This window comes from Anabas testudineus, chromosome 3 (assembly GCF_900324465.2).
Source record: "Anabas testudineus chromosome 3, fAnaTes1.2, whole genome shotgun sequence".
Lineage (NCBI taxonomy): Eukaryota > Metazoa > Chordata > Actinopteri > Anabantiformes > Anabantidae > Anabas > Anabas testudineus.
The window spans coordinates 6,779,689-6,917,396 of NC_046612.1; the positions used below are offsets into that span (position 1 = coordinate 6,779,689).

At 38.9% G+C, this 137,708-nt stretch overlaps 17 protein-coding genes across 21 annotated transcripts; 6 read left to right on the forward strand and 11 right to left on the reverse strand.

The window, feature by feature from the left end:
* Positions 1 to 366: 366 nt before the first annotated feature.
* On the reverse strand, positions 367 to 5,789 carry slc38a8b (solute carrier family 38 member 8b). The gene is made up of 10 exons (XM_026378847.1): positions 5,601 to 5,789; positions 4,333 to 4,531; positions 3,114 to 3,270; positions 2,926 to 3,030; positions 2,539 to 2,596; positions 1,869 to 1,983; positions 1,648 to 1,795; positions 1,269 to 1,471; positions 860 to 911; positions 367 to 469 (listed from the first exon to the last, which is right to left on the reverse strand). Exons 1-10 carry the CDS (start codon positions 5,787 to 5,789, stop codon positions 367 to 369), a joined length of 1,329 nt encoding a protein of 442 aa, XP_026234632.1.
* A 2,676-nt stretch (positions 5,790 to 8,465) lies between these two features.
* On the reverse strand, positions 8,466 to 14,545 carry nrn1lb (neuritin 1-like b). Its single transcript, XM_026378666.1, has 3 exons — positions 14,491 to 14,545; positions 12,193 to 12,340; positions 8,466 to 9,742 (listed from the first exon to the last, which is right to left on the reverse strand). The coding sequence occupies exons 1-3, from the start codon at positions 14,543 to 14,545 to the stop codon at positions 9,439 to 9,441; spliced, it is 507 nt and encodes a 168-aa protein (XP_026234451.1). The 3' UTR covers positions 8,466 to 9,438.
* Positions 14,546 to 18,697: 4,152 nt separating this feature from the next.
* thap11 (THAP domain containing 11) lies at positions 18,698 to 21,100 on the reverse strand. The gene has a single exon (XM_026378069.1). It carries the CDS (start codon positions 20,121 to 20,123, stop codon positions 19,290 to 19,292), a length of 834 nt encoding a protein of 277 aa, XP_026233854.1. The 5' UTR covers positions 20,124 to 21,100; the 3' UTR covers positions 18,698 to 19,289.
* An 80-nt stretch (positions 21,101 to 21,180) lies between these two features.
* gfod2 (glucose-fructose oxidoreductase domain containing 2) lies at positions 21,181 to 28,926 on the forward strand. Its single transcript, XM_026378068.1, has 3 exons — positions 21,181 to 23,031; positions 24,494 to 24,835; positions 25,708 to 28,926. The coding sequence occupies exons 2-3, from the start codon at positions 24,583 to 24,585 to the stop codon at positions 26,607 to 26,609; spliced, it is 1,155 nt and encodes a 384-aa protein (XP_026233853.1). The 5' UTR covers positions 21,181 to 23,031; positions 24,494 to 24,582; the 3' UTR covers positions 26,610 to 28,926.
* A 666-nt stretch (positions 28,927 to 29,592) lies between these two features.
* Positions 29,593 to 33,465, forward strand: LOC113173944 (stress response protein NST1). Its single transcript, XM_026377543.1, has 5 exons — positions 29,593 to 29,655; positions 29,731 to 30,053; positions 30,989 to 31,414; positions 31,820 to 32,254; positions 32,716 to 33,465. Exons 1-5 carry the CDS (start codon positions 29,639 to 29,641, stop codon positions 33,018 to 33,020), a joined length of 1,506 nt encoding a protein of 501 aa, XP_026233328.1. The 5' UTR covers positions 29,593 to 29,638; the 3' UTR covers positions 33,021 to 33,465.
* A 436-nt stretch (positions 33,466 to 33,901) lies between these two features.
* cog4 (component of oligomeric golgi complex 4) lies at positions 33,902 to 43,484 on the forward strand. Its single transcript, XM_026378946.1, has 19 exons — positions 33,902 to 34,108; positions 36,142 to 36,224; positions 36,317 to 36,431; positions 36,676 to 36,850; positions 37,393 to 37,586; positions 38,204 to 38,309; positions 38,390 to 38,547; positions 38,629 to 38,687; positions 38,774 to 38,898; positions 38,996 to 39,114; positions 39,456 to 39,622; positions 39,708 to 39,873; positions 40,463 to 40,525; positions 40,602 to 40,715; positions 41,323 to 41,415; positions 41,495 to 41,578; positions 41,891 to 41,992; positions 42,193 to 42,321; positions 42,754 to 43,484. Exons 1-19 carry the CDS (start codon positions 33,974 to 33,976, stop codon positions 42,886 to 42,888), a joined length of 2,322 nt encoding a protein of 773 aa, XP_026234731.1. The 5' UTR covers positions 33,902 to 33,973; the 3' UTR covers positions 42,889 to 43,484.
* A 238-nt stretch (positions 43,485 to 43,722) lies between these two features.
* Positions 43,723 to 50,314, reverse strand: gnao1b (guanine nucleotide binding protein (G protein), alpha activating activity polypeptide O, b). The gene is made up of 8 exons (XM_026378584.1): positions 49,666 to 50,314; positions 49,495 to 49,537; positions 47,116 to 47,257; positions 46,641 to 46,801; positions 46,431 to 46,559; positions 46,220 to 46,349; positions 45,491 to 45,644; positions 43,723 to 45,388 (listed from the first exon to the last, which is right to left on the reverse strand). Exons 1-8 carry the CDS (start codon positions 49,781 to 49,783, stop codon positions 45,201 to 45,203), a joined length of 1,065 nt encoding a protein of 354 aa, XP_026234369.1. The 5' UTR covers positions 49,784 to 50,314; the 3' UTR covers positions 43,723 to 45,200.
* A 3,781-nt stretch (positions 50,315 to 54,095) lies between these two features.
* Positions 54,096 to 66,201, reverse strand: tradd (tnfrsf1a-associated via death domain). Its single transcript, XM_026379183.1, has 5 exons — positions 66,143 to 66,201; positions 59,955 to 60,108; positions 59,564 to 59,844; positions 58,281 to 58,416; positions 54,096 to 54,971 (listed from the first exon to the last, which is right to left on the reverse strand). Exons 2-5 carry the CDS (start codon positions 60,103 to 60,105, stop codon positions 54,673 to 54,675), a joined length of 867 nt encoding a protein of 288 aa, XP_026234968.1. The 5' UTR covers positions 60,106 to 60,108; positions 66,143 to 66,201; the 3' UTR covers positions 54,096 to 54,672.
* A 127-nt stretch (positions 66,202 to 66,328) lies between these two features.
* Positions 66,329 to 73,897, reverse strand: ogfod1 (2-oxoglutarate and iron-dependent oxygenase domain containing 1). Its single transcript, XM_026377489.1, has 13 exons — positions 73,641 to 73,897; positions 72,291 to 72,436; positions 72,141 to 72,187; positions 69,551 to 69,651; positions 68,758 to 68,874; positions 68,580 to 68,671; positions 68,143 to 68,271; positions 67,741 to 67,854; positions 67,578 to 67,657; positions 67,157 to 67,404; positions 66,949 to 67,077; positions 66,809 to 66,867; positions 66,329 to 66,698 (listed from the first exon to the last, which is right to left on the reverse strand). The coding sequence occupies exons 1-13, from the start codon at positions 73,798 to 73,800 to the stop codon at positions 66,537 to 66,539; spliced, it is 1,584 nt and encodes a 527-aa protein (XP_026233274.1). The 5' UTR covers positions 73,801 to 73,897; the 3' UTR covers positions 66,329 to 66,536.
* A 404-nt stretch (positions 73,898 to 74,301) lies between these two features.
* On the reverse strand, positions 74,302 to 77,439 carry nudt21 (nudix hydrolase 21). Of its 2 annotated transcripts, none has more exons than XM_026377540.1 (7): positions 77,181 to 77,439; positions 75,638 to 75,838; positions 75,500 to 75,563; positions 75,311 to 75,400; positions 75,086 to 75,161; positions 74,848 to 74,962; positions 74,302 to 74,672 (listed from the first exon to the last, which is right to left on the reverse strand). In XM_026377540.1, the coding sequence occupies exons 1-7, from the start codon at positions 77,300 to 77,302 to the stop codon at positions 74,651 to 74,653; spliced, it is 690 nt and encodes a 229-aa protein (XP_026233325.1). In that variant the 5' UTR covers positions 77,303 to 77,439; the 3' UTR covers positions 74,302 to 74,650. The 2 variants fall into 2 exon arrangements, with proteins under 2 accessions (XP_026233325.1, XP_026233324.1); XM_026377539.1 differs by having other exon boundaries at positions 74,800 to 74,962.
* Positions 77,440 to 78,809: 1,370 nt separating this feature from the next.
* On the reverse strand, positions 78,810 to 83,149 carry LOC113174047 (flocculation protein FLO11-like). The gene is made up of 8 exons (XM_026377704.1): positions 83,003 to 83,149; positions 82,029 to 82,132; positions 81,454 to 81,919; positions 81,275 to 81,367; positions 81,159 to 81,195; positions 80,873 to 80,944; positions 79,490 to 80,788; positions 78,810 to 79,395 (listed from the first exon to the last, which is right to left on the reverse strand). The coding sequence occupies exons 1-8, from the start codon at positions 83,099 to 83,101 to the stop codon at positions 79,139 to 79,141; spliced, it is 2,427 nt and encodes an 808-aa protein (XP_026233489.1). The 5' UTR covers positions 83,102 to 83,149; the 3' UTR covers positions 78,810 to 79,138.
* A 2,340-nt stretch (positions 83,150 to 85,489) lies between these two features.
* Positions 85,490 to 92,119, forward strand: LOC113174553 (transcriptional repressor CTCF). Of its 2 annotated transcripts, none has more exons than XM_026378615.1 (13): positions 85,490 to 85,647; positions 87,531 to 87,804; positions 87,891 to 88,073; positions 88,167 to 88,542; positions 88,648 to 88,818; positions 89,034 to 89,167; positions 89,257 to 89,377; positions 89,463 to 89,612; positions 89,781 to 89,941; positions 90,033 to 90,215; positions 90,319 to 90,469; positions 90,665 to 90,811; positions 90,889 to 92,119. In XM_026378615.1, exons 2-13 carry the CDS (start codon positions 87,547 to 87,549, stop codon positions 91,140 to 91,142), a joined length of 2,289 nt encoding a protein of 762 aa, XP_026234400.1. In that variant the 5' UTR covers positions 85,490 to 85,647; positions 87,531 to 87,546; the 3' UTR covers positions 91,143 to 92,119. The 2 variants fall into 2 exon arrangements, with proteins under 2 accessions (XP_026234400.1, XP_026234401.1); XM_026378616.1 differs by lacking the exon at positions 85,490 to 85,647 and adding an exon at positions 85,776 to 85,961.
* A 4,597-nt stretch (positions 92,120 to 96,716) lies between these two features.
* LOC113174269 (rho family-interacting cell polarization regulator 1-like) lies at positions 96,717 to 108,821 on the forward strand. Its single transcript, XM_026378121.1, has 17 exons — positions 96,717 to 96,769; positions 96,905 to 97,106; positions 100,286 to 100,419; positions 100,506 to 100,584; positions 100,702 to 100,725; positions 100,834 to 100,887; positions 101,584 to 101,733; positions 102,543 to 102,606; positions 102,691 to 102,734; positions 102,827 to 102,952; positions 103,532 to 103,680; positions 103,781 to 103,889; positions 105,679 to 106,260; positions 106,339 to 106,607; positions 107,083 to 107,173; positions 107,261 to 107,354; positions 107,442 to 108,821. Exons 3-17 carry the CDS (start codon positions 100,328 to 100,330, stop codon positions 107,459 to 107,461), a joined length of 1,947 nt encoding a protein of 648 aa, XP_026233906.1. The 5' UTR covers positions 96,717 to 96,769; positions 96,905 to 97,106; positions 100,286 to 100,327; the 3' UTR covers positions 107,462 to 108,821.
* Positions 108,822 to 108,921: 100 nt separating this feature from the next.
* vrk3 (VRK serine/threonine kinase 3) lies at positions 108,922 to 115,829 on the reverse strand. Of its 3 annotated transcripts, none has more exons than XM_026378124.1 (16): positions 115,736 to 115,829; positions 114,594 to 114,811; positions 114,361 to 114,480; positions 113,804 to 113,920; positions 113,540 to 113,680; positions 113,008 to 113,148; positions 112,697 to 112,740; positions 112,401 to 112,467; positions 111,804 to 111,888; positions 111,613 to 111,715; positions 111,450 to 111,542; positions 111,229 to 111,361; positions 110,808 to 110,925; positions 110,623 to 110,672; positions 110,382 to 110,518; positions 108,922 to 109,459 (listed from the first exon to the last, which is right to left on the reverse strand). In XM_026378124.1, the coding sequence occupies exons 2-15, from the start codon at positions 114,808 to 114,810 to the stop codon at positions 110,382 to 110,384; spliced, it is 1,566 nt and encodes a 521-aa protein (XP_026233909.1). In that variant the 5' UTR covers position 114,811; positions 115,736 to 115,829; the 3' UTR covers positions 108,922 to 109,459. The 3 variants fall into 3 exon arrangements, with proteins under 3 accessions (XP_026233909.1, XP_026233907.1, XP_026233908.1); XM_026378122.1 differs by having other exon boundaries at positions 110,614 to 110,672; XM_026378123.1 differs by having other exon boundaries at positions 110,614 to 110,672; positions 115,379 to 115,794.
* A 438-nt stretch (positions 115,830 to 116,267) lies between these two features.
* On the reverse strand, positions 116,268 to 130,162 carry rab27a (RAB27A, member RAS oncogene family). The gene is made up of 6 exons (XM_026378806.1): positions 129,982 to 130,162; positions 122,489 to 122,656; positions 120,995 to 121,071; positions 120,755 to 120,858; positions 120,321 to 120,444; positions 116,268 to 118,348 (listed from the first exon to the last, which is right to left on the reverse strand). Exons 2-6 carry the CDS (start codon positions 122,639 to 122,641, stop codon positions 118,153 to 118,155), a joined length of 654 nt encoding a protein of 217 aa, XP_026234591.1. The 5' UTR covers positions 122,642 to 122,656; positions 129,982 to 130,162; the 3' UTR covers positions 116,268 to 118,152.
* Positions 130,163 to 131,406: 1,244 nt separating this feature from the next.
* On the reverse strand, positions 131,407 to 132,849 carry LOC113174716 (protein PIGBOS1). Its single transcript, XM_026378807.1, has 2 exons — positions 132,647 to 132,849; positions 131,407 to 131,778 (listed from the first exon to the last, which is right to left on the reverse strand). Exon 2 carries the CDS (start codon positions 131,731 to 131,733, stop codon positions 131,575 to 131,577), a length of 159 nt encoding a protein of 52 aa, XP_026234592.1. The 5' UTR covers positions 131,734 to 131,778; positions 132,647 to 132,849; the 3' UTR covers positions 131,407 to 131,574.
* Positions 132,850 to 133,063: 214 nt separating this feature from the next.
* On the forward strand, positions 133,064 to 137,523 carry pigb (phosphatidylinositol glycan anchor biosynthesis, class B). Its single transcript, XM_026378805.1, has 13 exons — positions 133,064 to 133,128; positions 133,328 to 133,474; positions 134,052 to 134,181; positions 134,716 to 134,833; positions 134,907 to 135,011; positions 135,539 to 135,669; positions 135,759 to 135,899; positions 135,979 to 136,030; positions 136,105 to 136,316; positions 136,486 to 136,550; positions 136,643 to 136,862; positions 137,003 to 137,180; positions 137,255 to 137,523. The coding sequence occupies exons 2-13, from the start codon at positions 133,363 to 133,365 to the stop codon at positions 137,366 to 137,368; spliced, it is 1,578 nt and encodes a 525-aa protein (XP_026234590.1). The 5' UTR covers positions 133,064 to 133,128; positions 133,328 to 133,362; the 3' UTR covers positions 137,369 to 137,523.
* Positions 137,524 to 137,708: the final 185 nt, after the last annotated feature.

Sequence of the window (137,708 nt, forward strand, 5' to 3'; positions counted from 1 at the left end):
AAATAAATAACTCCCTAATGGTACAATACTGCCCCCTGGCAGTTATGTGTAAGTATAAAAGAATAAACCATGCTACATATTGTAGGTATATTATCAGTATAGCAAAGAACATAAACAATTCAATACACACTTAATTAAATAAAGATTTTAAGTCAATGATGTCAACTTATGTCAGCTACAAATGAATTCAAATCTTTTATGCATCACACAAAATATTATATTCTCACATATTATATCAAGATCAAAGAAAACCAAATTAAAATAACATTTACAACTAAAAACACTTAAAATGCAATGTTCAGTTGTGCAAAAAAGACGTGGAAATCACAGTGAGGCAGCAGGCAGTGGCGATAACAGTCATGTAGTTCAGAAACTGTGAAAAAGCTCCATGACAGCGAGGGTTGTGCTCTGTCCAAAGATGAAAGCTCCGACCACAATGGTTATGACTCCCCACATTGTTAAAATCCCCCTGTGGTAAAATAAACAGCAGTAACAACAACAAACAATATCAAGCAGTCATCAATCTTTTCTTTATCCTGAACTAAGACAACAGTTCAAATCTATTTTAGAAACTAAACCCTACAGAATTTTCACCTCTTCCTTCATGTGAGACAGACGCTAAAGCTGGATTTTTGTGGACTGATGGGAGCAGAATGCTGAGGACTGATAACGTACATCACTTCTGTAATTGTAAGTCTGCAGGACATGTCCTTGTTGCCATGTTTGTATGATAAACAGCCGTTTTTTTAGGTCGACACCCTCTCTGTCAACATGTTTACTTCAATCAGCCACAAAAATCGGACTCTTACACAACTGGAAATTGGAAACTAATAAAGTGCTGCTAAAAACAGATTCTCACCTGACTCGTGGTGTCACTGATTCAGTTTGCATCGTGAACACCAAGCAAAGGCCTGCAAGACACAAACACAACAAATTACCACATGGTCATCAATCACGCATTATTTAAATTTATTAATTAATTATTAAATTAGCCCTTTGACCTTTCAGCTGACTGACATAAATTACTGTCATAACTGATTAATCGTGTCTAGGGTGATGACACACAGGTCTTCTTATACTTTCTTGCTGTCTGTTCACACATTTCTCACATCTTCAACTCAATCTCTCCCAGACAGACTTTCTATAGAAAACAGCATCAGCCGCAACTCAGGATCTTCAGCAATTGTCTCCACAAAGGAATTTATGATCCACTAAGACTTGATAACTACATCTCCACCAAAGTGTTTAAGTTAAGGTTGTTTTCATACCAGGAAAGATAAAGATGAAGAAGGAGCTGATTCCTCCGATGACGCTGATGACTTTGCTCATGTCTGGGACGAACATGGCGATGAGGAGAGTGATGCTGATCCAGATCACGGTGAGAATGACTCTGCAGCGACTCTCAAATGAGTGAGTGACGATTCCCCTCCGGCGCCTCTGAATCCGCAACATCAGGTTCAGGATCACAGATCTGTCCAGAGAAAGAGACACAGGGAGAAGCATGTACACACAAATCAATTTCTCCTTTTTTAAGGAAAGGATTTATCATAGATGGAGGCAGTGCAATGTTTTATTTAGTGTGGTTGTTTCCAATTGTTTGTAAAAACCTGCACACATGTACTCACACATGATATAATACTCACGTACCTCCCCAGAAGAAGAATGATAGGATAGATGGTGATGATTGATATTCCAAAAAGTAGCCTGGAAATGATCATGACTACATCATTTCCCGGATATGACATCAAAATATCTGAGGCAACATCTCGTCCAAACGTCAGGAAGCCGTACACACCTGGAGATGGAGACGGTGGAGATGATGTGCAGCACAAACTGAACCAGAGTTTTTATTTCAGAGGTGAACTCACCGGTTAGAGTGTAGATGAGCAAACAGAAAAACATGGAGACCACAGCGACGAAAACCCAGTGGGAGAGTTTCTGGTTCTCCATGCTGCTGTAGATCGCTATAGAGGCTTCATGGCACTGCAAACACACACACACACACACACACACACACAATGTTTTCTCTTTCTCAAGCGCCTGTTAAACAGTGAGCCTAGCTTCATATACTTCATTACAGTAGTACAGAACATGAACCTACAGTGAGTTTCCAGATTCTCATTTCTCATTTACAAATACAGATCTGGTGAAGACAGAAGCAGCAGCAACATACAGAAGTTACACAACATTTTTAATTTCACATTAAGAGTATTATTACAGTCAAAGCTACAGAATACAACTTTTCCAAATATTTTAGTAGAAATATGCTCCAAAGCCTAATGTGAAAAGGTGCTGCAGCACGTTTTGTCAGCACTCTTGTTTACTGTATAAGAGCAAAGAGGAGAGGAGGGAGGTGTCATAATATCACTAGATTAAGTTGAATTTAGTAGCTTTAAGGAAGGAGCAAATTAAGTATTAAAACAATAACAATATCTGATTAACTCTGGTTGCAATTCTCTTAATCTTGTTGTAATGACAATAAAAAGTTTTAACAACAAGCATGTAGTTGACCTCTTATGTGCCTGAAGATGATCCTACCTGGAAGCCAAAGCAGATGGTTGGCACAACACTGAACATGGATGCCCATGAACCAATACTGAAAGACACAGAACCCGCACACACACATTTATATTGCATTAAATTATATCAATATGTAAGTGATAAACATCTCCTGGACAACATCAATTTCTCTCTCACAAACACACACAGAGAGGTTCCTTATCTGGTTTTCACAGTAGTGCATGTGCTGCAGACAAACGTGTAGTTACTGGATGACACAAAGTGACTCCTGCTGGTTTGTGAATCCAAGTCTCAAACTGAAACTAACTCAAAGTGGCCTGCAAAGGTCTAAATAAATTCAGACAGTCTGAATTGCCAGTGATGATGAATGCATGCATACGTCCACTGAAGACCAGTGTTACTGACCCTTCATTGTGCTCTGGAGTTATTATGACTGCGTGGTTCTCCATCAGGCAGTATTTGACTGTCACTGCCACACACAGATACGTAGCAGCCAGCGTCCCCAACACACTGACAGGAGGAGAGAACAGCGGTGATATTACATCAACATTTACACTCACATGTTATTCAGAGCACAGCTAATTGTACTGTACCTCGTGTATTTCTGGATGCTGATTTCTTTTGGGATGGACAAGGGCAGGATGATGACGAGGCACAGAATGAAGAGGGCAAACCGTTGGTCGGTGTACCAGTGATACGGCATCTCTCCCTCTACCGACCCAGTCACAGTCTCATATAGAGAAACAGACACTGGAAAAACAAAAGTGGAATCAAAAAGGAAGGTTTTAAGTCCTACACTGTTGTGTCTAAATCTACAAAAGACTCATTTACACTTTGCGTCCTGCCAGCAGTGTTTTTTTTTCTTTTTTAGTTTAAAATGTGAAATAAAAGTTGTAATACTGGTGGATAAATGTGCAGTATAATTAAATTATGTTCCTGTGAATGTGTTAAATGCATTTTGTTCTATGTGCACTGTGTGTGTTTTTTATGGGGCGTTTGTAAATCCAATCAAATGCTCTGTTCAAAATTGGAACAGAGCAAAAACATTAAAGGGATTTAAAGGGTTTCAGATGGACAAAACAACAAAGGAAAAAATGAAAACAGGTCGCATTACTGCTCCCAGTCACATGTGATCTCTAATACTAGCTGGACTGGAAATTAAAGTGCGGATGATTCCTGGTCTGAGAGAGATTAATTTTTTTATAAGGGAAATGGATGCTAAATTGATCAGTCGGTATCTTGACTATTTATTGCTACATGAAATTCTTCAAACATATTCACAGTAGAAACCAATGCTGAGTGCAAACAGATGATTGCAAATGATTAACAGATGGTTTAAAAAAGAGGTTATTATTCTGCACATATAGGTGCATACAACCTCCTCCAAAAGTATTGGAAAAATGAAGCCAGTACCTTTATTTTTGCTGTAAAATAAAAATAATTGGGTTTGCCATCAAAAGGTGAATATGAGACAGTTTGGAGCCTTTTTAGCTTAATTATTTGCCAAACTTTTTAATGGCTAAGAGGAATTCATGCCAGACAGGGTAAATTAGCACCTGGATTCTTACTACTTAGCCATACCGTTGTGATACATGCAGCACTCCCCTAAAACCTGTACATACTGCGCAGCATTAACAATGCCTACACAGATGTTAAGTTATCAGACCAATACTGGCCACATCCAATCATGATACTGGCCTGTTAGAATCTACACTGATGCTTCTTTACAGGTTTTTCCCATTAAAAGTAGTGGACATGCTTCAGCATTGAATAAAATAATTGATGGTTGCTCTGGTTCAGAACACCACTTACGCTTCTCCAGCTGGTCCTGCACCACCACCAGGAAGGCAACACACACCATGAACAGGTTGAAGCAGAAACAGACTTCACAGAGTTGCCCCACGGCTCGTCCACACACCTCTCTCACCACGTCCTGATATGTTTTCTGTCGACTGACCGACGACGCGTAGCCAAGGATAACTAACCCACTGATGAGGAACACCAGGGACACCTGCAAGGACAGTGAATAGATTAGCTCGACCTTATAGACAGAGCTGTGAGTTCCTTCTGGATGGATTTATTTGTCTCACAGAAATAAAAGTAAATGCAAAACTATGGTTATCTGCACAATTAAGGTGTCAATAATAAAAACAATTTCCACTGTGGTCCTATTAAGGGGGAGAAAAAAGTAGATGTTTTAGAGAAGCAAAATGTCAAGCGCAGACATATAATCAAGACTAAAACATACAAAGACACTCATATTTCTTTATTTAGCAAAGGGTTAAAACCCCTTTCAGTTGACTGTTGCTTCCAATTTACTGGAGAACTCTTTCAAAAAACAAGACAGTGTTTTTAAATGTAATAGAAAAAATGTTTTTTAACATCATTATTAAAGCTTCTTTTAGTGTTTAAACATTTAAAATAGAACATTATGATAAACTATAAATATTTTATTATTAAAACTGTATATTATTATAAAAAACTAATCCAAATATGAAACAAATAAAACAATAAAAAAGCTTCTATAACCTGCACTGTGTTGCTGTATATTTTTAGCAAAAATGATATCAGTAATTGATATCAGTATCAATCCAAAATACAATAAGGACTTTAGGGATCAGGAGCAACAAAGAACCCTCCTGCTCATGTGCGACCCCTGCGACCTCTTGGAAACCTCATGTGCTTATCAATAAATGAGACACACACATTTCTGTGGCGGTCAATAGACGCAGTGCAGTTAAAGTTCAGGTCCTCAGCTAAACTGGAAGCTTCATTAGAGCTGACCTGTGAAAAAGATGTACCTCTTTCACACTGAGGAGACACAGAGAGGTGCTGAGTCTAAATTATGCACAGCCTACACAGTTTACACACTACCTGCCGAAAAAATCACAGAGTCCTTATGAACAGCTGTTTAGATTTTAAGGTTACAGATCAATAAACTGCAATAATCCAAATTGTTCTTTTGAAATATCCATGCATGTAATATTCATACATGACCTTGTAGATGCACCTTACAGTACTTTTTTTTAAACAATGTACTAACAACACAAAGTACCAGGTGTGTTTGAGTCTGTTCTTACCAGCTCCACACAGATGGCGGTGTTCACTCCCCCTGCCTTCTGGAAAGCCCAGGGGAAATTGAGGAGTCCGGCTCCCAGTGCAGACTTCAGCATGATGAACACGGCACCAAACCAGCCGAGCCGTGGCGGATCTGCATGAGACGCAGACCGGGCCAGCATGCTGATGCTCTCCCGGGCCAGTTCCTCCATGATCGTGGCAGCGACCAGCTCAGAGACTCACACCGGAACGAGAAGTGACAACAGCTCCGTTCCTTGGAAACACTACTTTCTTTAGTCCTTCTGCTTTACATTAAACCTGGTGAGTGGTAAACTCAGCAAATATATAGACCTACAGCCACACACACACACACACGACTCACGTGGTCTAATTGGACTTTTTGACTATTAAATATTTCACTGTGAGGTGATATATTTGACACTATAGTGAGTATGTTTGCTTGTGTCTGTTGTTCCTCTCTCTCTCTTTATGTCTGTCCCTGAAAAGTACTGGTGAGTGTCCAAGTTAAAGTATTTTATTAAAAGTTAAAATGAAAGATGGTACACAACATATTCCTTCTTTTAAGTATAGAATAACATAACAAAGTAATAGAACAACATGACCCGATGTTAGCAGCCTCCAGGGGGAAAGAACGCCAAGGGGCCCCTGTTTCTCCAACTCCTTTCACAGTCCTCTTTACTGGAACACTGCCAGCTTTACCCTGTGCCAATTTGATTTAAAACACATATTAATTTAAGAACAAAGAAGCACAAAACTGGAACCACTGGATGATAAAACTAACTTTCACAGTTAAGAAATAACAATGTAAAGTAGAAATGGGATCATTAGCACATCAGCAGGAGACTGGAAAGCACCAAATCAAAAGTCATCTGAAAACACTTTACACTGTAAGATTTAAGACCTTACAGTGACAGTGGAGAAGAAAAAACCCTTTAATGGAAGAAACCTCCAGCAGAACCAGTTTGAGGTTGGACAACCATCTCACCCAGCCTGGGGATACCTGCAGAAAGGTTAAGGCACTAACAATATCAGTCATAGTTAAGTACTGTACTGTATATTTTCTGTTTATTCAGCTTTTTCCTGTAAATAGTGTATATACATTTAACTTGTTGCTGTAAGTTTTATTTATTTCAGGTCAGTTGCCACTAAATCACTAAACATACATTTGGTTTTAAGTTTCCAGTTGTTGGTAAAACTCCTAAAACAACACCTTTAATAGGAAGTCTGTGTCTAAGTCACTTTTCATTTCTTTATTCTTTGTTTTGCTTCTGTTTCTATTTATACAGACATGTATGAAGAATTGTGTGCAGTGCAGGTCACACAACTAGTGCTAGATTCAGCTCTGCTAAAATAAAGCTCTGGTCACATGTGTAGAATCTACTATACATGTTCATAATCCCAACTTTATGCTACACACCAGCTGTTATCAGAGAGCACAGGTCACAATCCCATGAATCCGATGTCACTGATTGTTAGAAGAGGTAAATGAAGAGAATAGGAAGAAACAATATATCTTCTCTGTGTTTTTAATATTTCAACAGCTGATTTCACGGTGATGCAGATTTTCTGAAGTGAGATGCAGAATAAAGAGTCGTTAGAGTGAACAGACACTTAGGTGTAGTGGGAACAGTTCAAAGCTGATCCTCCAGGCACATACTGTTGTCAGAAATGTTTCAGGATTTCACTTTTTTAAAGCTACAAAAAAAATCCTTATCAATTTTTAATGAATCTGTAAAAACAAGGTGGGCAATAAAAAAAGAAGATCCATACCAAAAGCAGGACCTTTTTAATGAAATGCATTTGTTTTTCTGGCAAACTAGACATAATTTCTTTATTTATTATTCTTTATTATAATTATTTAGCCTAATAATCAGACTGAAGAGGATTTCTTTCCTTTTGTTTCTGTTCCCCGGGCGCTGTATGTAGCTGCCCACTGCTCCCCCCAGGGGGATGGGTTAAATGCAGAGGACCAATTTCATCTGTAACATGTAAATGTGACAACTGACAAGTAAAGGTGTTTCTCTTCTTTTCGTTTGTTTTCAGAGACCTGGAACTAAACTAAACATTATTGGATTCTTTAATTGGCTTGTTGTCTTTAGAAAAAGTATGAAATGACCAACTGAAACAGATAAGAGCACATGTTCCAAAAATGATAACTGACTCTCTTAACTGCCTTAATTTGTGCAGTATAAAAAATTTGCAATTGTAGTAATCAAGGTTATATTCTGGATTTTAAATATCTGACCTGATTTCCAAAAGAAGACAAAGCCACAGATTTTAAGACTGACTTTAGATGAAAAGGAGAGTCAGATATAACAAGTCGTGTGCCAACTGCATATTGGAGTAAATAGCATTAGTCTGAAGATTGGAAGTGCACGAAACAGCACTTCTCAAATCAGAACTTCAGGTTACAAAGGTTTTACAGTGGTGAGTTGGCATTAATCAGTTTAAGCCATGGATCTTTATGGAGAAGCAGAATATAGCAGGGTAGTGAGGAGCAACTTAAATTTTGATTGCTCTACTTTACTTTGAGGTGTTCAAGTCATACTGACATTGGCAACACAACCTATCATCATATCATCATTCACTTTCCATTGTCAGTATTAATCCTCCATGCTCTAAGGGCACTAAGACCATTTTTAAGGGTTTCGAGGTGCAACCTGCTGCACTGTGGATTAATAAAGACAGATGAGATTAATCTACTCATGATTCTGCTGTTACGAAACAGCTTAAGAGTATTAAGACCACACACACAAAAAACAAACCTGACACAAAAACGCATGACTACAAGAAACGTAAGAGTTGCGATTTAGGAAAATAAGTCAGCATTGTGTACATCAGCATAGTTTTAATTTATGTTTTTTAGGTTAAATCAGACTGAAACAAAGAGACACGTAGGTCTTTGTTATGCTGTGGAAAAAAAAACAGTAGTGCAAATAACCAGAAAGTAATACATTAAAAACATTGAACAAAATCCACAAATGTGACTGCAGAACAGAGCTCACTCACATTACAGCAACCTCTTCCCACCATTTACCCATGCATTTAGCATTTTAGCATTAATATTTTTAACTACAAGTACTTTGGCATTATTTTGTGAGAAGTCATTGAACTTAACTTTAATGTTCAGAATAGAATAGGAAACAATAAACTTCTTAAACAGGACTGGATAAAGGAGTCATATGAAATGACACAGTTTGAAATGTGACATAATTTAACAACATTGTGCGCACACAGCAAAGAAATCAGATTTTCTGATGTTAAACCATTTATACAGGCTGATGAATTAAACTTACTCTACAGAAACACTGTCCTGCATCATGTCATAAGACTCTGCTCTGGATCACACCTGATTGGATCAAAAACAGAACTGAACACCTGGAATGAAAATATATCTCAACTCCATGTTGTCCTAAAATAACCTGGTGTTGCTGACATACTGCAGTAATGATACAAACTCAAGGGTGTACTAGGAATATGAGATTATTTGAGAGACTCTTCTGTCGGCACATCTTGGAAGTGACAACCGGTATAGATAATTTAAATATTCATATATCATAATAAAAATAACTTCTTCATCCTCTCTGAGTCAAGGCATGGACAATCATATCTGTAATAATCTGAACTGTTAATGTCAAAATGGATACACCACAATATCCATGTTAAAAAACCAGAAACTTAACCAAATACTTCATTCTGATTCTGCAGTTTCTGAAATCCTGATTTTAGGATTGATTTAATCACAATGAGCCTGACTTGTGCAGGGTGTTTACCCTCGTGTTTTGGGGCGTAGAAGGTGCAGGACTCTCTCAGCTGTCATCACATTGGTTGACTGGCTAACTAACTCCTGAGCAAAACTAGTACTGTGCTGCACAAAGGGAACAATACTGTGGTAAGAGTAGGGCTGAATGTGTACGTTTGCCCTTTCAACGTCTCCTGGTTGGTCTGGTCAGAGGGTGGGGGGCTCTGGGGTGCAGGCACAGTGCTGGGTGGGAGGGTGGTCCGGCTGGCACACATGTCGTAGAGGTTTCCAGAAAACTGCGTCTTCCTGGACTCTTGTCTTAGAGATTCCCAGACAGCTGCTGCCTCTCCGGGACAGCCGGCCAGGGCTGAGTTGGCACAAACGTGGAACGCATTCCAGGAGCTTTAAGGAACCAGGACAAGATGTGACGTCAGTGGTAATTCAATTGAATTCAATTTGATTTATATAGTGCCAGATGTAATCTCAAGGCATTTTACAGTGTTTAAGGTTTAAGACCTTACAAAATATAACTGACAGTTATATTTTGACAGTGGAGAGGAAAAACTCAGTGTATCAGTGGAGGTCACCAGCAGCATAACTAACAGATGGTTCAGAGTCACCTGAGCCATCTATAACTATAAGCTTTATAGAAGTCTTAAGTCTTAAATGTAGAGAGTGTTCCTGCCTCCTGAACCTGAACTGGGAGCTGGTTCCACAGGAGAGGAACTTGATAGCTAAAGGCTCTGCTTCCTATTCTAAACTTGAAAACCCTAGGAACCAAAAGTAGACCTGCAGTCTGAGAACAGAGATTTCTGAGGGGAAAATATGGAGCTATAAGTTCTCTAAGATAAAACGGAGCTTGTTTATGAACTGCTTAACATGTGAAGAGAATCTAAACTAGAAAATAGAAACTCTATTCTGGATTTTACAGGGAGTCAATGGAGAGAAGATAGTGTAGCAGAAATATTATCTCTCTTGCTAATTCCAGTCAGAACTCAGCTGCAGCGTTTTAGATTAACTGAAGTTTTTTTAGAAGTTATTGGGACATAATATTAATAGTAAATTACAATAGACCAGTCTGGAAGTAATAAATGCATGGAATAGTTCTTCAGCATCATTTAGAGACAGGATGCTCCTAATTTTAATAATATTTCTCAGGTGGAAGAAGGCAGTTCTAGATATTTATTTTATGTATGATTATGTATGATGTGAAGGAGATATCTCGGTCAAAGATAACTCAGAGATTTAACATAGTGTTACTTGAGGCCAATGTTATGTCATCTAAGGTAAGAATATGATCAGACATCAAGTCTCTGTCTGAATTTAGGAAAAGAAAATTAGGGGACATTCAGGCCTTAATGTCTTTTAAGCAGCTAAAATTGCCTAAGGGGGACATTCTGGACATTTCTATCAAGTACCATCAACACTCCAGTCGCTACGTCCACAAGCTACCCTCCTACCTGACCTCCACCTGTACATCCATCCTTCATTCTGTAATTAACCAGCACTGATTCCTTCAGTCACCTCCTGGTTCTGATTCACTAATCCGCCCCTGTTATAAAAATTGCAGCAATTCTCCTGACTTTTAGACAGACAGACTTATTAGACTAAAATATCTGCTTATAAATGATATAGTTAAGTTTCTTAAAACATTAATAAATTGAATAAAACTTGAGGTTTAATTTTCTGAGTTTAGGTGAATTGCTAGAGTTAATATATCATCTAAAAACCATATGTGTAATATCAGTAATATAGGACTTACAGGTTTTATACTTATCTATGTGGGGTACGAAAACTGTAAAACTGTTTACTATAGTACTTTACAGTAAAAAGTGTTAGTGTAAAATACATAATTCAATTATTATAATATACACTAACATACAGTCAATACAGTCAGGGATGTAATCATCAAATTATGATGGTGATAATGACATGTCATCCTGGAGGTTAAGATTGATTCTATAACCACAGCAGTCAGGATTTAGCTACAACTGAGGTTGTGCATGACTTTGTGAAGTGATAAAAGAAAACACTGTGCTGCAGGCCGTAGATCTGTCCAGGGTTTTCTACCTATCCTACTACTACTATCCTACCTTATATACAAACTACAGGTGCTTCCAGCCCTGCCACATTCATTCAGTCAAGCACTATCAATACTTGGGAAATGGATTAAACACTGGGTCGTCCTACAAAACACATCAGCTCAAAAGATTCTTATAGAGAAACAGAGATTGTCTATTTGAAAATAGAAACAAACATTAATTAACCCATCATATTTACCGTGGGTTATGGAACTAGCCTGTATAGTCACGCTGCTGCTACCCTTAATACACAGGACACCATCCACCACAGTTGATTTCTTATCACTGTAAAGCTAAATGAAAAGGTCAGATGTCATGTCTGGCATCTAAAAGATATCAGTATATTCTGTGTATTGATAAGATATGTAGCATCTTTAGTTAGGTTCAGAGATCATGACCATGACACTAGGTTTTCAGTACCCTGCACTTAACTACTGGAATACTTAACTGTCTTATGGTGATTTTATATTTATTAGTTTCTTTTTATATATGTTTCTCGTGCATAACAGAACTTACTCTCAATGAGACCTGCTTAGTGAAAAAGGTCTAGCTTAGAAAGCACAGCTCAATGGTACTAGCTTTTCAGGTGTTTAGTTCATAAAATCGATACAAGTTCCATCAGGTTTTTAAGTTTCATGGCAATACATGGAACACAGAGACACTCTTCTAATAGGAAAATGGACTGCAGCAAATTTAAGGACTACAACTTAAGCAATATGGCACAGGTGGTATTAACATGGTGTGACTGAACGGTGGCAGGCAGACACACACCTGCAGATCGCATCGATGTCCTGTGTACTCTGGTCTTTCTGTGTTGCCTCCAAACTGTCTCCAAGTGTGACCAAACACTGAGCAAAACTCTTGTAGATGGAACCACATGAAACTGGGATTCTTGCTCCAAAACACACAGGGACCAGACCTAACCAAGAAACGAGAAGAGATCATTAAAGTTAATTAATGTTAGCATTTGTGTGTGTTTCTGTATGTAGCATGTGAGAAATAAACTCTTTGGGTTGGAGACTTCGTGTTGTGCAGTGAGACACAGTGTTTATATGTAGAAACATGATCCATCTGGTGTTCAGCTGGATCAAACAAATACAGAAATATTTGTTGTATTTCATTCATCTGGAGGGATTATACATCCTTAGAGCCAAATTCAGAGTATCATGCGGGGCTGTCTGAGTGCAATGATCAGCTCATGTGTAACACTGAGAATGGTTGATAATTTCACTGACAGGTACCTGAAAAGGTGTGATACAAGGTTTGACTGGAATATTTGGCTGAACAGAGGCTTGGAAAGGTTGAGTGAGGTCTTTTCTTAAGCATGGGCCTCAAAACGGTGTTGTTGACCTGGACATATGACACTTTCTGTCCTTAAACCCTCAAATCTAATAACAGGACAGTAATGCCTTCACGTTTTTTTGTTTTGTGCACTCTACACACATGTTACCATATGTCTGTAAAGTGCCTAACAAAGAAAAACAGTCCTAGACCTGCAAAGAACAGTCCACATACTTTTGGCCACAAGCTTTGGCAGCCACAATTTCCAGATTGTGGGACATGCTATCTCAAAAACCACGTTAGTAGATAGATTTGGTGGTGGAGAAAGTATTCAGATTCCTTACTTAAGTGAAAGTACTAATACCAATCTGTAAAAATACTCATTAGGAATCAAAGTTATTATTATTATTATTATTATTGTTGTTGTTGTTGTTGTTGTTGTTTGCTATTTGAGTTTATATTATGTAATCATAGCCACACCTGTCTAATCAAAACCTGAAAATTACTATTTATTTATTTATTTAAATTATTAAATGCGTTAAAATGGGAAGCAGAAAGTCGTCATGTTTCAGAAGGTGGAACCTAATATTATCTAAATCTTTATATTAAAGAATATGATTATTATATTTCATTTTAATTATAATAGTTGCAGTAATTTTTTTGTCAGTCCAGTAATCCTTTTAGCTCTAATTCTATATGTTTAATTAAGTAAAGAATTATACTTTATAATCTCTTGACGTGTTTTCATATGACAAAAATCTAAAATATAGTGGTGCAGAAGTATAAAGTGACTTAAAATGATTGGACACAATTATTGCACAAAGACAAAGATTGAAGTACAGTAGTACGTGTAGTTTGTTATTCATCACGTTGGATAAACTTTACTGCAATGAGAGTGAATAATTTGTGATCAAAACGCACATTAATACAAAACATTACCCCTATAAATTATTCTCTCTGCACTAGTTTTGATCCTTTTTATTTTATTGTTCTTTAGCCTCAAATGTTCGGCTCCCGTAAGAAGAGTCTACTAATCATGTCTGACACACACATTGTTAATAAAACTGTTATTTGATCATTTTAGTTCTGTTTTCATTCCTCTTATCTGTCCTTGTTACTTTGATACATATCCTATTTGTATTTTTCTATTGAATTAATAATGTATACTGTATTCCAGACTTAAACAGGATGATAACAGAAGGCAATCAAAACCAAAGCACATGCATTAATTTTTGGGTTTTTTTTTTTCTACAATATGTTTTAACATCAAGGACGACAATAGGATAAAGTTGTAGCCCTGCCGTGTTGTCCGTCTCATGTTGTACATGAATCATATCTTATTGTGTTAAATAAACAAAACTAAATTGTTGTACTAAAGTTTGCTTTCATTCATAAACTTTTTAATCCTGTTTTATCTTACTGGAAAAAAACCAAACCTTTAATACAGTGAAATCAACTGTGCACACACACACACACACACACACACACACACACACAGCATTTCATTAAGGTAAGTGCATTATTAAAACCTTTGTTTCCTCCGGTTTAGAACAAGCTGCACGAGATGTTCTTTATCAGCATCTTAACTCCACTTTTTCAGGCAAACCTGCTGTAATTCTTCTGGTTCAGTTTGAAGAAAAGACATTCAGCATGTACAGATACACACAGATACAGAAAACTGTAACAGTGCACAGGATGAGTCAGACAAGAGCAAACTCAGACCTAAATGCATACGCACAGAAATAAAAGCACTCAGACAACAACTGGAGAGTAAAGAAACATCCTTACTGAGGATAAGAGCGATGGGCAGCAGCATAGTTGCGGCGCCTGGTTGGGACTTCATCGTTTTGGCTCAGCAGAGTCCCGGGGAGCTGAGCTGACTCCCACCTCTGACCCAGAAGCTCCCACTGGCTGCGAATCCAAAGAGTCTAAAGTTGCTTTAAAATGTGATGTGTCCTACCATCCGTTGGGAATTCATCAGATTGCAAAAGACAGCAATGCACAGAGGCACAACCCGGCTGGATTAACAGTGAAAGGGGCCGATGCATTACAGAGAGTAAGAGGATGTTGTGTTACTGTTAGTGTGTGTGCGTGTGCGCTCAGTGGGGAGGGGCACAAGTCGAAAGCCACAGAGAGCTTGGAAGCTGCAGACCAATGACAGCGTCACAACACATGCACACAGATTAGAGCGTTCTCATTTCCGGTCTTTAGTATTTAGAACATTTATTTGAAACACAAATAAATTATATGTAGTATAATGGTGATCAACACACTCAGGGGCCATATCTGCTTTGTTCACTCACATCTGTCTACAGAAAACCACGGTTTTTCACAAAGGACAGCAGAAAGGGAAACATTATCAGAAGTGTCAGGAGGATTCCTTTTCAGTGGACAGATGGATGATGTCCCAGTGAGGATAAGAAAATCCAGCCCACCTGGGAGTCCAGCGTAGCTGCAGAGCCCCTCTGAGAGTAGCAGCAGCCCATGTGAGAATCATCTGCAGCTATGTGGGTCATTAGAGTTTACTGATGAGGGTTGTAAACAGTCTTAACTGGAAACTGGACTGAATAATAGTTACACATACACCATCATTAAAGGTGGGTGATTGTAATCCATCTACCTTATTCCAGTCTTACTTACACCTCAGCTCTCTCCAAATCCCCTGCTACACCCCCCAGATGGCTTGCACTCTGTGCATTAGTGTAAGTCCTGCTTCACATCTGTATACCAACACTGGAGGAATGGTAACCCATTGTTAATCTGCAGCTTAAAGCATCTATTAACAGCAGAATAATCTGACTGGATCTGGAGCCGCTGCCACAAATCAATACATGACGGGAGCTACAGTACTCTGCCAGCAATTTCAACTGTACGTCCTCCTGAAAACGTCTGTATGAGCTCAACAAATGTGTGTTTTTTATGGTTCAGATGTGTTGAGGACCAGTGGAGCTATGGAGATATTAAAACCTTCAGGTATGGGGGACATGTACTTCAACATGCTAGTGACTGTTTGAGTTTCAGGCACACAGTGATATTTTAAATGATCGTTTGTTTTTATTTACTGTCTGGAGATCAACATTCCTTTATCAACAAAGAGAGAGAGAGTTTAGTAAAACTGTCACAACTCTATCCATATATCCCATATGATTGTGATGTTAAACATATTTGACCCTGTCGTGTAAATCATCACGTCACGCTGCTACTACGAAACTGTGAAGCAGGATTCTTGTCATTTTACTGTCACACTTTCTATATATAGTTTTACTGTAGCTGAAGTATGAAATGCCTGTTGTCAGGTATTTGTTTCTTCTGATAAATGAAGAAGTGTGAAATCTTACTCAAATCTGCCCGGAAGGGTTGTCGTGTGCTCTCTGACTTTTCCGCTGTTGTCTCATAACAATATTCACATTTTTAGAAACAACACTGCAGTTTTTTTTGCTCAGGGATGTTATAAAATCTGTGGAAATATTCCTAAATTAACAGAGTATTATTCTAAATCCATTTAGTAGCATGTACTGTATAGCAGAGACTGTTTATAAGACACTTCCTGCCCTCAGGAGTTAATACAGTTTTATTACTAATTACCAAACCGTCGTCTTTTTTAATGCTTTACTTTTTTTTTTTTTTTTTGCTTTACTCCATTATTATTTTGTTCATTTAAAAAAGAAGTAAACAAATATTTAATTGCTAAATCACGCCAAACATCAGACAGTACAAGAACTTTGCTTAAACCAATTACAATCTCTGCAAATGGAACAAAATTAGTTTAAAATCAGAAAATATCCTTTTAGAGTTGAGATTTTAAATGGGCCTATTGTTAACACAAAAACTATGACTGCTGTTATAGCAAGAAGGTTTACTAATAAATAATAATAATAATAATTAATTATTCCTAATGAGATTTAATTTAATTTTTATTCTAGGGACAGATATCAAATATACTAAATCTGATTTCCAGCCCTGGACATCAGTATCACGTGTTGTTTAAGTGGTTTTCTTTGTTCATGTTATATAATTATTCTCAAAGGAGACAATCTGACATGAAAAGCTGTTGTTTGACCTGAATGTAAAGATGTCGGTGGTGAATGCCAACATCCATAGAAAAGAAAGATAGAGTTGTGCAAGTTTGATTGACAGCACTGGATTAAGGCATTATGCAACACTGTTGGGAGTAAAAAAAACAAAAAAAAAAGAAACAAATCCAGATGAGATTAGGATCTGGATCCTCACTCTCGCTCTCTCCAGTGCTCTATCTATCCATTCATCCATCTACCTCTTTCTCCATTTCATCTAACGCATCATTATGATGTGTTTAAAATCACACATCTTAAGTTTGATCAGAGGAACTCCACGTTTAGATTCTAAACGTAAAGAAGAAAATGACCATCACGACAGATGACAAACGTGAATAAGCCATATAGAAAAGAGCTAAACCTTTTCATGCTTTTATCCCATCGCCTTCTAGAGGCCTGTTTAAAAAAACAAAACACACACACACACACACACACACACACACACACACACACACACACACACACACACACACACACACACATTTAACTATTTGTCTCTACTGTGAGTTGGATCTACTAATGGAAACAAATGGACAAGTTTTTTAAGAATTAAAAGGATAAAATAAAAATTATTTTTCCGTTTATTCTTATAAAATAAATTAAATATCTACCTTCTTGGTTTCTGAGGAGCATCTTTGTGTCAGTTTCTCAATTGCGACAAGAATCCGGTTGATCTATTGTCATAACTTTAAATCTGAATACAGCACAGCCTGAATAAAAAGCCTCTCAGATCTTGTAATGTTTTTTTTTACTTGTTACGATATATGATGTGATATTATATGATGTTATATAGCCTACATAATTAATTAATTACTCTGTGAGCAAACATAAAACAGCTCCTCTCTAAAACTTCTACAGGAATCGTCATTAGTTTAGTTAATTGTTTAAACAAAAACAAAACATTTAAAGAAACAACCACCTTTAACAGACCTCTCCTTGTTTCTTCTTTGTACTGCTGGTTCTATATTTATAGATGTGTCTATGTTGTTATTGTAGTATGATCAGTAGTATGTTATGTTATTATTCATTTTCCTGATGATTTTGTAATGTTGTGTTTTTAGTGTTGTTGGGGTGTAACTCACCTATTCACCCTTCATTAAAATCATGGCTAGAAACCATCTTTGCTAATTATTCTTGTCTCTTTGTCAAGTATTCAGATTTTCTACTATCAAACTACAATATAGTATTTACATATGTATCTACCTAAGTGAGTAAACTATTTGCAGTTTCTTCATTTTCTGCATAAATTGGTCATGAAATATAAAATTATTTGTGACTTTGGTGAAGATCAGATCACATTTCTTAAACAATACTGTGACACTGTACATTTGGTTAAACAGGTTGCAGTATACCCAACAAATGGTGACATCTAACACAGACTTTAAGCAGATATTGTATTTTAAAAATGTGCAACAAGTCCTAAACATGACTACCTTCATGTACTGTTAAACATTATGGAGCCCTGAAATGGGAGAACTACATATAAACACTGCTGTAATTTTTACCAAAACGTATAAAAAATAACTTAATAATCTCTGAGAATGTGTACTTCAACTACATGTGATTTGTTTAGTTACAAATCACAGAGGCCAATTGAAAAACATTACGGACACCACTGCGTGAGCTGTGTTGTGACTCTCCTCTATGTGTGCCCGCCAAAATGTATACATGTGTATGTTTGTTTTGTTCTTTAAGCTCAGAAGAAGACGCACTAGTGCCATCAGTTTATGCAATAATGTCTGTGCAGAAAGCAGTAATGTGCTCCTGCCTCTTGTACTGCTGCAATCAATATTTGACAACAGAGCTCCCTGGAGGCACCGGAGTGAAGTTTTAAGGAATTCCTCAAAGTCCTTTTCTGTTGCACAAATATCTTTGTCAACAAAAATTAAAGCAAAACAACTTGAGGGACATTTGAAGGCAGCTCAGACAAAGTCATTGTAGTTTTATTTCACTGACTGTGTGCCAAGAATAGTGTTCTGGTTACAAAAAACTACATGGATGCTTCATCTTGGCATACTTTACCTCTGCAACCTACTGTGAGAGGTATCCTGCAACAACCTCCTAAATTCAATTCAAAAGTAAGGACATATAAACTGTCAGGAGAATCCTAAGGAGAAAAACTTCATATGCAACTAGGCAGTTTTTAGCATCATGTGTCTCCCCGTCAGTCCGTTTATAAATATGTAAGCCCGCTTTGTGAGACTTGGAAGTCTGCTACGAGCCTTTGTTAAATGAGTAAAATGTGCTATTGACCTCGACTGGGCTGCAGGACAGTGGACTGTGTATGTTTCTATGTGATTAGCAATGATATTATTACTATCAGCTACATAAACTAGCCAGCCGACTTTTTTGTTACCAGGCCTACGAAAGATCAGCTCTACTTGTCGAAAATAAATTGTCATCGCTCATAGTTTTTTTTACAAAATAGGGCTGGATCAGCTGTTTCAACCCCTCCGGTGCCATCTCCGGTAGTCTGAGTCTCTGTAACGGGTCGTCTCCAGTGATGTTCACCCATCAGACTTTCTTCCGGACGCTAAAAGGCACCGAGTTGCCGCACAGCAGCCGGTCCCGCTCCCGCACCTCCTCCTGCAGCTTGGCCTCGGCCACCCGCAGCTGGCGGATGGTCGACTTCATCTCCGTCATCTTCACCTCCATCAGTGCGATGATGTCCCGCTGCTCGTTCAGTTTTCGCAGCAGCTCGGCAGACGTGGTGCCGGTGGTCAGAGAGTACGAGTGGTCCAGCGGGCTGCTGGTCACACTGACGTACTGCACGGACGGCTGGTGCACGGTGGACGCGGTTTCGACTGATGAGTCCTCGGCAGTCAGCTCGTCTGCGCTGCCGATCGGCGCCGTGTAACAAGTCCCCTCTGACTGGGCGGGCAGCCGCGCCGTGCCCAAGTACTCCCCGTTCTGGCCTATCTGAACCACGGTGATGCTGTCGTCGCTCGCTTCGCCGCCAGCATTGCCCTCGGCTCCCTCCGCCGTGCTGCCCAGGACGCTGGTGATGACAACCCCGGAGGTCGCTGCAGCGGCGGGGGCAGGAACCGCCGCGGACACTTTCCTGCCTCTGCCGCGCCGACTCTTGCGCTCGTTGACCCCTCGCAGGGGGAACAGGGACGGTACTCTGATGCTGTACGTCTTCCTCCCTCCGGCGAAATGGACGCTGCAGACTCGGTGTCCCGTGGTGGGCTGGAAGGTGCTGAAGCAGCCGCTGACCCCGGCTCGGGAGATGTTCCTGAGCCACAGCTCCCTCAGCGTGGCGTCCTTAGGAAAGGTGTAGAAGCGCAGGTCCCGGTCCCGGTGCGAGTTGTTGTAGCAGCCAGGGACACAGCAGGTGAACCCGGGCATGTTTGCGTCAGCGCCGAGGGTTAAAACTCGGTGTTTGGATTAAGTTCGCGTTATTTTATTGTTGTTTCTTTATTCTATGCGTTGTTATCAAGCTCAGCGGCCTGCAAGCGGAACTACACGTCCCACAACGCTAACAACTTCCTGTTTGTTTTTTACCCAAAGTGAGTCCTTCTTCTCCCTACGACGACCGAATCCCAGCGCAGAACTTGTAGTTATTCTGAAACCGACATTAATGTTTTATTTTCGGTGTTTTTTTTTAATCTTGTTTTGTTCTTCGCGGTGTTTTCAAGCCAACGGTCCTCCACTGAGAACTAAAAGTCCCAGAATTCCCTGCACTTCCGGTCCCAGTCAGTCGGTGCTCTACCGCCCCTGGTGGTCAGATCAGGATAACACACACCAACACCGTACTGTATTTAAGTATTTCAATAATTACTTATAGTTACATTATCATGCATTTACAAACAAATGTGCGTAGCCTATACATTCATAAGTGTGTGTATGGGTACTAATAGAAATGTGTACATATGTGAATGCACACATTTACTCAAACTACTACATAAGATACTTTCACACTATGTTTGTATGTATATATACGTTTCCCTTGCCTATTATTCTTATTATAATTGGTATCGTTATTCACTGCTCTTTCTTGATGTTGCTCTTAATGGGAACTGCTATATTTTTCACTGCTGCAATGTTCTGTGCCTTCTACCACAATGTCTGATTGGTTGGCCACTTTCATCATGGTAGTATACGGAGAAGTACCAAGAGACTGAAATTGAAATTCAAACTGAATTGAAAAGGATCAGGAAGATGAAGACCAAAGTGGCCCCAGTTAGGAAAAATACACACTAATAGTAGATCAATAGAAAAACATTTCATCTTATTTATAAAATATCTAAACAACTAAAAATGAGATAAATGTAATTGAAGAAAACCTACAGTCTACAGTATTCTGTAGTGGAATAGAAACATGAAGTGTCATGGAAATACAAAACTTAAAATCTAATTTATATAAAAGTAATTATAAACAATAATAAAACTGCTTTATTTAAGGTCATACACATCCACAGGTGTTTTCAATTTCACTGACTTATTAAAGCTCCAGACAGACTGAGATTAGGTAGAGCTGTCCTGGGAATTACCTGATGTAATCAACCTCTATAAAACAAAAAGCCCTGGGCAGAGCTCTAATTAGGCAACATGATAAACACTTGACTGAATCATGGGTGAACCTCATTAGGTTTAAATGAGTGTATCCTCATACAGAACGCTTACATCAGCTGTAAACCCCAAATGTGAGTAGGTTCAAAAGCAAACAATAATTTTTGAAATCTGAATTCTGGTTCTTGAGACTCAGTCCTCTATTTATCCACACCTAAAAACACAACTCTATACAATAGCAGACACATCTGTAGCCTGAAGTGCAGGATATAGCTACACTGGAAAACTGTAATACAGAAAATAAACTAGAAAACACAACAGCGGTTATTTTCCCTGTAGTTGTCATTAAAAAATTCTATCAAGACACAAAAATGAATCCCATCTAATCACCCTCTGTGAATCCAGGACCTGATAAAGTCTATAAATCTGTGCCACAGGGCACTGTTGTTGACTAAAAACTATTTAAAACAGTCCTACTGTTTCAGTAAGTGACATATATCTACATAATAAAAAATATGGGCATCGTAGTTTACCTACAGTATAAACAGCTCCACACACAATAATGGACGTAATCATTTTAATCATTCCTCCTGGTCATACTGGTAATTTTTGCTGCTCTACTCCAGATGTGATAAAATCCACAGACACAGTTTTTAATGGTGACACATATACAGCCACAAATGTTTTAGTTAAACAAACATAATATGTATTTAGATTGAACTACATGTGCCAGGGTCTGCATTTGTGTATTTAATTATACAGTGAGTAAATATACAGAGGACTGTTAACAAAAAAAGTTATTTTTTCATGTTACAGAAACTATTGTAGCACTTTGTAATTCTTTGAGCAACTTTAGCTATTGCTATACTAAAAATTAACTGTGTTTGTGGAAGGAAACTGTGTCTTTTTTGATGCAATCTGCTTGATGCAATCTCCTTTGCAACAGTTTTAAATCCTCTACACTGGATTTGGAACTAATTGTATTCAGTTGTCAAAACAGAGGTTGCAGTTTGGCCGTATGGCTGTAAGCCACTGCAAATCCTCCAGCTTGCCTACTTGAAAACTGATTTAAGTTTGTAGGTTAAATGACTTCATGTAAACATATTGTGTCAGGAGGAAGATGTTTCAAACTTGTTTTTCAGAGATTTGCAGATATTTCATGTCATTTTGCACCATTTAGTTTTCAAACTGTTTTTAAAGGTTTTACATCTCTTGGTAGTGTTTTTGCATCCCCTTGTAATCATTCTGTTTTTAGCCATTTTGCAACTTTATGTGATTGTTTTCTGGATGTTTCACAGCACTTGTGCCTGTTCTGTTGCCATTTGTGGTTGTTTAAGTCGTTTTGTAGTAAATTTGCATCTATTTGTAAGAGTTTGTCTAACAAAATTTAGAGTCTGTGTGTAAACTTTGCATACCTTCGTAGTTGTTTTGCATCAATTTATAGTCACATTTTAACAAATGTCAAACAAATGACAAACAGTCAGTCATACCAAGGCTCTGATCCAGCTGTCCAATTACGTTTTTAGTTATTTACCTGAAAAATCGCATAACAACGTTTGGTGTGTTGAACTGGAGCCAGACCTCCGTGTGTGTCTCTGCCGTTATCCACTGCCGGTGACCCATCTCCGGCCCGTGTAGCGTCTCTGATTCTCCCACAGTCCTTCCGTTGTTGCTGAAGTTACCATTAGCAACTGGGCAGCGCCCGGCTCAACGCTCGCTGCTGATGTCCTCCTAAATACGACAGGTAGATAACCTTACATTTCGCTATGGATTGTTGTTTATAACACGTTTAAATATCTTTTAGTAAACTCAATGTGTATGTTTACTAGTTCCTACCTTTTAACGTGAGTTTTGGACATTTTTTGCGGCTGTCTGGCCGGCTAGCTGGATATGCTATTAGCTAGCATAACCGTGCACCTGAGTGTAGCTAGCTTAGTGAGAGCGAACCGAGCTATCCCGATCAAATATCCCGCAGTGGTTAAAGTCGTAGACGTTTTCTGCAGGTTTGTGGCATCACAAACATGATGACAAACTACTACTGATGTAGATAGTGGCGTTTTATTGTAACATGGGTTTTGTTATTTTACCAAAAAACTGCAACACAGCCCGGATAGGTTAGTTTAAGGTGGTTTCACTATGAGAGTGAAGTGCTGTCAGGCTGGTGAACATGTTTGTCCACGGTGTTTGTTTGAGCCCTGAGAGAGAAGGCTTATTTCTCCATAGGCTACACAGGTAATGCAGGTGCACAAACCTGAATCAGTCAGACATGGCTGCAGGGAGACAGGTGAGACACTACTCGAACATTAACATCACGTCGTCTGTCGTAAATACGTGATCATGAAGGCTGCTAAAATAATAACTCTAGAAATGCTTAAACTAAACTAGCTGTTTTCTGTCATTGTGTCAATAGCCCAAAATACAAACGTAATTATTGTTAAAAAATGTTAAAGAAGATGAGCACCTAAGTCACACGTTTGAGAATCTATAAAATATAGACTTAACATGTTTGTTAAACAGTTAATCATTAGTTTAGTAGTCATTTTTGCAACACTGTTCCCATTGCCTAAGCCTGGTGGGTTAATAACAGTTACACTGATTACTGAAATCCAGACATCAGCATGACATGACAGTTTAGGATTAGGAAATAACCACATGTAAACAAAAAGCTCAGATGGCCTCAGGTGAGCCAAGCAACATTATGTTTCCTATTTAACGTACTGAACAAGTGGCACTTGGTGAATGTTGGATGTTATTTAATATACTAAAATGTTTTGTACAAAAGTGCCCCAAAATTAACTTGGATAAGCTCATAAACATACATTAATTGCACATGTTACAGCGGTGGAGATGATGTTGACTTTTGGTGGGTGTGGAACATCTGAGGAATGGTATGTTAAGTATGGAGCAGGACACAATGTAAGTGCCTGTCAGAAACCGCTGATAAGAGAAACTTGTCTAAACATCCATCCGACATGTTTGTTCCGTTTGTTTGTGGAGTCATTTGAGTTATATTCTACATTGTGCTATGAGGACGGCATTGTAACATTGTGATTTAATCTTCTTTTCCCCGCTCTTAAATCTGTGTCAAGTGATTTTCTGAAGTAATGCCATTAAAGTATTTCATGAAAGCAGCAGGAATTTCAACCTAGAATGTTGCCGTCAGTGTAACACAGCTTTAATATTCTTTTTATTTATTTGTTTTGTAGGTAACCTCTCTCTAGTTTAACAAACAAGTTGACGTAGGCTCTTGGGATGTCTATGTGTCACACGTAACGTCAAAGTGTGTGGCACTGCCATGTTGCCAGGAGTCGGGGTGTTTGGCATGGGGAGCACAGCTCGAGTGCTGGTCCCTTTGCTGAAAGCTGAAGGCTTTGAGGTTCATGCCCTCTGGGGGCAAAGCGAAGAGGAAGCCTGCTGCTTGGCAAAGGAGCTCGGCATCCCATTTCACACCAGCCGTTCTGATGACGTCCTGCTGCACCAAGATGTCGACCTTGTTTGCATCTATATTCCACCCTCAATGACGAGGCAGATTGCTGTCAAAGCACTTGGTAAGAGGTCATAAACAGAGAAACTGTTTCCAAATCTGTTTCCATGTAGTATTCTAGCATTACAGCATTTGACTTTTACTAATGTACTCGATTCCTTTTTTATTTTTGTCATGCTGCTCTGTCCAAACACCTAGCTCTATTTAAAGTGTATAACTTAACTACACTTAACATTGGTGTAATATATATATATATACACATGCATACATACATACATGAAATTATTTGATCAGAAGCAATGAAACATACATTAAAATAAAAAGAATATAATGGTCAATAGAAAACAGTTTTTTTTTTTTTCCCTTAAACACCAGATTCAAAATTGACATTCCAGTTGGGATCTACTGGTAATGACATTTATTTTACACAAACTGTGACCTGACCTAGCCGGGTGTGGTCAGTCCCCCCTAAAACAGATTTTGTCTCACCAAAAGATGTGTATGCTAAAAATTGCTGCATTTGCCAATATCAAACATGACCAACATCATATCACAGGAGAGGTGATCTATAATGTTAACTCACTGTATCTGATGAAATTCCTGAGCGTTGACCTCAGCTTCCTGTTTTAGTTGTAACTTCCTGAGCGTGACCACACCAAAGGATTTGTCCACAGCACTAATTCCGATGGAGACTTAAAAACTGCACTCCACCTCTCCTATCACTTGTGATTGCAGGACAGCATGCTCTGTTTCCATGTAGTATTCTACCATTACAGCGTTTGACTGCTGCTTTTTAAATTATATGGCTAATGGAACTGAAGAGCTCCTATAACAGTTGAAATTCTAGTATTATCATTATTATTACCTCAAAGATCATTGAATTCAGTCTAACCTGAATGAGTAATAACCTCTACCCTTTCCTCTACCTGTTTGCAGGTATAGGAAAGAATGTTGTGTGTGAGAAAGCTGCAACAGCTGTGGACTTATTCAAGATGGTGACAGCAGCCAGATACTATCCCCAGCTGCTCAGCATTATGGGGAATACCTTGCGCTTCCTGCCAGCCTTCGTTGCAATGCGCCAGCTGCTGTTGGAGGGATATGTTGGTGAATTGCAGGTGTGTGATGTCCGAGTCTACGGCCCGAGTCTTCTGGACGAGTCGTACGGCTGGACGTGTGAGGAGCTGATGGGAGGAGGCGGCCTGCACACTGTCGGCTCTGCCATCATTGACCTTCTAAGTTACCTGACTGGTGCTCGTGCCCATCGTGTCCACGGGTTGCTGCGAACCTTTGTTCAACAAAACAATTTGATCCGAGGCATCCGCCGCGTCACTAGTGACGATTTTTGTTTTTTCCAAATGCTGATGGGTGGAACTGGGTCCAGCTCTGGTGGTGTGTGTTGCACTGTGACCCTGAACTTCAACATGCCTGGGTCGTTTGTGCAAGAGGTTATGGTAGTTGGATCCACTGGTAGATTGGTCGCCAGGGGGACAGAACTGTACGGTCAGCGCAACGGGAGTAAAGGTGAGGAGCTGCTGCTAGATGACAGTGGATGGGTAGGCCCAGAAGTAAAGGACATGCCTCTGCCCCAGCTGCGAGGGCTGAGCTCCATGGTAAAGGCACTGAGACAGTCTTTCCAGGCTCATGAGGAGCGCAGGTCATGGGCGCGAGGACCGGTTGCAATGGCACCAACGTTCGAGGATGGTCTATATGTGCAGACGGTGGTTGAGGCAGTGAAACGGTCGAGCTGCAGTGGAGAATGGGAGTGTGTTGAGATCATGAGTCAGGAGCCAGATCCAAACCACAACCTGTGTGAAGCTCTGCAGAGAAATAAGAACTAAATGTATGGAACACCCAGTGCAACAACTACGTCTGACAAAACTGGGCTCTGAATGTTTTTCCTTTAATTCAGCAGTTTACATAACACATGACTACTCTGCTTTTTCACAATGTGTCACATTTTGAACAGAATATTTTGGGTTGAGAACATACTGTGTTATAGATGTTTGTACCAGTTTAGTTTTGATTTGTTTATACACTAAATTGTCACAGCTCCATTATTCTGCCTGTTGTCATCTGGCTAAATATAATTCTAATAATGTTATAATAGATCTGGTTTGTTTTAAAATCTACCTGTGCTCTTCGGCACATGGCATAAGTTAGACAGAGTGAAGCTTGAAGTCATGGTGTCATGACTTTACTTTTTCTGCTGAATAAGGAAGGCACTACACATTTGTGAAATACTAGCCCAGTTTGAAGTTTGTCTCAATACATTCACGTAAACATGCAACATTTAAATAAGTACTTACAGTTGGGCAAAAGCACAGCTCTCAAATATGAGAACTTCTTGATAACTGGGTTTGCTTTACTTTTGCTTCGTAAAGGTTTTGCTTAAAGCTGTTAGAGCAGCGACATAAGTAAGACATACAGTAGTTATGATCCTCCACAACATATTTAGTTCAGTATCAGCATTGTTAATCCAAATGTTAGCGTACAATCAGGTACACATGATTAATTTTTGAGAATCATAGGCATGTTAAAAGTCATGTGTCACTAACTGAGCAAGCTGATGATTCAGACACTGCAAGGGTAAAAACTTGCTGTAAGTTTAACATTACAACATTTGAATCACTGTTGTGCATAACATTTAGATGTTAAAAAATATTTTGGTGTAGGTGAATTCCCAGCACCTTTTATTTTGAAAGGAAATGGTTACCTCAGACATGAATGTGAATATGAAAGCATGAGAATGATTTGACTAAGAAAATACGTTCATTGTTTGACTCTGGCAGAAGTCAAATTATTTTCCACTGGATCTCTGTAAATTTCAGGCTAAGTATAATGGAGCTGTGTAGAGTTTACTTTTTTATTTTACTTTTGCAATGTATAATAAGCATACATTTAGATAGTAGAAAGATTGCATACATAAGATACCAGGGATTGAGTGAAATAAGCTATGTTGATACCAGAATTTGTAGCACTGCCCCTCAAAATGCCAATTTTTAAAGCGATAGTTCAGATAGATTTATTGCCTGTAAGTTAGACAAGGCTCCTGCTTCCTGAATGAAGCAACTATAGTGAGCTGAAGTAATGTTACACTGGATTTCAGTAGTGACACGTTTTCATAGTGGGGGGAAAAGCCTTCATCATCCCCTCGTCACATATTAGGTGGAGCAGGGAGGTAAATCTGATATTTGCAAAAAAGCTATTAGATAAAATGCCTGAGTTTAAATGTGTGTAAAGAAAAATGTTTACATGTGTTAATTATCTGATTAATTTTATGTTTTTACATGACTTTGTGTCATGAGTATGTTATCATCCCCACCCCTCTTTCAGCAGTCATCTTGAAACCTTAAGATCTTTATATTAAGTAGAACCACTGGATTTGACGTGCGTGAGAGTTTCAGTGAGGTCACTCGAACATGCTCAGACTAATAGAAACGGAAAGTGTTAAAGGTTTTCAGTTGCTGTGTTCAGTTTTGTTGAAAATCCTTAATGATATTGAAGACTGGAGCAGTGGCCTGATTTGATTGGTCTGCCCCCTTTCTTTGTCACATGTAGAATCTGCGAACATACATATTACATGCTTACCTCACGCTAACCCAACAGTGCTTTATAAAAACAAGTTAAAATCAAGTTTACACAAAGTGTCTTGATAAAATACAACATTATTTGCTTGCAGGATGCTACTTAACTCACCACTTATTAAACTACATTCCACCTGAGATTTCACTCTCTGTTAACAGTTTTCGTTTTTGCACTGATAAAATGCCACATGTTTAATGTGCAGTGTAAGGTTCATACTTGTCAGCTCACTGCAAAAGTTAAATTAACATTTGTCTGTATGAAAAGAGTTTTTGTATTTATTTGTTGTCTTGGTGTGGAGAAGTTTCCTATTGTTTATTCGTGTCAGCGTTTGTCTTCAGTCTGTGAATTTCTGTTCTGTTGTTTTAATTGACAATGTGGCTTCCTGAGCAGAAGGTGTTGCATTTAAGTTGGGAAAACTGTACCGTGCATCTGTGTCACAGAGATTTTGTTTAATAAATACAGCTGCATCCATGTAGTGTCTGTGGTTAGACCTCAGTTTAGTGTTTTTTTGTTGTGTTTTGAATTTTGATATTAACAATGTCTTTGAAAATAAAGGAAAATGCATAGTCACCATTGTGTACAGCTCTTAGGGCAGTTTATAAAAGGGAAAAATGTCTGATGTGATTAAAGCATTAGTTTTGGTTAATGCTGATGAAAAATCTAAATGAAAAGTCAGTATAAAGGGGTTGACAGTATAGCAATCAAATGGAAGGATTTTTTTCCTCACAGGTCGCTTTGGATAAAAGCGTCTGCCAAATGACTAAATGTAAGGATTTTGAATATTTAAATATCCTGATTCATGTCCAGATGAACAATATAAATGGGAAAATTAAACAGAAGATATTGGCACTAAATTTAAAAAAAAAAGTTTAATGATGTGTGTTTCTTACTTTGTTCTACAGTTACAGTATCTTTATTAACAGTTGTGTGTTTACCCTTTGGTTTACCCAAAGGTTCACCTACAACAACAGGTGGAGATAATACAGAGCGTTATGGGATAAGAAAAAATATATTTTTAAATCAGCCACAGGTAGCTACAAAGTGTGATATATATACCTATTAAAGAAAATGGGTCTATTATCCAGAATATAAACATTTATATGTGTTGAGGATTAGAGCCAAATTGCGGTACGTGTACATGTTACACATCTTTACAGTAGGTGGCGGTGTGACGCTTTTCACGATGTTTTGTAGCCACCAGTGAATATTTCAAACGAAGAAGAAGTCATACGGCAGCAGTGCATTATGGGCCAGGAAAAAACAAACACTAGTACGGTGGCTAATGCTACTTTTTACCAGGTAAGTAAGGTTAAAACTCATTATTTCGATAATACCGAACAGTCAGAATAACGCGGACTATTTGTTTTTTTACAGCTATAGCTCTGGGTATAGACTGGACGTGATTTTGACCCACAGCGGCTCGGGAATGTTGCGTGTTGATAAGCCGAAAGTCAGGAGAGATGTCCGTAAAAGGAGCGTGGTCTGGCGCTTCTTTAGCCCCATAGGCTCGGGTTCGGTCCGGTGTCTGCTCTGCAGTGAATATCAGTCCAAACAGTGTCAGGGCAGCACCACGGCCATGCTCAGACACTTGCGAGTCAAACATCCCAAAGAGGTTGGCAAGAAATGTAAAGGGCTGATACCTGAAACCACCATGGCTCATCCAGGCTCAGAAACGGACGGTGAACCGATCTGCTCCGGTATGATTTCACTTTAACTAAGTAAACAGTCGTGAGACATTCAAAATAATCCTATAACAACAGCTTTAAACTAAGATTATAATGTTGCTTAAAATGCTTGTTCCTTGAATTTTTCATTTTTACTGATTTAAAATGACTTTTGCCATTTGTCATCAAATATGATTTAGAAAAGTCAGCCCGTCAAATATTAAGCTAGAAATTCTGGTTGGTGAGTTTAAACTTACTCATATATTTCTGCTATTGTTTAAAGTTTAATAGTTTTTCATTTAGATCAGTAACAAATAATCTGGAATTAGTTTAATAGTCAAACAATCAAGCCAGATATAAATTACAATCCTAATACTTTATAAAACTAGTTAAAACACTGTACTGTGTTAAGTAAATGTATACAAACCTTTGAATTTATTATCTGGTTGTAGTCCTTGTAGCAACCTGCAGTTTGCTGTGAAATGAGGTTCTACTTTTTTTACTATTTCTTGCCACTGTAGATATTATTTGAGTGCTTGGTTAACTGCTTAACTACAGTGAATAGACTGAAATAAAGAAGGGTTTGTTTGGACAAGACCTTGCACATAATCTGACACAATTAGGAGTAAGAAGTCTGTTTGTTTAAGCTTTTTAAAACTTCCCCTACCTTGGTGAAAAATCCTCTTGAAGTCCTCTCCACTCGTTACAGTGGAGGCTGTATGTATGATGCTTTAGCATCATCAAAGTATTTCCATCTCACGTGATGCTTTATTGCTTTATTCTGTTTTAACATCGTTATAATTTTGGTTTTAGACTGGTCAGACAAAACAGTAAATTTGATGGTGTCATATTGGGGTCTAACCACTTTTAATGGGTATTTTTATTACTGACATTCTGTATATTACAAGATTCATCCATTATAAAAAAGTACATATTAATAAATTACTCTTAACATTTTCCTCATTTAGTTGAAGTTACACTAGAGGATGTCTCAGACAACGCTACGCCTGTCAACGAATCTAATATTAATTCTGCCATTAATGCCACCTTGGAAGCTGCACACAAACGGATGACAAACAAAGAGACGAACGATGACAGCCTTGTGTCACATAGAAGAAACAAACGGAGCTTGATTTGGAGGTATTTCGATTGTTTGGACGGTTTGGATGCTGCTCGCTGCCACATATGTATGAAAAAGTTACAGTGCTGTGAAAGTGGTGGCACCAGCAACCTGCGGCGGCATTTGTCAAACAGACATCCAGAGGCGTTTTCTGGACTAGTGGGTGAAGGACGCAGCCGACAGCCATCCAACTCAGCAATGAGCTCAAATGCTAACGGTGACACGTCAACATTATCAGAGACTGTTGGGGGAACGGAGGAGAGAGTGTTTTCAGGTAAGATGATGAACAACAGCTCACTGATGCTTAAATTCTTAACTTTCTTAATGTCTTCTTACATTTAGAAATCTTGAACCAATTTCACAGTTCAAGTCACACCACTCCTCCAATTCTATATTGACAGAATTGGAGCAGAGGCGGGAAACGGTTATAAAAGTTTGTACTCACCAAAGGCAGTTTGTGTACAACATAGGGGTGTGCAATAAATTGATATCGATATATCATACATCCCTTATTCAACACCATTGTTACCAACCCACTGAGTGTTCAGCTGTGCCAATACTTTCCGAGAGCACTGTAAATGTTTGAGTCCACCCTCTTCAGAACATTGAACACTAGTAGTGTCATGACAACGTTGAAAAGTACATATTAATAAATAACTCTAACATTTTCTTCCTTTAGTTGAAGTGGAACTAGAGGATGGAGTCTCAGACAGCGCTACCACTGTTGATGAATCTCATATTATTTCTGCCATTAATGGCACCTTGGAAGCTGCACAGGAAGTTTCAGCAGAACAGATGACAAACAAAGAGACAAACAATGACAGCGATGTGTCACATACAGGAAAGAAATGGAGCTTGATTTGGAGGCATTTTGAGCATTTGGAGAGTTTGGAGGCTGCTCGTTGCCGTATTTGCAAAAAGAAGTTACAGTGCTTTGAAGGTGGGAGCACCAGCAACCTGCGTCGGCACATGTCCAGCAGACATCCAGAGGTGTTTTCAAGACTACTGGCTGAAGGACGCAAACATCAACTATCCAAGTCAGCACTGAGCTCAAATACTAACGGTGACACATGCACATCACGGGTCCATGGAAGAGAGCAGATAAAGCTTTCAGGTAAGACAGTAGTTATAATTTATTATTTAAAAATGTATTTCATCTGTAGACTACATAAATAAAAATACATATATTAAGTGTGATGTATAGATCTTTATTTTACAGTTCACTCATTCCCATCACTGATAAAGACATGAATACTTATAATAACTTATAAGTAAGTATGCAGCAGATGGTCTTTAAATCAGGAATTATACGATTAACAAATAAGTGAAAAAGTGATTATAGAGTGGGAGTGGGAATTATGTGACTTCAGAAAGTATTGAGAACCAGTCTCTTCTTGTCCTCTAATGTGTTGTATATTTTAATTAACTTAAAGGTCTGTTAAGATTGAACCAAATTTCCAAATTGGACATGTAACATTTCAGACCATCTCCATTAATTTTGTACTTGTACTACATTCAAGGTTGTAATGAGTATAAATGTAGTCTTCTCTTTTCGAAATGTGGTAAAACTTTCAGAAGCGTCTGATAGAGAGAAGCGTGCATTGAGGAGAGAGCGGGAGCTGATAGAAGCTCTGAGGAGAGCGCAGAAGGAGGAGGCTCAAGCTCTGGAGCATCAGAGGGAACTGCTTGAGAAGCTGCGTGCAGCAGATGCCAGAGAGGCAGCTGCAGAGAGGGAGAAACTTGAATCATTGAGGAAAGCACAACAGGAGGAAGCCAAAGACTTAAGTAGACAGAGAGAAGAACTGCAGAAAGAAAAAGCAGAGCTACAGAAGAAATGGGAAGAGCTTCAACAAGAAAGAGATGGACTTCTCTCACAATAATACTACTGATACAGTTTCACTATAATTTAGTACTACAGTAATTCAAACATACATAGATATATTAATGTAAATTCCTCTTATTTTAATATATTTTGCATTCGGCAGACAGTTGATTTGGTTTCTTTTGGAGCTGATAGATACTGATCTCCTGACATTTCTCTGGTTGATCCAGGACAAACCTCACCTGTCTGCCACACAGTATAATTTAAATAAGCAATTGATTGTTTATTGTTATCAGCACTACATGTTGACAAGTGATGTTATACTCATAAGGAAATGAATTGAAAATGTACTAAAAGACATCATACTTTATACACAGTAGGCCTCTGTTTTGCCCTTTTTCAGAGGACTATATTTACATTATTTGCTCTTTTTGTTGAAACCTGCTTGGAAAAGAAGATCATTTAATTGTAATGTAATGTAAAAAATATTTTCATACAGTTTTTAATTAAATCAATACATAACAACTTCTCAGTCCTTCTGGTCCAATGACGGGTAGTTATTTCTAACACATTTTTGTTTGGGCCTATTCATTTATTCTATAGCTAGAGCTGCAAAACTATATAGGAAATAAAAAACATAAATAAAAATTGAAGCTTAAAACAGATGATATCTACAATATTTAGCATTTAGCATAAAGAAACATTTGTTTATACACGGGCTGTTCAGAGCCGTACAAAGCGCACAACGCATGCGCGATATTTGCCTATGGTTCCCAGGGTTTGGTTTCTAAGGAGGTTCTTGCATCGCCTCCAAAAATAGAGAAATGTTTGTATATATGTAACATTTTGTTATAGGTGTTTAAGTAAAAGCTTCATATAATTGTTTGGTTACGTTACACATACACAACGTGGATAGAACGAGTGTCCTTTCTAGACCACGCAATCCCACGAAGACGTGCTGCCTGGCAGTCTAAACCCAGGGTTCGCTCCCAACGCCAGTCCGGGGTAAAGATGGCTGACGGGGGACCGGTGGCAGTGAAGAGGTGCGACTCTGGCTCGGTGTCCTCTGTGAGTATGGAGACTATCTCGGCTCTGACAGAGCTGGAGGACCTGGAGAGGGTTTACCAGCAACTCTGCACCGAGGAGGTTCGTACAAACAACCGTTAACGCGTGCAGGCGAACGTCCAGCGTTATCCTCCACGTCAACATCCGGGATATTGCTAGCTCCAAACAACACTGAGGGAAAGAATCCGATTTAATGAATCAAACTATGTTTGTTAAAGTAAACCTTAAGTTATTAATTGCAAAATTAACGCAAAACATATTGGAGAAATACCTGTGTATAAAAGTTAGACAGGTTAGAGTTTCTGTTTACTGTTTTCTAACGCTAAACAATGCGGAAGACGGGGTTAGCATCCTGTTGTCAGGGCACAAAATACATCACAACACCTGTCACACAGTTCACACATCTGTCACAGCTGGTTGGTAGTTAGTTAGGTGGTAGTTAGTTAGGTGGTAGTTAGTTAGGTGGTAGTTAGTTAGGTTAGGTGGTAGTTAGTTAGGTGGTGGTAGTTAGTTAGGTGGTAGGTAGTTAGTTAGGTGGTAGTTAGTTAGGTGGTAGGTAGTTAGTTAGGTGGTGGTAGTTAGTTAGTTAGGTGGTGGTAGTTAGTTAGGTGGTGGTAGTTAGTTAGTTAGGTGGTGGTAGTTAGTTAGGTGGTGGTAGTTAGTTAGGTGGTAGTTAGTTAGTTAGGTGGTAGTTAGTTAGGTGGTGGTAGTTAGTTAGTTAGGTGGTGGTAGTTAGTTAGGTGGTAGTTAGTTAGGTGGTAGTTAGTTAGGTGGTAGTTAGTTAGTTAGGTGGTAGTTAGTTAGGTGGTAGTTAGTTAGGTGGTGGTAGTTAGTTAGGTGGTAGTTAGTTAGTTAGGTGGTAGTTAGTTAGTTAGTTAGTTAGTTAGGTGGTAGTTAGTTAGTTAGGTGGTAGTTAGTTAGGTGGTGGTTAGTTAGTTAGGTGGTAGTTAGTTAGTTAGTTAGTTAGTTAGTTAGTTAGGTGGTGGTAGTTAGTTAGGTGGTGGTTAGTTAGTTAGGTGGTAGTTAGTTAGGTGGTAGTTAGTTGTGGTAGTTGTAGTAGTTAGTTAGGGGTAGTTAGTTAGGTGGTAGTTAGTTAGGTGGTGGTAGTTAGTTAGTTAGGTGGTGGTAGTTAGTTAGGTGGTAGTTAGTTAGGTGGTGGTAGTTGTGGTGTTAGTTAGTTAGGTGGTGGTGGTAGTTAGTTAGGTGGTAGTTAGTTAGGTGGTTAGTTAGTTTAGGGGTGGTAGTTAGTTAGGTGGTAGTTAGTTAGGTGGTAGTTAGTTAGGTGGTAGTTAGTTAGGTGGTAGTTAGTTAGTTAGGTGGTAGTTAGTTAGGTGGTAGTTAGTTAGTTAGGTGGTGGTAGTTAGTTAGGTGGTGGTTAGTTAGTTAGGTGGTAGTTAGTTAGGTGGTTAGTTAGTTAGTTAGTTAGTTAGTTAGTTAGTTAGGTGGTAGTTAGTTAGTTAGGTGGTGGTAGTTAGTTAGGTGGTGGTTAGTTAGTTAGGTGGTAGTTAGTTAGTAGTTAGTTAGTTAGTTAGTTAGGTGGTAGTTAGTTAGTTAGGTGGTGGTAGTTAGTTAGGTGGTAGTTAGTTAGTTAGGTGGTAGTTAGTTAGGTGGTAGTTAGTTAGGTGGTAGTTAGTTAGGTGGTAGTTAGTTAGGTGGTGGTAGTTAGTTAGGTGGTAGTTAGTTAGGTAGTTAGTTAGGTGGTAGTTAGTTAGTTAGGTGGTAGTTAGTTAGGTGGTAGTTAGTGGAGTGAAGCGGCTTGTCCACCAACTGACACTGGTTTACTTTTGTCATCAATAGGAGACCATCCTAGTTTAGTTGTTTAAAGGAAAATACTGTAACGTTACTTATTACTCCCCTATATTTATATGAGAGTTTTAGTTACCTTATAGATATAAATGTAAATACGCAACAGTAAATACATGTAGAACAGAAATGATTAGTAGTTTAATTCATGCTGAGAGATTCTGGAAACTAATATGAACATAGTAAACTGTCCACTGCACAGCACGGCCATCAGCTGTTTTTGTAGGTTTGATAAAGTGATGTAGTGCTCTTCACGGCATATCTAATGATTTTGCTGCTCATAATACGTTTTGTTTTGTGTTCTCATACAGAAAGAAGTGGAAACTGAGCTGGACCGACTGGTGGGACAGGAAGGGGCCATTCACACTAAGATGCTGGCACTGCAGAGGATGGGGTACAGTTTGTAGACATGAATGCAGTTTCTCTGATTTGACGGTGAACCATCTCTATATTTAATAGTTTGTATTTTGTCTATTTTCTCTTTAGGCCCAATCTACAGTTGATTGGAGGAGATGCCAGTCAGCTGTCGGGCATGATCACATTCACCTGCAGCTTGGCTGAAAATGTCAGTCGTAAAGTCAGACAGCTCGACCTGGCAAAGGTAGAAACGCACACTCACACTTGGGTGTGATTTGCAGTTTGAGGGGTGTAACAGGGTATGCTGCTTTAACCCACTAACATTTTTATTTATGCAAGTCTGATCTAAAAGCCTCTTTTAAACAGTTTCAAAACATACTAAACATGATTGTCTCCATGAAGGGAGGATATTTGCAGGACTGTGTTATTTTTATTAAAAAGAGCAACAATACATCATTGATGTCTTATCTTATGTTAAATTTTTGCAGACTCGGCTGTATAACGTCATCCAGCGTACTGACGATATCCTCGATTTGAAGTTCTGCACAGACGGTGTGCAGACAGCGCTGCGTAATGAAGATTACGAACAAGCTGCTGCACACATCCACCGATACCTTTCTCTGGACCAGTCAGTTATTGAGCTGAGCAGGCAGGGAGAAGAAAGTATGAAGCAGACTTTCCAGATGTTTTAGTTGTATCTAGGGCTGGGCGATAAAATGATAACAATATCTATCACAAAATAGCTTATATAACTGCTTGATATTTCAATCAGCCTGAACGTTATAAGCGTTACTGAAGAAAACATCCCAAAGGAAACAGCCTAAAGCTGGTGGTTCCCAAAGAAAAGTGTGATATGACACAGCAATGACAACAGACCTGATGGTGTCCAGCGTCATGTCTTACAACAAAGAGTATCACACATGTAATAACCTACTTTATTGCAAAAGACATAATTTCAGTAAGCACTGAGCAAACATGACCAATTTAAGCACCTCCACATCCCACTTAGGAGTGAAAAGGAAGCTATAAGCTTGACAGAAATACAGATTAAACGTATATCAAGATTTAAATCGATTTTGACTGATAAAAAAAAAATATCACAATAGAAATTTTTTCCTTATCGCCTGGCCTAAGAAACATACAGTAGCTGGAGAATACAGCCTACACATCCACCTTAACCCTTCTAATGTGTCTTCTCTGTACAGGCAGTGCTGTCGACGCCAGTCTGGTCATGCTGCAGGAGGCAGAGCAGAAACTCAAGGTGATTGTTGCTGAGAAGCTCGATGAAGCCGTAGCTGCAGTCAACCTTGCACAGGTGGAGAGGTTTTTCAAGATCTTCCCTCTGCTGGGCCTCCACCAGCAGGGTCTCGCCCGCTTTGGTCAATATCTCTGCAGTCAGGTGAGTAGAGTCGCTCTGCTGTTGGTACTGTCAGAAGGACTGATTGTTCTTGGCTGTGATGAGTTTTGTCAGTCGTAAATCATCTGAGAGTTAAACTGATCATGATTTTATTCCATTACCATGAAGAGGGTTTTGTGTTTTTGGTCCTGTTTGTTTTTCTGTCTATTTTTATTTTTAAGTACTTTAATGTAAAAACAAATTGAATTTAGTGGAAATTAGGCCAATAGTGAATCATTTTTGGCATAAATCAGATATTGGATCCAGATGTAGCTTTAAAACTTCTCTACTGTTTCTGTTAAAGTAACAGATTGCGATTTGTGCAGCATTGATTAAGACACACTCTTTTTAAAGACTTTACTTCTGTAAAAAATGTGCAGGTCTGCCTTTTTACTGCTCGTAACCTGTATGAAACCTATAATTTCGGTTGATTTTGTTGTTGTAGTTGAGTTTCATCTAAATGCCTCTATTTGTAAATGATCCCATCCTGTAAATACATGTACCAAAGCACTTTCAGTTAACCCAATGTTATGTGACTATCAGAAAGTCAGGAATAGTCACGGTTGTCTTCCAGTGTGTCGGTTTGATTCTGTTATTTCAATTTTTCACATGTCACATAGCTTGCTTCCAAAGCTGAGGAAAACCTGCTTTTAGCTACAGGAGCAGACTTAGGCGAGAAAAGAGCGCTGCTCATATTTGCAGATACTCTGACACTGCTGCTGGAAGGTGAGAAAACAGGCCCGATATTCAGTTTTTTGTTTTTATGATGGAGCAGACTCCACTCAAGTGTCAATGTCTGTTTCCAGGCATCGCTCGTGTGATTGAGACTCATCAGCCTATAGTGGAAACCTATTACGGTCCGGGTCATCTGTACACACTCATCACTCACCTGCAGCAGGAATGTGACAAACAGGCCCAGAAAATAGTCGATAAGTTCATCCAGCAGAGAGGATACCACAACAAGGTTTGAACGACGTCTGTGCTGCATGACGCGATTATTACAGTGCCGACCTGCGCTCACTGTGACCTCGACTCTGTCTTTTAGTTTCAGATCGTCCAGAGCAGCATGATGAAGAGCATGCCAGGGGAGAGGATAGAGCCCAGGTATTTTTGTTTTCTCAGAAACATCCTGTGTTTTCCCCTCTCTGTTTCACTTTGTGTTGGTGTTTAAACCTTTGTTTTACACACAGGGAACTGGATCCTGTACTGTCAGAAGTAACCCTGATGAATGCACGTGCTGAGCTCTACCTGCGCTTTTTACGTCGCCGCATTATGGCCGACTTTGAAGTTGGAGACGCTCAGAGCATCACACAGGGTAATTACATTAGTGTGATGGTGCATTCAAAGACAGGCACTGGGGTTGCAGTATTGACAGTGTATATATAATTAGTCTGATGTTTTTGAACACTTAGAGCATCAGCAGAATGTGGAGAAGCTGTTGAAACACTGTCTGCTGAGCAGGACGATGCAGGAACTGATTGGCTACTACATTCCAATGGAAGAATACTACATGAGGGAGTCTGTCAACAAGGTAAAGTACACAGGATATGTACACCGAGTTTGTTAGGTACACTTAGCTAGTATTTATCCAGTTTAATACAACAGTCCTGCAATAAAATATTTAGTTGAAACAGAGTTTGTGTTTCTGTTATTTTGTCTAGGCTAAATAACAGAAACCCCTCTATAATAATAGATAATAATATAATAATGCAGTTTCAAACTGTTTATATATTAATCCATAACATGAAAAAATATATAAATATATTACAAATATTATTGGAAGAAATTAGACAAAATAATGTTGAATGTCCCAGATAAGACCAATAACTAATTATCGACAATTATTAAAATGTTATCATTTTTCCTCTCTAGGCCGTTGCTATGGACACATATGAAAAGGGTCAGCTGACGTCCAGCATGGTGGACGACTGCTTCTACATTGTGAAGAAGTGCATCAGTCGAGCTTTGTCCAGCTCCAGCATCGACTGCCTGTGTGCTATGATCAACCACGCTAACTCTGTGCTGGAGTCGGACTTCAGGTGCTTCCTCTTTCGCTTTCCTGTTAACGATTCTAATACTTGTTTATGTATTTATGTATGTGCCCCCTCTCTCTTCACCTGTCAGAGAGGTGTTGTACAATAAACTGCGGCAGGGTTTTCCGGCTACAACGCTTCAGGACATCCAGCGTGGCGTCAGCAGCGCGGTCAGTCTGATGCAAAGCAGCTTACAGCAGGGAAAGTTCAACACACTCGGCATCGAGAGCACCGAAAACGCCAAGGCTGCATTTCTGGTGAGATGCCGGGGCACACATTCACATACACAAGCATCTGCTCACCTTTCTTTTATATAGTTAGTTTCAATGTGCTACATCTTCTTAGCTAAAGGAAGCACTACTTCATTCACCTGTTTGTCTAAAGGTAAATTGCAGTCAGTTTTATATCTCGTAGTTGGACACGAGAAGCTGGAATGTAAATGTTCAGATGTTATTGTTTTTGTTATTAATGAGCAGGTTAGTGTTAAAAACTAAAGTTAGTGTTGGTATATTGTCTTAATATTGATAAAGAGAAGAAGGTTTGTAGCTTTAATTATTTCTTCAGGGCAGCAGATATAAATAATTTAGAGATAACACTGATTAGTAGAACTGTGGAAAAGAATTGTGTAAGATTTGTTTAATTCTGGTGGAAACTGTGCCAGCCTCAGTGTCCCAGCCAATTAGCTGCAGCTATAAAAAGTCTTAACATATTACCGCTATGAAAAGCAAGCGGAGCACGCAGAGAATTACTGAGATATCTGATGTGATTCAAGAGTTATTGATTGATCAGAAAACAGTTTTCAAACAAACCAAACTGAATGCAAAGGGTTTTTTCTTTCTCCCCCAGGTGACACTGAATAATGTTGAGGTGTGCAGCGAGAATATCACAACCTTAAAGAGGAATCTTGAGGTAAGTTTTACAGTTTCATATCTCTCATCTATTCATAGTTTTCCCCATAACCTGGACTTTATTTTGTCTCTTCTAGAGTGACTGTGCCAAGCTGTTTAATCAGGGCGGCAGCTCAGGTGATCAAGCCAAGATTGAAAGTTGTCTGTCCGACCTTGTCAACACATCTACAAAGTTCAAAGATCTCTTACAGGTGGGTGAAACGTGCGCACACACACACGCACACAAACAGCAGGATGAGCAGTATCTAAGATTATGACAAACAGCAGATGTCAGTTTACTCACTGAGAGACACAAGTACGTCTGGTGCAGGAAGTTAAAACTAAATGATGGAGTTGGAAAATTATCTTATTGAGTTAAAAACAAAACCATTTCAGTCTGAGGAACGGGTGGGCAACGCTGGTCCTCGAGTGCTGCTTCCCCTGCTCTTGGATGAGGGTGAAGACAAAGTGAATTCCAGTTTCTCACTGAACTCACCTGATCCTAGTAATAGCAGGACAGTCCCACCCCTGAACCAAGACATTTATCTAAGGTGATTTTCAGGAGGTGTTTCATGTTATGTGTGTAATTATAGTTACACACGTGTTACACAGATCCAGGCCGTGCCATATCACAGCATAAACTGGTATAATTCCTGTTTATAGTAAGAATTTGCCTTATTGTGACGTCACAGCTTCATGATGATGTGTTTACACGTGCATTGTAATGCATCTAACAAACAGGACAAGCAGTACCACAAAAATACTGTAAAATATTTTATACTTTAAGTCTGTATCACCTGATGTTTTTTTATCTTACAGGAGGGTCTGACTGAGTTAAACACAACAGCCATTAAGCCTCAGGTCAAACCCTGGATCAGCAGCTTCTTGTCCATCTCACACAATATAGAGGAGGTAAAGGTGTCAGACTCCTGCACAAAAACAAACCGCAGCTCCTCAAATACGTTGTCGTAACGTCTGGTGTTCTTCACAGGAGGAGTTTAATGACTATGAAGCTAATGATCCCTGGGTGCAGCAGCTGATTGTTAACTTGGAGCAGCTCATGGCAGAATTCAAGGTAACAGCACCGTTGAAAGTCACTTTTCTGTTTGATGAATCTACTGTACAGTGCTCAGGGGAGGAGCAAGTATTTACATCCTTTACTTAAGTAACAGAACGCATACCACTATGTGTAAAAGTCCTGCATTTACTGTATTATACCTAAAACAGTGTAAATACAATATCTGTTTTAAAAGGTCTTCTTATGTAGACGTCTTAATTTTTATAGTAACTAGTGATTACACTACTTTTATTAGAGAGATAAAAGTAGTATAGTAAAATGAACTGTACTGTGTCTGTATTTGTAATCCTGTCTCTACCACACCACCAGACGGCCCTCTCTCCTGTCATCTACGACACTCTGACCAGCCTGATGACCAGTTTGATTTCTATCGAAATGGAGAAGACTGTGTTGAAATGCTCGTTCAGCAGGGTGAGGAGCTGAGCTCGGCCACAAGGTGGCACCGAGCTCTCTGCACAACAAATCACGTTCACTGACAGACATGATGAAAGGATTTCAGCAGTGATTTATTAATGAGTCCATGGAGGCCTGTAGGAGAGAGGGCGTCTTTTTATTATGTTGACAATGTTGTACGTGCGATGTAACCACATTTTTTGTTTTACACTATGTAGCTTGGAGGTCTCCAGTTTGATAAAGAGCTTCGGTCTCTCGTGGCGTATCTGACCACCGTGACCACCTGGACCATCAGGGACAAGTTTGCTCGTCTCACACAAATGGCTACGATCCTCAACCTAGAGCGGGTAATTTGAAATGTCAAACAGGTTACACATTAGTAATACATCTAATTTTATATGGTTTCATCTCATCTTGCATTTATGGCACCTTACACCAGTGGAGAAATGGAACTAATTACATTTACTCACAATTTTAGAGTCCATTTTATGTAATATTATACTTCTACATGTCAATTTTGTACTCTTCACGCCCTGTAAAGGTACATTTTAGTTTTCACACAAGGAGAAGACTTTAATAGGGAGCATCTCTCATGTTCTTATGGGCACCTGACTGTTTTAAAACACTAAAATATAATAATTATATATTATAATAATATATTGTGTATTTTACTTTTAACACCTTTTGTAAATAATTTTGCTGCATAAATGGCATTTCAAAATTCCACTTGAAGTAAATGATCCGATTACCTCTGTAACTTGTATGTCTTTGTCCTGCAGGTAACTGAGATCTTGGATTACTGGGGCCCTAACTCTGGGCCTTTGACGTGGCGGCTGACCCCGGCTGAGGTGCGTCAGGTGCTGGCGCTGCGCATCGACTTCCGAAGTGAAGACATCAAGAGACTGAGACTGTAACTGAAGAACCAGTGTGCTGGTTATCAGTGACTGCCGTGCAGGACCCACCTTGTGATGCATTTCACTAAAGAGCTCTGCACAATCCAGATTTAATCCATGTCCCTGTAAATGGATGTGGGACGGGCATATGGCTGCGGATTTCTTCTTTGTCTGAAACAAAAATGCTTGTTGCTCTTCTAGGAGATTTCAGCCGGGTTTCAGACTCTGCCTTCTGCTCAACACCCAGCTGATGTCGGCCTGTGTCAGAGCCACAGCTCAGATTTTAGGCCAGGGTAGGTGGTGGGAAGGGACTCTCTGATATGAATTAATGGTAAAATATGCAGACTGCACTCTTAAATATGTAATTAAAAGTGTGTAATTGTAATCACAGCGGGAGTCCCAACCTTTTAACCTGTAACTCGCTGTGAGAAATGAGGACACTTTGAGAATGTGGAGCTCTGCGGCTGTCAGTGAAACAGAGCAGTAATGAACATCATACCTATTAAACTGACAGAAGCAGGTCAGACAGCTGATCCAGCCTAGTCATTCAATATATGAATAGCTCCTTGTCTGTGATGATGGAACACTTTTAACCTAATAAATTGAGAGCCGCTGTGCAGTGCTCCTGATCCCTGTCATCCGCCACATTTCACAAAGAGCTGTCCTACTGCCGTGCAAGACCTATTCCCAAGCCCTTTCTATTTCTGACACTAAATACAAAACATTAAAAGTGAACTGTCATTATTAATATTCAGCTTAATTTGCTGGTTTAACCTGCTCAGATCAAAGCAGGTGCCTGTGTGTGTTTATTTTACCCTCTTTGGTGTAATCAGACTCAGACCATGAACGCAGGGCTCGTTAGGAAAAGTGTGGCTTTAATGTAAACACAACATTCGATTGGCTCAGCACAAACATTCCACATGAGAGCAACCAATAAACTACCAAATAGGATGGGGGGGTGCAGCACAAAAACATTCACAGTAAAAAAAAAATCTGGTATAATCATAATCTATATATACAGTACGGTGCTTTAAGGTGAAAATGGAGATAGGATATGGGGACTGATATGTGAAAGGTAGAGTATACAGGGGTGGGAGGATGAATTTCTGGGTGCACAGGTGAAAACGGAGAGCTGTACTTTTTCTCTGTGACAAGAGAAACGTGACAGATGGGGGATATTCCCTGCTTACTGATCCAGGGAGAAGCGGGTTAAAAAACCCGACTCCCGAGACAGAGGCCGCCTCAAATGATATTGTTCTCCTCGTGCAGTTTTCTATTTCTACACAGAATCACGTCGAAGAGTAGAGCACCACAAAGAGAACAAGATGTCATTGGAGGGCTGCTTTTCACCCTCTGGTTGTAGACAGGTATCGGTGCACCCCTATTCTTCATGACAGGAAATAAATATGTGGCACGAGATTTTCAGGAGGTAGGAGGAGGCATGTAGGACACAGGCTTAAATAAATAAATCATTCGCTGATAATAAATGTTAAATCTGTTACTTAAATAATATTAGTTGACAGTATGAGCTATATTTTCTGATCCTAATCTGTCGATCTCAGATGGTTGGCACCGATATGACTTTTTTTTTTTTTTTTTTTATCTTTTTGAGATATGATTGGCTGATAGGCATTTCCTCACACTACCAGAGGCCAATGGCAATGGGCAGCCGCTCTGAACAGAGGAATCGTCTCATTCATTACATTTTAAAGTAAGAGAAAACTGGGACCTGCAGGCTACTCGGTCATGTGTGGGTCTGAAGGAGAGGGGAGCTTTGTCCCTTCTGAATGTTTAAAATAGCCTCCTTCTTTCCAACCATGACTCTCAGCCACAAGTACAGCACCTCCCCAACATCAACTTCATCATCTCCACCTTCATACACACAGCAGCTCTTCAAACGGAGCACCAGAGGCTGTATTCAGTGCAGATAGAAGTGTCTCGAGACTTGCTCATAAAAAATGTCACACAAAGATTGAGACAATGTTCCACGTTGTGCTTAAAAAAAATGACTCCTCGAGTTCTTGCAGAACAAGCCTCGAGCTGAATCAAACCCCTGGTGCTGCCGCTTGTCGGAACCTTCCCAACTGTTGAAACAGTCCTCAACAAAACATGAAACAATCAGCTCAAAAACACATTTTCATAAGACAAAACTGGGGTTGTATACTGGAAACCAAAGTAAGAGGAAGGGAACAAATCATGGCAATAATCCAGTGTGGTGTCTGACGGCAGCTCTTTGGGTCCATTTGGACGTGTAGAATTACATATTTATGTGTTTAAGTATCATCAAAATTATCATTATTAACACCTCAAACTCTCCACGGCAACCTCTGTGCTCAGTATAAGCCACACCCTCTAAGGTTGTTTGCAATAATGATGTCAGTGACGGCATCAAACACTACCTGGATGTTCCCTGTGTCTGTGGCACAGGTCAGGTGACAGTAGATCTCCTTATTGGGAGAGCGGTTCTTACTCTCAAACTGAACCTGAATATACGCTGTAGCATCGTCGTAAGTGTTAGCACCTGGAGAAGAAGCAGAGAGCAAACACGAGAGAGCATGAAGGACCAACATTCACATCGCTTTCCCAAGACGGTTCAGAATTAAAGTGAATAAACGGACTCAACCTGTGTATTCGGGAAAACAGATCGTCAGCGGTGACTTCTTGATCTTCTCAGCGAACAGATCCTTCTTGTTGAGGAAGAGGATGATTGAGGTGTCGATGAAGAACTTGTTGTTACAGATGGAGTCAAAGAGCATGAGCGACTCGTGCATGCGGTTCTGCGGGAAGAATAAAGACAAGAATGAGGTCAGTGTTACAGTGTGAGGAGAGACAGTAACACCAGACAGTTTACAGTTTAAAGCTGGAAATTAATTATAATGTTTTAAGTTCATCTATTAATGGTTGTGTTTTACTGAATATCAATAAAAAAAGTTTCTGTAAAACCAATCTTGTGCCAAAAAGCTGAAATAAAACAATTCACACAGCAAGACGAGAAAAGTAAGTATAAAATAAAAATGCCTAAAACTAAATTAATTATTATACCAAGAACGTGCAAAGAGTCAGCAGGAAGCTAATTTAACTATTTTCTGATCTTACAATTGTATGTATGCATTAATTAATTAAACAAATATATAAATAGAAATGTATAAAATGTTGAAATGTTCTGTTCTTTTTTGAAATAATAATATAATGTAACATCACTGCAGAAATGCATTCAAACTGCCAATTTGCTGAAAATATATATTATTATATATTATATAACCCTCTGCAAATGTCTGTATTTTACATTTAAAGCAGTAGTGGTCGTGTATCTGTAGGCCACCAGGATGAACCAGGTTTGAATCACACTTACAGTTGTCTCGTCTTCATGCAGCACTTGGTCGTATCCACTCAGAGCAACACAGAAGATAATGGCTGTCACATCTTCAAAGCAGTGAATCCACTTCTTCCTTTCTGACCTCTGACCTCCCACGTCAAACAGCCTGTAATGAGGTGCAACAAGTCAGTACAGAGCTACAAACCAAGGAAAAACTTAAAAAAGCTACGAACTATGTGCTTCCTACCTGAAATGGAGGTTTTTAAAGGTGAAGTGGGTTTCAACAATGCCAGTGGTCTTCACTCTGGTTCTCAGGATATCCTGCTCCGTGGGCTGGTAGTCGGCCGCCCCGATCCGATCTAGACTGTCCAGGTAGCTGATGACGACATGGAGGAAGATCAAGAAGGCTGCACAAAAGAAAGGTTGTGGGTTCTTTTTGTCCTTTCAGTCTACTCACTATTTAGCAGAGTCGTTGAGCTGGTATTCCCGGGAACGGCTGAAACACTCCTGAGTCCCCGCGTCGGCCCATAAACGCTTCATGGCAGCGAGAAGCTCTGCAGAGTACGGCTCAGTGTCCTCCATACGACTGACCACATCGCAAACCAGCTTAGCATCAGCCTGGACAAAGAAAGGAACAGAATGATTATACTTACAGTTATCATCAGTTGTAGCAGTATGTTGGAGGGTTTATATTACAAATCACTACACACCATTAAATTGTTCAACTTTTGAGACTGCTCAAAACTGATTTCTCAAAATACCCAATGGCTGCCATCCAGCCCACACCTCAATTAAATATTTAACCTCAACAGATTCTCTTTGGTCCTAAGAGTCTGGCCCTGCTTTGGGAATATCACATTTCAAATCCTAAATATCAGTTTCTATTGGCCTGCAAGCAAAGATTTCAGCTGGGACGTAAAGGTGATACTAACTTTTCTATCCTTGTCTCCAAACTCGATGCCCAGCGAGTCCATGGCTCGGAGGATGGCCGCCAAGCTCTGGATGGTGTTGCTGTAGACCACAGGCTTATACTGCTTCACGTCATCCCCAGAAAAGCCATCTTCATGTATAATCCTGCATGCACACACAGATATTAACACATATGTTCCTGCAGACCTGCCTTTTCACAATAAAAGCTCAGCCTATTAGACTCCAAGTGATTCCTGCTTCTTGGCACTGCACAACATATCGTACAGTCCCTCGTTCCTAAAAGGCATCTATAAGTGTGTCGGGGTGTAATGGGACACACTCTCATTCTGGGATCTGTACATGGACAGTAATGTGATATTTAAGTCATTTATAATTTATGGTGAGCGATGGAGTGGAATCAATCAAAGCACTATTCAATCTCACTACACAGGACTGTGCTGCTCTATTTAGTAGGACACAGTTAAATAATCTGGTCAACATTAAATTATCCTCCCGCACACACTCACCCTGACCTCATGTATATTCAATCTACCAGATATCAGCTATTCTTCCTGAAACTGAAATCCACATTTAACTTTAAACAACTTTTCTCTGCCCTCTGTGATAAGTGATGATGATGGTGATGGAAATGAAATACTGAATGATAGTTTTTAGATGAATTAATCTCATCAGAGCAGGTTATGAAAAGATGTTTTATAGCACAGGCCGACAGAGAAGAGTTTTATAAAATGAAACCTTCAGCACAAGTGCAGTTTCACAAAGCAAAGGTTTTAATTCATTTAGCAACTAATGATTAATCATTAACATGTATACATTAATCACTTTATCTAAAAATATAAGAAACTAAAGAAAATGCCTCATATATGTGTCTATGTGTGTGAAACTGGTTTTACCAACACTATAAACTAAAAATATGTGTAATTAAGGAAGATAAAAGAATGAGTCTACGTTTTAACAGATAAATAAGGCTGTTTGCTCTATAAAATGTAAAAAGGTCACAAAAGTAGCTAAAAATGTGATAATTTATCCAACAAACAGTCAAAATTAAGAAGATATTCTTAAATTCACATTAGATTAAAACTTAGGGCAAATATTCCCATTTAGTGACATTAGAACAAGTGAATTTCTGACACTTTAGCTTAAAAATGACTCAAATGATTAAAAGGAAATTAAAATAGCTGCAGATTTGAACAGACTAATTGTTCAGCTCTATATTTACAGCATGCAGCTGATGAAAACCTGATGAAAGGGTCCAAAAGCACCAGTGACATTTGTGCAGCTGCGAGTGATGAGCATGCTTTATACCCATCAGTGGAGCTGCTTCATGTTTAATTAATATAATCCATAGGCCACATCTGCACCGCTGTATACATTACTATAGGTCACAGTTAAAGTTGTTGAAGTTGTTTCTCGTTGCCTGCATCAGATTTAATTCCACTTTCATCTCTAACAGCTCATGTAACAGTCAGGTCAGGGTCAAACTATATAAAGAAACTCTCACCCAGCGTGTTGGTGATGAGTGGACAAATCACAGCACCAGATACTAAATTTACCCTCCGACATCTAAACGTTATGAGCCGCAGTGTGCAGAGAAAATCAGCCATCTGCTGGTGGCTTGGGCTAAAACTAACCGGGAGAGGTGTTTGTGAACACGATCGGTCCCAGTGTTTCCAGTTCAGGGACGCACTGGGAGGGTAACGAGGTGATGGGAAGAGGAGGAAGCAGAGCACGGAGGGGAGAAGGGAGGGAGGGAGGGAGGGTGCAGGCCGGAATGGGAGGCAGGGAGACGCGGAGACTGGGAGAGATGCTCCACACGGACAGAACATACAAAGAACCGAGGCCTTTCTCCGAAACCAGAAACATCTAGAAACGTAACTAAGAGGTTTAGAGAAAACAACAACAGTGATTTAAAACATCAAAGAGTGATTTAGCTTAGACAGGGGAAGGTTTAGATGCGGTTTTAGAAGCCATATTTCTGCGTAAATCCGCTTTATAGGCAAAGTACTCGGGGCGATATCGGGCACTTAAAGCCATTAAGATTAAAAGCAGAGGTATTCACTAATGGAGCTGTAGTGACCTCGGTGTAATTCACACACACACGTACAGAGGAACAACACCCACAGATCCCCTGGGTAAAAACCCTCGTTAACTACATTTCAGCACCCGGGCGGTGAACAGCACCCTGGGAGGCACCGGTGCGGCCTCCGCAGCCTCACTCTCCGTCTGCAGGAGGTGCTCGAGTCACCGGCACTCCTCCGGGGCTACGGCCTCTCGAAACATGGCGGCTCGACCTGCCTGACGGAGAGGCGAGGCGCAATCTCAGGCCTCGGACTCCGGCTGCGAGGAAGCGGGTTAAAATAAACCCCCCCAAAGACACTTACTTCATCTGTTTGACGATGGTGCTTTTGCCGGATTCTCCGCCGCCTGTGGAGAAACGGAGGGCACAGTGAGAACCGGCAGTGAAATCAGTACCACGGAGAGCACCTCCGCCCCATGCAGCCCCGCTACAGGCACCGCCACCGCGGCGCAGCAGCCCCCGCCGCTCCTCTTACCGAGCAGCAGCAGTTTGACGTCCTTGGCGGCGACCAGTCCGTCCTCCTTCAGGTTTTTCTCGATGGCCTTGCTCCGGTCCAGAGCGGCGCGCTCCTCGGCGCTCAGCGTACACCCCATGTTTCCAGGCGAATGAACAATCCCGTCGTCTCCGGTCCGCCCTGTCCCTCTCCGACTCTCAATCTGTGCGTCGTCGCTCGCTCCTCCTGCGCGGTCCGCTACAGCATTAGGCCCGGATCGAGGGCGAAACGGAGCCGGGATCGAGAAGCGGTGTTTCCTCCGTGACTCCGAGTGCGTCTCTCGCTCCGTCCCCTCTCTCTGAGGGGGTTTGGGGGGTGGGGTCGCTGCGCTCGAGCCTGCGGGGTTGGGGTTGTTGTTAGGCGGGGAGGAGGAGGAGGAGGGGGGGGGGGTCTCCAGCTCGCGCTCTGCAGGGCGGCGCTGGTGATGATGATGATGATGACAGCGAGCACGAGCGACTTCAACGTATCTGTGCACGAGGGCAGGCAGGAGGGGCGCGCGAGGAGGAGGAGGCTGTCCCCGCGAGACTCACCTAACAATCTGTCTGACGTCAGAGCGGGCGAGGTTTAATCACGTCAGCTTGTTATTCACATATAGAAACTGTAAAAGGTTGTTATTCACATATAGAAACTGTAAAAGGTTGTTATTCACATATAGAAACTGTAAAAGGTTGTTATTCACATATAGAAACTGTAAAAGGTGTTATTATTCAAATATAGAAACTGTAAAAGGTGGTTATTCACATGAGAAACTGTAAAGGTTGTTATTCATTAGAAAACTGTAAAAAGGTTGTTATATTCACATATAGAAACTGTAAAAGGTTGTTATGATTCAACATTAGAAACTGTAAAAGTTGTATTCCCATTAGACTGTAAAGGTTTTATTCACATATAGATACTGTAAAAGGTTGATATTCACATTGAAACTGTAAAGTGTTATTATTCACATATAGATTAACGGGGTAAAGTTTTGGTATTCACTATATAAACTGTAAAAAGTTGGTTAGTTCAACATATAGATTAACTGTAAAGGTTGTTGTGATTCCCATATAGAAAACTGTAAAAGGTTATTATTCCACATTAGATTACTGGAAAAGGTGTTGTTAGTCCCTATGAAACGGTAAAGGTTTTATTTTCACATATAGAACCTGTAAAGGTTGATATTCACATATAGATACTGTAAAGGTGTTATTAGTCACATATAAGAACCGTAAAAGTGAAAAGGTTGTTATTCACATATAGAAACTGTAAAAGGTTGTTATTCACATATAGAAACTGTAAAAGGTTGTTATTATTCACATATAGAAACTGTAAAAGGTTGTTATTCACATATAGATACTGTAAAAGGTTGTTATTCACATATAGAAACTGTAAAAGGTTGTTATTCACATATAGAAACTGTAAAAGGTTGTTATTCACATATAGATACTGTAAAAGGTTGTTGTTATTCACATATAGAAACTGTAAAAGGTTATTATTCACATATAGATACTGTAAAAGGTTGTTGTTATTCACATATAGAAACTGTAAAAGTTGTATCACATACGTAACGTTGGTATTCACATATAGATACTGTAAAAGTTTGGTATTCACATATAGATACTGTAAAAGGTTGTTATTCACATATAGAAACTGTAAAAGGTTGTTATTCACATATAGATACTGTAAAAGTTTGGTATTCACATATAGATACTGTAAAAGTTTGGTATTCACATATAGATACTGTAAAAGGTTGTTGTTATTCACATATAGAAACTGTAAAAGGTTATTATTCACATATAGATACTGTAAAAGGTTGTTGTTATTCACATATAGAAACTGTAAAAGGTTGTTATTCACATATAGAAACTGTAAAAGGTTGTTATTCACATATAGAAACTGTAAAAGGTTGTTATTCACATATAGAAACTGTAAAAGGTTGTTATTCACATATAGATACTGTAAAAGGTTGTTGTTATTCACATATAGATACTGTAAAAGGTTGTTGTTATTCACATATAGAAACTGTAAAAGGTTATTATTCACATATAGAAACTGTAAAAGGTTGTTGTTATTCACATATAGATACTGTAAAAGGTTGTTATTCACATATAGAAACTGTAAAAGGTTGTTATTCACATATAGATACTGTAAAAGGTTGTTGTTATTCACATATAGAAACTGTAAAAGGTTGTTATTCACATATAGATACTGTAAAAGGTTGTTATTCACATATAGATACTGTAAAAGGTTGTTATTCACATATAGAAACTGTAAAAGGTTGATATTCACATATAGATACTGTAAAAGGTTGTTATTCACATATAGATACTGTAAAAGGTTGTTATTCACATATAGAAACTGTAAAAGGTTGTTATTCACATATAGATACTGTAAAAGGTTATTATTCACATATAGAAACTGTAAAAGGTTGTTATTCACATATAGATACTGTAAAAGGTTGTTATTATTCACATATAGATACTGTAAAAGGTTGTTATTCACATATAGAAACTGTAAAAGGTTGTTATTCACATATAGATACTGTAAAAGGTTGTTATTCACATATAGAAACTGTAAAAGGTTGTTATTCACATATAGATACTGTAAAAGGTTGTTATTCACATATAGATACTGTAAAAGGTTGTTATTATTCACATATAGAAACTGTAAAAGGTTGTTATTCACATATAGAAACTGTAAAAGGTTGTTATTCACATTATTCACAGAGATACAGGACTATCAGATCATGAGAAATAAGATTCCCTGTTCTGATGAAACAAAGATTAAACTTTTTGGCCTAAATGTTAAGCGTCATGTCAGGATGAAGCCAGGCACCGCTCAGCACTTCGCCAATACCATCCCTGCAGTGATGCATGGTGGTGGCAGCATCATGCTGTGGGGATGTGTTTCAGCAGCAGGAACCTGGAGACTATTCAGGATCGAGGTAAAGATAAATGGAGCAATGTACAGAGACATCCTTGATGAAACCTGTTCCAGAGCACTCTGGACCTCAGACTGTCCTTGAGTGATCCAGCCAGAGCCCAGACATGAACCTGTTTGAACATCTCTGGAGGGATCTGAAAATGGCTGTGCACTGATGCTCCCCTTCCAACCTGGTGGAGATTGAGAGGTACTGCAAAGAAGAATGGGAGAAATTGCCCAAAAATAGGTGTGACAAGCTTGAAGCATCATACTCAAAAATACTTGAGGCTCTAATTGGTGCTAAAGGTGCCTAAACAAAGTATTGAGCAAAAGCTGCGAATACCTACATGTGATTTTTTTAGTTTTTTTTTTTTTTTTTTAATAAATTTGCAAAGATTTCAAACAAACGTCTTTCACACTGTCATTATAGGGTATTGTTTGTAGAATTTTGAGGAAAACCTTTGCTATTAAAAAATACTGTGATACACACTCCCCAAGACATGACATCATCTGGAGGAGTTTTGCAAATACTTCTTATTACTGGATATATTTCATACTATTAATCTGAATCTGCCAAGTAACTAGTAACTACACCTGCCAGATAAATGTAGTGGAATAAAAAGTAAAATATTTGAATGTGAAATGAAAGTATAAAAATAAAAAACACTTGTACTTAAATATAGTAAAACCAAACAATTACAAATCTAACTTCTACATTCCCAACAATAATACTGAAGAATTTGTTGATTAGATTTTTTTCTAGGTACTGTATCTACTACTACAAAATATCTGGGAGAGTAAAAAGGTGCATTGTATCCCTCTTAAATGCAGTAAAATTAAAACAAAAGTAGAAGAAAATGGAAACAAGTACCTCAAAATAAATGTAGTTAATCACTCCACATCTCTGCAGAACATAAGCAAATGTTTAATTACAGACTGGTGTGTGGGGAAGCTTTTTAAATATATATGTATAGTTAAAGGCTAAACACTGTTTCAAGCGTTAAAATGTTTTAGCCCATAATTATTCTTTTGTTTTAACTGACTTTTAAAATTAGTTCCTCCTTATTCTGAACAATTAAATGTAATGCTCATCTTGTACTTCTGTATGGGAGCTGCTGCTTTTTCATACAGTGTAGAATTTAGATTCCTCTTTTTGTCATAAGCAGATGTAAAGTGAGACCTTCGTGTTTATTATAACCTATAAAACTGTGTATGTTGGGGGTTGTGGGGCCATGCCATACTGCAGTGAAAAGTGTTTGTGATAAAAGCTTCTAATCCACACATCACATCTGGATAGACGATCAAGTGGCGTAAAAAGGGGGGTTGGACTTTTACAGCGGATCCTGAATGAAACCAGCACCAGGAGCTCAACCTGCAGAGACTCCATCCATCAGTGGATTTCCTCTTTGGCAGCCAGGCTGAGATAAACCCTCCACACACACACACCTCAGCTGCAACCTCCACCTCTCTGCCATGAAGTTCCCACAATATGACGCATGCAGGCACCTACACACACTCAACATCAACAGTAACCAGCAGTTTTAATCATATGAGCATGTGCACGTGTGTGTGAGTGACAGGACAGGAGGATTAACACTAAATTACACCTGAGGGAATTTTGACAAAATTATGTTTTCAGTTTTAATTACACTAATGCATCAAGCAAAAACATGAAGACAACCATTTAATTTGTATGAACCCATTTTGTAGGAAAAAAAACAAAAAAAAAAACAATAACCTTCAGGTGTGCACTCATTAGCAACAAGATCCAACAGGCCCCATCTGGATAGAAATAACACATGATGACAACATTTAAACAGTGCATTAAACTCAGCACAGCCTATGTTTTAAACAGTGATGACAGATAATTTTATCAAAATAAAAATGTTAAGCAGATCAAGAATAGCTCAATAGTCTGAAACATGCACACACACACACACAAACACACTCTCTGGAATAATTTCTAAGGTGAGGATGACAGACGTCAATGAAAAACATATTGTATAGAAAAGCAGGCGGGACAAACTCTGCCACTCGTCATGTCGAGAGGACCTGTCCCCCCTCAGTTTTGACAGCTCACACACAGAGTTACTCTCGTGGCTGAATGCCCACCACATTTTCAGCCAGCCTGATAAGTTTGCAGTCCTCCAGTGCTTTGACCAGTCGGCTCAGCTTGGCCGCTTTCCCCTCTGCCTGCATGAAGCGGTACATCATCTGATAGGCTTGCTCATATAGCCCATCCTTCTCATACTCGTAAGCCAGGTTGTCTACGGCCGGACTCTTCAGAGCCCGGCAGCTCTTCCCCAGGGTCCTCCCTACCTGCTTCCACTCACGGCCCACTGAGTTTGAAAATCTCTGAACATCTGCCTGCGTCAGCGTTCGGTCCTCTGATGGGCCAAAGGAAAGAGAGAATAGGATAAAGAACATTTAACATATCCCATACATAGCTGTGATCGTCTCAGTCGGCAGTTTATTAGGCTACGTTCACACCACAGGCCTTAATGCTTTATTCTCATTTCTATAATCCAACTTTCAGCCTTTTTGTGTTGGTTCACATTAATATTTGCAAGTTACAAAAGGCTGCGACCAGAGCTGAGGTCCTACAATGAGTACCATAACAACAATATTGTAACTTGCAACAGTCAAATTGTGTAAAATGGATTCCCACCAACTTTCCTCAGACTGCAGAAGCTACATGGACGAGTAGTGAAGCTTCTCAAACCAACAGGAAAAAAGGCCAGTTTACTCTAGCTCCGGATAACCTTTTCCTCAGTGACTGACAAACTTCACAAACAATGGGCCTCATTTACCAATATCTTCCTCAGTTTCTTAAATTTGTTCTTAAGTCCTAAGAGAAATCTATATTAGATTCATGTTGTTGTGTTAAAAAACACAGATTTGCTCATATATACTATACTTTATTGATCAATCTATCTGTCTTTGTAAACTGAAAGCTTGTTCCAGTTGATCCTGTTTGGCATAGGACACAACAAACTGAGAAAGTCTGCTGTCTGGTACGAGTAGGTCAGGACGCACATCCTGTTGTTTTGATGGTGGCTTCCCATAATGTCTAGTGTTAGTGTAATGTTAATTAATTTGAAAAGACCATAAAGCTTTGTAAAATATAACAAATCATTCAGTCATCAAAACTATCAAGGATAAAAATAAGTCATTTAAATCCTAATAATAATAATAATAATAATAAATAATAATATACAAATGTAAAATCAATAAAAATGCAGTAACTCAAGAAACCAGTATAGTTTTATAAATGGTTACTGAATGAGGCCCATTGTTACAGCGATGGTGATATTAGCCTGTAGGAGAAGCTAACATTTTTCTTAGTCTCATTACAAAATTAAACGCACAGTAAAATAATATTTCCTCTGGATTTAAACTGAAAACATAAACATCTCATGTTGTTAGTGACAGGGTTTCATATTAACTATCTGTGCCTAAATACTGCCTAGAAATCTAAAAATATTCTCTCATTTATTAACTACAATCCTGCTTCGGATTAAACACAAGTGGTATGGTTGACATACTTTGCTAGATTCTAGGCTAAATATTAAAATCCTAGTGTTAGGTAGTTAAACACATCTTTATAAAAGATTGGAGATAAAGTTGTGTCTGTCCCACAAACACCTGAACATTTCACTCTTGAGAAGCAGTAACATTAACCATGAACAGACCAACATGAAGTATTTGTTTTTTGCTGATGACAGGAAATAAGTAAATGTAATAATTAAATAAATAAATAAACAGTCCTGCAATAAATCCTCCTTCATGAAAATCATAATATTCCGTTTTTATTAAAGACAGAAAATAATTTCAACTGTATTGTTTCCATTATTTTGTCCAGCCCATTTATTTGAGCCTAAATCAGAGAAACACTCCTCAGAATAGCTCTACAGCTCAATAAGGCAAACTACAGTCTCGAAAATAAAAATAAAGTGGAATTAACACCTTTGAAAAGCATATTACAAATACTGAACATCATTACTGATTTACTGCAGGACGGATGTGTTAGACTGCACTAGATTGAGCTTGACGAACCTAATAAACTGCCAACTGAGTGGGTGTGTAAACAGTACACATTACCCAGAATAACCTTCAGACTTACTGTGAACATCAACAGGATTATTATTAAGTCAATTTAGTTCTTTTGACACTGCAATGTCTTCAAAGCATTAATACAACATTAACAGACTTTTGGCCACTTGGGGAACCTGGAACAAAGGAGCATTTACTAACATTTATGTGCAGTCACATTTATGGTCAGTTCAGAGGGAAATACTGGGCTTTAAATGCTCCACTACAAACACCAGCTGGCTGATAGTTTTGTCTGCTGATCTGGTATTAATCAGTGGAGTTTTTGTCTGATGTAATATTTCTGATCAAAGTGTTTCTGAAGCCCCTAAAGAGCTCTGCAGAGATGAGAGAAACCGAGTTAAATTTGTTACTACACCATTTCACATTACACAGTCATTGATCTATTGTCAATATGAAAATAATAATTAGTTCAGCGACTTTTGCATCATCCAGCACAAACAGAACAATCAGGCTTTGTGATGTTTTTAATAAGACTCAATGGACAAAGTATTTATTGTAGTTTAAAAATCCTAAAGCTCAGAGATTTCAGTAAATATCACTGTTGGCACACTCTCCCACTTTCCTTTGTCCTGTCAAAACCACCGACATCAATTTACAAATCCCAGAAGGAAAAGTTAATGTGAGGTTGGGTATTTAATTTCAGATGAGCAGCTACGTTTTGTTTCAGCGTCACTATGAATGGGATATAATTCCTATTTTTAATCACACTGAGGGACATTTCATGGCATGAAGGTTAAGCAGCTGATTTAAGAAAAAGCATTTTACTCACAGCTGCTTTTGAAAAGCAGTGCCTTATTAAATGAAATGAATCTTTGAAACGTATTTTAATCACATACATTAGTTTGTTTGTTTGGGCTGGTGAGGCCTTAGAGGGGTCTTTTATACCCAGATAGTGTGTCTGAGGAACCTAGAGGCGTAATGATTCTCCAAATCCCTGTTTTTTGTTTTTTTTTTTTTTCTGGAAGAGAAGCCCTGATGAGAGACTGTGGATTTTTGTGTTGCTGTTCTGTTAAATTAGAAAATCTCCTATTAAAGAAGCCTTTAGTGTTGATTTAACAACTCAACATGAGTCCAACACATCTCAAACAAGGCAAACAAAACAAACTATGTGCTGGCTCCAAACTTCTAGCATAGACTCAGTTTGTTCAAAGTTAAAATAGAAAGGTTGATCAGGAAATCTCAGATGCTGAGGTAAAGTATGATGGTGGCAACATTAAAGCATTTCAGAATAAGATAAAACCTTTAGAGTGAGTGACCAACTGTGGTAAAATTAAAAGCAACTGCACATTCACTGCTCTAAAACACAAATTACTATCAAGTATCCTCTCTCTGCAGTTTCACTGTGACAGTGTTGAAATAAACTGAAATAAAATAAGCTTAAATGAATTCCTGGGAGATTGTAAGTCAGACTAAAAACTTAAAAAAATAAAAATAAAATCCAGAAACATCAAAAAACAACTATATGGACGTTTAAAGATGATGGTTACTTCATCTTTAGACACCGACTGATAACACGTGGGCTTTAGGTGAGACTATTAAACTATACAGAACAAAAAAAAAATTTAAAAGTCACCTTAACTCACCAAATACTCTGTTCTGAAACTTGAAGCAGTTGATGGGGACAGCAGACTCTTCCTGTGGCTGTGGGGCAACACCAAGGGCCTTCCTCTGCAGCTGCTGCTCCAAACTTTCAATCTCTTCATCCCGGAGGCGCTCCGGCTGATGCAAAATGACAGAGATCATTTAAACTGAATCAAATTAAGAGAACATGGAGCTGAACTCGCCCATCGAGAGCAACGACAAATACTGTTGGGAGTCAAGTCTCTTTTAATGCTTTTGCCTTTTCTGTAGTTATATTTATTCAGCCTGTCAGGACATCAATCCACATTTTTTAAAACAGGAAAATACAGAAGAGATATTTATTATTTATTTATGTATTTACTTTTTTTGTTTTTGTTGTTTTCCAAAGCTCCTTCTGAAGCTCTGGGCTGTAGTGTATGGCCTCTAGTTTTCATTCATGTGTTGCTATAATGGTGGAAAAACAAATGGTGCAAATTATGTGTGAGATGGGAAAATATTTAGCCAAACAAACTGGAATGAGTCACGTAGCAAGATGAGCATTTCAGTAGAACTGGAATATTACCAGTGAATATATTTTCCCCCAATCTGTGCTGGTTGTTACAAAAATATAGAACATGTTGTAGAAAGCAAGTTAAAAATTGTTCATAAACTGAGAGTTACGGACTAGAAAATGCCAAAATGTACCATACATTATTAATCTTTTACCAACATTGCTGCACATTGCTTGAGTTACCTGTAGTTTTCAGTTACACAGGAAAAGCTTTAGTTTCATATTTCAAAGTGATAATGATCAACAAGCAAAACACGCCACACGCTATCAGATTTCACAGACAAGGTAGTTATACTTAACACATACTTCTAATTAATTTCCAGAGTGGACATAAGGAAGAATCTATCTCAATATAGACATATATTTTTACACTTTTTGGAAGGGAGAGGTACTTAAATAAATGTACCAATTAATGTCCTTTGATTGGCTGTAGTAATTTATCCCTAAACCCTAGGTTGTTTAGGGAATTTGCTGGAAAATACTGGACCCATCAAATGAAGTTGAACTGCTAGATCTATGAATCACAGCCCACATCTCAAACCCAGCATGTAAGCAATTCATATACATCTCATGTTGCACTGACTGACAGACTGCTGGAGAAAAGACCAACCAATCAAAGACTGTCAGACTGTCAGAATGGATAAAGTTATATCTTTACATGGAGTGGCTCCAGCAAAACAAAATTAGAACAACCTGTTCCCCAAAAGGCAAACACCTATCATGAATATAACATACCTGTGAAAGGTGGACGTGCCGCAGGCAAACGTCCAGCTTGTCCAGACACAGATCCAGAATGTGTGTGCCAGCCTTGAGCTGGGTTTCCACTGGGGGCTCTTGGGGCAGAGCGAGAAGCCGGCAGGCGTGTTGGGAGAGAAACTGACGCAGCGTTCCAGAGCTGTAGCTCTCCAGGAACTGCCGACATGCTGCCACATCCATAAACTTCACCTCTACCCCCAGGAAGGGATCCGCATCATGGACCTTTAATATCTCATAACCACCGACACCTCCTGCAGAATCTGTCCATGAAAAATACTAATCAATAAAATATTCACATGTATGTGTTTATAAATGTGTCTTCAATCCTGACAGACATGCTAATGGATCAAATTATAGCATCAGTGCTCACCTGCCAGTGTCACTTTGATGACTTTGAAAACAATGAACTTCCCCTGTTGGTCTTTGTAGTGAGAGAGCAGATTCACACCAGGACAGAGCGACCGCAGGAACAACACCGCACATCCTGTCCACGACCCATGATCTGAAGTCTTATCTGCCATTCTCTATGAAAAGAAAGTCCAGTGTTTCAATGAGCAGGGAACATCAAACACAGCCTTAAAACAAAACCACAAGTGTAGAGTAATGAGTTAAAGCCAAAGAACCAAAGAGCTGCTGTAAATAATAATGGAAGATGAATCTTTGTTCTTCTTCATTACATGTACCATCTATACATCACGTAGCTGACGTATGGATGGTATATCATTTCAGACCATGGTGCACATGGTGTATTAGAACATAAACAAGCAACTGATTGATTGACTTTTATTTTTCTAGTGATTAAGTAAACATTTTTACAACTAATTAATTATAAAGAAAGTCATATTTTCCAAGTATAGTTGCCAAACATTCACTGGTTCTTCAGTCTAAGGATGTGATGCTTTTCTCTTGGAAACATCTCCAGGTTTACTATACATGCATGAAAGTATAATGTGTTTGGGTTTCAAACAATTTTATACATATGTGCTTCGTGTGTAAGCATGTGTATCTGCTAGTGTATGTATATGTAGGTGGTTGTATTTGTATATATGTAATGCATGAACAAGTACACATCTTAAAGTGGCCATAGTATTCTTAATGTAAGGTTTATGTTTTATTCTTATTTATATAAGGTTTAAAAAAGTGCAGGCTCTAATGCCTTGTTGTGTTTATCATTTAACATTGTTATTTTATATTTTTTGTCTTTGGGTAAATTCATTTTCCTTCCTAGTTGAAAAAATGCTTTTTCCCTGCGAGGCACATTTACCTCTTTACCAACACTCAAACTAGACGTGAGAGGAGCTGTGGCAGTAAACCTGGGCAGGACAGCGTACTAAGTGGGTGGATGTGTACATATACACATATGTGTATATGTAGAGTTATCTCTTACTACAAGACTTTGATAGAGAAGATACATTTTACAATTACTTTATACCAACGTGATGAGGAAAATAAATCACCAGTCAAAAATACTCCTGAGTTAAAAGCACGTCTGGCCATAGTTGTTGTGGTCGCTCTTCACCTTACCCTTTTTTACCCCAACCTCCTTTTGAAACCCTCATTACATAAAATCATGTTTAATCTCAGTCTTCCCCTCCCCCCAATCCAGTCCCTAACTAATGAAACGCTCTCTCTCTTGGTGTTGTCTCAATGCTCAGGATGCTGAGCGCTCTGCGTGGAAAGAGCATCCTCTCAGCTGGATTATATGCATGTCCATATTTCACTAATACAGCGCATGCCTGGCTACTGGGTCCACAGGAATCTTAGCCAGTATTTAATTATGTGCTATCCTATCTACCGGTACTCTGGAAGTATAGTGTGAGATTAATCCACCAGCTGTATCAGGATTAAGTGATAATCAGGAGCTTAAAATATATCATTTAGCTTCTGCTGCCAAAAGGCAACCTCTAGTATTCCCTGGACAGCTCGTCTGACATTTAAGTAAAAATATAATTGAATCATAGAGAACTTTCTTCAACAAATTAGTAATTTATCATCTTTGTAACAATGTGAGACTGTTTCATTATTATTGTATTTAACACTTTGTAGATCCACACGTAAACTAAACAGACCTGTAGATAATAGTAATATACCACTAACAATATGCCACTAACCACTATATTCAGTGCCAGTTATTCTCTTGATTATTTTCTGATTAAACATTTAATCAAAAAAAATGTCAGAAAACTGTGAGAAATCCACATCACAAGTTGCGTTTGGGGACTTATGATAAAAGGCCATTGGCAGAAACCACTGTGTGTGACCTTCATCATCATGCTGCCATGATGAATAAAGCCCCATGTGCACTTCGGAAAACCATTGTCACTTATCATAGTCCACCACTGAAACCAATAACTCTATTATATCAGGAGGACGTCAGACATCGAGTTTGTGCAGAAATGCTGCACGAACATTTTCTGCGCCGAAGCTTGTGTCACATGGACCAAAAGACAGTGGAACCATGATCTGGGTTCAGACGAGACCACATTTTAGCATTTTAGCTGAAAAAATGCACACAAGGTTAACCATGGAGATTTGTATCGCGAAAGGTGCAAAAGACAGCATCCGTGATGGTATGGGAGTGAATCATCAACTCAAACGTGCACAGGCTTGAAAAAAAAAAAAAATATATATATATCTTATAATTTAGAGGGAAGTGAATACACATTATTTTAGTAAATAAATCAAAACATGTTGCAAGTTGCACTTCTAGCGTTTACAGTAAACTTCTGAAAATCCAGATCAAACTTGTTGTTTTCAACTTCATGTCCATATGTGTACTAAACACACAGCAATACAGGTGTTTCCAGTCATACTGAGCAATTGGATCTCTGCTCATACTGTGCTCATTATAGTGTTTTGGATAATATAACACGCACACAAAAAAACATCCAACACTGAAGGTAACTGAATTCCACATTTGTTCTATTCTAGTCCTATTGTTAATGCTCAGTATCTGTTACCCTCACATAACTAACTCGGGGAACCTGGGAATCTGATGAAGCTATTCTGGGAATTACAGGACGTGACAAAACCCCACATACTACAGTGATGGAGGTTTGTTGTACCCTGTTGCACCGGGAGAGTGAGGGAGATGTCAGTGAAGCACAGTCTGGGCAGTACATGAGGTCTAATCAAGCGGAATAAGTGGAAACACCTGTGTAGGTGTAATATGGGTGTGTAGGGGCTTAAAGGATAAATTTGTCTTAAAGCAACACTCACAAGGGTATACACAGAATTACTGGTCATTCCTCCTTAAATCAAGCAACATGGGCCAATTATATCAATTTAGTCCACTTATTTTTTTTAACCATGCAGCAAGTTGCTCAAAATAAAGTTAAGAGAAGAATTCCCTGATGAATTAAACAACAATTTAACACCACCTGCTATTTATACTTTTTCTATTGCCTTTAAAAAAAGATAAACACTTAGATCAGGTCACGCTAAGAAGAAGAAAAGCTTATCAAGTGGTGGTGATGACGTCATGCGACAAGTAATATGTGATACAAGCTGTCTAGTTTGTTGATAGCCTATATCTTTTTACTTCTGGAGATTGTATTTAGGCTTCAATAAAGCCATATGACAGTTGTGTTATGACGATTATGTTGCTAAACCAAACATCTACCTCTCACAGAGTGTCTTTTCTGAGGTAATCCAAAACCCAATGGGAAAATCCCTTTAACTTTTGCTAGTGAATCAGAGTGATAAATGATAAATTCTAGGTTGGCCTATAAATACATTCTTACAGCACATGAATTTCTCCTATGGTTCTATTACATACATTGAAACAATATTAAACTAAGATAATTAGATGGTTAACGTAATTCAATCATCTAAGAAAATATTTTCATCTTTAATCACAGTTTGATCAGAAATTGAAATTGTTTTGTCAAAATTGATTTTTTTTGTCACGTAAGGTTTGTTTAGAGCTAAATAAAGGTTTAAAACAGCTGACTCCTATTTTATACAAGGCTAAAAATACAGCCATAATAAAAAGGTTACTGTTCTTCAGCCCCTTTGATCATCTGCAGTACATAAAGTGGTTAAAATCAGCATCACCTTTACTTATTAGCTGCAATAGTAGTGAGGTTAACACATTAAACGTGTTAGTAACTACAACACTCATATACAACACTTGCACACTTTTTCCCCACATCATACTGTGTTAAAAATGATTTATGAAATTGAAAAAGTAACCCATATTAACATAGTGAAAACATAGTTTTAGAAATGTTTGCATATTTATTAAAAATCAAGTATTATACACACAGTATACACACCTTAATTCTCACTTGATTTAGTTTAACTTATTTTATAGAATCTATTCCATTCCTCCTTGCAGATCCTCTCATGTTTCATCAAACTGGACAGAAGTGTCTGAGCTGCCATCTTCAGGTCTCGCTACAAATATTCTATCAGGTTTAAGTCTGAGCTTCACTGTAGACATGATATTAGCCAGGGGATAAACAGTGGCTGGTGTTTTTCTATTTCACAATTATTGAGGCTGCTTGGCTCCTAGGAGCAAACGACTTAGGGGTTTAGAAATGGCTTTATACCCTTAAAATGATCTATTCCTAAACACACTTTACTACAATCAAGATTTACAGAGTTCTTTGCGCTAAATGGTTCAGTTTATATCTCAACATGCTGTGTGAATTGTGGGACCTTACGTAAATGTGTATGTATGCCTTCCTAAAGTATGTCTAGTGGGTTCAGTTTGCCAAAGATGAACTTCAGTCAATAGCTAAACTCAGCTAAAAAAAATTAAGCAAGCAGGATGTGCATGACCACAATTTGCGTGTCACGGTAAGAGGTGTGAGCAGTTTAGTAAATGATATTAGATTTTACCTTTTTTTTTTTCAGAGAAATGTCTAAAAATATTTTTTTCTTTTTCATTAGGGGTTACAGCATGTAGATGAATATGAAATGTTTCATTTTTTCTATTTCAAATTAAATTTATAACCCAGTAAAATATACAAAATCTTTGTCGGCCAATTAATCAGGCTGATCTCTGACGTTAATCTGCATCTGTCGATGTCTGCACTCATGCAGGCTGATAAAAATTGCTGTAGTTTAAACTGGGAGCGTTTCACACACATATGCATGCAAAAATAATGTGGTGGGTGAACCAGTGCAAGTGACACAAAATGATGCCTTTTAGTGAGATTAGCATATCTGTAGATACAGTTGTGGGGTTTCTGCTGCATGCTCTCCTCTTTTAGTGGGCAGAGCCCAGCTCCTCCACACAGTGCAGACAGCAGCAAGTGAACAGAGGGAGCCGAAGCGAGCTGAGACTTTACTTGTTAATGATTGTGCGTAGTTACACTTGACTTGTTACTGTACGTGCAGTGAAAGTAGTTCATCAAAATACCTGTTAAAAAGCAAACTCTTAGAGTAACAAACATCCCACATTTCCCAAATAATAAATAACAATGATAGTATATATCATCATATATAAAATAATAGTGGATCCGTGACTACCTCAAACTATTTTAAATCTCTCAGATATCTGATATTTCCTCTATTCTTGTGGTAAGTGAGTCCCCCGTGTAAAGACATACGCAGATTATAATGAGTAACCATTGCTCACAGCAGCTACACAGGTGAGGCATTCAGGGGCAGTACGTGGTGCAGGTTATCTGTGTTTGTAAAACTCTTTGTTTTTAAATATTTTCATAATTCAATAAATACTTAATAAATTTAACATTTTTATGTGTCATTTATAATTCTTCAATTTTATAGTTTTTATCTGATGCATGAAGAAAAAAAAACTCTTCGCCATCGGCCTGCTCTGTAACAATTGCCATCAGCCAGTGACAAAACTAATTCCAGTCAACCGCTAGTGAAAAAGGTGAACTGTCAATAATAATAAATCCACTGTATATTTAATACTTTGAGAACATTTTTATGTATATAATTATGTGTTTGTGTACTTCTGACAACTTTGTGAAACTGAAAGTGAAGAACAAATATCTCAAAATTGTACTTTCAATTTTGAAAGTGTACTGTCCCTGTTGATAAATATAGTTTACTATTACACAAACTGGAAAATAGTCACATTTAAGGTAGTTTTTTGTCCATTTTTGCTTAAACTTGAAGCAGAATATTAAACTACTATCAAAATTAATTTTTTTAACAACTTAAAAATAAAGTGATGATTTCTGCTTTAAAGCATCGCGCAGTTTACAGATACCTGCAGAAATAATGAAGCTGCCATCTACAACTGGGGCCCATGTGCACAGGTATTTTGGTTAGCACTGTAAAAGTTAGCTCGTTACCTGCCACAGGTATGAACTCTTTAACAATTACAGCTTAATTCGACCAACCTGAAACAGAAAACACCTGTTTAACAAATCCTAAGTTTCAGTATCGCTAAATAGATAAAAAAGTTAATGGAGTTTGGCTCGTGTCTTCTAGACCTTACGCACAACTGCCATAAAACTTCACCCACGCTCGAACTGAACAGCTACAAGACACAGTAGTAGATAGAAAGTGGTTCTAGTTTTCTGTTGTTCTGAATTAATATGAAATAAATCGTATTTTAAGTCAGTATAAACTTACCTTACAACTTTGTTGTATTGTCCGTTGACGCTTCCTCCTGTTGGTTCACACCCACTGACACACTGAGAAGTTCCTGGCCTCCCATTGGCTTAGAAGAAATGAAAACGCGCTCTGATTGGTTGAAATGAGCATCATGCAGCTCGGAGGAAAAGCATCACAGGAAGTGCCTTTTTTTAATGTCTCAGCTTTTAATGCCTGTCTTTGGTTTATGTCTGCTGAAGTAGACGAATTGCATACAAAATACACACAAACTCAAATATACATATAGTAATATGTATTAAAACTGCCAGTTTAGGTTTTCCCAGACCAATTAGTGCCAGTCTGGTTATGTTGTACACAACACAAGAAGATTAAATAAAGATGGAACAAGTCCATAATGTAGACAGAGAGATATTTATTCATAGTACACAAAAGAGAAGTCATAAAATGCCCTGCAGGTCGAACTGTCAGCAGAATCTGAGAAGCTTTTGTGGTTGACATGTTTGACAAACTTGAGGGTTTCTTTGTCTCTGTAGACGAGGGCGAGGGAGTTGTCCTCCGGATAAACTGTCAGAAGCTGTGAAGACAAAAACAAAGCAATGACAATCACATTATTATTAATTTATTTACATAAAATCCCTTAGAGTGTGTTTCTGACACACTGTTAGTACTGTGATCAGCACTCACCTCTTCATCCTCCTCATTAGCAACGTAACACGTGAACCCCCCGAACTCTGACTCCCAGCCTATAAAACACAATTAAAAACACACACAATAAGTAATAATACTAATTCTTACTCTGTCTGTGTGTGTGTGTTTGTACTCACCTGTACACCCAAAAGGCAAAAGTAGGTCCAGAGCGTACTCTGCACGTGCTGCCTCTCCGTCATGCAACAGAGTGTAGCCGCCATGGGACCATCGACGCAGTTCACCACAACATACAGGTGTGCTCAGCTCTGAAAAAAACACAACAGTCAAAACACACAAACCTGGGTAGACCTGTGGCAGATGCAACCAGCCCAGGTTGACACACACCCTTCTCTCTGCTTGCATTTGCTGATTCACTTGAAGAGCCAGTGGCTTCTTCATCCCGTTCTTCTTCTGGCTTGTTCTTCCTCACTTTGTCTTCATCATTATCATCATCATCATCTGCAGGACACAGGTAGTGCAGTCGGAGGCCGGTGAAATTGGAGAGAAGCAGGAAGAAAGCCTCTGAATGAAGCAGCTCCCAACATGCACTCACACACTGAGGCACGGTTTCCAGAGAAGCCACTTCACAGCATCTGAAAGAACACAGGTAAAGTACATAAAGTCTTAAATACAATATTGGATTTAACTGAATACATTTACTTTAATTAGGTACATATTTTAGGTAGTTGGAAGTTATTACTACATTTAACGCAGTATTTTTACAGTGTGTTATGGCTGCTGAGTACTTCTTCGACTACAGACTCACCTCTTATTGGGCGGACCTCTCTTCATCCACTGAATCTGAGAGAGTCGCAGCTGTTCATTCACCTCCCTGAACTTTTCCTCCTGAAGACAAATAAATTAAAAAAATTCAGTCGACAAGAACTCGTGGACACGTCCGACAGAGAGATTCATTCATAAGAAGTTACCTTGAGAAAATCTTTGAGCTGAATTTCAGAGTTGTCCTCAAACTCCTCCTGAATCTGCTCTTGATAGGAGATGTCCAGGTACACTGGATTAACCCACTCCAGCAACAGCGTCTCCTGTCATAATACATTAACGGAGCATTATGGGACATCTAAAGTCGTTATGCTTTTAAGTTATCCATCCGTCACATTCTTGTGAAGAGGGAATTTCTTCCACAGTGTCCACTTGGAGCTCACAGAGACCCATTATACAGTACAACTAACTCAACTCAAGCTCAACAAGGCTAAATGAGGAAGCAGGTACAACATCAACTGAGCTTATAAACAAATGCACGGACAGTCGCAGATAGTAAAATATAACTGCAGTATGTACAATAATATAAAATATAATGTACACAAACCCACATCTCTCGGTATGTGTGGACTCCTCGGGACGAGGGGCTCAATATATCGAGGAGGACGCTCCAGAGACGGTCCATGAAACCAGCCGCCCAGAGACAGACGACACTTATCCTGAGACAGAACCTCTGACACCTGGAAAAACACATGTCACAGTTTCTTCTTTGGGGAAATGGCAGTCTACAAGTTTTCACCAGTTAATACCCTCTGATGGTCGTACTGGTCAAAGTAGACATCTAAACCAGAATCATTTACAAAGTGCAGTGGGAAGTTAATTTAAATTTATTTCCTATTTTTGTTGTTATTAATGACACTTTACACGTTATAACTCACTCCACGTTGAAGCTGGAGAAAATATGACCTTTGTAAATTCATTTCTTATTTTTAGGACTTTTTAAGACCTGCACATACAGTGAATTTATAAATTTTTAACTCTTTCTTACTTGGTGAAACGAGACTGGAGAAACCTCAAAGAGGACGAGCGTGTTCCAAGAGGGCACAAGTGACTTCACTATACTCTGTGGTTGGAAATTACCTGGAGACAAAAATGAAAAATATACAAGACGTCTGTTGTCAAACAGAGGAGAATTGCACCCAAACATATACAGTAGTGGGACTCACTGTCCGTTGTGTACAGGTCGAGGGTTCCCCCATCGCTGCTCTGCCAGGGAGGGACAAGATACAGAATGAAAGCAACGCGCCGCCCCTCCAGTTCATCATCATGACACAGGAGAACATCTAGAACAACAAGAGCATGTGGAGAAAATATTACAGAAGGTTAGTTACAGTGGCAAGAAAAAAGTAAGTGCAATTTCTTGGATATCTGCACAAAAAGGTCACAAATATCAACAAACACACTATTTCTAAGTCACCACATGCTGCAAGAAGACATGAAAACATCATCCAAATGGTAAAATATGGCGGAGGAAGCATCATTAGCTGAACAACTGAAGCTAATCGAATGGGTTCAGAGACAAAAAACTCGCCTTTCAGAGTATCCCAGTCGGAGCCCAGACTTCAACCCAATAGATATGGTGTGGAATGATTTCAAGATGCCCTAAGACCATGTTTGAGCTGAAGCAGTTCTGTAAGAAAGAAAAAGTCTAAAGTTCTTCCTGAACATTGTGCAGGTCTGATCCACAGCTACAGGAAACTTGCTAGAGGTTACTGCAGCCAAAGGTGGTTTAAGCAGCTATTAAAACACGGTTTCACTATCACTCTGTAGGTTTAATGGGTGAGTGTAATAAACACATGAAAGATCTGTGACTATTTGTGTTTGTTGATATTTGTGACTTGGGTGAATTCAGATCACATTTTCATCATCAATTTTTCCAGAAAACCAGGATATTGCACTTACTTTTTCTTTCAACGTTATAAAACAGCCTAACTCTGTGATTTTTAGTACTTAGCTGACCTGTATACTCGTATCTGGCACAAGAAATATCAACTGTTGGCTCCAGTTCGACCCCCAACACGTCACCAAGCCAGGAGCGGAAACGCCCAAACAGAGCTGTCCTGAAAACAGTGAGGCAGAAAAATAAAAATAATTATTAAACACGTACACAAAGTTAATGTTTGCACAAAAACAATAGAAAATCATTTTTACTTATTAAACATTTGTACATTACAGCAGCACATTGACACGTAAACAAGAGGGAAACAAAAAAGAGCTGTTTGAACAATTAGATCATGTAAATAAAAAATATAACTCTGAAAATGCTCAAACTGTCTGACAAAACATGAACATTCAAATTATTTAAGAGGAAAATTATGAAAAGTCTGAGGGACTGATGAACACTGATATAAAATTCAATAAATAAATCTACACACCTCTATTGTACTGATACTAAAGAGAGATCAGAGAATACAATCACTATATATTTGTTAGGTTGTTTATTCACATAGTAGTAAAGTATAATATGTAAACATTGTAGAATCTGTTTTGTTTTGTATTATTGTAACTTAAATATTTCCATTCATTTCAATACAGACACTGAAGCTGATCCTTTAAACTACATAATAAAATGAGAAACTCTCAGCACTGAATGTTCCACTGCATGACAGCCTGCCATGACATTTTGTTGTGGCATAAATAATAAATGATCACAACAGGAGGCTGCGATTGTGTCTTTAATTATGGTTTTTATTCTCCACAGTTGCATTTCTTCAGTAGGTGCAGCAGTGTATAATCACAGATATGTATTTAGAAGAAACTCCACATTGCTTGTTGAGTTAATAATTAAATTAAATAACTTTAATTTTCTACATAATTTTTCTATCTGGCTAATATGTGAGTCTTTAATGCATTGACTAAAAATCATAATTCTTTTACTGCTCCATAATATTTATGTAATTTGTCTGAACAACACACATCTTTAAAGACTAAAAAGGACACATAACTAACACCCGCATTGTTTTTGGTCAAATTTTTGCCTCTTTGTGGACATTTAATGTGTATTTTTGGTCCCTTTTTGTATCTTCTTGTTTCATTTTTTTTTTGTCTTTAGGATCATTTTATGTATATTTTTGGTCAACTGTTGTGTGATTGTGGCCACTTTATTTCTATTTTGTTGTTTTTGTGTGTGTTTCTGGATATTTTGTGTCTATTTGACGTAATTTAGTTTCTTTTAACCTTGTTTTTAAAGTAAAAAATGCTAACATTTACTTCATGTAGAGGCTTTGGTCCAGGGGCCAAGAGGTACACCCGTGTGCGGTAATCCATCTAAGGTTACAATGTGTGTGCTGAGTTCTGTAACCAGACTTAAGGAAAAACACATTTTCTGCTGAAGCCAGGATTATATTCATGATGTTGTGCTCACAGGTGATTAACTGCAGCTGAATCCTTATTCCATTACTGCACAGTCCTGATGTTAATGCAAATTTTGGGAGAAATACTAAGCAGATGGCAGACGTAAGCTCTGGCTCCACCTGGTGGAGCTAAGAAATATAATTTTATTCTTATATTTATTCAGCTTTTCAGAAGAATAACTCAACTCTGTCAGTTTATAGATACAAAATTAGTTCTGATAAACAATCTCTGCCACGTAGGGCTGAGCAATTGAGTTAAAAATATTATTACAATATATTGTGTTATCATGAGGGACAGGCTGAAAGATGAGGTTAGACAGAAAGGTTGTTCGGACATGTTTAAAAGAGAGATGAACATATTGGTAAAAGGATGCTGAGGTTGGAGCTGCCAGGCAGGAGGTCTAGAGGAAGACTAAAGAGGAGATTTATGGATGTAGTGAAAGAGGACATGCAGAGGAAAGGGTTAAATAGAGGCAGGTGCTTCGCTGTGGCGACCCCTGATAAGGAACGGCTGAAAAGAAAAGAAGATTGTGTCATGTTGATAAGTGTTCATAATTATACATATATAAATTTAATAGCATTGGCAAGGAAGGAAATGTATTATTATGTTATGGTGAGATACACTAAATGTAATGTTGATAATAAAATGTTTGTCGTTTATGTCGTACATAAATCCCAAATCCTTTGGAGTGGTGCTGAAATGATGTGACCTGTGTTGTGAGACTGGCTCTTTAGCTGCTAAATGCTCCACTGAGCTCACCAGCTGCTCTCTAATAGTGTCAGTATGCTGTTGTCATTTATTAGGTCGTTCTTATGAATACCTTCATTATAGCTGCTTTAAAGAAAACTAGATTCTGTCAGGTGAGAATGAGGATTTTAATTTACTATGCTTTGGTGGGTTTTGGTGCAGATTAATTAGTGGTTAATTTATAGGGTGGTGGTTCAACCCCAGCTGTTGAGAATCAGACACCATGTTGTTAAAACAGTTTACAAAATTATCAGTGTAATGTAAGTAGATATTATCCTATGTGTTCTGCTTGCAGCTCATCTAGAAAGAGTGGTTTACGTCGTCAGAACAACAGCCGCTATCGACATTTCATGTTCTTCATCATCTATCATTAACTCTAAGACAAAAAACCTGCACAAACACAGATCAGGTATGATGCATAAAGACATAAGTACAAGATATCTGTTACCTGAGTCCTGCGATGTAAGGCTCTGTTCTCTTCTTCAAGTCTTCCGACTGCACAGAAACAACAACAACACGGTAAAGACTATAGCACAACAGCACAATAACCCACTGGATTGAATCAGTAAATCAGTAAATTGATCAGTTTCACCGTTACCTGTTTAAATTTGTAGAGATCATTTGACTTCTCGTGGAAGTTGAGCTCCAGCAGTTCCCTCTGCAGATTTTCTACAAATGCCTCGCTGCTGAGGAAGTTCTTGATGATGCAGTGAGGGAAAGGGTGGCAATCCAACTCAAGATCACCTGCACAGCAATAACAAGTATTTACATATATACACCCCCAATGGATGAAATATTATCTGAACCCTATTACAAGGTGGAAAGAGACAAAGCATGACACATTTACAACCCCAATCTTTCTAAATACTGGAAGAAAACTAGATGCTCATGAGCAAAACAATGTAGAAAATTAAATTAAAATCTGCTATAACACAGAGAGACAATATGGAAGTTAGTGATTTCTGCAGTGGTCTAAGGTGATATATGTTTATAAGCTGTTGTGATCAACATAATCATATCTTCTATCAGCAATGAAAGTAAAAGTTCTTGAACTGAGAAAATATTTACTAAAGTAAAAACACAGAAGTATACTTAAACGTAACAAAAGTAATACAAAATAAGGCACATCATTACTGATGCATATAGTAAACGTAATGTCACTTGTACTGATCCATAATAATATATCATTAATTATTAGTTGATTATATCATAAACAATCTGCATCTGTGAGGTAACTAGTAACTAAAGGGCCAAACTGAATGTAGTGAATATTTACTCTGACTTCTACGATTCATTAAAAATAACTTAATATAGAAATACACCAGTAAAATTAAAAGTTTGTGTGCGTCATGTGTCAGCTTCGACTTACAGTAGTATATGAGTAATGCGTTCCTCTAGAAATTCATTAACCAGCTGCGTTTGAGAAACTCGGGCGCTCGCTTACAAATTCATACAGCTGTTATGACTGCACTTCCAAAATCCTCATACACTCACCTAACGATCTGGATTATATCATGTGCAGTTCAATAAACTATAAATTAGATTTTGTATTTTCTCTCCGAGCCGCGAATCTGTTTTCTATACAGGTAGTTGACCGGCCGCCATCTTTGTTATGATTCGTAAACATGGTCGCATCTTGAGAAAACTAGTCAAAATAATTTTTATCTTTCAGTGAATCTATCATCTTATCAACCAGATGGTTACAATAGTCTTTGTCACATCTATAAATCCATTCAGAAAAACGGTAGGTGTTCATAAACGACCATCTGGGTTTCGAAACAACGTCAGTTAATTATCTTTGACAAGAAACGGAAGGTGAATCTGTGAGGGCATGCGGACACATGAGAAACAGAAACTGAATCTAACCATAGAACAACAACCATCACTGTTACAACATGTCACAGACCGATAGGTCCAGACGAACCGGGCCGGCGGTTGTTTACTTTACCGTGGCTGCAGTGGCTCCTCCGGCTCCACGCCTCCTTCACTGCGCTCTTCACCTGCTCGTCTTCAACCCACGAACAAAGTTCAGCTGCTTCCTCACATTTCTTCTTCTTTTTCTTCTTGTCTTGTTTCCTACACTCGTCCTGTTGTCGTTTAGATGCCATGACAGGACCTATCCGGTCTAAAACCAGGTTCACAGGCACTTTATGAAACGATTTGACAACTCTCACTGTAGCGGCATGTGTGGATCAAAATGGCCCGTCTGTCGCGGGTGAGTGACGTCGTAAGATGCCGACAAACGTACCCCGAGCACTGACTGTCAGGTAGCATTAGACTGATGGAAGTGTTTATAAGTTGGTAAAATGTTTTCTCGTAGATTTGTTGGAGATTTATTATATTTTCTTGTGTGAACATTTCATTCAGTCCATCTTTACTCAAAAATATGTTTTACTTAAACACCAACTGGTTAAATCTGTTGGGATGTTAACATTATAGCCTTATGAGCTGCAGTAGTGAAATATTAATAATGGAATATTAATATAAATTACTTCCCAAGGAGTTTTAAGTTTACTTTGAATCATCCACTCTTTGAATGTTATAAAAACATACTCAAATGACTACTTTATTAAAAATAAAAAACATTGTTACAGGTTAAAACTGGAAACTCAATGTTGTAGTTTGTTTAATCAAACATTGGCCTCCTCTGCAAGGACATAAAACCTGACTCAGAACACACTCAAATACAGACTTATTTGTACTACAAAAACTAGTAGATTTCAAGGTTTAAAAAAAAAAAAAAAAAAGAAAGAAAAAAAAAACATAACACAAACAGACACATGACATTTTCATTTTCTTCTAACAGTATCAACAGCCCTGTGAACTGTCAATATACCTGACAAGACAAACTTTTCTTTTGTGAAAGTAGTTTTTTCCCGCATCGTTTCTCATCTTGAAGCTTCACTCAGACGCAGCTGCACTCACAGAGACAGCCAGATGTTTTCCTGCTCACTCACGTCAGTTGTAGATAAAGTTGAACCTATAACAACAAATCATGGTTGTTAACAGTCAACCAATCACAAAAACCATGTGCCTTTTGCAATTTATTTTATATAAACACAATCATTTGTTTTAATCAGCATGATTAGAAAGAGCTACATTCTTACATGTCAGTTCTATCTTTAAGGATTTAGGGATCCATGACCAAACGATACCTGCTCAAGAGCTGCGGTAGACTGGAAATGATTGGTCCGTATCCAGGAGCATTGTCATAAAGTTCAAACAATGGTGCTGCCACCAGTTTATAGTTCTTGGGGACAGCAAACAGCGCTGAGAACACATGAACCACAGGTTTCAAAACAAAAACAATGACACCTATTATTAATGTGTCTCTACTCTCCTTTTTCATCTATTAAAACAATCTATTCTAATGTAACATCACAAGTTACTGACCTTTTTCCTGCAGCTGAACCAGGAAAAGCTTCTTATGCTCCTTAGGTTTGGTGATATGAGCTGGAATATAGGGATACTGCAAGACAAGTTCAGTTCACGTTAAAAGCAGTGACATTCGAATCATGATTATAAACTGATGCAGTTGATACAGACTTTTAAAATCTGTGTTCGTTTTTTGATAGAATTAGCACAACGAGCACAGAATGGGTATAGGTGTGCACTTACCTGTGGAGGCTCAAAGTTGGGACGCCACCAGTTGCCAATACAGTCGTCAATTACCCAGTCCTGCTTCACCCCATCTTGTCGCCCGAGGATCTAACGTACAAACAAAATTAAAAACGTTTAAACTAACGTCTAAACTAACAATCATCACAGCAATGAGAAGCTTGCTAAACTGTGGTGTGACGTAGCTACCTCAGTCATCAGACGCTTCAGACCCTCCACCTCATCTTCTCCTGGACTCAGCTCTCCACCGGGCCTGCAGGAGAGACCAAACAGTCAGACGACTACTCTGTTCATCCATACAGGAGCCTCCAAACGTTAAATACTCACAGTTTGAAGAAAGTTGTTCCCAGCTGCAGCAGCAGCACGTGAGGCAGCCTGTGTTCGTGGACAATGAGAACACCCTCCACTGTCCTCCGCATCCCCATTTTATCAAATTCCTCCCTCATCCTCTGGAACCGGGCTGCCACTGAACTGTCCTTCTCATACAGAGGCTCCTTGGTACCGAATGTGTAGTTAGTGAGAGGGTATCTGAAGTAAAAATACACATGAAAACTCAGTAAGTATGTGTATGTGGGTATGCTATAAAAAGTACATTTTTTAAATGTGAAGCCCAAAGTGATGCAGACAGAAAACGTGTAGTGTGTAGAAAAGAATTGGGGGTTTTATTCACGTAAAATGAACAAAATAAAGTGTACAAAAAATGTTGACTTTAGCATAGTATCCGTTTTTAAAAATGGGATTACAAAATTTTGTTGTAGCTAATAAATTATTTTTTTAGAAATAACTACTGACTGAAATAAAGAACAAATGTTTCTAACAGCATATTAAATAATGTTTTGATATTCTCCGTTTTTCATTCCTATTTCTAACTAATATTATTGAACACCTTAACATGGTCTGACTGAATTTAGTTGAAACTATATCTGAAACAAACTGACATCAAAGTTGGCGACTGCCTTTTCCTGATGGAGTGATAACAAGCTACCTTTCCACAGATTTCTGTGGGTTAATTAATCTGTAGAGGAAAAGCTGTTTGTACTTAGATAGAACACAAATAATACAACAACTACAATACAGAGTAAAATAAAACAGCTTAAAACTTGATTTTGAGCACCTCTAAGACTTGTGCCACAAGATGGAGGCTCCAGTGAACAGTAGTTCAATTTCTACCAATTCAAAAATGTTAAATATCTGCTGGCTCCAAAACAATACACTTTATTCTGCAGGATATTACAACAGACATTTTTGTTATATTTTCTGGCATTTTACAGACAAAACAAATAAAGTTAATCTGCCTTAAAAGATCAAAAAAGGTTTTAAACAGCTAAAGGGAAGGTCGTTGAAGTTGGCTTCAGATTCGTGGCTTCCTATTGCCAATTAAAGAAAGACAAGGATTCTTTTCTTTCTTTTTTGTACCTAATGTGACTTAATGTTTGTTTTGTTTTCTTCTTTAATTACTTAATCCAAATTTAACAAATCTAGGTTTAGTAGTTTTTGGTTTTGTGTCTGAAGTGGTCTAGAGATGATACAAAGAGAAGACTCCCTCCTCCAGTTTACATTAGAGATTCGACAGACTAATGGTTGTTAAATAATCCATGATTGTTAAATAATCCATGATTGTTAAATAATCCATGATTGTTGGATAATCCAGTCCAAACAATAAACACAATAAAAAAAACTGCAAATATTTATTTTTCTTTCAACTAAATTGGAGGGTACGAATGCGAGGCCAACTTCACTGACTAGTTGAACGGGATTTTGAACGCTGCTCTCTACAGTCGGTGCCCGGTGACTAACAGGTACATGTGGCCACCGACCACCGACCACCGACCACCGGCTACATGTGCATTATTAGTCGACGTGAACTCACAGGTTGATGGTCCTCTCCAGGGTGAGCGGTTTAGCGGGCCCGCTCATGTATTTGTTCCCGAACTGAACGGCACCACCGCGCGGCCAGCCGGTGGACGAGCGACTGGGAGGCACGACCGACATGTCTCCTGCAAATGTACCTCCGTCGGTAGCTGCTTTCTACCTCACCGGATCACCTTAATAGCGCAAGAAAGTCTCAGCACTGGCGCGGACGGTCCACAACAATTTCTCTGCTGCCGTCGGTTCCCTCGGTTGTCCTCTTCCGGGTAAAGTCTGTGCGGTGTGCCCGCTAGCGACGCCTGCTGCTCCGGATGATGAGCACCAGCAGGTACCGATACAAAACGTGGGCTTCCCTTTGCGTTTGCACACTTTAGTAGATCTGCCTTTTTATTCATCACTTTAAACTCACATACCCAACAAGACATAGGGAAAATGTTTTAAGACATTTTTGCCTATAATTACTAAAAAAAATACTCTAATACACTAATATTGTCTAAAATTTTCCTTTATATATGTCTAAGACATATTGATTTGACACAGTTAATAAGAATGGTAAGTCCCAAAATTCACACTGTGTCAGGATAAAAACCAAGTGTGTGTGACCAAGAACCCAGCGATCTCTCAGATCAGATTATTAGTCATCTACAGAGATGGGAGACCGTGGAAGAGAGACGACCATCTCTCACTCCATCCATCAGCTCTTTATGTTAAAGTGGTTTGATGGAAGCTACAGGACAGAGATCATCATCTGGTGAAGAACGGGGTTGGCAGCTTAAAGAAAGCCTCTTTTTTTCAGGTCCAGTCACAATACTCACAACCTTAGACCTTTCAGCAAGACAGTGATCTAAAGCAAACAGCCAAGTCAACACTGGAGTAGTGTCTGACGCCTGTACGTGGTCCACTTAAAGCCCAGACCTAAAACCCACAGAAGATCTGTTGAAAGACCTAAAGTTGACTAGAGAAGATTTGGACTGTACGTTTGTCATTTGGACTTATTGAGCATAGAGTGATGAGCAGAAATTATAGTTTTATCTATTCAAGATGATTGAATTAGACAGTGTGTGAATCCAGCTCAGTTATTACCGTTTAGCTATGAAATATGATCTATTGTTAATGATTACACATATTTGGCAGAACAAAAGCTCTTTATCTCACTGAGAAAACCAAAAACAACCCAGGCTTATTATATAACTGTGAATTGTTTTTTCATACACAACAGAAACTTCACACTTGCCAAAACACTCTAATTTCTATCTGGCAGACGGAGTCGTTTTAGAAAGGAGATATAATGAATGTTATGTTGAAGTGCAGAGAAACAAAAAAGGTTTAAGTTTTAGAGCGCATCTAACATCAGAAGAGGAAATCCTAATGTGATATGTTTAATTTTTTTCCTCCTCACTGTCTATTCAAAACTAAATATGATTCTATTTGCAAATTAGATATCAGAAAGCATTTTGTTTGGATAAGTGATATATAACCGCCTGTTATCTCTATGACAACTGAGGAAGCCCACGAGTGCCACAAATGCTAGCAAGTGTAAATTGAGTCCAGATTTTATAGGCAGAAAAAACAGAGCAGAGGGACGCAGTTAATTCGATATTCCATTTAATAGTCATATCTATGTCTCTTATCCATCTATTGTAAACATGGTGTAATTAACCACAGTAGTTCTCTTATGGTACATAATCATATGTGCGATGCAAAAAAATGTCAAACATAAGTTAAAAAAGGACAAAGACACTGCTGGATCTGTTGATTACACCACACATCACACCAAGGGGATCTCAGTTCTTTGGTCCAGTGGCCCACCCTCTGTGGTGTGCTGCTGTAATGTGATGGTCCCTGTAGGAAGTGCCATGGATCGAACCCCACCCTTCCCCTCTGCCCTTTACTGTGGCCTCTCCTGCCCCTGTCACAGTAGTTGGTCCCGTATTTTTCCATTTCTCTATTTTTATTTAATTATTTCTCACTCACTGATTTATCTTGTTGTTGTTTTAGACTCTCTATCGCTTCCTCATCGCTGCACCGCACACTCTCTATCCCTGATGGAGGTGCAGTCGTTGTGTCTTCTTCAGTTTTCACGCTTTCTTCCTGGGCTTCTTTTCTTGTTTCTTTACTGTTGACCTCTGTGGGTTTCTCATTGTCATCCTTACTCTTCTTCCCGCCATCATCCTTGTTTTCACCCATCTCAGTTTGAACAATCTCAACCTTGTCGGCTGTTGAGGGAGAAAAACCACAAAACACACTATTCAGCATCGAGCTACACACGATACATGTTAAAGCAGAGAAATAAATATGTGCAAACATTACCTGTGGCCTTCTCTGCAGGCTCCACACTGGACCTTCCTCCAGGGGATGTCTGCAATTCATTATCTTGGACTGTATTATCACTAGAGGGAACTGGACTGGTCAAATGTTGAGAAGCAGCAGTTGAGTTATCAGGAAGGGAGGAGATGGTTGGGATTGCTATGGTAGTGCTGACATTGTTAATGTGTGGTGGGTCTGAGTCAGTCGCAAGTGGGGAGCTAATTGCAGCTGTGGTTGCTGAGCTGGTGGTGTAAGTGTTGTCTGTACGGGTTGATCGGGAGATGGTGGGAGTGGTGTCGGTGGGGGTTGTTTCACTAGAAGAGGTGGAGGGAGCAGAGACATCAGCGGGTATCAGGGTGGCTGACTGAGAGACAGAGCTCATGGTGGTGGTTGAAGGGAGGGTGGAGGAAGTTGTCATGGTGGTGTCAGGTAAAGCTGTGTCACTTGGAGATGCAGTTTTGGGGACTGATGAATCTGGAGTTACTGCACTAGTGGAGATACGTAAGCCATCACTAGCTTCAGTAACTGAATCAGTGGTTGTAGATAAGCCTGATATCGGCATGCTTGATATGGTGGTGGAGGGTGAAGAAGATGTGGCGATGACAGATGTAGCTGCATCACCACCATCAGCAGGACCAGCATCAACTGAGAGAATAACATTTGGCTCTGGCAAAGTCAATTCAGTTGACATATTTGTTGATGCTGTGACTGAACTCTCATCGCCGGGAGCAGAAGCAGTTTCCAAGGTGGTAATGGAGGGCGTACTTATTGTTGCTGAGCTGGAAGTGACAGGGAGGCTCGGATTAATGGACTCAGAGGAAGTGGAAGTAACTGAGGCAGTGGCGGGGGGCTCTGGGGGTGTAGTGGAGCTTGTAGTGGTTGTTGGAAAGGTAGAGATGGGTAGTTCAGTAGTAGTAGCTTCAAGGACAGAGGTTTTGCTGTCAAGCTCTGTAGCATTCGTAGGTGTTGTAGCTGCTGCAGCAGGGTCAACAGAGTCAGTGCATATTTCTGTGTCGGAGGCAGTTACAGTACTTGAAGGGCAAAAACTGGCTGAGTCAGGGATTGAGTTTGAGACTGTAGGAGCTGTGGTAGCAGGAGGAGGAGGAGACGGAACTGCAGTTGGACTGGGTTTAGTGGGCGTGTGTGTCTCTGCTTCTTGTATTTGGGTTAGCTCGTTCTCAGGTGTGTTGCGGCCAGATGTTGTTGGGGGGGGACCTGGCTTGAGAACTGGCTTTGGAAGCAAAGCAGGTTTTCCAGCTGACTCGTGTGCTGACACACTTGGCCGAATTTGATGCCTCGTATCTGAAGAAAAACACGAATGTGCGAACGGTTTAGTATATTTTATACTGTAAATATGAGTCATGTTTATGTTTGTTTGTGTTTTACCCGCTGATGCAGACATCGTTCGAGGTTTTGAGAAAGTCGGAGGTGGCTCAGGTTTACTGTCAATGATAGTACCTGAGATACAAAGATCATTTAAATCTTATTTTACCAGAGGAATTAAATACGTATAATCTCCTTATAATAGATAGAGAACAGTTAAATCCTGCAGCTTGTCTTATCAGCACAGTGTCTGAGATTTTAAATCTTTTAATTGTGAACTGATCAATGTGAAAAGATCTCTCTTAAAGATTTAATCATGTTACACATCAAAACAGATAAAAGGACGTACCTTCAGATTCAGCTTTTTTCATCTCTCCCTCCTGATTCTACAAAAATAAAAGATGAATTTTAGCACCTTTTGAAGACTCCTTTGGTAAACCTATGTAAATTCTCACATTCACACACCTGTGTCTCTCCTGGCTGTGGTTTGGAAACTCCAATACGTTGAAGCATGAGATGGAGTTTCTGTTCAAAGCTATGTTGGCCTTCAAATTGTTTCTGAAATGGGTGACGGCAGAGTAACTGAGTCAAAGTGTAGCCATTAATCTAAATCTATATATGACTTAAGCCTGGATAGCACTCACCTTTGAGTTGTTTCTGGCATTAGTAGTCCCTGCTGCTGCTGATCCAGACAGTAAAATGAGAGACTGGGACTTCCCCTCTCTGAGAGCTCGGCGGGGAGGCACCGCTTCACCCCTCAGTGGCAGAGCACTGGGAACAGGTGTCTCCTGAACAGCTGACTCTTCGCTGACACCGCTGGGTTGTTCTTTCACTTTCTCCTTTTCATTTTCCTTGTCGTGTTCCTTCACTCTGTCCTTATCTTTTTCTTTCTCAGCTCTGGCAACCTCCCTCAGCGGGCGAATGAGATCAGCGATGGAGGTCTTTTTGGGTCGCCCCTCGTGGCTTGCCTCCGATTTCAAACCTCGTTTCTTTTTGAGTGTAAAAAAATCACCAAGCTTCCTCCTGAGTGTTTTTGTTGGAGGTGGACAAGGGACAGAGCTGGCAGGAGCCACTTCGTGCACCGTGATAGATTCATCATCTTGCCTTTTCCTTTACAAAAGATGATGTATATCAAATCTAGGTCATTACAGGTTTGTTAACGCAGTATTGCTAGTAGAGTTCCTTCGTATTTAAATAATTTGGGAGCTGTGATACTCACAGTGTATCAGAAGGAAGTACTCTTTTAGTAAAGAACTCTTCAACTCCTTCATCCACTCGCCCCATGAGCTCAAGGACTTCATTTTCACTCTCAATTATTGTCTCCTAATTACAGCACAGAAAACACAGATGTTTAACACCAAAGACCAAACAAACTGATTCTGAAGAGCAACTTACATCACATGTAACTTTACATTACATAACCCTCACCTCTGAAAATCCCACACGCTTTGGCACAAGTGCTTCTTCTGCCTCTATAGGTGTATTCTGGTTTGAATCTCTGAGATAGTCATGCTACACACCACCCTCCTGGGAGTCAGTTGCTCAGTAACGTACAATGGGGGGGCGTCGCTGGATTTTACATGCAAAATCAAAGCAGGATAACTCATTTTGCCAATGTAGGTAATGTGATATCAAAACTGCAGCTAGACAGCGTTGATCGTTTTTACATCTGTGCGAACAAGTAGCAATAAAATCCAGGAGGTTGACTGCAGTACACAAAATTAGCAGAAGACACTGTTACATGATATCCTACCAGGGGAATTGCTTGGATTTTGTCTCCCTGGCCATTTGTCTCCTAGGGAGTGACTACATGTTCTGTGACAACATGATCAGCTCAGTGGAAAATGGAGATGATCACTCTACATTTGATTCAGTGATTTTTATTTTTTTTTTTTTTTCAGTGAGAGCGAGCAAAGACCAAACTGACACCCGCTTCGTGCACAATCGTCATGCTTTTTCACACAGAAAATACAAAGTGTGGTTTCTACAAACAGCTGGTCACCGGTACAATGGGACTGCCTTATTCAAGCAGGGACCAGGCATCTTTTACAGCTCTCCCCCTCCATCCATCCCTTCCCCCTGCCTATCCCCTCTGTACCCTATTACATCTCTCCCCCCTTCCATTTTCTCTCCACACACCACCTTTCACACTCCATTTTTTAAAAACCTCTCTCTGATCCTTCACCACAGTACCTGCGGTCTGCTGGGACGATAGTTCAGTTTTTGTCGGTGAGGTCTCGGTCTGCTCTGGGTGTAGTGCCTGAGCGCTGGTCCGCCCAATGGCAGCTCCATCGGAGAGACACGGCACGCTGTTGCCGTGGAGCTCTGTTGCCGTGGATCTGTTGCTGAGGCACCGTTGCTAAGAGCAGGAGCTCCAGCAGTATGTAATGCCTCCACCGAGGTGGGAGGGACCAAGCAGGCTAGACTGACAGATCTGACAACAGAGCCTCGCCTTTCTCTGCACCCCTCCTCTCAGGAAAACCATGAGAAAAAGATTGTGATAAAATAAGAAGAGGCAGAGAAAGAGAGGCGCAAAAGTGACCACACTGCAGGATTTGTTTTAGCCCTGCATCCTGGTCTATGATAATATATGAATATATTGCAATGGAAGAAGCTAAAATGAACACAGTGTTCTGTTGGTTATGTAACAAATTAATAATTTATTTTATATGCGCCAAAGATGCTTTGAAATGCTAGAAATGACAGACTGACCCACTTGATTCTGATTAGTGTGGAAATACACATGGTGGTGTTAATAAAAATCTTAGCATGAAATATCTGAGCATCTAAATCTTAACATCTAATGAAGAAAACGGTCCTAAATAATCCTGAGAGGATTCATAGTACTCTGTAAGACTTCCTCAAGAACAGTAAAATGCACACACCCACAAGCGCCAGATCCTATGTTGCTTAATTAAAGTCATTATTCCTGTGAGAGCAAGTGTTCCAGGTTTCGTGAGGACTGTGTTGTCTGATTTGAATATAGTCAAATCAGGAGACTCAGTTCCTGGTCTGAAATCTTTGACATAAACGAACCATTTACATTGGCAAAAATGCTACATGTCACTTAACACTGAAGCGTCACTGTCATAGTTTGATAAACTATCATAGAGATCACATTTCTTTCTTTCTCAACTGAACACAGCAACACAGAAATAACTTGCTTCTTGTATGAACATGTCAGGTTTTCCACATTGAGTAATATGATATCAGCTATCAGCCTAATAAACCTATAACTGCTTAGTCTGTCACCTACAGGAAAAAGTCAGTTATTTAAAATAACTGTGTGTGTCAGGTTAGATCACACTGATGTTAGTTTTTGAAGCTTGGATATCATGTTTTCCTTGTTTTATTTGTATCATGATAATTAGATTTTGCCTACTCTTGTACAATAAATGTATCATGTATCCCTTTTACGTTTGTGTTTGTCATACACCAATAGGCTGACAAAAGACTAAGCAGTATTCTTAGGTCATATAGATCATGTTAAGCATACAGCAGTTTAATGAGTTGTGAAATCACCTCAAAAAAAAAAAACAAATTGGCCGTCACGTAAGGGAAAGCAAAAGAAAATAATACTGCAGCCTTATAATCATTTATGAGGCTTGAAAGCAACCAGAAAGCTACGTTTTGCAGTAAGGACCAGGACCAAAATTGGCTCATAATAGAAACAAATGCACAAGGAACATTTTATATCTATGATTTTCAACTTGCTTGTTTTGGAGAGTATGTGCACATGAAGAGTTCCTTGAAATATCTCTATTTCTAGCTGTGTCATCTGGAGGCCTCCATAGGAAAAGCAACCACATTACATCAAGTAGAGAGCTATTTTTATATTTAATATAGGGAACACAGTAGGCAAGTTGAAAATTGGCCTTTTAATGTTTTTAATTCCTCTATACAGCTCAGTAGCTTGTCCTTAAGTAGTGATTTCCTCCTGTGGATAAGGAGTCTTATTATTTACTAATAATAATCTGAATGTGAAAAGTATAGGGGCCCTAATTAAAGCCTTCAAATAAATTAAGGCTCCAATATTTTCATTCAAAATGAAGTGGAATGTATTTACATTTTGTGCTACTTAATATTTATATGTAGTGGGCAGCTGCAGTTACTTAGGATTTTACACCAGTGCTTTGTTATAGATTAAAACACCCAACAGATGAAACCAGATCCCCACCACGTCTGTGACCCCTTCAAATGTCTGGGTTACCAGCACTTTGAACATACAGTGTTTAGCCATCAACATTGATCACAGTTTCTTTTAAACGGCTGTGAATAAGGTACAAGTATTACAGAATTAAGTTCAATACTCGAGTAAATCTATTTATTCCCTTCCACCACTGGGTTTCATGTAATGCCCGCCCTACACCTACATCATCCTGCCCTCCTGTGGTTGGTTTGATGAACTGTTTTAATTCACAAAGTATTACAATTTATTTCCTTTTATGTTGATTCAAATTAGTTGTTGTCTTATACTAATTGTAAGATAAATAGCTGCTTCTTACATTTAAAAAAACAAATACTACAACAACAACCATTCTGATCCACCGTGTTTCCGGACACCACGCCCACGGATGAATTCAAATCTGGCGCCCATCACCCCTCCGCTCCTTCCGGCTTCACGGCTCCGCCACGCCCCTTTCCTCCACTGGGTGCTGTGTTTGCGCAGCCGCCGTGACACTCGCGGGCCGCCATTTTGTGTTAGGCCCACTCTTCTAAAGCGGGAGAAAATTATTAGCCTGGTGCACAGCACGTAAGGCGGCCATCGCGGGATTGAAGAGCCCGATCGCCGAGCCGAGCTTCCAAGTGAATATAACCGGGGAAAGGAGTAGCCGGGGGTAAGTTAAGCCGCTGTTTTGCCCCTAAATACGGAAACGTTTTTGTAGGAGCCGTCGTCCGCCTCTAGGTGTCACGGTAGGGCTTACCGGCCAGGCGGCTGGCGGGGGGTGTTTGTCTCCCTCTATCGTTATCCAAAATGCACTAAATCCGTCTATAAACCGTAACTCCGTGTCTCAGTTGAGCGTTTTGGTGCTTTTCGGCAGATATTTAGTGGTATCTGCTCAGGGATGGCTGTATTTATCAGTATTTCTGTTTTAACTTAGTTCAGGCCTGACGTCCATCTTATCGTGCCCTTTGTTTCCTGTTTTCAGACGTACGTTACTCGCGCCTCTGGAGTTAACAACTAATACCAGTTCTTGTTTAAGTAGTTTTTATTTTGTCCTTTTAACTGTATAACAGGTTTAAAGTAATTTACCGTCAAGCGATAACGACATGCTGTAGAGTAAACGTTTTAAAATAACTGAACAGAGTCTGGGGCATTGACTGATTGATCGACTGATTGTGATTTCTAATATTTGTTAAAATGTGAACCCATGTGTTTGTAGTAAAACGTAAACTCCTACTTTTATTAAGTTTACCTCGCACAGGCAATATTACAGACCTAACATGCATAATAACACGGATGTAAAGTAACTAAGTACATTTACTCAAGTACTGTGACGTTACTTAGCTACAGTTTTGAGGTGTTGTACTTTACGTAAGTAATTAAAGTACCCGTGTGTAATGAAACGAGATACTCGTTCTAGTATTTAGTAGATACTACTTTACTACATCTCAGATGGATATATTTGAAGTTTAACTGAACTTACGCTACAGGACAGCTTCAGTTACTAGTTACTTTTCAAATACTAAAGAAAAGGCTGCAATAGTTACATGTAGCAGTAGTACACAAACAATACTGAAGTAAAAGTGCCTAAAGTACTACACTACAAGTATATATCTGATATATCTGAAATTCAGATCAAAAGTCTATTGTGAACTAATTTCATCTTTATAAAGGATGTAAATGTGGTAAAGAAACCTTATGTAATCCCATGTGATTAATCTATAATGTATAAACATTTATTTGTTTATTTATATTTTGTAGTAAGATAATACATGTAATAATTATATGATATTTAATTGCTGTTCTACAAAATATAAGTCATACAAAATGTGGATTAGTAATTACATATTAAGCTTGCAATGTAAACAAATTAAATCTTTTCGAGGGATAGACACATGGATTGCTATATTTTAACCAGATTAAAGTCAACTTCTAATATACATGCTGTTTTGTAGTTTTAATACGTGATTTCTAATTTAAATTAAATCAGACACAGTTGGTTATGTTGTGTATTTAAAATCTTTATGTGTATGGTAACTAGCTCTGAGATAAGAGTAGTGCATGAAAAAGTACAATATCCCACTCTAAGTATAGTGAATAAATGTTAAACTAATCAGTCAAACTCTACTGATCTATTCACTGACCTGTCATGGTTACTTAAGTTAATCCACTCATTACTGCCACAGTATACATTGTTTGTAGAGGACATAGTTCCCAGTAAAATTACAAACAAAACTGTGATTTCACACAACTAACATTATTTGTCTCTCTAAACACAGATTGGTAGATTGGTAATGTTTCTGTAAGCTCTTTGTTTGTTCCATTAAGAGACAAGATGTTTCCTGCATCTTGTTTGGCTGTGCCTCAGTTTATTTATACACTACTTGAAACCTTATAGCGGAATAAAGCCATGAGGCAAGACTTTTTTTTTTAATCTAAGCTGGAGAATTATAAACATTGCTTTTTTTCAGCTTGAGTGAAAAGCACCCTCTCATATTATGGATGATATTTTAACATACCAGGATTTAATATAATTTAATTTCTTCTATGTTAAAGGTGTTGGCCTGTTGCCATGGAGGGTGAGGTCGTTTCCATGGATACCAGTCAGGCGGCTGCCCTGGGTCCTGAAGGAAAGGGCCTGCCAGTGGGTGGAGAGGCCTTGATACAGGAGACAGCCATAGCTTCACAGGGGGAGGTGGCTGGTAACATGGAGATGATGGTGATGGATGCTCTTGATCCGACTCTGCTACAAATGAAGACGGAGGTGTTGGAGGGAGGGAGCACGATGACTGTTACTGGTGGGGACGAGGGTCAGATCATCACACTCCAGGTCAGCACAGTACACACTTTAAAATATTGTTGGATTATTTGTAACTGTAGCTGCTATGATCATGTTAAAAATACTGTTTTATACAGGTGGTGAATATGGAAGAGCAGGCAGGTGCTGCGTTAGGCCTCGGCCAGCTACAACTGGTGCAGGTACCAGTGTCAACAGCAACTGTAGAGGGACTCCAGGCCACCTATGTTGATGGATCAACAGCTAACAAGGATGCAGAGCCAGTTATCTGTCACACTCTTCCCCTGCCTGAGGGCTTCCAGGTGAGGAATAACTCTAATCTGCTGTGTAACAAAATTACTACGTTGTCAAAAATCATTTAATCACAATAAGAACAATGTGATGATTTCTTAAAGGTAGTAAAAGTGGGTGCCAATGGGGAAGTGGAGACTGTGGAGCAAGAGGAGCTCCAGGCTGCCCATGAGGAGCTTCAAGGGACGAGAGCAGAGGTGGATGAGGAGGAAGAAGAGCCAGCAGAAGTAGAACCTGCTGATTCTCAGCAAGAAGACCCAGACTGGTCCAAGGATCCAGACTACCAGCCCATCACCACTGTCCGTAAAGGAAAGAAAGGAAAAAAGAGCCGCCTGCGTTATGCAGAGGGCGATCGTGATATGGATGTTTCTGTATACGACTTCGAAGAAGAACAGCAGGAGGGGTTGCTCTCAGAGGTGAACGCTGAAAAAGTTGTGGGAAACATGAAGCCACCAAAGCCCACCAAGATCAAGAAAAAAGGTTAGACATCAACTCATGTCCGTATGCAGTGTATGGTTACATACATGAAAAAGTAAAAGGTTATAGCACTTCAAATAAGCCAGTTATGTCCCCTTTTGTGTCCAGGTGTAAAGAAGACCTTCCAGTGTGAGCTGTGTAGCTACACCTGCCCAAGGCGCTCCAACCTGGACCGACACATGAAGAGCCACACAGATGAGAGGCCACATAAATGTCACTTGTGTGGAAGGGCCTTCAGGACAGTCACACTGCTGAGAAACCACCTGAATACACATACAGGTAATTGAGAAGCTACCGTTTGGACTTCATTGTTCTGGTAATGAAATCATTTTTGGCACAATGTGCATGATTTGATGATAAAGCACCATCATAATATATAGTACATGACAAAAAGTGTGCTTTTTTTTAACAGACTTGCTTTTTATTCCTTTCAAAAATTCAAATTGTTATTTTATGTATTCCTTTTCTCTTTTTTCCCCCCTCCCCATTTTTAGGCACTCGACCACACAAATGTACAGACTGTGACATGGCATTTGTGACCAGTGGTGAGTTGGTGCGTCATCGTCGCTACAAACACACACACGAGAAGCCCTTCAAGTGTTCCATGTGTGACTATTCCAGTGTGGAGGCAAGTATTTTCTGAAGTCCCCATCTAATTATTCCTCCTGTTTCATGTAATATGTTCTTATTTAAATGTTTCTGACTGTCTCGTCACAGGTCAGCAAATTGAAAAGGCACATTCGCTCACATACAGGGGAGCGGCCCTTCCAGTGCAGCCTGTGCAGCTATGCCAGCAGAGACACTTACAAGCTGAAGAGACACATGAGGACACATTCAGGTAAGACACTCGAAACACACTGGAAAGCTTATCTCTAGTTTGGAAATTGTACTCCATTCATTATATTCTCACTTCCCTTGTGCAGGTGAGAAGCCATATGAGTGCTACATCTGCCATGCTCGTTTCACACAGAGCGGCACAATGAAGATGCACATTCTGCAGAAACACACAGAGAACGTGGCCAAGTTCCACTGCCCACACTGTGATACTGTCATTGCGCGCAAGAGTGACCTTGGTAAGTTACATATCGCAATTTGTATTTGAAACAAAGTAGAGGAGGTACTCTGTTAGAGTACTGGTATGTCCAGTGCAATGATTGTTTAAGTGATAAATCTCAAATCTGTATGCACTGGAGTTGATGGTTAAAAATTTGACTGACTATGTCTTGTCTTTTCTGTCCCAGGCGTTCACTTGCGCAAGCAGCACTCGTTTATTGAGACGGGAAAGAAGTGTCGTTACTGTGATGCTGTGTTTCATGAGCGCTATGCTCTCATCCAGCACCAGAAAACTCACAAGAATGAGAAACGTTTCAAGTGTGACCAGTGTGACTACTGCTGCAGACAGGTTTGTGTTCATGTAGTATATGTAACACATTCTGTATCAGTTGCTTCATTCTGCCACTAAACAACTGTTTCTTTGATTTTTGACTCTGCAGGAACGCCACATGATAATGCACAAGCGTACCCACACAGGCGAGAAGCCATTTGCCTGCAGCCAGTGTGAAAAAACCTTCCGGCAGAAGCAGCTTCTGGACATGCACTTCAAGCGCTATCATGATCCCAACTTCATCCCCACAGCCTTTGTCTGCAGCAAGTGTAGCAAGACGTTCACCCGCAGGGTACGATTTGCTTAGAGATTTTATCACACATTTTTGTGTTGTTTGTTTATATATTCTTCATAGTCATTCTCTGAGTTGTGAAAACTGTTTGTCTGGTCCACAGAACACCATGCTGCGTCATGCTGAGAACTGCACAGGTGATGTGACCGGAGATGAAAACGGAACTCCCACACCCAAAAAGGGCCGTCGTGGCAGGAAGAGGAAGATGCAAACTAGGAGGGACGATGATGATGACGATGATGAGGATGACACAGGTATTGTATACATTAAAAAATAAATAAAAATCTTTTTTTGCAAAGCTTGTATATTTTGCTCAGGAACTCAGTTTTAGTCATAGAACACAATATGAAACTTGTTCAATAAACTACTTAAAATTTAGTTTTAGTTTGTGTGTATTAAAAATGCTGTTATATGTTTATCTCATATTGTCCTTCCTCTTTCATATGTAGAAGAAGACCTGGATGAAATAGAAGAGGAAGAGGAGTTGTTGACTGAGATTGAGGTGGAACAGGCTCCACCTGTCGTTCCTATCCCAGCCCCAGTGGAGCCACCAGTCAAGAGGAAACGTGGACGACCTCCAAAGAACAAACCCAACAGTAAGTGTCAAATGTGACATGATTTTTATTTAACTTGATAATGGTCGATAGAATCTGACCTGAAGCTCTCTCCACAGCGGCTGCTATCATCCGTGTGGAGGACGAAGCCACTGGAGAGGTGGATGACATCATTGTGAAGAAGGAAGTTGGAGCTGAACAGGATGACCAGGATGACGACCACGATGAGGTGGTGGTCGGTGCAGGGAAGACAACCATTCAGATGGAGGAGTTGTCCCAGGAGGAGGGGGCAGCACAGGAAGTGCAGCTGTCCGGTGCTCCGCCAAATGGAGACCTGACCCCTGAGATGATCCTTAGCATGATGGACCGGTGATAGACGTGAGGGTCAAACCTGGCAACACACACAGACCCTTGATCGCATCTTCTTTTTAATTCTTGGCAGATATGATTACAAACACTTTTGCGCATACAGAAACAAAAATCACTGTAATTTAATATTTGATTTTTAATCATGTCATAAAGACTTGGATGAGTGAGAAAGATTTTTTAATGGGGATTTACCTACCAAAAAGACATTTAAGTACATTTAAGTTTGAGGTGGCTGCAATTTATTTACAGTTGTTGTTTTTTTTCCCCCTCTTTTGGTGTTTAGTAACTGTGTGACTTTTATCAAAATCCTCCAAAAATAATTTCTGCAGTCCTAAATTCTGGACTGTGTGTAATTTGTTTTTCCCCCTAGGATGTGTATTTTAATTAGTTGTAGACATGTTACTACACCTTGGTGACCCCTTGTGGGTTAAAGTTGTAAGTAGATAGTGTTTTTTTGTTTGTTTGTTTTTTTGCCCTGCATAATTTCCTTTAATGTTCAATATCTATCTTAACTGAAGAGCTCCATGTACCTCTCAGTTTGGATAGAATAACAAAAAGATTTGGCAAAATTTAATCCCAATTTAATTCACTCACTCACCATGAAAAGTGTTGTTGACATTAATCACAGCCACTTCAAAAGAAGAATGACAAAAAAATTTATTTTTCTGTGGTCAGTAAACCCCTTTCTAAGCCTACTCTAGTTTTTAAAAGCTTAATAGATTGCTTATCTTATGCTCCTTTCTTGCTACTGTAACATCCCTAGATGATGTGCATGTACCTAACATTGTCACTGATGTGTGCAAGGCAAGGCCGCTGTTTTTGTTTTTGTCCCTTGTGTAGCCATTCCACTTTGGGTTAATGTTTTCCTTTTGTACCATTGGCAGTGCAATGCTACGTAGCAGCTTGAATGACATTTTATTAACTGTGTGGCAGACAAAAACAGATGTATGACTGTACAACCAATAAAAAAGGAAACATTGAGGCTTGTGTTGTAGGTTTTTGCGACTGTTTTGCTTATGGGTATACAAAACAGTCTGGTTTGGCTGAGCAGCTAACACACATTAGTGGTTTTGGGGAAAAAAAATGTTGGCTTAAGTCGGTTTATCAGAATTAACTAAGAAACTACAGAGTGATAACAAATGTCAGTGTATTTTGCCTGCAAATATTTTTTATTAAATGGAAGAGTTATTAACATCTTCATGTGTCTAAAGAATTTAATCCATTAATGCTGTATCAAGACTTGATACTGAATTCACACTGATATGTCTTAACCACAAATATATTTGAATCGGCTTCAACTGGACTTGAAGAAAATCCAAAACTAAACATTTTATTTCACAAGAATAAATCACATTGCAGATCACTATGTATCTCCTCTGCATGGTTATGGACTGACCATTTTAAAATCTTAATACTATTTTTGTACAGACTCACTCCACATTTTCCATCTATATTTGGGTTTTATATTTGCAAAAAGGGCTGCTGCCTAATTTGGATTTTAAAAATGTTGCACAACAAATATAATGGGGTCATCAGTCAGTCTAAGCTTCTACATAGAGGAGCTCTAATGCTGATGCATATGATATTCATGCCTAATGCAATTTTGTCTAATTGAGTGATACAAATGGCATGATAGAAAAATACTAATTCAATTATTTCTATGTGATGTTCAACGTGAGTTAGTATCATGTGAGAAGAGCACGTTGGGACTAATTAAAAATGCAGCACACTCTTAACATTATCATAGGGTTTCTGTTCTCTCCAGTACTGATATTTTTATCAGCACAGAAGTATACAGCCTCATTGTCCTTCAGCAGTGATATGAGAGAAGATGGGTCATCTGCCTCAAATCCCACTGGAAATAAAGAAATAGTTACTTCAACAAGTTGCTTGTTGTCTTCAGGATCCCAATTCCCACGGCGTTGACTGTCAGGCAGCAGACACAGGCAGCTTCACTCTTTGATTCAGACCCGGTTCCTGGTTTCAGGTGATACTGTACACATGGTGCTGAAACAGGATTAGAGGACCACTATTGTGAGATCACACTTGTCTGTTATCCACAGTTTCTACAACATGTAGCCAAAGGTGGAGGAAGTATTCAGTTATTTCTTTAGGTAAAAGTACTTACAACTACATTGTTAAAATACTCCTTTATAAAAAAATATGTGTACAGAAAATAGAAGTATGTAATTAAAATCAGAAAAATATACTTGAAGTATTAAAAGCTAATACAAACAAATACAACTGAAAATCAAGTCAGGTTTTATGCAAAACTGTTCGGCATTTTAATCTACAACAATGCATCAATATAAAATGTTAATTTGTAAGGTAAATGCAGCTGTATATATGATAAATGTAGTGGATTCAAAAGTACAGTATTACAGTATATAGAGTAATGGGGTACACTCTATTACATAGAAACATAAAGTAGCACAAATGGAAGTACTCAAGTACAAGTACCTCAGATTTGTACTTTAGTGCAGTACCTAATTTCTACCACTGTGTAGCTGAATTTAACGCAAACATAAGAGGACAGTAACTTATTTCAAGTTAATAATTTGTCAGCTCTGACATAATATGTTCCTCATCAGGCGTTAGTCATCTAATGTGTAATCTAAGTGTTTTTTGTTTATCCTAACTACACAGAAATCTCCAGTGTTAGTGGTTTCTGAGGTTTGGGAACCTCTTAGTCATACAAGTTGGTATATAACTAAATACATCTACTCAATTACTACACTTAATGACATTTTTGAGGCACTTTACTTGACTATTTGCATTTCTTTATTTTTACATTTAGTCCACTGCTATTTAGGGATATACCATAACGTTGACCCCACTACATTAATTTGACAGTATTAGTTACTGCAGATGCATATTCTTGCAAAATATAATTATTAAATAAACATGTCTTGTTATGACATAAATACCTGAAAACACATACAATCTGAAATCCAGTATATGCCTTTATTTTGTATTAAATCCTAGGAAATGTTAAATTTTGAAAGCTTGCAGTTTAACTACAACACAAGTGTTAAATCAACATAATAAGACATTAAACATGTTTTACTTTTAGTGTTTGTTTTCAACGTTTAGTCTTACTGTGTTTGATCCCCCAAACACTGGCTGTGCAGTACTTTTCTTTTACTTGAGTACTGGGTAACGTTACTCCTGCTACTTACTACTCCTGGACACCTGCAGAAGATAATGCTACTTTTTATAGCAGCTAGTTTTTATAGCAGCTAGTTTTTATAGCAGCTACTTTTTATAGCAGCTAGCTTAAACACTAACTAAATTAGCAACGGTACCGAAACGTTGTCGGTTATTAAAAAGGGACTGTAGCATTGTAAAGTTACATAAAGTGAAAGAGAGGCAGCGTTTAAGACGTTTACTGTCAACAAACTGCTGTTGGTGGTTGGTATTTAACGATACGTTGTCTTTTCAGCTAATGTTAGATCCTACTCCTATTTCACTATAAGGCACCGTTAGAAACGTTAAATACTGACAAACAGCTACCGAAGCTAGCAAAGTTTAGCACTGTTGATTTAGTCACTGTAACGTCCCCGTTTAGTAGGATATCTCGTGTTTCGTAGGATATCTCGTGTTTCGTAGGATATCTCATGTTTAGTAGGATATCTCGTGTTTAGTAGGATTTCTCCTTGTTTTCGTAGGATAATCTCGGTTGTTTAGTAGGATATCTCGTGTTTTCGTAGGATATATCGTTGTTTTCGTAGGATATCTCTTGTTTCGTAGGATATCTCGTGTTTCGTAGGATATCTCGTGTTTCGTAGGATATCTCTTGTTTCGTAGGATATCTCGTGTTTCGTAGGATATCTCGTGTTAGTAGGATATCTCGTGTTTAGTAGGATATCTCGTGTTTCGTAGGATATCTCGTGTTTCGTAGGATATCTCGTGTTTCGTAGGATATCTCGTGTTTCGTAGGATTTCTCGTGTTTCGTAGGATATCTCGTGTTTCGTAGGATATCTCGTGTTTCGTAGGATATCTCGTGTTTCGTAGGATTTCTCGTGTTTTGTAGGATATCTCGTGTTTCGTAGGATATCTCGTGTTTCGTAGGATATCTCGTGTTTCGTAGGATATCTCGTGTTTCGTAGGATTTCTCGTGTTTCGTAGGATATCTCGTGTTTCGTAGGATATCTCGTGTTTCGTAGGATATCTCGTGTTTCGTAGGATATCTCGTGTTTTGTAGGATATCTCGTGTTTCGTAGGATATCTCGTGTTTAGTAGGATTTCTCGTGTTTTGTAGGATATCTCGTGTTTCGTAGGATATCTCGTGTTTTGTAGGATATCTCATGTTTTGTAGGATATCTTGGGGAACAGCGCCACATGCTTCATCGCTGCCCCCTCCTCGAGTTGGTGGAGCTGGTCAAACGACCGTCGGTGCAGCGGCTCCTATAAGATTCAACCGCTAAAACACGTTTCACTGGGCCACCCTCCGGTGACAGCAGCGGTTCTGGGAGATGCCGGTACTTTTCTCCTCTGGAAACACCATGTTCATCACGTTTTCCGCTGGATTGATTCATCGCGGCTTCGCCAACGAAGCAACTGCTGCAACGGAGAAAACTGCGACGGACCGAGGCACATCCCTGTTGCCACAGCAACTAACCGATACACGACATCCGGTTAGCAGAGCAGCATTTCAAAATAAAAGTAGAGTTGTTTACACTTCAATCAATCGCGTAATTTTTAAGAACTATAGATACAAGGTGATTTTTTGTTTGCTGCACAAATTCCTCATTAAATATTAAAATAATAATAATAAAAAAATGCAAATTAAGAAAAAAGAAAATGATGACAAAAAAAATCTACAATCTATTTACATTGACAACATGATGCTGGGAGAGGTTCCTTATATGTGGTTTAAAAAAGATGCCGTGCTTATATGTTTGTATTTTGGACCTTTTCTTTTCGTTTTTGCTTGCATTTTAGATTTGTTCCGGTTGCTATATATCCTATATTGCAAGTAAAGATACCATTACAAGTCAAATACACTGGTGTACACCTTTATACACTATAATTGAGATTTCTCTGAATGTAAATGTAAAATGTTACTATCACAGATTGGCAATAGTGTATCCAAATACAGGCTAGCTAGATACAAACTTTATTTCATCAAGTTAAATACAATACAATTAATGAGCTGATAACAGCCAAGCAGTAAAAAAGTAATAGGTTCCCACATCTGGATTGCCCAAATCTTCCTTCCTGGTTTTGTTTGTATATTCTTAATACAAAATGTAATGAACTAATAAATAATAAAGCATTATTACGAATTAAATCAGTCAATCAATGAATTAATCAATCTTGACTGATGAATGAAATTTTTTTTAAACTAATAACCATCTTTCAGTGCAGCGCTTGAAATCAGCTCAACATGTAGGAGCTGTATTATTTTTGTCTAATAATCGCTATTGTGATGAGTTCTATTATAACAGATTTGCTATTTTTAACTACTTAAATTAAATTTAATACTATTTAAAATATAGTAGTTTTTTAGTGGAGTGTGTAGTTTTGTACTTCAATGACATTTTGAAAAATGCACTTAGGACTTGTGTAAACTGTAACTAGTGTAAAGAATTTGCGGTGGTACTTCTATGCGTATATAGAGCAGTGGAGTAAGTATTCCTTAGGGTTAGGGTTAGGGTTAGGGGTTAGGGTTAGGGTTAGAGTTAGGGGTTAGGGTTAGGTTAAGTTTTCCTTGCTTAATGAGTTTGTGTATTTCTGTTTGCATACTTGTGCCTCCATATCAGTTTCAGCCTCTTATTATGAAAACCGTGGCCGGAAGTCGTCTCGGTGCCTGCACCGTGTTTTTGACTGTGGACACAAAAACTGCGAAATCAAGGAGAAGGACAGCGCCCAGAATAACTGTAAACCTCTGGAAACTGGATGGAGCATCGCGTCGGAAATGGGACTCCGGGCCTTTTCACCGGCTTGTCGGACATTTAGACGCAGGTATGAGCTGCTGCTTTTTATCGCCAAGGTCACATCAACACGAATCCCGTTAATTTGTTCCTCCACACGAGTCCGTCCGACGTGAAGTTGCTTCGCCTGTGATGTTGTCGACATTGTGTCCGCCAGCTGGCTCTGATTGACCCGATCCCCGGTTTTCTGTCCGTTTTCTTTTCTGGTTTCATGTGAGTTGGTGGACGGATACGTGAAGGGACGAGGGCGGTGAGGGTCCAGGTCTGAACGGGACTGGACTTTTTGTGGCCTGTGATGAGCTCCGGGGGCTGAAGGGGGGGATATGCACGGAATACAAAACCAGGCTCGGCTCAGTTTCACAAGTTTGCTGGTGGAAGTTGATCTAATTTGATGTTAGGAGCGCTGCTGTGATGTGTGACAGTGTTTATCCGACCCAGTGGCCTGCTGCCGCCGGGTCAGGTTAATCCAGTAATCTGGAAATAGAGGTGGCTGCATTTTATTGTAACACCATTACCCCTCATCCTCTTCCTCCTCCTCTTCCTCCTCCAACACACGCTCGGACCCACAAAGTGTGGATGAAGAAAGCTGTTCATGGAAAATGATTAATCTGTTAGAGTAAGATCTGATCAACAGGAGATGAACAGTTTCCAGTTGTGCTTCTAGTCAGAACTTTAGTCATAAGTATTTCTACAGTAAAAAATAAAAAACAGCTTCACATACACAACTTTCTTCTCCACATTTAGATTATTGTTTAGATTAAACCAGTTTTATTTCATGTTTGTAACTTTCAGGTCCTTCCTAATTTATCATTATACAGTTTTAGTATCTGAGTATCAGAAGTCCATCAGAAACTATTTTGATAATCTGATTAATGATTAATGATTAATGGTATCTCTAGTTTATCACAGATTCACTTATTCCAGCTTGTTAAATGTGCTGGTTTAGTGTTATTTTTTATTCATTTATCTATTTATTGTGACAGTTTATACAGAAGCACTTAATTCATTAAGTAAATCTCCTTTTAGTGAGTACACACTTGATGCTTCATGTTTAGTTTGTATTTGGGGAATTTTTAGTTTTAGGCCCAAACTACCCCCTGAACAACACTACATGTGGTTGTGCATGCAGTGAGTGCTTGAAAGGCTTTTTTTTTTTAACACAACTCCAGTCTTGTGAGGTGATTGGAAACAGTGTCCTCTTTGTTCACTCTACTCTGCAGAGAGGATTAATCCAGCTAATGATCGCTAATGTAGGGAAAGGAATAAAAGCACATCTGACAGAGAGGAAACCGGGCTATTAGAGCTCATAATTATCAGTATTGCTGCAGAGCTTGTGTGTCCGCTGCAGGTACAGCTGTTTGTGAGTGGGTATGATTTGTGTCTCTCTGTGTGTCATCATGATGACTTTGCACTTTCATAGCAGAGCCCACCTCAGGGCACTTGTTTGAATCCTGCACATGTTCTTCAGACATGTTTGGCAGTAGGTTGTTGGGTATTTTTATGTTTAAGTTCTCTCTGGTACCTTTGTTTTCAGCCATTTTCTAACCCTGACCAACTCCAGTTAATCTTCCCTGTAAGCAGCTAAGATTAGCGGTTCAACTGGACCCCTGCTCTGCTGCTCCCCGAGCCCACGTCCTCACTGTGTGGCAGGAGAAACTAACAAAACTGAGTATACACAGCTTATTCTGATAAGAACAGTGTTGTTTCCAACCTGTAAGACAGTAATCTGTGGGTTTCTCATCTGAGCAGCTGCTGCAGGTGGAACGTTTGCTCCCATCTGTTTTAATAAGACAACAATTTCTCTCCTGATTGTGAGGTGAGTAAGACAATGCAGAGCAGATGCCACCAGTTGCTCTGTCCTGTGCTGGCTCATTCACACATCCCATGTGTTAATACGGGTTTGGCTCCTGCTTGGCAGATTTAGTTTGGTTTAAGTCTGTAATCTCTTTTGTGACTAGATTAGCTCAGGCACGACCCTCTCTTCGTATGGTTTCCCCTGACTCTGGCACCGCGTTAATCTGCGTGTAGAAAGCAGGTCAGTTTCTACACTCGGTGCAGCACTGGTTTTATATTCTTAGGCCAAACGTCTGTGTAGAATTTCCTGTGTAGAGTCAGCCATGAGACTTCCTGTGCTGTGGTGTTGGATGTGGAGGAGGAGGGGGTGGAGAAGTAGGGAAGGAAGGGGAAGAAGCACACTGTACTCTCTGCTGTTGTCGGTGGTGGCCACTGTGGTGGCTGCATATGTGTCACTCACCAACTCAGACTTTCAACCAAACAGTGAGGTCAGACAGAGGAAGTGAAATAAAGCTTTATGTCCCCGGGTTTCCCTCCTTTCTAATCATCAGACTCTTTACTAATCGCACAGTGGGGGAAAATGGTTGTGAGATAAAGTGAGGTACGAAGTGACACAGCACATTTTTTCGCTCTAATGTCTCCTTTTTGTATAATTACAGCACATTTGCCTCGGTTTGTTAAAGCCACAGTGCTACACTCGACTCTCCCAGCATGATACAGTAGTGACAGTATCTGTGCACTCGGCAGGGCAGGGCTGCATCGTATCGACCTCGATGTATCATGATAAGAATTAAACATATCGCGATACTGACTGTAACGTCCATAGGAACATGCCCATGTTACTGAGGGAGACTTAATGCAGAGAAAGACATTTCTTTGTCATTTTGAAAACGTTCAACAACAAATCAGATGTGAATCAGCTGCTGCTCAGCTCATTAAAACCAGGCTGCAGATTGAACGGGGCTCAAAACGGCGTGATCAGGGTTATTAGTTAACTGTCTCTAACTATTCTAGCTTGATTAGGGATCATCACAGTTACACAACATGAGGTACTTGTGTTTTAGATTTAAATACTGCTGCTGCTCCCTGAAACAGACGAAATTCTCCATAAAGCTTTGGTTGTTGGTTGTGAAGCTGTGGTCTTGATCTGTCTGTCTAGTTTTAACACCTGCCATGTTTCCCGCTTTAGTTAGACTTTGTTGTTGTCAAATGAATCCATCAATCTCTCTATGTCTATATCTGTGTAAGACGAAGGATGAAAATGGGTGAATCGAGTTTGTTCCACCACCTCCTTAAAATCTGTATCTCCCACCCCAGCGAGCAGCTCTCAGTCTGTCTCTTCTAGTCTCCTTTGACTGAAATAACCACCGAGGTTTTATCAGAAATGATCCCACGCTCTATCTCTCCCTTCCTCAGCACTGTTTGATCCAAGAGAAACGTGCCTTGTAAGGAAGCAGGATGTTCACCGGCTCCACCAAGCTGCCACCCACTAAAACCCCCCAGCCTGAGCGGCTGGATGAGGTGTACGCTGCCTTACGCAGAGGCTTACAGTGAGTAAACACATCTCAGGCTCTGTTTGTATTGATTCTAGTGGACGGCTGCCAGGTGTAAGCTCACTGTGGGTTATTGTTGTTAGGTCGTACCTGCAGGTCCACCAGCTGGAGCTGGACAGTCTGGGTCAGCAGATCAGAGAAAACAAGAGGAACGGTCGTTTGGTGAGAGCTCAAACCAGTCCCACCAGTACTGGTCATTCAGTGTCACACTGGCTGCTGTTGTCTCCACTTCTCAGTCTGGATGTTTATTTATGGTTCTTGTTGTCTTTTTGTTTCCAGGGGTCTTTGTATGAGCTGGATAAGGTGAGTTTCATTCACACCCGCTGCAGGACCATTGAAACTGTCCACTGGTGGAAGAAGTAATGTAACAGGTTGTATTAACTTGTCTAATGATTGTTTTGTTTCTTGCAGCAAGTGAAAGCCATAGAGAGGTTCATGCGTCGCTTGGAATTCCACCTCAGCAAGGTTTGTTTGAGATCATTAAAAATAAAATGGATTCACTGTTTAAAGCTTCTCTTGTCAGTATTTACATATTTCAGCAAAGGATGAACCCACAGAGAGCTGCCTCCTGCTGCTCCCCTCGGCTCGTTTTGGTTTTCCTGCTCACAACTTCATTGTTTTGGTTCAGTTTTACTCTTATTAGTTGAAAGTAGTTTCCAGTTACTTATTGAGAGTCAAACTAGAAACTCCCAGAAGTAAGAAAACCTCATTCACAATCCCAGTGAGATGTGTAATAAAAAAAATAATAATTAGAGCAGGACTACATCATTTTTCTCACTTAAATTATTTAGATTATTTTAAAGGTGCAGCATTATGTCGTTTTTTTATTCAGTATTTACATTTTTAGCTGCCGTCATTCCTGGACGTGTGTGGGCTACACATCACGGCTCGACAGAAGTAATGAGTTGACGGGTCACAGAGAGTTCAGATAGTTTGTAATACCAGCAGGACAGAAAGGACTGAACACTGCAGCACAGATTACAGGCGACTAAAACTGCGATAAAGAGAGAGTAAATTATTAAATTGAACCATGAACCATGAACATGTAAATAAACAACAGTTTGAGAACAAGCCCGTCTAAAAACTTGTGTCAGAGCTGCTTTTAGTTGATGCTGATTCAATTCAAACTAAGTAACTACGCTGTTTTTGTTTTTTTTCCAGGTTGAAGAGTTGTATGAAGGTTATTGTATTCAACGGCGACTACGTGATGGAGCAAGTAAGATGGTGGCAGCGTTTAACTCCGCCACAGGCAGCAGAGAAGCCAGAGAGAGCTTGAGCGAGGCCAACAAAGGCTACAGAGAGTGCACAGAGGCAAGTGACGAACCTGAGCTCAACGTGTGTGAACCAAATGTGTCAGCATGTACGCTGGGTGTGGTTCTCTTCTGTACTTGAAGTATTTCCCTAAAATAGATACAACGCTGTGGTTTATGTCCAAGTTTATTCTAAGCCACATCTAATGTTAGTTACTTCTCATCATCATTTCTTGTTTTGTCTTGTTTAAAACCAACACTCAGTTTGTTTTCCTTTTTTACTTTGTGTATATAAATAATATAAATTAATTACCCACAAAGAAAAGAGCACAGAGTGAAATACAAAAACGAGTCACACACCCTGATGTTCTCTGACAGGAACATCGACCTGCTGGAGCGCGGTGCACATTAATGTCACTGTGATGTTAAATTGTGTGATGAACAAATTAAATGAAAATCAATTATAAAGATAAACCCAAATACAAAATCCACACTATTATAAATCTTTATTTAACAAAAACACTTTTCACACCATTTTCCAGCCATGATAAAATTCTCCCACTGCTTAAAATCATTATATTATAATCACCTTTTGTGTACCTTTATGAAGCAGCTTTAAAAATAATACTTTTACTTTTTCAGTAATACCACTTAATTTTGCTGAGTAAAAACATGACAAAAACAAAACGAGCCAAAATAATAAACATAATAATAAATAATAATAATAATAATAAAATAACTCCATTAATCAGATTAATTTGATCGGTTAGTCGATTAATTAACCATGGTTAGGGTTAGAGTCATTTCAGGTTTAAATGTCATAGGAAATGATTCCAGTATTTAAACCCTTCACTCTCTCTGTCTCTGCAGCACATGTGCTCACTTGAGAGTGAATTAGAAAGCCAGATGGGAGAATTTCATGTCAAGATGAAGGGTGAGTCATTTTCTACGCTCATGTGACTTCCTGTTCCCTCCTTTAGTCCAATTCTCATTTTTCTGGTGATGTCTGATGTTTCAGGCCTCGCCGGCTTCGCACGGCTCTGCGCTGGGGACCAGTACGAGGTAAGACGCGCAGATTCCAGCACACAGACACTGATTTGTGACCGAGTCTCTGCATTTGCTGCTTCACATTCACTGCTTTTGGCCCCTGTTAGGTCCTGATGCGTTACGGGCGGCAACGCTGGAGGCTACGAGGACGCATGGAAGTGAGCAACAAGCAAATATGGGACAGCGAAGAGTACATTTTCTTGCCTCTCGTCACGGAGCTGCTGTCAATCAAGGTAACATCAGCTTTTAGATGATAATTCATGAATAGTTCTATATGTGCTTATTTGAATCCAGTGAATAGGCCAAGCAGATTCTGCACGTTACTGAAACAGGAGCAAACTGTGCATTGATGCACTAACCCTTTTTTCGGCAGTGAATGAATCCACACTTGTTGCTTCAGTGAGACAACAGGTTGTTCTTGTTGATGGAGGAGTCATGCACAAGATGCATGTTTGCTTCTTTAAGTGTTAGAAACGTCTCTCCTCCCACAGAATCTGCACGTCTTTGTCTGAACACTATCTCCTGGCAACTCCTAACTACTAAGACACGAAGCTCTTCTACACTTGGTGGAGAGAGAAATGTTGATACAATGCTCTGACCTATTTCCTTAGACAAACGATTAGATAATAGTGATTTCCTACTTAAATCTGAGCTGAGTTCATTATTGGTTTTGGTCTTTTAATCAAATGTGTTTGAGGAGATATACGTTATTACAAGGCTTCTTTTTAAAAATGCTCCACGTTTTTACAGTGGTCGCTGAATTCCCACGGTTTCTGCCTGTCTTCATTTCTCTGTTTGTTTTGGTTGTGAAGGTGACGGAGCTAAAGAGCCTGGCCAACCACGTGGTTGTGGGCAGTGTGTCCTGCGAGATGCTCGACCTGTTCTGCCCGCTTCCCCAGACGCTAGCCGTGGACATCAACGACCTCGGGACGGTGAAGCTAAACTTAGAGGTCACCTGGAGGTACCTCAACCTGCAGCACACACACTTCTTACAGGCGCTTTATTTATTTATTGTTTTACAATTTAACACTTTTGCCTTTCGTTCTGTTTTTCTCTTTCAGCCCGTTCGACAAGGACGATCAGACATCATGCACCAGTACAGTTTCTAAACGGCTGCTGTCCAATCAGAGCCCTCCTGACACGCCCTCCATGCGGGAGCAAGTGTTTTATGTGAGTTGCAATGAAGACATTACAGCATCCATCACATCTGCTGTGACATAAAAGGGGGCAGTTTCACAAAGAGAGGCTGTCTTTAATCGCCTTCATTCAGTTTTTATTTTTTGACTGCTCTAAGGGTGCAGACGCACTAAAATCTGACTGGTGCTGGTTGTTGTTTTTGTTTTTATCAAGTTTGTAGTTTGTAGTTTAATACCATTTATATAGAAGAACCAGGTTAAGTTGAAAATTTTAAGTGTTCACAGTATCATTTATTCATAACATTTGTGGTTGTTAATGTAGATGTCTTTGATTTTTACTATTATTCAAACAGCAATTCAAGTTGGAGCTCTGCACTAAAGCTTTGTTAGTTCAGCTGCAAATGAATCTAATCAAACTGGTAAAAATGAACATGTCTACTAATGCTTAGACCCAGTTTTCACAGTCAACCTTAATTTGCACTGGATTATTCTGAACAACCTTTAAATTCAGGTTTTCAACTCTGATCTTGAAACCTAAACTCCGTCTACTATCGTCTAAATCGTGTGTGACTTGACATAGTCATTTGATTTGAGTCATGTCCCACTGAAATGTTGGTTTAGTTCTGAATTAAATTGTATTTCAGCCACAGTACAGACCAGACCTCCTGTTGAGGACTGTGGTCCTAAACTATCTTTGTGAAACCAGCCCCGGCTTCATGAGAATTTGTCATACGCTCCTTATTTTTATCACGTTATTTATCTCACTGCTGTCCTTGCTGTCATTTCACTGGTTGTTCTATTTCAGCTGCTCCCCAACTGCTTTGTGTGTAGTGGTAGCACTGATGTGTGTGAGGATGCTCACAGAGGACTGTGTGTTAGGACGTGTGGCTGTGGGCGCGGCGTGCCTGATGCAGGGAGACTGAACGATAGCAGTAGTGGGTTGTGTGATAGCAGCGGCATGTATGAGCGGAGCTGTGGTCCTTGTAGCTGTTTAATAGTGGTTGAGTAGCTCTCCATTATGTCCCTCCTCTCCCTCACCTCGATGAAGAGCGTGCCTCGCGCCGGGCTCAGGCTGAGCTGCTTTGTGGTGGAGACGTTCTACGATGTTGTGATGGACAGGACGACATCTTTACACCGCAATTTCATCCGCACAGCCCCCCGATTCACATCTGTACAGTCGGTGTGTTGGGACGTAGCTGTAGTTTAGTTTATAGTTACCAAGCTGAGAAAAGTAAATCATAATTTATTACAAGAAGGAATCAACATATGGCAGAAAATGTTCTTTAAACTGAATTAATTGTTCTCGTAATTTTATAGTAAAATTTAGGATCCTGATCAAAAAAGTCTGATCATGTTTAATTTGAATCTAAACTAAAGAAAAATTATTGGGGACATTTTATCAGCTGCAATGTTTGTTGGTTGTTGGGTTACTTATCATCTTAGTGTAAATCTAATGCTGCATTACAACTAGCAATTTCACAGAAGGATTTAAATTTTATTTTATTATATTTGATAATTCAACATCAACTAACACCAGAAACAGTCAGGTATGCTTCAGGTTTCAGTGTTTAATTAATATAATGAAAATTAAAACTAATAAAACAGGCCATTTTTCTAGTAACATTTATATTTTGATTTGTTTTTTTATTTAAAGTATCTTTTATCTGTTACAAGTTCCACATGAAGCACATTAATTTTACTCCCAAAGTCGACAGTGAGGAGGCTGGGTTACTTGTATTTATCTTATGTAAATAGTTTTTTCTTGTCTTGCCACGTGTGGATAATTTAGTGGTAAATTAAATCTCTCTGTGTTTCTTTTCTAGTCTCTGCTCAAGCGTCAGGGAGAAATGGAGAACGGGACAGTCTGGTCCAACTCCTCTGAATCCTCTGACGACTCGTCCAGTCCAGCTCTGGCTCATCAGAGGCTGACGGCCTCCAACATGCTGCAGACCACTCTCACCAGTCAGCTATCGTTCACTCCGCACAAGTCCAGCGCGTCAACGCCGTCACTCTCGTCCAACCAGGAAGAAGACGAGACGGAAGCCGGAGAGGTTTTCTCTCAGGCAGAAGCGGTGCCTAATGGCCATCTGCAGATTTCCTGCTCTCACAGCCCAGACTGTACAGTGACTGACAGGGTGTCTGTCCAGTCAGCTGACCTCTCTGAAAGCTCAGCAGACCTGAGCTGCTCTTGCCCCGACGTCTCCGCAGTACCTCCCGTGTTAGAGAGAGCAGATGAGTCTGATGGTGCCGCCCCACAGGTTTTAGCAGAGGAGGTAAAGCTTGATCCAAGTGAGGACTTGTCAGTGCAGGTTAAACAGGCCGAAGCAGGAGAGAGACTGCAGGTAGAAGCATCAGGAGAACCTGAGTCCGTCCAGGAGCTTAAACAACACGAAGAAGCTCCGACGGTGAGTTCAAGGCCATCAGGTGTTTTCATAAAGTCCAATAGGTATTGATTTTTAACCCTCACAATTGTTTTCCCATAGGTTCCTTTTCCTACTTCTGCTAGTTTCACCCAGGAAGTTGAGACAGCACTTGAAAGTTTCGACTTTCTCAACTGCTCTGATCTCGATGAGGATGAGGAGGAGAAGGAGGAGCAGGAGGAAGAGGAGAAAGATGATGATGAGCAACAAGAGGAAGAAGAAGGAGAGAAGGAAGAGGAGAATGGGCAACATGAAGAGTACCAAAACCAAACGGAAGAAAAGAAAACACAGGAAGAGAAAAAGGCTGAAGAGAATTTTCTCTCTGGAGGAAGGTCAGTGTTGGCTAAGGAACTTACTGAAACTGGTTTCCATTTAAGCAGAAGATCCACTAATATCCCTAGCGGCTCTTTGCTCTTACGTGTAGTTTCTGTTTTATAATACCATTTTAGTGTGGGGGTCACACGTTTTCCCAAGGTTGTTACCAGCAGTGCCAACCTTGTAGTCACATTATTTAATTAGCCTAAATTAGCTAGTTAAAGTTATCTGTGGACATAATTGACAATTTTTAAGTAAAGTATCAAGTGACTTTGGGCAGGAACCACACGTCACGTACGAGCTATTGGAGAGAATTTTTGGCTTTCACTAATTTTCCTCATGCTTTTCTCCTTAAAATGAAAAAAAATTGAATGGATATGTAAACTGAAGAGGTAGAACATAATGGTTCTCACTTAAGGTGAGGAGGAAAAGTAAGTAGTAAAGCTGTATGTAAGTTGGTTATAATTAATGTGTATATTTGTAAATCTGCAGTGATGAAGAGGATGGGGATGCTCTTGAGATTCTTATGGAAGCTCCAGAAGGATTCAGGAACTCGGACGAAGATCGTTTCTCTGAATCACAGGTAAACAGAGAATCTGTCGAACGCTTGTTGAAGCAGTCGTGATTCTTTATGTTAACAAAACAAATCAACTCTGTGCAAAAACTACAGGAGTCGAACACGGAGGAGGTGTTGGATTTGGGTCAGATGGAGATGCCAGAGGATAAGGAGGAGCGCGGTGAGGAAACGGGAGATGAACCACACGGTGAGAGGAGTTTGTCAACAGTTGTGCATGTGAAAACAACTGCAGACGTGAGATTCTGGCAATTTACCCTGTTTTTAAATATTTTAGGAGAGGACACATCCCCGTGATCAGGAGGAGCATCCATCCCGCCACTCCTAGCCATTTGTCCCCTAACGCAGTGGACTCATCGTTAACTATTTCTCCCGCTCCATCCATTCATGCTGTTCTCCTCTTATACTGTGGGACTGGAGGCCCTGAGGATGTCCCACTTACTGCTCAGACAAACAAGCTCTTCCATTGTGGTGGCGTTTGTGCACATATTTGCCTTGTTCTGACCAAGAACGATAAACCTCCGGGTTTCTGCGCCTCAGTTGTGACTGAAAATCCCGCGCCCCCCCCCATCCCCCTCCCTCTAGAAGTCCTCATCATTTCAACACACACTCTGTAACATTGCCTGTGTTAAAGTGGGATTCCACTAACGTTTACACTTTTACAAACTGTTCCTGTCATGTGAAAATCCTGTGTCCAAATTGTAAACATTTCAGGAACAGCTAAAGCTGCCTTGTTTTTGGTTTTATTACAGTGCATTTTTTTTAAGTATGTACTAATTTTAAAATGGTGCAAGTTGATGCAGTTCTTCAATCGACAGAGAATCATACAATCACCTACTGAGTTGTTTAAAAACTGTCAGTATTTGTGAATATTAAAAACTATTGAGGTTGCAATTTCCAGTGTTAAATCAGCGTGCAGCCCAGAGCGCTTTCACTGTTAGGGGAGGAAAAGACTTCATAAACATGTGATGTTTAAAGATTTTATCAACGTGCTGTGGACATGAAGTCATTTCCAAATCAGGAGTGTGCCCTGAAAACAAACAGGGCTGTTTCATTTTAGGCAGCAGAGACAGTTAATGGGGAAAATTCAGAACTACACAGTTAATGTTCACGGCTACAGAAGAGCCTGAGCTGAATAATTAAAAAGCATTGAATATGAAATGAATATAAACACTTGAAGTACAGCGTTTTTCAAAAATGGTTTTGGTTCAGTTTCTACAAACATGACAGTGCAGTGTAAAAGTATATTTAAACCTGCATGTGTAGCTGCCTCTCACTGCCAGCATGTCTGTATGAAAGCTCAACTGATCTATTCACGTGTGTAAGATAAGCTCTAGTGTAAGGAAGCCGCCGGGTCTGTAGCTGTGTACAAAAGCTGCCTCACAGGGGCGCTACAGTCTTTTCAGCATCGTGCTTTACATTGTTCTACAAAAGCCTCGTTATTCAGAAAGTGCCTCAAGCGACGGAGATGTATGGTTTTAAATGCCACGACAGGGGCGATCAGGCAAAAGAGAAGTGTTTATTTTCTGAATTACTTTAAGAGTGTGCACAATAAGAGATATTTACTGTTTCATATAAAGAAATGTATATGTCTTGAAATGTTCAAATGTTTATGTTCAGAAATGTTTAAACTTTATAAAGGTTTCTTTAAAATCAACGTGTGTTGTGTTTGTGGAAGCTGTAATTAGGACCAAAGGATTCAGATTTAGTTTAGTAAAGATCATGACAGTAAGAGCAGGAAGACAATTCCACGCTTTGTTTTTCAGATTAAATGTGAAGACACTAAGGCATTGTTTTAAATAAGAAATGTGGCCACTTTATTCAGGCAAATCAACTATTTCTACATCTAAGGAAGGGCTGAGAAGTTAATGTTCAGGAAATGTTCAGCACTAAGTCGTGAGTGGAAACACACAAACATCAGTTGCAGTGTCAGTCCTGCTTCCCTCTTAGATTCACAGAAAAAAAACAGGTATATTCCTAACAATTTGTTAAAAATAAAAAGTGTTGTAACAAGCAGCTAGTTAAAATACCTCACAAAAACAAAACTAACTCATTTAACAGTGCCAGTATCACCCAACATCAGTGCAGTTTGGATCCATCTCCCATTTATCCTACGTTTGTAATGCTAAAAAGTTCAGTTTCTGAGAAATAACAATAATCCTTAAAATGTTGACCCAAATGAAAACGTGTTATTAAACTATGATGTGCAGATATTGAACGCTGTGCCACAACTTTCAGTACATAAACATCACAGATAAAACATTATGTTAAAAACTCTTCCATCTTCTTTTTAATCTGAAAATAAAAAAAATGAACAGTTGTAAATATCATCACACAAACTGATGATCCTCATAAGGTGAAGATGACGAAGGTAAAGGAACAGTTTGATGGAGGAACTGATAAAAAAGTTGTATTGGTCGTGTGAAGGTCGTACCAAGGTATTACTTGGCTGAATAGTGCCTGTGTTTATCTCCTCTACACTTAACAAAACAGTTTTCTATATTTTTATTCAAAGTAAAACATCTACACTACTGTTCAAATGTTCAGGGTCAGTTAGGAATGTCCTTGTTTTCAGAAGAAAAGCTCATTTTTAATCATCATCATAATCAAGATAGTGATAGATCAGAAATACAGTGCAGGTACTGTTGACTGGAAACAGATGTTGGATTATCTACAGAGAGGGTGTATGACCCATCATAACATTAGTCCTGTGTTGAAGTGGAATGTTTTGTTAACAACATTTTGTTGGTTATCAATTCAAAAAGCTAATGGATCATTAGACTGAGATTATGTTGGCACAGTGGTGTATATCAATAGATCAATGCAGGAAATATAATGGATATATTTTCAATTTCTTATTCTGATAAAAAATCATCTTCAAGTCTCTAATAGTTTATTGTCAAAGTGACTGAAATACTGTGATGTTTAAGTCCTGGTGCTGTGTGTTAGTGTGTCTTTGACTGGGCAATAGGATTATTTTATTTAATTGTTTGTCTTCCTTTCCAAACAGGACTAAACCTGAAATCACAGCAAACTGTTTCCAGCTCTAATCTTTAACCGATTTATTTTTGTACTGATTACAATTTTTTTACAATCCAATCTTAAGTTAACCTTTTGAAGCTGCGGCAGTAAACATTAAACTAAAGTAAAACAAAAAAATTAACAGAATATGTTGTTGACCACCCATACCCAGGTGCATGTGTACATAGTTACTCACCTAAAAGCTCAGTGGCAGCTCCAGTGACCCCCCCAGCTGCAGTAAAGCTGCACTGAGTCTGGACTGCAGCGCCGTGTAGTCTGGCTGCTCACAGTACTGCAGAGCCATCACTGCAGTCAGGTAGGTCTCAAATGCACCTACAGATAATAATACTGTGAGCACACGGCATGTAATCACACACACACACACACACACACACGTTATTGGTTATATGAGAAACAATTGAACTCACTGGAAACACTCTTCTTCCCAAAGCAGTGACTCAACAGTGCAGGAACATCATCCATGTACCTACAATGAGACTTGTCTGAGTAATTTGCATTTTCATTGTATTGCACCACTGACGTAACCATGTGGGTAATATCATACAGGCATGTAGCAGAAATGTAGTATTTCTATGGCGATTCCCTTCAAATAAACTCTCACCTCTGTTTCTGGTTGGCTACCTGGTCCGGCTGAGTGAGGTTGGTCCAGGGCAGCGAGCCTGTGTGCCATTGCAGCATGCAGTAACCCAGAGACTGCAAGTCGCTGCGTCGAGACGGAGCTGAAAGCAGGAAAACACAAACACACAAAATGTGATCTGATCTGACAACATCTGTTTCCCTTAGAGATTTATCTAAATACACCACACAACAAAGCATTACTCAGATAAATCACTTCAGCAGTCAGCTTCACAGAATAAAATCACTCTGCAGACAGATGGACTGTGGGATGACTTCAGCCGACATGAGAGGAAGAAAATAAATCTGGCAGTGTTTGATTTATACCAAATATTATGGTGAAACGATTCCTTGAGTCCCTGACACAGGGAGGAGGGTTTTGGATTTTGAGCTAAGTTGTCACACACCTGCTCCTCTATGTGCGTCCAGACTGATGAACTGTATGTTGCCCTCATGCGGCGTCCTGCTGGCTTCACGGTACTCTACATGTTGGCCGCCTGGACAGTATCTAAAGGCGTGGCAGTATCCTACAAGGTATATCTAACCACACACAAGCAGAGTGCTCATAAGAAAACACATTTCAATCATGTGCACTGACAGAGTAGAGTTTGTACTGAATATTTCTCACCAGTGATTTCTGTCCTTGTTTGATGTAGATGTTTTCAGCATTAATATCGGCATGAACATACTCGTTTGAATGGATATACTGCAGGACATCCAACTGTGAGGAGAAAGAGGGATCAGTTTTGGATCATATACCAAACCCAACAAGATGACATGAGAACACTTACTATTCTACAGCCCAGCTGCAGAACATCTTTCTCAGACAGAAACCCATTTTCTTCCTCAAGAACAGACTGGAGAGATCGGCCCATGTTGGGGAAAATTAGAAACCTTGTGAAACAAGAAACAACATGTAGTGAAATACCAGACTGATCTTAAATCCTTTTATGTAATGTGAAAAAAAACTAATTTTTCACACCTGTAGGAATCTGCATGAAGACCAAAGCCAACACAGGAGGGAATCCCCAGAAAATCCATCTTGTTTTGTCTGATCCACTTCTCCACTAAAGGCAAACAACAGGTTTTAACATCTGGGTTATTGTGTGTGGTGCTTGTGTGAAGTAAAAATCCTGACTGTTAGAACTGCACGTAAAGAAATTTAAATTGTGCCCCTCTTTTTGAACTGCTTCTTCTCCATTTCTGTTTTATATCAGAGCATTTGTGCATGACAACATCCTGAAGAGTGTCTGATTGAAAGGAGACATCATTAAACAGAGTGATGTTTCATCCATCTGAAGTCAGAATAAAAGTGAGACTAACACAAAGTGTCATTTACAAGTCTAAACATGACAGTTTGTGTCATATTTTCGTTCCGAGACATGTAAATTAGCTATTTTCTGTCTTTGTCTTTCTGAGCAATGCTTCCACATTTTGTCAAATTACTCATCTGCGACATTTTTAGAAGCCAGGTTACTACACAGCATGTCAACATATTCCCTGATTACCAGGGTAACCAGGCTACTACAGTGAATATAACACAAAGTGTTAGATTTGGTGGCACATGTGAAACACTCACCAGGTACAGGTTTGGCAGCACGCTGCAGAAAGTTCTGCTCATTGAAGATTCGTCCATCTTTCGCTCCCTAAGAGGAAGAAACTGACTTTACTGATCCCACTCAGAGAAACTGAATAATTGAAGAACTGGGAAATAGGGAGTTAATAACCATCTAATTGCTAATGAATAGTGGGAAAGTAACAATTTCTTTACTCATAGCACCTCAGTTAAGTGACAATAGTTTGAAAATAATCGTCATCACTTTTGGATGAAGTACTCAGAAGTTTATTTGAATGTAAAATTGAGGCAGCACTAACCAGTTTGAGGATGTGGTTTGATTCTTTGGAATTTGGCTGTAAAACTGAAAAGAAGAGAATATTAATTATTATTACTATTATTATTATTATTATTTAGACTAATTTATTTATGTTTTGTAAGCTATGTTCTAAATAACAGATAACAGTGGAACCTTCTTTATTTTTGGTTTATTGTAACCTGTCTTTTTTAATCTTGTATCTGATTTAAGGAAATACTTATTATTACCAATACGCACAAAAACTAATTAAGATTAATTGTATTTCTTTTATACCTTCCACTACCTTCAATGATGTGTCTGATACAGTCTCACCTTCGTAGATGACCTCTGTTGTGCTCTGACTGAGCAGTTTCATCAGTTTCCACTTCTTGCCTGTTGTGTCTGTCATGTCTTCGCCCTCCTCTATTGGCTCCACAGCAGAAGAATGCTTTGCCTTCTTAGCCTTATTTTTTCCTAATAATAGAACATTTGAAACTTGCTATTAAGAAACTTTGTCCTTTGTTGACTTTTTGTTTACCACTTACAACCAGTTTGGTTTCAAACATCAACATGGCACTGATATGATTTAAGTTGCTAGAAGTGGCAGCGACCCACCTGTCTGACTGTAATTTGTAATCACATATTGACTGAGTCTGAGATTAGTATTACTGTGGGTTTGACTGATCCTAACACTGGCATTGTTGTTTATACGTTAATTATTGATTATTGAGGAATGTATTTCTTCTTCAGTAGCTGTATCTTAAATAGTGTTTCATTGTATGCAACTCTGTGCATAAGGCCAAGACTTAAGAGGTGATAAAAGTTGAATCTAATAAGTTGAGAAATGTGTGTAATATTAGCTCACCTTTTCCAGGGGACCTGGACACTGGTGAGGAAACCAGAGACACAGAAGGGCCGTCTACTGTTAGGTCACTTGTTTTATCTATTGGCCTATTTCCTTCTTCCACTTGCTTCACAGGGCTGCAGAGTTTCACCTTTCCCCTGACTACACAACCAATATGGATTAAAGAAAAGATTACGTTGCAGCACAAAACAAAGACAATGTAGTTTTCATATGCTACAGTAGGAAGGAATGAATAGCTGATATTTGTTCTGTGATTCAACTCACCAGGTCGAGAGACTTTTCCAACAGGAGAAGATTTTGAAGATGGTTCTACCTTTGGGTCGAGTTGGAAAGTGACTTTCTGCAGCTTTGGTGGAGAAACCGGGAATCTAACGCCATTATCTGTTAATACAAAGCACACTTTCTTGCAGTCAGGAATCAGTGTACCAGCTTGATTAGTACAGTATCAGATGTATTCATATAAACCCAATTTAATTCAGTAGGATTTGTACTGCTGTTTGTTAAAATAGTTTTTATTATTTCTTGTGTCTATTATGTCTCTTTTTTATGTTTGTGGTTTTTATTTAGACATTTGTCCAGCCATATATTTTGTCTAAATATGTACAGTTAAAAATGTTATATAAAAAAAAGGTGTTCTAAAATTGTTAAAAGTTAGATGCTATAAAGTTTGCTTTTACCTGCTGACATACATACAAAGCACCAAGGCATTTCGCCAGCCTCTTTATGCTATTACATGTCTCTGTATTTATCTCTTTTACACCTTTAATCAGAAAACTAAATAACAACTTTAAGGTGAAACTGCTTTCACAACATTTAATTACCTTCAGGTTGAGTGGGGTCTTTAATGTTGAATTTAACATCCTTATCCAGACGAAGGGAGTTACGAGTCTTTCGCAGTGCTGGGCGAGCTGGACTTGGAGTTGAGGTAATACATGTATTGACTATAAAACAAAGCAAAAGATAAAGAGGATATAGAATACATTTTCAATATTTACAACTAAAATAAATAAAATCTAAGAATAATGCCAGTATCTTATTAATATTTAAACCTTACTTTCTGTGGGGTCATAACTTCTGCTTGAAGCAAGGCTTGGTCTAACTAAGGATGTTGCTGCTTCTGTGTTTATGGAGGGAGACAGACTTAAAGAAGAAGGTAGATTCACAGGCCCAGATTCATCAGCAGGAAAGGGCAGCTTCTCCCCACATGATGGGCAAAATTTGAAATTCGGCTGCAACTTTGTCCCACACTGGGAGCAGAAGTGGAAAGGCATTCTGAAACAGTAAATACACAGGATGTTATACATCAATCCTCAAAGTGGACTATAGGTCAGGATGAGCATCCATCCAACAGTCTTCACCAGACAAATACACAAATTATTGCAAAATGACCGACTCTTTTCCATACAATAACTAGAATAACTAAGTAAATCAGTTGAAACTTTAGTGCAAGCTTAACTCAGACTGGTCAACATGGGTGTTTACGTCATGAATTGTATTTATGTATCATCTCAAGATCATTTATTAAAGGGCTCAAGCAGAAGAACCTGACTCTGTTCTACTTAATATAATTAACACATTTTTAATCACTTTATTAAATTTTATACAGTCCTCATCATTTACCCTTGTTGCTATAGAGATAAACGTTGTGGTCCTGCTTCACCATGGCAACTATAGTTAAGACTCTACTTCCACTAACCTGTGTTCAACTTAAACATAAAAACAGCATTTTAATATCTGTCTAAATTGCATAAAGGTAATACAACGATCCAAACTAAACCTAACTAAATGTCTTTATTATCCCACTTTATTTTGTTTACGTAATACTGACGTTGAACAAACCTGAACAGATAGTTACGCTAACGTTGGCTAGCTCCCGTTAGCACTGTAGCGATTCTGAACCCTGCTGAAAAACGATTAAAGCTAACCGAGTGTGCGTTTTTACTTTAATTATTTCAATGTGGTACGTTAAGAAAAATAAAACAACGCCCCAACAGCTGAAAGGAGAACAGCAAAAACTGAAGCGAAACTTTCAAAGACAAAAATAAAGCTACTGAGTTTCAGGCGGAAATATCGCCTTGTGTGCACGGTTTGCGTTTGAGCTCTGGCTTAAAGAAGCACCTGACGTTAGCCAAAACATTCCTGCAGTGAATTATAAAAGCTGCTAAAGAGAGCAGATTAAATAAAAGCACGAAAAACCTTCATCAAGACCCGCGGACGTTCAGGATGTTTGGGTTTTAATGGTTCTTCTTCCTCGGATAAAGGCTGCTGTGATCGGAGCAGAGCAGCAGAGGTGCTGCCCCCTGCGGAAGGTTAGGGCAGTACACCGAACATTTATTTACAGTATGTATTTCTTTTCTTTATTAAAAGGTTTATTCATACTTTTTGTTTTTATTTTGTAATTATTCATAGTCTTGTCATGAATAGACTGTTTCCTTAAACCTTTAAATTAGAAGCAAGTTGGGACAAAATATACAGTAATTAAAATGTAAAACATATCCAGATGTGTATCTAATGCTTATATGAGCCTTCACTAATTATTGAGATCAAGTGGATGATTAAATTTATCTGAAATGAAATGTCACAGTTTTAATCTTGAATGAAAAATGTGTAAATAAAGACTAGCATTATGGTTAATGGTGCAAATAAAACAAATATTAATAAGTAAGATGAATCACATTTATACACAACACTCAACATTTTCTCAAGCAATTGTAAAACCAGATCCTGCTTCAAGGAAAACATAAATAAAATGTTTATTTTGGACATAATTTACATATGAAAGTATAAGGCACAGTTGACAGTGTAAAGTATGTCACTTTAATCTTTCTAATATGATCAAATGACATTTTTAATATAGTTTTATTAAGTGAAATGAAAAATCTAAACCCGTGTTTCGACTGAAACATCACATTCACTCTTTTTATAGAGGGGAGAATGACAGCTTAAAACAAACAATTTGGATATGGGCGTGGAATTATTTAATTAAGTTTCAGTAGTCTAAAAATTACAAATATAAAATATAACATATCTGTGATATCTTAAACCGATATGAAAGGTTAACATTTACGATTTTACATGTATAAGACAGACCGATTTTATTGCTTTTCTTAGAAAACTTAGCAGCACCTTCAACAGTTTATTGTATATTTCCTTTTTAACATGTTTGTGTTAATACCTGAAACAAACATGATATTCAGAGACTTTGAGAGTCTCTGAATATCATGAATAAATCAATTATGTATCATTTAAAACTGTAGGCACTGGTACAGGTGAGCAACAGTAAACATGAGCAAAGTAGAAATTCCTGGCACAACTTCACCTGCTGTCAACATTAATAACTCAATAATAATAACTGAAAAGCTCAAATGTTCAAAAACACTTGCAGATTATTTTATTGTTAGACAGTTTCTCCTTGATGAAGACCACGCGCCAGACTGCAAGTGGGTAGCGGTAGAAATGTTCTTTCTTATTGCAGGAAAACTGGTTCACAAGGTTTGACTCTAGGAGCTCAAAAAGAAAATCATTATGAAACTTGAACTTTTGTCATCAGGGATCTCCTGAATTTGTATTTAATTTGGAGGCAACTGGATAAGAGGATATTTTCAAGCCCAGAATTAAAATGAAATAGAGTGAACTGTGTGTAATGTAAATGTAAATGTAGTAACATTTTCCTTAAACAGTCAAAATAAGCACAACAATTACAGTAAGAATATGAATTTACATTTCTTTCATTAAACATATTGAAGCAATTTGAATTTATAGTTATTTATCTCTCACCATTTATCTCTCGCTTACAGTAGTATGAATTATCTGGGCCCCTGATTTACAGCTCAAACATCCATTGTTTGTAAATACTGTTCTGTTCATGTACATTAAGAGCTGTAAATTGTTTGGCGTGTACTCCTTGTCTCATATGTTGCTGACAAACAAGCAGGAGTGTTAATTTAGAAGGTAAAATTATTGCTCATTTACCATCTAACTAACACCGACGGTCAATGTGAGCGTTTTTTTTCTAGATGTGACACTGCTGAGATTTCAGGATTCAGCTGGACATTCAGTATCAGTAGTACATAACCGAGTACCTAATTAATATTCTTCAGTAACACACAGTGACCACAGGAGTCACAGTGGACATTCATCTGACTATAGACAGAATAATACAGGTGACTTCTTTGTTGAGTTATTTGCAGTGTGAATCTACACTAACCTTACAGAAAGTAAAGAGTATTAACAGTATATAACACATATGGCACAGCAACAAAAACCATAAAGTTTATACCTGAAAATATGACCAGCTTTTTCAACTGATGATTGAAGTTGGACATTTAAGAAATAAACATCCGACATTCACAACAAGCATGAATTAATTACTCAAAGACAGATGATATTAACCCCAGTGGAAATTTCCGTATACAGAAGGCACTTGGCTTTGTGGAGACAAATAATACAACATGTCAATAAAACTGTGCACATACTCATTGGGGACACAAATTACTGTTATGTTTTATCTAACACAGAAAACATTAAATACATACTGCAGTGAAATGATGACCTTGGACGTCTTTCACCATTATTACGGACACCGGTATAGAACTAAAAAACTGATCATTATTCTAACAGGCACATTTGCTCCTGTCCGAGCTCTCTGAAAGGTCCAGGTTGATGGGTCCATTGGCTCGCACGGTCCCATCAGGGATCCAGGACTTATCAACGCATCGTTCCATCCTCTTCATGACTAGATCCAGCAGGACGTCCACAGACTTGCTGACGTTTTGCCCGTTTGCAGCACTTGTCTCGAAGTATGGGATTCTGCAGGGGAAAAAATGAGTTATAAACACGGGATCAAAGACGAGTGCTACCGGCTAAGTAGTAACACAAACCTTTAAGTAAGAGGGACTCAAATTTTTCTCCAACAGTTGCAGATGTGCTGGTGAATAGAGCAGGTCACTTTAAGGAAAATATGTCACCCAGTGCAAAGGTGTGACTTCATTACATGTTTAAATAGCAATGATTTAGCTTTACAGGTGATATAGGGCTTCAGGACTTATCAGGTAAAGAAGTGAGGTCAGCAGGTCTGGGAGAAAACACAAGACTGCTCTATGAGCATTTCTCAAATTTATTGTGAAAGTATAGTCATTTCAAAGTTTGTCTTTATTGATTAGTAGCTTCCTTGGTATCTAACAAAACGGCCTAAAACTGTAATCTGTGATGAGTAGTTTTTGATACTTGAAGGAAATTTAAGTCTCACCTTAACCAATAATAATACATTTTAATTTATTACATTTTGTCACAAGCAAAGTAACCAGTAATAAAAACTGTCAGACAAACCTACCTCTCAAAAGTAGAGGGGTGGTAAAAGTATCATAAAATAGAAGAGGTAGTACAATACCTCAAAATGTATTGTAAATGTATTGTTACTTTCTACTACTAACTTTAATAAACCAAAACAAGTGGGACAAACAAAAAAAAAATAAATCAGTTTAAAATTAAAAATATATCCAAAATGTATCAAATACCAATGATTTTTAAAATGGACAACTATTTTAGGCCAAAGCTGCTGTTCAGTAGTAAATGGACTTCCATCCAGAAAGCTTCATCAGTTCTAACTGACTGGTTGGATTAAAAGTCTTATAAACATCCGTGTTAGATGTTTATAAAGGTAAAGTCAGAGAGACCAGACTGAGGTGGTTTGGACATGTTCAGAGGAGAAATAGTGAACGTATCTGTAAATAGATGCTGAGGTTGGAGCTGCCAGGCCTAGAGGTCTAGAGGAAGACCAAAGAGGAGATTTATGGATGTAGTGAGAGAGAACATAAAGTTAGTGTGAGAGAAGAAAACGCAGGGGATAGAGTTAAATGGAGGCAGGTGCTGCGCTGTGGTGACCCCTGAAAGGGAGCAGCCCAATGGAAAAGAAGAATACACTCCACCCTGACATTAATCGCTTCAATTCATGTGAATGTGGAACGACTGAGGAGTTGGCCTAAGGTTTAATCTATCACAGATCAACAGGGCAGTTCTTTTTGGTCAAAGTAGTAGTAGTAAAGTAGTAAATAACAGGTGGAACATCGCAGTGTTAGAGACATAATGACCTCATAGAGTTTTTAAACTCACTCCCACCAGTCAGATAGAACTAGTAAAGCCTTTCAGACCAGAGCGAACAAGTGAAATCAAGTCACTAAGCAGGTGTTATAAGGTCAAATCTACTCAGATGTGTACTCTTTGATAGAATAACTTGTTGGTTGTGTTTTACGTTTGTCTAACTGTATTTTGAAATGCTTTTTATAGTTTGTAATTTTTTAATAAGTTGGGATGATGACAGGTGCAACCTGCTGAGCTAACCCCAGCACATTTAAATTGATGATGCCAACATCAGTGCTGATAAGTGTTGACTAATGTGCCCATATAAATAAACATCATAATCTATTCAATTTACAGACGACACTTAAAAAGCATCTGGCAATCGTTGGTTATTGTCTCTTCAAAACATTTGAATCATAAAATGTAAAGAAACTTGGAGAGATGAGGTTTTTATTCTGTTCTATTCTTCTCTTGAAGACATCTGAAACACACACGTCCACTTCAATATTCAAGTTCTTCGTAAAGGTGTGTCTTAAAGGATCAGAGCAGGATATTTTACACATGCACAAATATTTGTTTTTCAAGGAGGAACAGTTTAGTGTGGCTTTGGCTGCACAGACTTGATCAAACAATGCAGCCACTGCCTTCTAGACAAACGTGTGAGGGAGGGGTTCAGTACAGACGGATCAAAACTGAGACATACCCGTATTTCTCGGCCAGCTCTCTGGCCTCTCCTTCACTGACCGCTCGCTGATCTGTCAGGTCACATTTGTTGCCACACAATACGATGTCTGGATTTTCACAGTATGCATGAATCTGTAACTGACCTGAAAGACACAGACAGCGATACATTATGTATTTAGTCCTATGTCATTTATTACTGGAAGGTTAAATATTCAATAATTTGGGTTCTAACAAAAACCTACATGAACCAGACAAGTAACAATAAATGTATTATTATTATTATTATTATTATTATTATTATTATTATTATTATTATTATTGTTGTTGTTGTTGTTAATATTATTATTATAGCAAATATGCACTCCTATTTGTCTATATAAGAACTAATTCTGTATTAATTATTTATAGAATAATACATTTTAATGACTAGAAGTGATATTGACAAAGACATACTCATCCAGTTTCTGACATTGAGAAAACTTTGCTCATTTGTGAGGTCAAACAGGAGGAGGAAACCCATTGCATCTCTGAAGAAAGCTGTTGTCAAACTCCGAAACCTGAAATTATTCACACAAAACTCAAAAGTAATAATAATAATAATAATGAGATATAGAATTAATTATAGAAAAGTCAAGTTTAAAAACAACAGGACACTAGACCAGGCTTAAGGAAGGTGAGAAAGCGTTCACGTACCTCTCCTGTCCTGCTGTGTCCCACAGCTGCATGTGGATCTTCTGTCCTTTACTCTCTGGACCTGTTGATTTGTAAACCTGAGTCAAACACAGACAAGTGAGTTCAAATCGAATGGATCTCGATGTTTTCTTCACACTTTTTAACTTATTTTTATCCTGCTATAGAACAAAACAAACAAAATTTTTATGGGAACTGACTTTACTGAGTAAACTTACACATTTTCTTTTATTAAAAAAAAAAGAATAACTAGGTATGTTTGTAGGTATCTACTTTTGTTAATTAAATAAAGATCGTAATCGGTCTGATGAATGTTGTTGAGCTGTTAAAAGACATCTGTGAGGAAAGCAAGAACACAACAGGCCAAAAAATACAGTAGCTCTGGTTATTTAGAAAGTACTAATAATACCGACAGAGTTTTTCAGCAACAACTGAGTGAAAAACTAAAACATAAGCTTCAAATTGTGCTGTATAACAAATGTATATGTGTTTGTTCATCTCTAGATAACAGTAAACCACACAATGATTGGAAATAAGCATTTTTACCATGTATAGTCTGTCTGTAATCGCTGTCAATCAAAACCTCCAGATTAACAACTGTGATACCTGCATTTCAGTGGTTTAAAAGCTTTCATAATCAATTTTGTTATTCAAAAACATTTTGAGGCTGTATATGAATATGTTTCCAGAGATTTGAATTCACTATGTGACATTAGTAGCATTAGTCTACTGACTGATAAGCTGGATGCTGCCTGTTTGTACAAACTACAACACATGTATTGTTGAGGTTTCATCGAACAGCTTAAAGAGTAACTTGAATTTATTAATTAAGGGTCCAGAAGACAAATTTCATTCATTAAATTATTCTGCTTTTCTTTGATCTCTCTCACGAGTGGCTACTGAGACGTATGAAAGCTGACAAGTAGTGTTAGCATTAAGTAACATGAATAGGAGTATTTCAGGTAATTTGATATGATTATTCTGTGTTCTTGTCCATACAGTTATCATCTTTATCATCCATCTTTAACATTTCTACGGGGAGTGAGAGAATCTGTAATAAAAACATTATTATAGGAAATGATGGACATTCAGTAGCATATCCAACTTAATGTCCATAATAAAATTGAGGCGTTGAAGGTCATCAGCTTTAAATGTTGAACACTAAGTAAATATGAACACTGCTCAGCTGTTTGCCAATGGTATCAAGTGTTTATTCTTAAGGAGGGTGCTGCCTGCTGTTCAACATTAGCCATTACTCAGATTTCTGTTGCGAAATTCATCACTAGTCTTTTGTTTAGAGAGTATTACTTAATAATATTGGAATGCATTTAAGCTCCTAATTAGGCAGCTATAAATGCTAGCACACATCCACACAAACAAATCAGAAACAAGAAGCATGAAATCCATGTTTGAGTTTACTAAATCAAAGAAATGCCAAATTATTCCAATGCTGGCTTGATAAAACTGTGCCCCCTTACTAAAACTGGCTGAACTTACCACTCTTTTTTCTCTGAAGTCTATTCCGACTGTAGTGATGAACTTTGAGTTAAACTTTCCATCGGTGTATTGGTAGAGGAAGCTCGTTTTTCCCACGCCGGAGTCACCAAGGGCTAGGAATTTGATGAGGTAATCATAGTCCCCATCAGACATAGTGAGTCTTATTTTCTGAAAATGTGCAAAACACACACAAAATAACTTAGTGAAGTAAGAAAAAGTGAGCACAGAGAAAGTACTGTAAGGTAACAGAGACATAACAATTGGATATAAACCCACACTCATAATCTAAATCTCATCCACAAACTCAAACACTAAGTAACTAATAACTATACCAAAATGAACTTACTAACAAGTTTGGTCACATACTGTCACCAGTTTTTCAAAATCCAGCTTCTTCCCATTCGTGTTTGTGTGGAATAGGGACACAGACATATTTGCTTCATTACCCACCTTGTTTACTCTAATTGTACTTTCGCTTTGTTTAAAATCACAAAACTGTAAAATATCCAACAGGTTTTAGAGAGGTGGTGTCACTGTAAAGTGAAACACTATAATTAAATAATTGACTGTGTACTATATACCATATATCCTGCCCTCTCTTGCTGTGGGCCACACCTTACAAGTAAATTTAGCTGTACCAAAGACTGGGTAGGGAACAGACTAAAATGTTGTTGGTTGCGGTCTTATTGTGATATTTGTGGAATCAAGAAAAACATACCCAATACTAACCTTGAGTTAAGACTACCTGGAGAATAAAAAATGCTTACATGAAATGATGGGATGCATGTTTTCTGGAGAGTCAAGACAGGCAAGCACCAGACTCACCTTTTCAGTACTGTCTATGTGACATACAAAGACACTTATGAATCATCATTTTATTGTCTGTGGTAATCTTGTAGGAAGGTAGTGTACTAGTGTACTAAAACTGCCTAAAGCTTTGTTTGTGTTTGTTCATCTGCACACAGGTTTAACAAGGTAATTGGGCAGGTATGTTGCTCCAAGTACTTTGGAGAACCGGCCACAATTATTCTGTGGATTTAGCCTGTGTCTTCTGTCTCGTGTGATCGCAGACTGACTCTATGATGCTGAGATCACGGCTCCTTGTTTTTTTCTGTGGCTGATGATTGTTCTTTATGAATCTGGCTGGTTGTTCTGGTTCAGTTCTGTGCTACAAAATGAATATGGGACCGATCAGATGTCCATGTCCATGATGGTACCGTGTGACAGACAAAAATCTATAACTGAAACTTGTCCACTGTACTGTATGGTAAGATAGACATAATGTCTCTCAACTCCATGGAACAATTAGAGTGACAACAGGGTAAGTTTTAGCACCTAAACAGGGCCAGTCTGGACACTACATATACACACGGTCCTGAGAAAAGTTCTAGCAGGGTGCAACCTGTGTAACAACTCATTGCAGGTCTTTTACTTTAGACTGCATTGTAACTGTTTGTGTGTACACAAATGTCTATTTAATTAAAAATGGAGTGTGTGTTGCAATTGTTTTTTGAAGAGATCAGTTCTATCCATAAAGGGGCAGGACTACATAACACTAACTACACTTCTCTAATTTTATGCAAACTCTAGAGATGTAGATTTTGTCCAGCTGATTGTGGGCTGAAGTGTGTAACGTAAGAGCGGTTTCATCTTTCTGACAGTGAAAGAAAGCATGTTAAATTCCTCCGCCTCTCTCTAACAATACACAACTCAGAAAACTCAAGTTTTCTCCTCTTACTGTCACTGCTGCTTTGGAACTAGTTGTCATTTCCCTCCAAATCTAGTAGATTGTTGTTTTACACATTCTAGAGTAAAGGCTGAATTGAATTAGGAAGTGGTAATTAAGCGTCTAAGCACATATTTTCTCACACTTACACAAGCAAAGAGAATAAGAAGCATGCTGTGTTGTCCGCATGATATAACATTTGCATTTGTGATGGTCGACCAGTTTAGGTGAAAACACTCAAGAGAAACCGTGGATGTATCATATGACCACTGTGCACAAAAATGTTCAGACAAATCTTACATTCTTTCACTCCAACACCACTGAACCTTTCATCTAAAGCCATAAGCAGCTTAAGGTCTCAAAATCAGGATCCTCAAAATGTCCTTTGACAGGAAAGGCTGCTACAAGCACTGATGTGAGCTATGACACCCAAAGCCTCAAACTGTGAAGTCCACATTGCATCACTTTTGACTGAGGAGGAGTTTAAACACGGATCTTTTCCATTGAGGCTGCTACAATTTATCTTTTGTTTCCCTATATAAAGCAATGCAAGCACCAACCCACACATTTCTCCTTCCACTGTTAATAAAATGAATAAGATGAAGCCATTAGTTTGTCAGATGTTTACCTCCCTAAGCACCAAATCCCAGAGTGAAGGTGTAAACAGTGTAAACTAGTTCCCTGGACCAAACATGCATTCCTTTATAGTCATGTGAGGAAGACGACTCATTAGCCTAATAGTCACAACTTCCTGCCACGGCATCTTTCATTATGCCACTTTCCTCTTCCACCAGACTCCCCGGTACATATACAGTATATTCACAAGGCGGTTTATTATTTAGTACATCTCACAAAAACAAATGCAGTCTAACACATCAGCTCAACTATAGTTTGAAATGCTAAATATAAACAGATTTCAAAATCTAAAATTAGAGATAAGATTTTCTGCCCTTCTCTGTCATATTTCATAGCAAACAGGATATTTGAGGCATTTGTGGACTGACGGACTGAAGGGGCTAACAATGAAAGGGGAAACTCAATATAAAAAACTATGATAATGAATCACAAACACAATGTTTTGCCTTTCCTGTAATATTTCTTCTGAAATGTCAGCCACAGTTTCACTGCACTGCTGAGTGCTGCAACTGACTTTCATGGAAGTCAGTTTTCATTTATCTGTAATCTCCAGGATTTTGTAGCCTGGAGTTTGTAGTGCATATTTCTGAGTCATTTTTCTAAAATGTTGTTAATCCAAATTTGACAATGATAGATATTCAAACTGACCATAAAGCTGAGACAGGAAAGTTAGCAGGAAATTAGGTCTAATTATGACTACATTTAATTACATTTCAATTATGCCTGCATCACATTTAGGTAGGACAGTTAAGGGTCTTGGTATTATGCATCTTGGCCATGTTGTAAGCATGAAAACTTTTTCAAATACTTCAGCTGTAAAATTACTCTACAGCAGGTCAAGAACTTACAATAAAGTTATTTTTCATTACTGACATTATTTGTATTTCCTGACACTATTTTTAAAACATGATTTCTGTTTCAGTGAAAACAGGTCACAGATATGACGCAGTCAAGAAAAACCACACTGTAGGAGATGCAGATTGTGTCAGCAAAACGCTGCATGTCATTATCAGGCTAATCAAATGACTTTTCATTTTGCCCTATTTGAAAACATGAAACGGGACAACATCACATAACTGGTTTTATGTAAATGTTTATGCATGTGTGTACGTTGAGTATATGAAGCTGTGCTAAAATCTAAAATTGCAAAGCTATTTTCTAATACTACTGAACTTCCCAGTCCTATCAGAGTTGCAAAAAGGAAGCCAGCTCTGATGGCACAGTACGATTGCATTAGGCAAGAAAACATCAAGTGCAGTAACCCTCAGAAAGAACAAGAAGTGCTATTCTATTCCTGCCTTACATAAACAACAATGGGCTTGTGGCCTTCTCTGCTGGATGTAAACCTCTCCAGATTAAACACTACCACCCTGACTTCGCGTCAATGAGGCAGAAAAAAGGTGACAAAAAAGCACTAAAAGTTGGCATGAACTCCTTAGAGAGCCATCAGTCTTCACTATATCAACATCTAAATCCCTACTGTGGTCATATTAATATATTAACTTTCCTTACTTACAATTTATGACAAAACTTGTTCAAGTTAAACAAATGTCTTTAACTAAACGTTTTCCACAACCTTTAACCACGACAAACAATACTCTATCATACTACAAGATTAGGACGTCACATAACACAGTAGTCTTCTTTAGTGAAAGGGCCTTAGTCGAAAGAAAGTGTGACGCTCATCTTAATTCATTTTAATGGTGCAATTAACAACACCAAAAAGCATTGTATCTAGAAGCAGCAGCTACATAAAAAGATTATCAAAGTTCTATATTAAAGGGTAACTGGGAGGGCTGTACATTTTTCATAATTGACATAGATTCACCAGTATGTTGGCCTATTCCTTGTATCCAACAATATCAACTGTAAAGAGCAAACTCATCATCTACTCTTTACAGATAAAGTAACATTTCTGTATTTTCTTTTTAATATGAATATGTGACTTAAAGCTAAACCATGTAACTTTTTTCTAATATGTTTTTGATAGAAATGAGCTCCAAAAACTTAACATGAAGAGGTGTTACCCAGCAGTGCAGAGATCATAGAAAGTTAATTATTTCTGCTTGACTGGTACATTTTGAAATATCCATGACTGTACCCAAAGGACTGGGCAAAGCGTGGTGGAGCGGAGCAGATTGTGACAGAGCAGGGAGACAGAGGGCTGTGCAGGGCGAAGTGGAATAGATTTAAGTCTCATGCTAGCAAGCTTTAATAACTGGGAAATTAGAAGCAAGGAAGATAGTTTCACATAATCTCTCCCACTAACTTCTATATGTAAATTTAAGATATCTGCTAATCTTGACTGGTGACAACAGACCTGTGCTCTTGTTCTCAAATTTAAATCTGTAAACTTCACTCCACTTGACTGGACAACTTCACTTGAACCGTAACCTGAGACCAGACACAGATATCATAACTAACTATTAGAACTTTAACTTGTTGAACGCTCCCAGTTCCGGCGGAAGGAATCCTGGTGTTGTGTATAGATAACACCTGTTAATTACTGATAAATAAAAGACAGTAATGCAACTGAGATGATATGGCACAAAAAAACTAACTGCTTATTGTTACTGAATAAATCACTGTAGGTAAAATACTGAATTACTACAATTAAGAAAGTCAGTAAATAGGCACAAACATATCACTCTCTAACTACCAACAACTTTTCAGTAAAGTTAATTGTTACCCAATCCTGAGGCCCAACTTCACAAAAAACATGTGTTTAGTGAACCTTTCTGATTTCTCAGAAGATGAGTAACTATTTCCAGAAGCAATTCTCTCTTTCCACACACCCATTCCTTCCTCTACTTTCTCCACGTCTTTATGGCTAATAGTTTAACTCTTACTTAACAGCTCCATTAATGATGTAAAAACAGATCCTCGAACTAACATGAAAACATCAACCCCCAGGTAAAGTATGGTAGGACAAGCATTTTGATTTGTGTGTTGTTTGCTGCCTCGGGTCCTGGACAGCTCGACAGTGAGGAGGGTAAATTAATTCCCAAGTTTATCAACGTATCCATTAGGATATTATCAGGGTGGTTGTCAACCAGCTGAAGCTGGGCAATGACAGTCTACTACAGAATGACTTCAGAGACACAAAATCCACCTTTTGGTGTAGCCTAATCAAAGCCCTGACTTTAACTCAATAGAAATGTTGTGGAATTACCTCAAGAGAGCTGTTCACATAAGACGTCCTAAGAACATGGCTAAGCTGTTCTGTAAGAAAGAATGGTCCAATGTTCCTCCTAGACATTGTGCAAATTTCTGTTAAAAAATAAATAAGACTATCATGGTCTTAATTACCTCTTATAAATGCAGCTAGATTTGTACAAATAAAATCTATAAATAAAAACCTATAAATAAACTCTATATCTGTATTGGCTGATATGGGTGAAAGTAAACACTGGAAGTCAAATGAACATATTGTGTCCTTATTTATTCTACAAATTACATTATGCAGCCAGGTTATTCATAAGAACACAGGGCTACACCATGTTCAACTGTATGAATTTGTGCTATTGTTCTGAGCCGATGTTTGAGTAGTTTGAAATGTTTGTAAAAATTGTAAAAATGCTATTTATGGTAGAATAACTGTTTAAATTCAGATTGTATGGCATATACTGTTATTAGTGTTATTCTGTTTACCTGTGACTACAGAAAAATAGATCTGACAAAGCTCAGTGAGATTTTTCTAAAAATAAAGTTGAGGAGAAACTCTGAGCTGTGCCATGATATCTGTTGGCATTTTCTCCTGCAGTGGGAGTGGACTTAATAACTGTGTTTGCCAGACATATACTACCACCCATGAAAACCAGCAAACACAAAGCTGCTTTAATGATTTGTCAGGGAGAAGTATAAGACCCACCCTGGGCAGCCATCCAACACAGAGGCAGGCCGATCCTTGGGAAAATCCGGATATGTACATACCATAAACTTCAGCTTAGCTACTCAGGACGAAAATGGTGCAGGTCAAGTGTGCAACTCGAATGACTATATATGAACACAAGCATCTTTAAGACTTCAGGCTGCTAGAGATGTCAACTCATTAAAATACTGTTTGAACTTTATCTCCAGTGAAGCCCAGTAGGACATGTAGTAAGAGGCTCATTGAACCCATTCCCATGCTGAGATGCACACAAACACTTTAACTGAACTAAAAGAACAAATCTAATGACCCTCAGCTGGTCATCATGTGGCCGTCAATGAGGGTCAGATGACTTTTTAGGCAAGACATAATCACTTTTTTAAATTTAATATGGATCCAGCTTAAAAAATTGATTTGGATGCCAATTTTCCAGCTTCCTCTGAGAGATAACAGTTTACACATGTGTCTAAACTATAAAAATACAGTATTTCCATTACTGCACACTGCTAATTATCCACTGGACAATAAACAGAGGTCTGCAACAGTGCTACTGAAGTACTTGTTAGTACTGATGAGGCTGGCATGAAGTCAATTACTAAATTATAATCACCTAACAGGTTATATGTGACAATAAACCAAAACACAGCACCCAGTCTTAGCAGATGCAGGTATTAAAACTTTATTAGAAATTACTCATAGAGAAGAGTCAATGAACTAAAATGCTGTGTCAATTTATTTTTTAGTATATAATAACAAATCAGCTTTTTAAGTAAATATTTCCCTGTGTTTTTCTTTTTGGACAAGATCTGATCAGTTTTACCCGTCGTATGGATCCTGCCAACGGGATGCCAGCTTCCCACCTCCCTGTCAAGACATTTCGCCTTCCTATGTGTCCAAAACCTGCCTAAACACTGAAGCACACGGTCACAGCTGGTTTATCTTAGTGTAAACAGTGTTCTGAGTGTGTAACACTTATTGAGCAAGTGTGGAAAAAGCTAACAGCTCTGAGGAGGAGAACACAACGCAGGTGTAAAACGTTTCCCAGCGGTCTTTGGTTAACAGCTGTGTGAGGGTGCTTTTGACAAGCGTGTTTGGAGTCTGTCAAACTGTTACTAACGAAGATAATCGGGTTAATTAAAGTTTAAATAAAAGTTTTCAGCCTGTAACTAACTCCTGACAGATGCTACAGCACGTAGTGGTTTCCTCGACTGACATTTCCTGAAAACACACAGAACATCGTTAGCTCGCTAACTTACTCACCAGCCGCGGGGCGTTTGCTGCTGCGCCGTGTCGAGCTGTTTTAAAAGTAGATGGAAGTGACCGCTGAGCACTTGAATACAGTTCAGTAAATGGAGGCTTTATTTTATCCGTCGCCTCTGGGCCATTAGTTGACGGAAGACCAGCTTCATCCACACTGAACACCAGCTCTACCTTCCGTGGTTGTCGCTGCGGAGAAACAGCTCCTCCCCACGGAGCTAACGTTCGGTTAGCTAACAAACGGAAGGGAAACGGCCGTTACGAACCCGACACAGGCTGATGGAGGTGCTTCGGTATTTTAACTTAATTAAACTTATACTTTACTGTTTTAAAGAGGGAAATATTGTACTCATAATTGTACAACGATGTACTGTCAGGCAGGTGGTGAGAAGTAATAGTGGAGAAAGTAACGTTACGTGATCCAGATCCAGATGAAGATCAGGTGTTGTACGAGCTAGCCTTAGCTAAACACTGTAGGTCTTCTCTGTTTTCTGGTTGTTATCGAGTCTTATTCATGCTGTATTTTTATTTTTAATATACATTTAATGGAAATAATGGGGGGCAAACCCATGGATGGATTACTGAATGGAGCCACAAGGCACCCTCCGACATGAGGGACTTTCTGTTTATGTTATTTTGACCTCTTTTGGGTTGTTCCTGGTTTTTTACATTATATTTAATCAGACTTTGTCATTTGGCAACATAAACACACCAGAAGTAACATATAAACCGGAGCAACCAGGGATTTAACCACCAATTTAGGATTAATGGACAACCTGCTTTAACTCCTGACTGTACATTGATTGTTTTGCATCTTTCTGTTGTTGTTGTTGTTGTTGTTGTTGTTCAGCATTTTGGGGTCATTCTCACTCAAACAGTCAAAATGGAGCCACTTATAAATTTAAGACAAGAAATATGAACAGCCCAGAGGCCAAAAAGATCAGTGGGGGCACTGGTCCTCATCTACCTAATATCAGAGACAAAACTTCTAAAAATGGACATTAAACGCAATGAAATGAAAATGTCAACAAACACATAAAATATCTGCACAGAGATATAGAAAGTCCTCAGAGATGCAAAACCACATAGAAAGATGAAACAACTATAAAGTGATGAAAAAGACCTACAAAGATGTAAAACATCCACAGCACAGTGCTGTTTTCAGGGACGTATCTAGATATTTTACTGGAAACAACCACTTCTTTCAGGGCATAAGGTGCAATATTGCATCAACAATTACTAGTAAATCACTTATTGCATATTATATATTGCTTTCACTTCCCTTTTTTTAAGGAAGTTACTAGGATGGCTGCAGTTAGTCATTTGGTCACATCGTTACGTTCACTGTTGCTAAATTACATGAAAACTAACGTTAAGCAGTAGTTCAGTGAATGTTTAAGATAAATATATTTAGAACAGAACAGATGATAAGCAAGTATTGAATATTTAATTCTGTACATTTACAGTCACACAATTTAAAGAAACATAACTTTATCCTGTTCTTGACTTTGTCTCCTGCTCTTAGAGTCCAGCAGCCTCTGACGTAGTTGTTCTAGCTCCTGTCTGTGAAGTATTTCCAGGGACATACAAACTGTCTCACTCTAGTTTTTTCTCTTCCTTTGGCACATTCTCCTTTTCCTGACCCGACGTCTTCAGCAGTGAGTCAAAATAAGGTTTGTAGATGTAAATACCACTAGCGACCCCGAGCAGCGTGGCAAAGGCCACCTGGTTGAAAGGTATTCTTCGTCGCAACATGACTTCTTTTAATGAGGAATGCCAATCTTCAAACACAAAGTGATTCTGCAAGAACAGTAATAAAATGTTATTGTGACACTTTTGACATTGTGTTCATTATTTCCAATCCTTTGTTGAATGTTACACATTCTTGTAAAGAAGCAATGCAACTGCATATAGTGCAGGCTACTTTAGCTATTGTGGAGCTTTCTGTTAGGCAATCAGTACTGCTGTATTAATAGTGTCCCCAGAGCCACCACCACCAGTGATTTTACATAAATTTTAATATGTTGAAATACATCTTACAGATGCCTCTGAGAGAATTAATTACAGTCATGTAGACAATGCTAAACACAGACACAGTTTTATTACTGTCACACAAAGGGTGGTAGTACATAGAAACCAATCTTCTAGTATTTGTGTGAATATGTCTGTGTTTTTACAATTGGTTGGACAAAACAACACCTGAAGATGTTGTGTGTCTTGTACAGGGTTTTTACTACTACTATCTGAGATTATATGGTTAATTGTTTGATTAATAAAGAAAATACCAGCAGATTAATCAATGATGAATACTTAGTAGTAACCTTAATTGGATGCATTTGGCAGATTAGACGAGATTATACCTATAAACACTAAGTTTGATGGCTTAGTATTAGCTGAAACGGTACCTATTATTGTCAAGGCATTTGGCAGTAAGACCTTAACTAACTGATTAATGAGCACTAACACGCAATAACATCATTAGACAATAAAGAATGATTAGTAAATATCGATCCACTGAAAGAGTATAATTAGTTTTATCTTGAAAAACCCAGGCGGATATACAAGATGTCCGCTAGCTTCACAGTTTCCTGGTCGTGTGGCTTTACAGCTCTCAAACGTCATATTATTGACTGATTAACAACAATTGTGAGTAAAGTTCAGAACTCACCGAGGAAGCGGTTTATTCGAGGGGTATGTTTTCACCAGATAAATACAAACAGAAGCAGAAAATAATAAAAAAAAATAACAACCAGGAGAGCACTGAGGTCGCGCTAGCAAGAAAATAGCAGCAGCTTCTTCTTCTTCTTCTTCGAATTCTGGCAGAGTAACACGCAGCTCCATCGCTCCCTCTGGCGGACTGAATACAAACATGTATTCAGACTATTTTTATATTTATGTCGTGGCACTGGTGTCTCGTCCTATAGAATTACTTTTCTAAGATTTGTAATAATTGTCATGTAATAGAGTAGATTTAGGTAATTATATTCTATTTAAGTAAATTAACTTCTACTACCTCCACCTGTTCCGTCCACGGCAGCTGTGAGTCGCTGTGAGCGGATCACTGACTCCAATATCGAACTTTTATTTTGAAGTCGAGAAACAACGTTGCACCGGAAGTGCGTCTGAGTGCGGAAGCGCAGCTGAATCTGAGTTAAGTTCACCTCACTGGAAGTTGATAACGATTTATTTATTTATTTTACGTGAGGGGAGTTTAATATGGGTCGTTAAATACACAGAAGGACTGTGCGGATTATTCACCAGATGCTCCTCACCCAGTTTCGTCCATTTAAATGTGTGACCGTGTGATTTGACTCGGTCTCTGACTCTGAACTTGTCACCTGCCCGACAGGTGAGCGATGCAGGTTGTTCAGATAAAAAGTCCCGATGGAGAAAATCCGAGAACGTCTGAAGTTTGGGAACAAAGTGGGAGACGTGAAACTGAGGAGAAGAAAATCACAACTGTACTCAAAGGAAGATGAATGTCCTCTGAACAACGGTGGGATGTTATTGGTGAAGCTAAGTTTACTCTGTACTGTCCAATACAAGGATTTAATATCAATGAGTGAAAGAGTTACTTAGGATGAAGTCACTAGAAACTAAACCTTTCAACTAAATGCAAGTAAAAGTAAATAAAATAAAAATAATCAGGTGAATTAAAAGTGCTTCAAGTGTTGATTAAATGTACATTCAACACTTCCACAAACTCCACCACATATCAACAGTAACTACATATAAATATACTGAATTATAGTGATTTGTCTTGAATGAAACTACCACACAGTATAAATATTTGAATTTTAATAAGTTAGAACGAGGAACATGTCAAAATATTAGTTATCCAATATAATATTATGAGTGCTTTAATTATTATTAGTAGTTAAATTGCAGTAATGATGCTACTCTAAGTATATTTATCATAGTAATATTAGTAATTGATTATTTTCACATGGTATCATTGGTACTTCTACAACTACTGCTGGTTACACAGTGATTACAAACAAACTGCTTCTCTACTGTCTGGGTGCTACTGTCTGTAATTTCTGAGGATAAATCATGTTTCTGATGCTCCACAGGTTTGCTGAGAACCAGAGTTGTCCTGTTTTCTGTGGCCTTCAGACTGATCAACTGTCTCCTGGTTCAAACCAGCTTTGTCCCTGATGAGTACTGGCAGTCGCTGGAGGTTTCACATCGAATGGTCTTTAAATATCCTTTGGAGAAAGACAATAAAACATTATTGTCTGTGAGCATGAGTGTTAAAAAGTGAAGATTATTCATTGATTATTCACTTTAAAGATCCCCTATCAGTGATGTAACTTTGAATGGTTCACTTCATTTCACATTATTTATATTTAACTGGTCGAGTTAAGAAACCTGCAGACTAGATTAGGTAATGAGTAATACAAACAGGTTGTCTTTAGTTTGCTTGTTTATTTGTTTTTGGGGAGTATGTGTGAATATGCAGCTTGTTCTCTTTCTTTTGCTTTGTGCGTCTGTGTTGTTTTACATGAACCTTAATGTTTTGTTTGGCTTTTGCTTATTTTATGATGAGCGTCAACTCACAGATGAAAGTTTGTTTCTAACTCAGCATTTAAAGAAAAGAAAAAGGAAATGCTGCAGTTCGGTTTGTGATATTAAACAAAAATCAACTTTATTCTATTCTTGAAGCTTTGACTGGCGATCAGTTTGTTGTTGTTGTTGTTGTTGTTAATGTGCTGTTTCCAGCCTTAACAGTGTGACTTATGGGTATCTGACCTGGGAATGGAAAGCAGGAATAAGAGGATTCTCATTTCCGCTCTTCTTTGCTTCCATATACAAAATATTACACTTTATAAACTACGACACAGTCCACCTCCTGGTAAGTGAATATGTTTTCACAGTTTGGACAACTTTTCTATCTGCACGTCTTTGACCACATGATTTTCCTGCAGATATGGCTTCCTCGGATAATTCAAGCACTCCTCGCTGCGTTTGCCGATGTGAAATTCTTCTTCCTCATCAGAACACTGGAGAGTCGTGATGTTGCTAAATGGACGGTAAAGATTTTGAATGTGTAATTTTATGTATACATGTATAATAACAGTAATCATAAAATATAATGCATATTTAAACAATAACTAATTCATTTATAAGATCATGTCTAGGATTTAACTGAGGCAGCTGTCTCTTTCCTACCAATACCACCATTTCATCTATACTTTTATTTACTGTTGATTATATAATAAATAATTGTAATTATTTCATTTAAAGTAACTAAGCTTTCAGTAAAATGTATTTGAATAAAAAGGACTTAAATTCCCTTGTGTAGTTGTAATAGAGTAAGTACAATTACCTCAACTTCAGTCCTCAGGTAAATCTACTGTACTTAGATTTCAGTAGTTACATTTCACAACGGGATGAGAGTATCTGATGGAGTTATGATGCCACAAAGAAGAAAATATTTATTTATAGTATATTATACTGTAGTTTGTGTATGAAAGCTTTTAAAAAGTAACAAACCGAAGGAGCCTTAGAGATAAAATCAACTCCACATTTCACTTCCTTGTTTTGTTTGTTTCTGCAGTTCTTCTGCCATCTGTGCTCATGGTTCACGTGGTACTGCTGCACCAGGAATATGACCAACAGCGCGGAGACCACCATCACCTGCCTGGCTCTTTTTTACTTTCCCCTGCCTGGGTCCAAAACACACAACAGGTGTTTCCTTCTTTACTCCTTTCTCATTTTTAGATTTGAACCAGTCTCCACAGTAGATCACTCACAGATATACTGATGCTTCTCTCCAGTAAAAAATACCTGACGCTGGTTGCCTTGGCTGTCGTCGTTCGTCCGACGGCCCTGATCGTCTGGTTTCCTCTGCTGATGTATCACTTCTGGCAGGAACATAACAAACTCAGACTCATCACTCATAACTACATTCCTATCGGGTTTGTACCTGTAACCTCGTAGAAACTTAATGTTTTCATTTGCTCTCGACTAAATAATCTTTTTTTTTTCTCATTTCAGGACTTTGGCTGTTGTGATTTCCACAGTGATTGACTGTCTGTTCTATGAAAAGGTGAAACATCTATCTCATACCCAGTAACATCTGCTCATAAACTCCTGTGTAACCGTTTTTTCTTCATTTCCCAGTGGACCATGGTGCAGTTCAACTTCCTCAAATTCAACGTCCTCCACGGTGTGGCTGGTTTCTACGGCTCTCACCCCTGGCACTGGTACTTCACTCAGGGGTTTGCTGTCATCATCGGCCCTCATCTCCCCTTTTTTCTCCACGGCTGCAGCCTCGCCTACAAAAGACACAAAATCCTGTTGGCACCAGTCGTCTGGACCATCGTCGTTTACAGGTAAAATGAAATAAAACCTTTTTATCTCCAAGCAGCGACAAACCACAACAGGTATAAAATGGTAGGTCATTTAACCCAGCCCCAGGGTTCTGGACTGTGTGTCCTCGTCTGTTGATGTTTGATGCCCTGCAGACAAACCTGACTCTTATATCTTATGTTGTTGCTTCAGTTTCCTTCCTCATAAGGAGTTCAGATTCATCTATCCTGTCCTGCCTTTCTGCATGCTATTCTGTGGTAAGTTCCTGATTCCACTTACAAAAAGTGCACTCGCTGTAACACTCACGTCTTGTAATTATTAATTGGTCTGTCTTTGATGGCTGTGACAGGGATCTCTCTGGCTAAATTGAAAACACGGCGTCGACCTGCAGCATTTCTCTTGTTGGTGACCAACCTGGTTCCAGCTCTGTACACCGGCCTGATTCACCAACGAGGGACTCTGGATGTCATGAGCCACATCCAGAAACTTTGTGACGTTAGCATCGTCTCCGCGCTTCCACAGCCGGATGTCCTGTTCCTCATGCCCTGCCACTCCACGCCGTACTACAGGTACACACTGCTCCACACAGTCGGTCAGCACCTTTACTTGATTGTTGAATTATGATCTCATCAGTAGGAAGGTACAAATGAACCTTTCATCAAATATAAAATGCTCGTTCTGATTATCTGCTACAAACTCGCACTTGCAGCCACGTCCACTGCCCGTTAAAGATGAGGTTTCTCGAGTGTCCTCCAGATCTCGGAGAGGAAGGTTACGTCGACGAAGCTGAGAGATTCTACGACGACCCTCTGCACTGGCTCCGGACGTCTTTCCCGTATAAATCCTCACTGCCCACCCACCTGATTTTGTTCGATGTTTTAGAAAAGGTAAGGAATTAACAAGTGATATTTCTGCCTGCATTTCTGCAAATGTTTCCTGAATATTTTTGTTGTTGTTTCAGGAGATCTCTGTGTTTTTACAAGGGAATAACTTTGTGAGGACAGCAGTGATATTTCACACTCATTTTCCTGAGGGAAGAGTTGGAGGAAGCATCTTTATTTATGAAAGGCACTGACAAACACTGGAGTAATGGTTATTTTGATTCCTTAACGAAATTGTCATTTGCTACTGAAATATGTGTTTTTTAACCTAAATGTCATTTTAAAATGTCACATCAGATGTAAAACACATTGTTTAATGATTCACAATTAAATTTGGTGTCAACCTGTATTCTCAGGTGTTTTTTTCCAACTTATAATAATTAAACTTCTCGCTCCAGTTACAACAAGCTTAAGGTGGAATGTTAGAAAACAGCATTTAACTCAAGCTAATTACACCCATGTCACACAAACCTGTGTTTGTAGCAGCAAATTAAAACACCTATATGACCATACACCAAAACTAAATGTGGCATG

Bases quoted from the DNA above. Each gene is read 5' to 3' on its own strand.
- gnao1b (XM_026378584.1), bottom strand. From the start codon at position 49,783: ATGGGGTGTACGCTGAGCGCCGAGGAGCGCGCCGCTCTGGACCGGAGC. The intron at 47,258-49,494 runs GTAAGTGTCTTT...GTGTGCATGCAG, and splicing joins ACCATCGTCAAACAGATGAA to GATTATACATGAAGATGGCT. The intron at 45,645-46,219 runs GTAAGTGTGATT...TTCTTCCCGCAG, and splicing joins TGCATGAAGACGAGACAACT to AACCGCATGCACGAGTCGCT.
- cog4 (XM_026378946.1), top strand. From the start codon at position 33,974: ATGGCTGACGGGGGACCGGTGGCAGTGAAGAGGTGCGACTCTGGCTCG. The intron at 36,225-36,316 runs GTACAGTTTGTA...TTTTCTCTTTAG, and splicing joins CTGGCACTGCAGAGGATGGG to GCCCAATCTACAGTTGATTG. The intron at 41,993-42,192 runs GTGAGGAGCTGA...TACACTATGTAG, and splicing joins TGAAATGCTCGTTCAGCAGG to CTTGGAGGTCTCCAGTTTGA.
- LOC113173944 (XM_026377543.1), top strand. The intron at 30,054-30,988 runs GTATGATTTCAC...TTCCTCATTTAG, and splicing joins CGGTGAACCGATCTGCTCCG to TTGAAGTTACACTAGAGGAT. The intron at 31,415-31,819 runs GTAAGATGATGA...TTCTTCCTTTAG, and splicing joins GGAGGAGAGAGTGTTTTCAG to TTGAAGTGGAACTAGAGGAT.
- LOC113174716 (XM_026378807.1), bottom strand. From the start codon at position 131,733: ATGTTGCGACGAAGAATACCTTTCAACCAGGTGGCCTTTGCCACGCTG.
- vrk3 (XM_026378122.1), bottom strand. From the start codon at position 114,810: ATGCCTTTCCACTTCTGCTCCCAGTGTGGGACAAAGTTGCAGCCGAAT. The intron at 112,468-112,696 runs GTTAGTGCTGCC...TCTTCCTCTTAG, and splicing joins CAAACCACATCCTCAAACTG to GGAGCGAAAGATGGACGAAT. The intron at 111,716-111,803 runs GTGTGAAAAATT...TTGTTTCACAAG, and splicing joins CTTCATGCAGATTCCTACAG to GTTTCTAATTTTCCCCAACA.
- slc38a8b (XM_026378847.1), bottom strand. From the start codon at position 5,789: ATGGAGGAACTGGCCCGGGAGAGCATCAGCATGCTGGCCCGGTCTGCG. The intron at 3,031-3,113 runs GTACAGTACAAT...TCCTCCTGTCAG, and splicing joins AGCATCCAGAAATACACGAG to TGTGTTGGGGACGCTGGCTG. The intron at 2,597-2,925 runs GTCAGTAACACT...TGTGTCTTTCAG, and splicing joins ACTCCAGAGCACAATGAAGG to TATTGGTTCATGGGCATCCA.
- nrn1lb (XM_026378666.1), bottom strand. From the start codon at position 14,545: ATGAAGTCCCAACCAGGCGCCGCAACTATGCTGCTGCCCATCGCTCTT. The intron at 12,341-14,490 runs GTAAGGATGTTT...TTTCTTGGTTAG, and splicing joins GCCCATCGCTCTTATCCTCA to GTCTGGTCCCTGTGTGTTTT. The intron at 9,743-12,192 runs GTGTGTGTCTGC...GGTTCCTTAAAG, and splicing joins GACATCGATGCGATCTGCAG to CTCCTGGAATGCGTTCCACG.
- tradd (XM_026379183.1), bottom strand. From the start codon at position 60,105: ATGGCAGATAAGACTTCAGATCATGGGTCGTGGACAGGATGTGCGGTG. The intron at 58,417-59,563 runs GTATGTTATATT...ATTTTGCATCAG, and splicing joins GGCACGTCCACCTTTCACAG to CCGGAGCGCCTCCGGGATGA. The intron at 54,972-58,280 runs GTGAGTTAAGGT...TTGGCCCATCAG, and splicing joins GTTTCAGAACAGAGTATTTG to AGGACCGAACGCTGACGCAG.
- thap11 (XM_026378069.1), bottom strand. From the start codon at position 20,123: ATGCCCGGGTTCACCTGCTGTGTCCCTGGCTGCTACAACAACTCGCAC.
- nudt21 (XM_026377539.1), bottom strand. From the start codon at position 77,302: ATGTCGGTCGTGCCTCCCAGTCGCTCGTCCACCGGCTGGCCGCGCGGT. The intron at 75,564-75,637 runs GTGAGTATTTAA...TCTCTCCTGCAG, and splicing joins GGAACAACTTTCTTCAAACT to GCCCGGTGGAGAGCTGAGTC. The intron at 75,162-75,310 runs GTAAGTGCACAC...CTTGTCTTGCAG, and splicing joins CCAACTTTGAGCCTCCACAG to TATCCCTATATTCCAGCTCA.
- gfod2 (XM_026378068.1), top strand. From the start codon at position 24,583: ATGTTGCCAGGAGTCGGGGTGTTTGGCATGGGGAGCACAGCTCGAGTG. The intron at 24,836-25,707 runs GTAAGAGGTCAT...ACCTGTTTGCAG, and splicing joins GATTGCTGTCAAAGCACTTG to GTATAGGAAAGAATGTTGTG.
- pigb (XM_026378805.1), top strand. From the start codon at position 133,363: ATGGAGAAAATCCGAGAACGTCTGAAGTTTGGGAACAAAGTGGGAGAC. The intron at 135,012-135,538 runs GTAAAGATTTTG...TTGTTTCTGCAG, and splicing joins GTGATGTTGCTAAATGGACG to TTCTTCTGCCATCTGTGCTC. The intron at 136,863-137,002 runs GTACACACTGCT...TCGCACTTGCAG, and splicing joins CACTCCACGCCGTACTACAG to CCACGTCCACTGCCCGTTAA.
- rab27a (XM_026378806.1), bottom strand. From the start codon at position 122,641: ATGTCTGATGGGGACTATGATTACCTCATCAAATTCCTAGCCCTTGGT. The intron at 120,859-120,994 runs GTACGTGAACGC...GAATAATTTCAG, and splicing joins GACACAGCAGGACAGGAGAG to GTTTCGGAGTTTGACAACAG. The intron at 120,445-120,754 runs GTATGTCTTTGT...TGTGTCTTTCAG, and splicing joins CAATGTCAGAAACTGGATGA to GTCAGTTACAGATTCATGCA.
- LOC113174269 (XM_026378121.1), top strand. From the start codon at position 100,328: ATGTTCACCGGCTCCACCAAGCTGCCACCCACTAAAACCCCCCAGCCT. The intron at 101,734-102,542 runs GCAAGTGACGAA...CTGTCTCTGCAG, and splicing joins GCTACAGAGAGTGCACAGAG to CACATGTGCTCACTTGAGAG. The intron at 103,681-103,780 runs GTACCTCAACCT...TTTCTCTTTCAG, and splicing joins AACTTAGAGGTCACCTGGAG to CCCGTTCGACAAGGACGATC.
- LOC113174553 (XM_026378615.1), top strand. From the start codon at position 87,547: ATGGAGGGTGAGGTCGTTTCCATGGATACCAGTCAGGCGGCTGCCCTG. The intron at 89,168-89,256 runs GCAAGTATTTTC...GTCTCGTCACAG, and splicing joins GTGACTATTCCAGTGTGGAG to GTCAGCAAATTGAAAAGGCA. The intron at 90,470-90,664 runs GTATTGTATACA...TTTCATATGTAG, and splicing joins CGATGATGAGGATGACACAG to AAGAAGACCTGGATGAAATA.
- LOC113174047 (XM_026377704.1), bottom strand. From the start codon at position 83,101: ATGGAGCTGCCATTGGGCGGACCAGCGCTCAGGCACTACACCCAGAGC. The intron at 81,196-81,274 runs GTGTGTGAATGT...TTATTTTTGTAG, and splicing joins CACAGCCAGGAGAGACACAG to AATCAGGAGGGAGAGATGAA. The intron at 80,945-81,158 runs GTACGTCCTTTT...TTTGTATCTCAG, and splicing joins GAAAAAAGCTGAATCTGAAG to GTACTATCATTGACAGTAAA.
- ogfod1 (XM_026377489.1), bottom strand. From the start codon at position 73,800: ATGGCATCTAAACGACAACAGGACGAGTGTAGGAAACAAGACAAGAAG. The intron at 68,875-69,550 runs GTCAGCTAAGTA...TTGTTGTTCTAG, and splicing joins TGCCAGATACGAGTATACAG to ATGTTCTCCTGTGTCATGAT. The intron at 67,078-67,156 runs GTGTGTGTCAAC...TGTTTTTTTCAG, and splicing joins AAATGCAAGCAGAGAGAAGG to AGCTGAGCACACCTGTATGT.